Source organism: Eleginops maclovinus, chromosome 20, assembly GCF_036324505.1.
Source record: "Eleginops maclovinus isolate JMC-PN-2008 ecotype Puerto Natales chromosome 20, JC_Emac_rtc_rv5, whole genome shotgun sequence".
In the NCBI taxonomy this organism is placed as follows: domain Eukaryota; kingdom Metazoa; phylum Chordata; class Actinopteri; order Perciformes; family Eleginopidae; genus Eleginops; species Eleginops maclovinus.
This window is the reverse complement of record NC_086368.1, coordinates 20,616,162-20,733,655: the sequence shown is the minus strand read 5'-3', so window position 1 is coordinate 20,733,655 and position 117,494 is coordinate 20,616,162. Positions and strand designations below refer to the sequence as shown.

The following is a 117,494-nucleotide window of genomic DNA, read 5'->3' as shown; positions in this document are numbered from 1 at the left end:
GTTCTTTAGCCTCAAGACAAGTTTTTTGTTCTTTTTTTTTTAATTCTCTTTTATTCAACCTGCCTTGCTCAGTTAACCAATTCCAACATTTCACAGAGACCTCTGACAACCCCAGCTGAATATTTGACATAAGCTCAAAGCAGGGTCAGAGCTTTTCAAGTTCAGAAAAAAAGTGTTTGAACCACCTATTTAAAATTCAATATTAGTTTTTCAGACTGCATTATGTATATGTTACTGTGAAATACGTCAGCATTAATGTATTGCATCTTCATTTGCCCAGTAAAACAGGATATATCCCCACAAAGCAACACAATTGGCACCATAGATGAAAAATGATTGTGCTATCTGAGTTTTTTAAAATAAAATAGAACAAAATATTCCACACAGCAGTAGGCAAATTATCTGTCTTTATTTTTACTACCTCCCTCAGCAGCCACAATATAAGGTTTGACAAAGACTATTTAGCTGGAGTCAAATTAAAAGTGTGTGCGTCATAGGCAGGCTGAAAAAAACAGACAGATTTATTTAATAACTTGTATTTTCTGACCACTTTTTGTATTTAAGACAATATATTATAATTAGGAATAATTTCTTATGTGTCTTTTGGCAAAAAGTGTTTAGAAAATTGAGGAATTCTGTAAAAAAAAAGTCCTTTGGTTATGGGGGAAAATGGTATGTTTTATTGTAAAGAGCTCCTCTAACTTGACAGGCCATTTGTCTGTGTCTGAATAATTGCTTCCAGGAAGGCGATATTTTTGGACGGCATGACGCAAGTAAGCATAAACACAGTAATTACTGCTTAGGAAGCGGCAGGAGACCGAGCACAGGACAGGGAAGAAGGAAAGGGGATATTTGAATCCCCCATGGTGTTATTAATGTGACCAGCAGTACAACGCATTGACCACCTCCTGGTCCAACGCAATGGGATGGCAATAGTATTTAAAGGGGATATCCAGTGTTTTACACGTCTTTGCTTTAGATCACTCAACAAGCTTCTTAAGACATTCAGAAATACACATCAATTGGTTTATTGTTTCTAAGGAACTAGCAGCAGCAACTACTTCCCAGTGGTTGTAATATTTGTTAAAGCTTAACTACACAGAAAAAAAAAACTGCTGCTATCTGATTGTTGGACTGCTCAAAACTGTTGGTAGCTGTGATGGATAGAAAAGTATTGATTTGAACTCCGTCGAGGTGAAATGTTGCTTTGATTGATGACTTTACCACATCATAGAACAACCATGAAAAAAAATGTACTGTCTAAAGAGATGAGTCAGGTCTTCAAGATAACATGACACAAAAGATTCTTATCAATATCCAGGGGAGGACATATTATTGAATTTCAACAACAGTCCTCTTTGCTTTAAGATCAAAGCAGATAAATGGATGGAAATAGATTGTTGCATCTTGTTTTAGGCATTTCAATTTAGTTTCTGGAATCAGTTTGAGCGAATATGCAATGCCTCAATAGCTCTTGTGAAGGTCTTTTTTGTTTATATGTTGTTGCTCTGGCCCTGCTACTACCAACCCCCTCCTTGGAACATCTGCGATAATGTGTTCACCCACACTAACAGCAAACCCCTTAAAATACATGAATCATCCTCGTAGAAAAAAGGGTGTGTATGTCGATGTGTGTGCCTCTTTATCTCTGTTTATGGGTCGTTCAGACACATATGAGAAAATAATTTGTCTTTATATGTGCACATTTGTGCGTGCCTTTGAAGGAATGATTGAGTGTGCGTGTGTGTGTCTGCGTGCATTGTGTGTGTGTGTGTGTGTGTGTGTGTGTGTGTGTGTGTGTGTGTGTGTGTGTGTGTGTGTGTGTGTGTGTGTGTGTGTGTGTGTGTGTGTGTGTGTGTGTGTGTGTGTGTTCCTGATACTAAGCTGGAGGGCTGTGTGGGTAGAAGTGCCTTGTCTCTGTGTATAAATTGATTTTCGGAATCCAGATGCTAGGTGCTCTATGCAGGAAAGGGCTTTGTGCTTCTGCACCCATTTAAGAATGAAAACAAATGTTTATAGCTTTGTGTGTGTGTATGTGTGTGTGTGTGTGTGTATGTGTGTGTGTGTGTGTGTGTGTGTGTGTGAGTACTTGTGAAGAAGGTTAGAGAGTGACTGATCAATTGACCGTAAAGGTACAATGACAAAAAGTAAAATATATAAAGAGACAACTGTAATTTTCCAAGTTGGTCATTTGTTTTCTGATCCAAACAGCAGTCTGTGGGAGACAGCTGGTTGTTTGGTTTTTCATGACCACATTTGTGTTTTCCGTGCATTTCATATATGTGTGTAAGTCCGCTGATAATGCATGAGAGAAAGAGAGAGCCAGAGTGTGGAGTGTCGGAACAAGTGTGATAAACAGCAGGGCCGTGGAGATAAGAAGACAGACACACAGACACACAGACACACAGAGAGAGAGAGAGAGAGAGAGAGAGAGAGAGAGAGAGAGAGAGAGAGAGAGAGAGAGAGAGAGAGAGAGAGAGAGAGAGAGAGAGAGAGAGAGAGAGAGAGAGAGAGAGTCTGCATTTGGGAACTGTAGTTACCCAGAAATTACAAACCCATCCCTTTTTTGGCAGGCAGTTGCACCAGTTTAACATTTTCATTGCAATGTGGTTTACAGGTCTTTAGGTCTTAGCTGCATACAACAGCCTAATGATGGATGGTGGCCATTTAATCTTTATGTAATTCCCTACTTGTAATTAATATTGATTTTAATTCAGCCAGCATGAACACATTTGAATTGGCAATTGTATTTTGCAAAATGTCATGCTCAATCCTCAATCCATCATAGAGAAATACGGAATTCCATACAATGGGATAAATAGTTACAGTTTTGACGATAGTCCAAATTAATTTCGATTGTTTGGAAAGCTATTACTCTGAGTATTACAGCTAAAACAGGGTCTGGATATATCTGCTACTTTTCTCTATTATTGAGCTGGTTTGTTCGTGGAGCAGTCCATTGCCGGGTACTGAAATATTTATCCCTTCCAAAATCATCCATTGAAACAAAGCTGTGCCTAGGATAGTCTTTACCTACCTCCCCTGGCTAAGGAGATAAAGACTATCTAAATGTAAAATGGATAAAGTTGGGTTTTAAGGAAATACATTGAACCAATATATTTCTTTACCATTAACCATCTCCAGACCATTTTCATTTATCCTGCGACCTGTTGGAGGGTCCATTCTGCAAGTGTCTGTCATGAGAAGCTGATCTTTATTTAATGGTTTTAACCGATTTTTACACTATGCATTTTCCCAGAAAACCCAAAGAGTCTTTAATATTAAAAACTGATAAGTGAGTAATTAAATTATCATGACACTCGCTCACACTCACTGTCAGTGCAGACAGCAGCGGCAGCACCGGGGCATGGGCAGGGTTGCCAGCACTTGAGTGTTATTCCGTGTGGGAGGAGGAGGAGGCTGGGTGTGTTTGAGTGTATCTAGCCTTCTCTCTTCACACGCTCGGCTGTGCGCACTGACAGAGCACAAAGCGCAGATAGTCCACCTCTCCATGTTATGTGCAGCCGCTCAGTGAGGGCTCAACAGCAATCTCGGATATTGCCCCTCGTTGTTAAAAAAAGAAAAGAAAATATATTTTATTTACGCTGCATGGACAGTTAAGTGCGCCTCTGATTTTTTTTTTTTTTTTGCGAGTGTCCACTCACTCAGTGCTCCCCCATCTCCAGCTTCAACATTTGTGAAGTGGCTGCCTCACCCGCTCGGACCGGAGGCCGTCTGGTCTCCGATCTGGTCTCCGGAGTCACCGGAGAGTCCACGCGCTCAGTCAGGGCCAAGCTGTGCGGCTCCCGGATCAGACCAGAGCCACCCCGATCTCTGGCCATGGAGATGATGGAAGGAGACGTTACGGACAAATTAGAGGACATGTCTTCGGTGTACGACTTCGACCCGATCACCGGCAACATCCCCGCCACCAAAGTAGAAATCACCGTCTCCTGCAGGTGAGTTGATGCGTCCGCAGAGAGCAGAGGAAAGTTCGTTGAGAGGAATGTGTGGTAGAAAAGTTGTGACAACGCCCCACCCTTTCTGTGGGATTTGGTTATACCGTGAAATGATGTGTGATAAATAGAGACAACTTGTTCATTACGCACCCTTTGTAACAAATTACAGGTCTTGATTGGGGACAAGGGCTGCCTGCCACTCTGCATGACTTATTTTACTTAACAATACATTTGTTTACCATCCTTTATACCAAGACTTCTTATTTATTTCTTGATTGATTTGTGCGCATTTCTGGTATAATAAAAAGTTAAAAGCACCTCCAACTGAGGGCATTTCCGACCTATTCCATTCCAAAATAGGTCTGAAGAAAAGGTCACAAAGAGACAAGCTCTTATTACCGCAATACCAGATAAAGAGACACTCTCCTTCTCCTGCTGGGTAACACAAGCACAACGCCCTTACAGTTTGTGTTATACCAATACTCACACTCCACAAAAGAATAAATCTATGTGAGTCTGTACACCTGGTTGAGGGTTTATCTTCATGGATAGTGGTGTTTATTCATATATCAGACAAGGATTTTTAACTGTAGCAGTACTAACAAATTCAAGAACAAAACTGAAGAATAAACAAAAACTTTTAAAAATGTGAATGTTGTGAGGTGCATAGCTGTGTGCAAAAGGTTCAGAAATATTGTAGGGGAGGTGCCAAAGTTTAAAGGAGATAGAATATGTGCAATGATGTACGCATTGTTACCTCGGCTGTTTCAGCACCTGCAGAGCACTAACAGCCTGTTTCCTTCCTCTTCTTTATAAAGAGCTGAATGTTGAAGATTGAAATGTCTACATTCGCACAGTGCGCCCTGTACCTGGTCTTAATCTTGGACAGATGTTTTAATATTTTTTGGTACAAAAAGGTATTTCTCTTTCAGAAAGTAGCTTACTCAGAGAGAAGACACGGTTACTCCTCTTCCCATTATCAGAGGTTTTAAAGTCAAGACTTTCAATTCCTTTCTCCTATCAGATTTACAATCTACTGCTGGCATGTGTTCGCAATACTCACAGAAACACAAACACATATGCACAAACTCACATATGCACACACACACACACACACACACACACACACACACACACACACACACACACACACACACACAACTCTGGTCTTTGATGCTGGGTTTTGGGTTGGTGAGCCATCGAAGCAGAGTGAGTTCGAGCTATAACAAGCTGTGTATGCATTATTGATGGGCTATCTGCCGTTCAAAGAAGTTCGCTGCCACATCTCTAAGCTCAGGGTAAGACAAAAAAAAGCACAAACACAGATGAGTGTGTTTTAATTTACTGAATGAAAAACTGTTTGCTCGTTTGTGTAGTAAAGGATATTGTGGGCGATAGAGGATAAACAGTTTAGTTTCAGGTAGAGAGGATGGATAGCAAAGTGTGTTGCATACACCAGTCAAAGCCCCTCATGGTTCAGGATGTTGTGTTTTTCAGTATTTAATGGTGAGGCTATTGGGATTACATGCCTCGGTGATGTGTAATTAAGCACCATTCAGGTAAATGATAAGTACTCTTCTGACAACTCCCTGCATTTATGCAAACTATTACTCAGAGGATTGTTGGTAATTATGTTCTGATGTGAGTTGGAGAATAAGGAGACAGGCAGAGTGGTGGTGCAGATGAGTCCTTTACCAAAAAAAGAAGAAGAAATCATTAATGACAAGAGTTGAAGGTTTTTCATCCTGCTTCAGTGCATGTGTGTTTGTTTGTGTGTGTGTTTGTGTGTGTGTGTCTGTTTTTTTGTCATAGAAATAATGAGATAGTTTGTGTGAATGAGTGAGAATAAGAGTCAGTTAAAACAAGAAATGCCATGAGTGCTTCCTAAATAAGTTTTCATTTGATGCATGCAAGACTCAAACTTTGAAAGAAATGTGAGTAATTAGCCTATGCTGTGATTTGTATCGAATATAAATGTAACATCCAAGCAAGTTTCCTGATCAGCAGGTTGATTATGAGATAATGCTTTACATATGACTGATCTATTTAATGAGCTTTAAAGACACCTCAATTTACCAGGATCTTCCCATAACCATCCCTTCAATTTTCATCCGAAAAACTGCAACTCATGTGGTGTTAAACATTTAAATGTATAACCACTGATTCAGCCCCTGCTAAAGCAGAAGAAATCAACATTGTTCTGTTACATTCACACACTTCTTATAACAGTCAAGGACTCACAAATCCTCCAAATCCTTTGTACAGATGTTGTGTGAGTCAGAGTCGTTTTCAAGACAAGATGCTCTCTGTTGGTTTTTCTTTGCTATTCTCCCTTTGTCGCCATGTCCATGCTTGCTGTAAAACCTCCGAACCATGATAATAACTGTTCCCTCTGGGGTTAATACCCCTTATTACAGAATACAGCCCCTGCTTTTGACAACGGATTATTATCAGGACCAATGACAAATGGAGAGGAGTGGGTGGGAGCTGCATCCGTAAAATGAGGGGGGAAATGATAAGAATAGGTTTGCTTTTCATTCAGGGTGGGGAAGAAAATTATGTATGATGTATTTTGTAGCAGAATTCTGCAAATAGTATCACATTCATTTATAGCTACACAGGCAACCTGTTCAATGCCAACGCAGTAAATTAAAGGTTATGATCAGAACCTTGAAAAAGGGATTTTAGCTCAACATTAACCATGCTTTGTATATGAACAGACAGTCCTTGGGAAATGTCTGTCAACGTGTTCACATCTCTCACTATGGTTGATGAGTCCTTTCCAGAACATTTGTCTTGTCGGAAAGTTTGACCTTCAGGAGTTGTGTCAGAAATAGAAAACTGGTGAAACAGTTTTCAATTAAAAAAAAAAGAAAAAAGAAGAGGAGTGTGTGGGACCAACCTGTGTTTTTCTTAAATTGGTGTTTACACTACCAAGGGGCCTGTCAGTCAAACGTCTGCTTGCTGGGGAGAAATGAAGGGACAGGGGTACAATTGGCAAGAGTACAGGAAAGTGTGGGTGTAAATCCTACAGACCTAAAGCCTTTTTGTTCAGCCCTTTGTTCAATATCTCTGAAAGGGTATAATAATGATAATAATGCTTAATTTACAGTTAAAAGAGTACTCTTCCTAACACAAAATCTTAAAGAAATCATACAATTAATAACAGTTTACATTGTACAATTATTTATTATCAGAAAGGGGGAGGTTGTTAAAGGTTGATTGCATATAGTGTATATAAAATCTTCTATACGCATCACAGAGTCTTCCTGTTAGCCTATATGCTAATTTGAATGGGGATTGATTAGTTCAATCATGCGGGTCTTCTGGACTCTCCAGATGTTGTAGGTCTTAATTGATCAAATTCTTATAGTGACCAATAGCGGTGGAGTCACCTATTGCCGAACCGACATGAGCAGTTCTTGTAGTGTATTCAAAAATGTAAGTAATGGAAAGTAAATCTCATAAATGTATCACCGTTATTTGATTGTGAAACATCTGAAATTTGTTTCATATCCCAGTCTTTTCATCTGTTGCCTTTCAGAAGAAAGTCAAAGTCTGATCTCCAATTTCATACATCACAAAGAAGTACTTATGTGTCTAATGTTGCCCAAAGCCATTCATCAGTCTCTCCAGTCAGCAGAGGATAGACTGTCCTGATTGTGTACTAAAGAGTATTCAGTCAATGAAGGAGCACCATCTGCTGAGAGCCATAATGATAAGCAATGAATCCACCTGGTGTTACTGTGGGGCGGAGCCTGCACAGCCAATGCAAGGAATCCAAGAATTCAAACATATTTCAGATTTTTTAAAGCAAATAATTCAATTTAATTTCAACAGACCTGTAGACCTTGTAGCTCCTAATATACCTTCCTTGTCCTTTCAGACCTGACCTAAATGAATCTGCCTTGGGCTGCCAAATTAGAATCAAAACAACTCTATTGATCCCTCGGGGGAAAATAAGTCAAACCCAGGACCTGAATTCAAGACTTGAACCCTACTATAGACAAGGTTATCTTTCTGCTGTTTCTAGAGCTGGTCCTTTAAATTCAATTAGTAGAATCATCCACTGTGTGAGAGCAACTTGAGTTTCCATTGCTATACATTTTAGGCTATATATATAAAGCTGAACAGCAAAAAAGTCTCACGTTTTCAACAACAAAAAAATCTAAAGGCCCTAGCTGGTTGGGTAAGAATATCACTGAATACATCTTTGCCCACCTGTGTACCATGTGTGCAAGGGGCTGAAGGGACAACAGTAAGGGTCTTGAAGGAGGAGGTGTGATTGTCGACAAGCTTTGGGTCAGAGGTCACATCGACCGAAGTCTGAGCACAGAGATCGAATTAAATCATTAAAGGATTGCCCTAGCCTTGAAATTATCACAGATTTTCAATGGGGTAAAGATAGGTCTCATATCGGCTGAATATTAATAACTGGTGGCTTGTGGGAGTGATATAATGTTGCTATTCCTGTAGTGCACAGCTCTGTAGAAGCAGGGATTTCTCATCTTGTTTCCTGAGTGCACAACATTGCATTGCATGCGTTTCTATGATTAAATTCCTCTGCTAAAAGTCTGGATGGTCTGCATTTGCATATGGCTTTGTGCTTATGAGGACCCCGGTTTCCGAATCCGATAGGTTTCTTTACGGATCTGGGACAGATATGAAAGCAGCTCACACTGTGTGGAAAAGCCCTCAGGAGTTCCGACGCAATGGCTTAGCATCGCTCTGATTTCCCATGCTCTTTTACATCTCTTTAGGTTAGCGCACTTTTGGTGTGAAAATATACTGCACTACAAGCATCATTGAAGCCAATTAACCATATGAACAATGTGATGTATAAAACATGAGCTTAGGTTTGCCAACAGCGACACACTTCTCTTGCGGACGACACACCACCACCAAGAGTGAGATAAACCTCTGTCCTTTTCTCTCACTTCCTGCATGCTGTCAGTTATTTTGTGGCACAACAGACTGGGAACACTGCCTGATAGCACACAGCCAAACCGACTTAAACTGGTTTGAGAAAATTAGGTATGGGGAGAGAGAGGTAGAGGCAACAAGAGAGGACAAATAGTGTGGATGTTGAGGAGCAGATAAATGAGAACTGAGATGAGAAACATATGGAGGGGGTCATGTTCATCATCGCACAGACACTGGAGGAAAGGGAGGTGAATTCATTAAGAAATGCAAATGAGGGACTGGCATATTTCAAGAGGAACCTACAGACAAATATATCATTATGTTAATTCTTGCTCATGGCAGATGATTTAGGATTACAATATCACCGCAGGTGAGCCTCAGTCATTAATGCGATGCAACATTTCTGTTAATTGTACAGTTATTGAGAAGAATGAGGATCTTTCAAGATGAACCCAAGTGTTGGAGGGATGCAGAACTTAAATGACACTTCCAGCTACACTACTGTGGCTTGTTGATAAAACCTAATGAGAATTATAATTTGTAATGCTTCAGATAGCAGCCTGCAGGTTACAGTAGAAATATTTCCCTTTTTGGGTAATTGCATATGAAGCCTCAAAGTGCTTTCACAACTACTATATGATCGAAAGGACCAACAAAAGCCCTCAGGTATTTAAGAAGAAGACTATTTCTTTTTACAAGTTCTACAAAAGTAAAAGGAATGTAATCTGATGTGAATACAAACATAGAACTAAAGAAGTAAACATGTGTTATGTGTTGCAAGGTAGAATTAGAACTTACTTTTATAAAATGAGAAAAAAACAACAGGCAGGATTTTCGTCGATGAAAAACACATCTGAAAATAATTCTCTAATACTTTGAATACCCGAAGAGAGACAGACATGATGTGCTGTTTGGCCTCAAACTAGCCCTTCACACACACACCACGTTTCTCTTCAGCAGTCGGGATCATCTGCTTATGCTTTATGCATTACATTTTTAAGTGGAACATTCTTCGCTTATAGGATTTTTTTTTCTTGTTGAGACCACACATATCTTGTTCCTTTTTCATCTCAAGGTTCCCTCCCTATAAGCTGCAGTGTTATTAAGCTGGAGCAGCATCAAGGATCAACAGCACTCATGCACCTGCAACACTGATGAGTCTGCCTCTCTGTCTCCTTCCGACCCCAAGCACCTCCCTCTTGGGGGACATTACATTAATCTGGTGATAGCAGCTCACAACCTCTCTAGTCCACCTCCTCTGCTCTGCCAGTCAGCAGACAGAAGGGTGGTCACTAGTCAGTGTGGGTGAAGGCAGTTTGGTATAAACAACATGGTTTATTTCAGGGAATTCACTTTTTTTGTACCAGGCTTGTGAGCAGTGTATATAAAATATGCATTACATTTATTGTTTCTGCCTAAAAAGCTTCTTTTCTTTTCTGTTTCTGCCTCTAAGACGGCATTGATCAGCAGCATATTGTTTGTTGGTGTGTCTGTGTGGAACGTCTGCATGAAGAGATTTGGATGCACTCTATTCTCCTGACCGGGCAGAACCAATCAATTATTTTTCTACCCTCTTACTTACTTACTAACACCTTGGGTGAGTGCCTTGCAGACAGCGAACCTCATTTCTGAGGCCCATTTACTATCTTTCACAGTTCAGTGCCGTTTTTTTGCCTTTCTTCCTGAACCTTCTGTACACTGATGAACAGACTGTGACTAATGCTTTCGCTAAATCAATAAAGGGGACTGTGGGCATGCTGAAAAGATTATAAATGCACCCGTTAATAACTTGTATTCCTACTTTAAAAGCAACATTTCCTTTTACTTGTTTCATATTAATAAAAAATCTAAATGTCACCGTCTATGCTAATAATAATGATAATTATAATTTTCTTCTCAGTACCAGGTTGTTATAAAGATGCTGATTTTCAACCTTCACTCTTTACCTGACACCCAGTAATTCCCTCCGGCCCTGACATGAGCACTGTTCAGTTGTCAGCGTCTTAACAAAGCCATGGCTATAATCAGCCCTGTTAGCTCTGCTGCTGAGAATTAACTGTCTCATTCCTGTACCCATCAATTTCTCCCATCCTGCACACTTATATCCTGCTCGTATCTTTCGGCTTTTATACGCCTGTCTGAGAGACTCCTGCTGAATGCAAATGATGCCTGCTGAGGCTGTGGTCGACAGCGGATGAACATAAGTGATGTTAAGTCCAAAAGGAATAGGGGTACCGCTCTCTGCATGTGTTAATGATGGCTCACTGTCACGCTGACTTTAGAGGCAGAAATGGGGCTTTGATCTCTGCTCTCTAATTGACATGCTTTCTGGCTGACTGGCAAGAGCAGTGGAGTCATAGGAAGACAAAGTCAAATGCATCAGTTAAGGACTTGGTTATTGTAGGACCCCTAAACACTCTAACACACAAACAAACACACTATCTCCCTATTTCTCCCTGCGTACCAAAAAATGATCTGACCCCTAAATATGTTAGAAGGTTAAAGTGAAATTTAGTTTGGGGATGCTGTCAGAGGCTTTCATTTGATACTAAGAGCCATGAAATGTTGCTTCTGTGAAGCAGCAGAGGTCTCAGCTCGCCTTGCATCCATCAGTCAGTAAAGAACAGTTTTCTCTGGCGAATGAAAATACAACAAGGATTTATTTTTTTCATTTTCAAAGACTAACCACATGCATGTATTATCAAATTGTTGTCCAATTCAGAAAACACCCTAGCCAAGACTTCTGGTGTAATTGAATCTCCCAAAAATGAGTTTTTTTGCAGTGGGTGATTTTTTTCTTCTTCTTCTATTTGGTTGCCTTGTTTCATTTATTTTCAAGATCCTAAAATGTCCATCTTCAAAGTAGTTTTGTTGTTTGTGATACAAGCCTGAAGTGTTCTATTAAATGTTATATCATGTCAGTGTGACATCACCATTTAATTGCCTTTTCCAAGCCCCATGCCATCAGGGATGTTACAACCAGCTTTGTTGTGATGGGTGAAATCTCCAATATGTATGTCTTTATTGTGACTACAGGAGTGCACTGATGTTTCCATGATCACATCAACTTTATATAATCATGACCATAGGGACTTCATTTACAGAGCTTGGCTAGCTGCAATGTGGTACAATAAGACACACTACAATTTGTTTACATTTCCCATGATAAAAAATTGGAGCATTTGCATACATACTGTCCCATCTGCCAAACTGGGTATCTCAATCTGCCCTCAGCTTCAGGGACTGATGAGTGTGTATACATGTTAGATCTGGATGTGAGGCAGCATGGGTCACTCGAGTCATCCTTTAATTGGAGGAACCATCATTAACATCTGACCAGGGACTGTGGCTGGCTTGTCTGGGCTCCCTGATTAGCATTTTTATCAAACTGAGCAACTGCTGTCCCATGATGAGTCTTATTATTTCATTGAGTAATTGGATTTATTTGGCTTTTCAGTTGCAGCTGCTGACCAAGCCAACCAAGCTAAGAGACCACTCCGCTGCAGGCACTAAACATCATGGAGCCCACAGCTTAGAAACGCAGCCAGTTGAGAAAACAGTGCCAGTATGTGTATAGAGATAGAATACCTATTAATACTAAGACATGGTCACCAACAACCTTAGGGTAAACTACATTTATTCGCTTTTCCTATGAAAGATAAAGAGTCACACATTGCACTTGTAGACACACTTCTTAAAGCTAAATGTACATCCACTGGCTTCATTATTGTCATAATGCTGTTTCTATGGTAGGTTATGGATATGCATATTACTATATCCAAACGTTTCAGAAGAAAAGGCGACACCTCAGAACAATTTCATATATATCTATAATAATATATAATGCAATATGTGTGAAATTCCATTTAAACATATTTTCCAGCAGCCGTACCATAGTGTCACTTTTCTCAAATGGTGTACATGGTGTTTCCATAGTCGACTCATAGACCTACATTAAAAATATTTATTCTTTGTCGAAAATCAAAGGGAAAACATACACAATAAAATGCGATGAGGCTCTGAGCATCATTATGTTGTGAAGAACAACATTTGTTCATGGCAGGTTCATGAGCACCTGTTAGCTCAGTGAATTGCGCCCATTGTGAAGCGGTTGAAGCAGCTGTCTACAGTATAGCCTATATGATGGAGTAATGGGAGCTTAATTGCTCTCAGTCAGAGCTATTGTGGAAGGTGAGTCACAGCTGTGGACAGCTACCATCACCTGGCATTTAGAAAGATAAGGCTTTTTTCATCCTCATTAGAACACAAACACTACTAGCCATGCATGATAATTGGATACAATGAACTCATTTGTTTTAATCAATTTAAACTAATTATAATAATTCAACACTTTCCCTCGATGGTGGAGCTCATTTGTCTCAAGAGTTTCAAAAGTTATATTCACTCAATGCTTGTCCCTAAAAAAAAAAATCAAGAAAAGTATTTTATTCATCCACTTGTTTTAGTGCAATGATATCATGCTTAATTAAAGAAAATGTTCTGACATGGTGATGGTATTTTGAGTCTGTGGTGCTTAAAAACTAGAAAAGGTTCCTGGTAAACTTCAGCTAATGAGCTTGCTCAAGGTAATGCCAAACGTTTGTTTCTGCCAGTAGTTCTCCCTCATCGACATCTGATAGAGCCAAAACATTGCAGTTGATCAACAAAGTCTCTGAACTCCTTAACAAAGTGTATCAAGCAGAGTGTTCATTTAAGCCATCATTTCAGTGGCCATGTCTTCATTTGTCAAAACAGAGTACGGGGGAAGGGCATATGAGATGAAAATGTATTTGCAAAATGCCTCACATACTGAATGAGTGAAAAAGTCAAATGCATTCAGGCCATAAAATCAATTTAACTTTTTAAGTGTGACGAAATAACTGAGCAGTCCAATGCTGTCCTCATTTGTAAAGCCAGTTTTACAAGCTGTGGGCCAGTCAGCATCTTATGGTGAATGACACATGATCGAGTTCTCTCCACGGAGTAGATGCGAAATATTTTGCCTATTTTCCTTCTGTGTTACTATTTCAGCTCTGGCTCTGTGCCCCCCAGTGCAGGACAGAATGATTGGACACGATCGTCCCATGTGGTACATCATGGCTGGAGATGTGTGAAAAGTGTGTGGGTGAGATAACTGGATTTGATTATGGAGCTACAAATGCCCTGTGGGGAACTAGATAACGGATGTGTGTGTGTTTCTGTGCATAATGTCTTCTCCTGGCTGCATTCATACGGATGTTATTGCATTGGTTCCGTTTTAGTAGAGTTTTTTTCTGTCCCCACTCAAAACAATATAGTCCTCTCAAATCGTTTTTTTTTTGTAACTTCTGCAAGTTATTTGGGGATGTCTGCAGATGTTAGCCATGTTAACAGTGTGGCTGTGGGAATGCCATGGCCGCCGATTGGTCCACCACTTTGCTCCAGACTTAAATGTTAGCATTGAAACAATGAACATACATGTATTCCAAGCATTTTAGCATTAGCATTAAGCCCAAAGCACAACTGCACCTGAATACAGCCTCTCAAATATGCTAGCCCCGCTGAAGACTCACAGTTTTTATTTGATTCCAGATGTCTATGTGTTTGTAGTGTCACTGAAAGAGTTTAGCTAATGTTTTTGTGCAAGTAAGTATCTTGTTAGCTAAAGAAGCATACAGTGACCCACTTCGCTGAAACAATCACACATTTTATAGTGACCTACTTTGAAACAGTTTCAAAACTTTTTTCTCTTCGGGTATTATCTTTACAGTATGGACTCACATTTCCATTTTGCTTTTCATCTCACACATTTTGCTGCGTTCACTTCTAGCATACATTTATGGGAGACAGAGACACACAGTGTTCAGGTCAGAGAGGTATGTTCTTCTTTTCATGGCCAATATAACGACACGGTTTTGCAATGTTATTATCATTATTATAGATAAACTAATGCAACCAATATACACTTAAAGTGAAAATGGAAATCTTTGTTTCGAAATTTAGAATAACACAAACTAAAAACTTAAAAAGCCTCTAAGCATGTGTTGGAAAAAATGCTGCAACAAAAATAATTAATGCCATTTCAGACATTTTATTAAGTGCATGTATCAAGAAAAATGTAAAATTGGGGGGTGAGTATGTACATTTTAGGCGTTTAACAAAAAGTGTATTTTAACGTGAGGCACAATACTACTGTACAATTCTCTGGTTTATCAGTGACGTTTTTGAACTTGTTTCAGATCATATTCTCTTCTTACAGTGAAAGTGATGGCTGACTCATATATATAAATATAAATAACGTTATTTGCTGCAATCAGATTATACAAAATCAGGATTCCAAAAAATACTAACGATCTCAGCCAATATCATCCAGGAACACAAACAGTCTATTTCCTGATTCACCTTTAAAACAAAAACATGTTTTTGTTGTGTGAGAGCATCAGACATTTTTACATGAGAACTTTGAAGCAAAAAGCATTACATCACAGTCTCACAGAAGGACAGGAACACCATCTGTTAGCGATCAATGAGGTGCATTTTTTTTTATCCTAACCATGGAGTTTGTAATGCTGCCCGATACAGTACCTGACCTTTGTTGACTTGGGGTGTGGAACATCAACAATGTTGGGAATTTTGTGATTATCCCCAGCTTTGCTACCATGCAGCAAAGCTGTGTCTGTCTGGCAAGCTGAGCAGGAATCTCCCCAGAGAAAGTCCAGGCCTGAATTATTCAGCAGCTAGTGGGAAAAACGATCCTGCTTGGTTCTGCCATCGATCCAACATTAAAGCAGTGCCAGTACTATAGTTTGGACTCACATGATTGAGGCCATGTAGAGAGGCTTATTTATGAAGAGCATGAGATGTATTAAAAAACCTCAATTTAGATTAGCTTTCCCAATACGTTACATCATGTTGATGGTTGTGTCACTGATGATTATTAATTTTTGTTTTCATCTAACTAATAAGGCAGCCAAGTAATAAAAAAGTCCAAATGACCGCACAGTGATGAGATGACAGATAGTGATGAAGGGCCAGTGGAGCTTTAATAACGCTGTGCTGCATAATGCTTTTCCCGACGCTCCTCTCCCACTCGTATAAACAGATTACCGTCCTTCTACCACCTCCACACATTCCTCTATTGCTTCCTTTACATTTTCTCGTTTCTCACTTCCCCATCTGTCTGCTCCTTCTTTTTACATCTTCCATTAGGACTCCAATCTCTAAGTTAACATCTCTTTTTTTTATTTAACTTGTTTTTCCCTCCTCATTCCTCATTAACTTGTCCTTTCCCCCGTCATCCACGGCTACCATCCTCCAGTCTTCTTTGTTCAGTTTCTGGCAAAGCTTTTACAAGAGTGTAAGTATAGTTTTCTTCTTGCACACTTCACAGTTTAAATGGCTTTGAGGAAAACACTCTGCCTCTTTATGCTTTTCCTTAGTGACGAATTGTCATTTCTGGATGAAAAGCTCATATTAACAAAACATCAGGGAAGTGGGGGATAAAAACTGATTTCATTTTTCTTTTTGTCATGCTATTTCTTTTAGAAAAAGCAATGTGAAAGGGTTATTTAATCTTAGGATCTGTTCAACTTAAAACATATATAATGAATAATGTAGTATCAAAGTATTTGGATATCTCCTGCAGTGACATTAAGGCTTATGTTACAACATCACAGCAGTGCATAACTGTTGTCTTCTTCTGCCCATACCTGCACAGTACTCTAGGATTACACACACACATAATTTCATTTGAATCCTTTGTGCGTACTTCAGAAATTTGAATGGCCATTGCTGAAAGAATACTGCAAATGAAAACAGGAAAGGACTTCAGACCTCATATCGTGATTGCTGGTGGAGGTAATAAAGAGGTTCATGTGTGAATACATTGACTTCTCATTACGTTTAAAGTTGATATGCTAAGCTTATCAGCAAACACATGCTATTTTACACATCCAGAAGTTAAATAGCTACATCATCATTCATATGTTGTGTCACAAGTCCAATATCCTTTCAACTTTAGTTCTACTTTTGGTATCCACAAACTCCAGATGGAAATTTCCCTTCTTCCATATCTCTGCTATGCTATGCCGGTAAAATAGCTATATTTTCTTCAACAAATCGTGCAGTACATCTTGCAAAACCTGTCTCCATATATTATGTCCTGTAAGTGGTAAATATCTGGTTCGGTTTCCTCTTCTTCAGCATAAAATAAGGACACAGCATCCCCCAGTCTTGAGTTGTGCTGCATAGAGTGCAAGCAATAGGTCAAGCTCAGGCGGTGTGAATACAGTATAGATTCATTCTACACCCACTAGTTGTCTTTTCTGCACCAGGAAAAAACACCCTCAATAGGAAACTTTCAGCCTCATTACATGCATGCACAATCTGTTCTTGCGTATACATTTCCAGGGAATACTGTGTTGGAAACCTTACCTAAGTGCAGTGCAAGGATATGTCAGTGATAGGCTTCCGTAAGACACACATTCAGACATGGTTCAGACTCTACAGTAGCCATGGCAGTTAAACTAATGAATGCATCTGGACTCCGATAGATGCAATATCAAAGCAATGCCAGTACTATATTTTTTGGCTCATGTGATTGACGCTTAGCCTTATTTATGCATTGCTTCTCATTTCCTTGTGCTGTATAAAGATGTACTAGAAAACATCATTTAAAAAGAGCTTTTTTCCAGTTATTTTGAACTTATAATCCTGTATCCGTACTCATCTTACAGCTGAGCAGTGTTAGTGAAGAGTCCTCAGTTAAGAGTTTTCCCTTATGAGCCTGTGGCAGCCTGTTTATGCTGACTTGTGCTCTATTCCAAGTCAAGTATCTCCTCTGCTCAATTGCCATGTCTTGAAACGCCTCTGCAAAAACCTCTCATCCCTAGTTATTTATTACTCTTTTTCTCAGCCTAAAGCTACAAGAGCTGAGGAGGAGCCCTCCTGCAGGATAGAGGAAAGGGGCCGTCTAATTATTGTGGTTTGTGTCAGATCTCTGTAAATAAAGTCTGTGTGTCTGTGTAACAGGAACTTGTTTCTTCTCCCTGTGCAAGAGGAACTCCCTTGTTCTCAGTCTATTTCTGATATAATCTCTGAGGACTTAATTTTTCTCCCTCACTCGTTCCAAGTCCCTCTCACACACACACATTCTCTGACACACATTTCTCCTTTTCTTGTTCTTACATTTGATTTTCTTTTACACTCCTGCACTCTTGATTTCAAAAATTCCCTTGTGCACAGAGAAATACATACGCAAACCCTGCCCCCGCTGCCTCCCCACTTCTCAAATCTTTTCATAACCTCATTTACATAAGGGAGGTTGTGTTTCAGGAAGTTAGTTTGAAACCCCCTCAGTATTTCCAATCCCTTTGAAATGGATTATGTAACACCCAATGCAAGTCTGTTGACACATTTTAAATATTTAACATACAATTGATAGTTGATTTGATGCTCTATGTGAAAAGCTTAATCTTATTCATATTTAAGGATATATCAATTCTTATTTAAACATTTTCATCATCGTGGTGACACGTTGGAGCTGATTTGTCAAACATTTTCTAAGCGGTGTTTTTTTTCCCGCGTTTCTGTTCTGTAACTCTTTGTGGAAAGGATCAGGGGATTTCACCATTATTAAAAGAGGATTGTATTTTTACAGTAATTACAACAGTCTGCAACCCTGAAGACATAAACTCTTTAAACCAAGCCTGGTGTGGCTTTTCATTGTTGTAGATGGGAACCTCATTAGATAAAGTTTGGGGTTAACTTCATAATTTAGGACAGGATTTATGTTGACTTGGGGCTGGTGTGTGGGAAGGCATATGCTGGGGGATTCACTCGACTCAGGGTAATAAAAGAATCACTTTGATGAGCTTTTGTTTCAGAAGACCTAGATTTGGATAGGTTGAGCAGGGTACGGGTGTTTGAAGCTTCGGATAATGCAGCCTTATGCCGTGCGTCTGCCCTACTTCCTGGTTGAATATCTTTACACACATCTCTGAATTTATGCAAGGCTTTACTGTACATAGATGGTTGTACAGCTATAATTAAGACAGTTGGGTTTCATCAATCACTCCCATCACGCTGGATGCCAATGTATTGGCTTGTTAATCATTTTGCTCAATTTAAGTATCTCATATAAAAGCCAACATCAAAATAATGGCCAAGTATGAATTATAAATCAGGGATGTACCCTGCACAAACATACACAAGCCTGATTTTTTTAAAAATCAAAAAATTGAGGGGGTTAAAAGCAAGGCAAGTACATTTATATAGCACCTTTCAACACAACACAAAAATTAAAGGCATTAAGAAATAGTGCAGCAGAAACACATTTTAAAATGGCAATTAAAAACAGTCATTCAAAAGCAAAAGACCATAAAATAAACATAAAACAAGCTAATATATAAAATACATGAATAACAGTTACAGTGCAGTGTACTGTAAGATACGAATAGTTCAATTAAAAGCAGTGGCAAAAAGAAAAGTCTTCAGCCTGGATTTAAAAGTAGTAAGAGTTGCAGCGGAACCTGCAGGTTTCTGGTAGTTTGTTCCAGATATTTGGAGCATAATAAACTGAACGCTGCTTCTCCATGTTTAGTTCTGACTCTGGGGACAGGAAGCTGACACCCCCCAGAAGACCTGAGAGTTCTGGATGGTTCATAATTGAACAGGAGCCCAGAAATGTATTTTGGGCCCAAACCATTCAATGCTTAATAAACCAGCAGCAATATTTTGGAATCAATTATTTGACAGACAGGAAGCCAGTGTAACGACCTCAGAACGGGATGTGATGTGTGATCCACTTAGTGTTAGTGAATAATAGATTTTCAAGTGAGACCTGTAAAGACACGATTACAGTAGTCAAAGTCACCTGGAGCCTACTACAACAGCTCACATGGTATACATTAAGTATAATGTTAATTTCCACTGCACTGATTGCATCGGTACATCAAGTCCTCTATTTAATTTGAACACATGTATAACAAAAAGAAAATTATAATTTAGGTGTCTTTATATTTTCATTGCCATGCCGTTGAAATTAGGTGTGCTGACATTAAAATTGGTTTAGTGTGAGATCAGTCATTATGGTGTACACATGAGAAAGTAGAAGCTTTTAATTATTGAATGCCACTCAATGTTATTAATTATGCATCTGCAGCAGCAAATTTCCCCCTTCATAGTAAATAAGTAAATATTCTGTTAAACTTTCACTTTTGTGGAGGAGATGTAATGATGACGCGTTTTTTTATTTGCTTTCATTTTGATGTTTTTTAAGAATATGCAAAAACTCTGTGATGGTAGACATTATAATTACATTATTTTTTATTTATAACATAACATATGTAGCCTACAGTATGTCAATGATACAATAAAATGCACCAAATGAACACAGGAAAATGGTAGAAAAAACATAAAGTACACAATATAAGACAATATTACACCATAGGATGAGATCAAGGGTCTGAATACCTGAATTTAAGGCACAGCTATTACCTCCAGGCACTAAATAAATATCATTGTAACATAGGCTGCTCATATATCATGCTCCATAAGAAAATACAGTTGAAGTTATTGGGTTCAAAGTATCGATCAATCTTCCTTACCAATTATCTTCACCCCTCCTAGCGGACTAAACCACCATAGGTATTCAACACCTCAACAATAGGTAAACAAAGGGAAACATTGTTGTGTCAGACTCCGCTAGCTTTCCATCCTCATTTATTCAATTACAGAAATACTCTATACGAGACTCTTTCTGGCCATCTTCAAACCCAGACCATATGATATTTTCTCATTGTGAGATCACAAAGATGTCAGCCCTGAAATAAAGTTACTGTGGACCTGAAATGTGGATAACAAGGGTGTCTTAAACTAAAATACATTGACGTTGCCTTAGCTGCAGCACGAGAGCGACGTTGTTTCCAAAATTCTTTTATCACATCAACGCTATACTTTATTAATCATGAGTGAAAACGTTTGCTGCAATAATGAATAATTAATAGAGATAAGACTATTATTCTCATACATTTACTCCATCAGCAGCTTTTTTTTGCATTTGAACCCATGATCCCGGCACATAATTGCCAACTTGGATTAAAACGGACTGCTGGTCACATCTAAAAAATAACTGCCGTGACTGAGCGAATGGTGAGAGTGAAAGAGCAAAAGCAATGTGAGGTATCCGTTTGACAAAACAGATATTGGTGATAACAATAAAGACATAATACAAAGCCAACCAACAAACAGGAGGTAAAAATGACAAAGCTGGAGAGGAGGCAGTGGTGGATAGTATGGATATGATTTTTGGACCATTGTGCAGGAAGAACATGAAATAAATTAGGAAACAGAGGCTGACACGGAGATAAGGAATGCTACGATAATTGGTAGGATGTTTGCATGCTTGGGTAATAATGTCTGTGAATGCATACTTGAAGGTACGTACAACAACACATTTCACTGTAGTACCGATGAACTTTCTGTGACCATACATCATGCCTGTGCAGGATGTATGTATGTGCCATAAATACTTTAGGTTTTTTACAATAAAAAAAAACAAACTCAAGTTATACCAAATGTAGCACAAAGTAAGAATTCAGATATTTTACAAGTCTCTCATTCTAGCATCTGATCAGGAGTCCCTCCAAGTGATATCTCAAGGTTTTTCAGTTGTCTACTTCAGAGTAAAAATGTCTTGACATTTACCTATTCGATATAACGTAATTATTCTATGGATACAAGAAAATGTAAGGCACTTGGTGTGAAAGTCCACTGGCTGTGGCGTCTTCTAATATGTGATGGCAGGCAATATGAAACCAGATCTGATGCACAGCTAACAACACTTAAAAATAGAATAAATAAAAGGTCAGGTAGACTTCCACACTGTCTTTATAATTAGGACGAATGTACCAATTTTGGAATTAAGAGAAATAGCAACCATGTATAAAGCCTTTATGTCTTTTAAAAGACAAGAAATTAATGAGTCTTCCACTGTACACTGTTTTTAGCTGAAGTATCAAGAACATAATTTAACGGATTTAGATGATTTCCTGAAAAATTTGGATCAAATCTATTCAGTTCTTAGTGGGTATTTGTGACACCCTCATCAGTACTCATTCACTGTCTCAGTTTAAGTGATCATACTCGATGACAGTCTACAATATTTGTAATGATGATTGGTTTATTTACTTGAGGATTCACACTTAAACTATAACAATGGAGCAGAAATAAATAGGGATTGCTGCATAACGATGTTTCTTTGAGGGATGTTAAATTGCATGCAAGCAAGATAAACCAAATTTGGATTTTTCCACTGGATTTGTAGCTGAGAAATGTTTTTGATAATGATTAAAATACGTTTAAAGTTAGCTATCTTCTTTTAGCGTCACACAATCAGTTTTCGTCTTAATTTAGATCACGTTGTAATACAAGTCACTTTTGCCCAGATCTTTAAACTGTGTTACTTTAAATTGAAATGCTGCAAGGCTTCAAACACAGAACATCAGTAAGTACTGCCTTTGTAACTTCAAATGTGAGATGAAATATGAGATATCAGGATTAAATGTTTTTTTCTTTCCCAGTAATTGTAAAATAAAACTCGCTCAAGAGCTTTTAAAGCAAGGAAGAAATAAAATGAAGCAGAGAAAAGATCAAAATACACTGAGGTCGATGAAAGAACACAGCTGAAGATTTATGACAGAAAGATTGCAAAGGAAAATGAAATGAGAAAGAAACAGCAACAAGAATCAAAAGAAGCCAGCAGGCTTTGGCATCTGGAGTGAGGGCTCTCATGTCACTGTAGTGACTGAGCGAGCGAGAGGAAAACAGAGAAGGTAATAGTGGAGGGTACACAGTGGCCTCTGGCAGGCATAATGAAAAGGTCAAGAAGATTTGATGGAAGTATAACACAGATACTCAAAACACAGCAGAGGTTGATAAACTAGGTTAGAAGAAGAGAGATTTGTAGAAGATATTTTTAAAATAAAGCTCAGGAAGAGACCAAGAAAGAGAGATGGGTAAATATACTGTATATGTATAACATCATTGGGTGAACAATTGAATATTGGGTACCAGGTTGGTATTACATGCACTCCTGTAATACATCTAGTTCTCTTTCATTGGCTCTGGTATGAACAAGACTTAAAATGGATGAATTTGCTCTCTAAATAATTATTTGTTTGAATTAAGGGTTTTACTTTGGTCTTACTTAAATACAGCCGTGCCTTTTCATATGTATTTTATTCCACATATTGATGAAGGCGCCAAATGAAATGGACAACAGCTTTAAAACCTTTATTTCGCTTAGGCACTCACAGTTTGTCTATAAGCCTTGAATCCCAAACAGACCTTGAAGTGAAGAATTGGGTATTTACTTGGACTTACATCTTTTAAAAGCCAAGGCATCTAAACATCTAACTGTCAGGAGAACAATAGTGAATAAATGTAAAAAGTTTTTCTAAGATAAAAGACCGTTATACTGTAAATCTCTGCGCCCACAAGTCGCTGATGTATCTATGGCATGTAAGGCACATAAAAAAGCAATATTATGAGAGGCTCTCTTTTTTTGCTGATACTGACGGTCTCAACATAAAAGATCAGAACATCTAAAGGCAATAAGGACATATATAACTTAAAGAACACATATCATGCTTTTTTCCAGGTTCAAACGTATATTTTGGGTTTCTAGAAGAACATTTTTACATGCGTTAATGTTAAAGTACATCATTTTCTTATTCTGTCTGTACGAGTGTCCGTGTGTTTACCCTCCGTCTGAAACTGTCTGCTTAAGCTACAGTCTCTTTAAGCCCCCCTCCAAGAAAGTTCTTGACCTGTGAGAAAAATATGGTGCCTCTCTAGGTAGCCCACAAATACTAAATAGGTTATCTGATTTCATAGTTTCTAAAGGAATAGATACCACAGAAATATTTCCACCTATAGTATTTGTTTTTCATTTTTTCAAATAATGTATAGTTATTTAATTCATGTGTAAAATAGTTTGATATAAAAAGAACCTAACAAAATACTTCAAAGATGATTTTCCTCTAACCGTGTGACCTTATGCTATACTTTAAAAAGACATGTCCATTCACCATTTTTCATATAGCACATACTAGCAGTTAGAGAAAGTACCTTGGAAAAAAGCACTTCACAGATAAGGTGATGCAGAATGGATGCTGGAGTGTGACGGATGGGCGGAGAAGCACACAGTTGGAAAGAGACTCTCGACAAATGACCTTTTTGCTCTTTCTCCTCACATTGCACAAGCCTATAATTTTCTGTCTCTAACCTTTGCTGCAAATCAATGCAGCAGGCACTAATCAAGCTCCGGGTTCAGAGGATTCATTTAAAATGTAGTCTGTGATACCGTACCTTCCAAAATGATGAATCCTGACATCAACTTGCACAGATACCATATATTGATTTAACAATTAGTCTGGGAATTAAGGGTACTCATTACAATGCCTTACCTCAAAACCACACTATAAAAGTCTAATTCATAACTCAAACCTCACACAAAAGTGTATGATTTTGACATTAACATGAAGAGTGAGGGTCACACACTGAACGCTATCACAGAAAGAGATGCGTTTTCAGTTAAGAAGCAGAAATGCTAGTAATCAGGCAGCTATTGTATGTGTTACCAAACCCAACCATTTTCTGTGCAGATACGCCTCCTAGCCAGCTTATTTTAAAGTCAGTGAATCTATAAATGAGTAAGCATGTTTGTACAAGCCCCATTTTATATGTAGCACAGGCATTTCTGACTGTGGTTTAATGTTGGAGTGCTGTCTTATATCGTAGACATACTGAACTTGATCTCTGCTCTTATCTCTGTCAAACTACATTAAAGTGGCATAAGAGACGTATAGGTTGAAATTAGGACCAAATGGGTATATTGATTTAAACTTGCTTTGAAAGTGTTTCGTAACTTCAGGGTTTATCTCATAGAACTGTAGTTCAGTCTTGGTTTTTACTTTACTGCATAATGTGAATGGTTTCTGAACTTAAACGCGGGATAGCTCTGACTGTCTCGTCACACACACACACTTTGCTGGATCCTAACCCTACCTTTAACAGATAGTTAAGATGTTTAAAGGGTTATGTCATTCTTGGGGTTTCTCTTTCCTGTAGTGTGATATATGGCGTTTTGTGCATGTGAATGGTATGCAAAGGCAAAAATCCCCGAGTTCCCTCCAGAGGGAGTTTCTCTCACACACATCTGCCTTAAATGCTGAATTGAACTCCTTTGTTTACTTCCATAACATAGTGACATCGCTATCTAACACTTGTGCTTCTATTGGTTAGCGCGCCAACATATTGATAGGTTTAGTAGCGGGACATCTCTAAGCAGTTGACAAATCACAACAGAGCTGGCCAGCTAACCAATCAGAGTAGACTGGCTCTGGTTTCAGACAGAGGGTGAAAGAGATGCTGAAGAACAGGCAGTAAAAGAAATGGAATAATGTTAAATATACATCTAAATATTGACCAACATATGAGTGATTATTATTCAATAGTGATTTTTCCTGCCGGTAGGGGCATCAGATGAGGGAATGCTTATTTCTTTCTTACTATAAATGAAAAAACAGCTTTTCTCTTTGCATTTAAAGGATTTGTGCTTTAATACCCAACAACACACCACCAAAGTTCAAACTCAGCATGAGTTTAATCAGCCAAAATGATCAAACACACCTCTCTGTGCACTACCTTTAACATAAACGAACTATTACGAGTGTGAATGTTTCCTCAAAGGCTTTACTACCTTGTTGTTCATTGCGTGAGAAACCCTCGAAAACAAACTTGTAACGTGAACAAATGATCCGAGCTGAAGAAAGACCAGCACTTTCAAAGATTTATGATGGGGGCCATCATTTATTTTCCTCTAGGGTTTAATTTTAAAGTCACACTGCCACATACTACTGTATTTGTCTATTACCTTGAGCTATTCGCAAGGTTTTATGGGTAGCCTTGTGGAGGCTTAAAATCTCTGAAAGGGAAAGGGGCGATGGTACTAAGTACCCTGTGACTGTATATGACAAAATGCACATGGTTAAAGTGCAATATGACAATAAAGTGTTTCTGAGTTGATCACTTCAGACAAGTCAGCATAAACAAGATGTACTTTGTCACTGAGTAACAACTGTTTCTGTCCTCCTTTTTTTTTTTAGAAATCTGCTGGATAAAGACACATTCTCAAAGTCAGACCCATGTAAGTACAATGTACTGTACACTCTGTGCTCTTCCGTAAACCCTGTGCAGGTTCTTTAATCTCGAAAAATACAGCCTTCTGTCCTTCTCCAATTTTTGTATTTCCCCCTTTCTCGCTCTGTTCTTTTTTATTGCCCTGTGATTTGGGAAATCTTTGTTGTGTTGTTTGTTCCCTGTAGTGGAGTTAAAACCCTCACATAGATTTCCAATTTAGAATCTGCCTGCATTTCTCTGATTGCCCCTCTCCCCTTTTCTCTCTCTTTGCCCCTCCTGTTTTTTTTCTGCCTTTCTGTCTTTATCTGGTTCCTTTTTACAGTATGCGTGCTCTATACGCAAGGTGTTGAAACCAAACAGTGGAGAGAGGTGAGTGTACACAACCAGGACACACACGCATGTGCACACACACACGAAAATAAGTAAATTGCTTATGTCCAATTAAGTTCCCACTGTGCTCACTGTGTGTTTGTTATTATTGTTTGTGTGTCGCGTAAAGATAAATAAATTCTTCAGTTTTTCCTTTTCATTAATTTTTCACTTCATTAAAAGGTGTTCAGCCATCTGTTGTCTGAAAATACCAGGGAAATATTCTGTAATTGGACGCTTCAGCCAACAAAGAAGCCTCACGATGTAATGATCAATATTTTGACACTGTGGGAGCCAAACACATGCTGGGAAGGCTTTACCCAAACATTAACTGAGCCTTTATTCAGAACACTTTAGCATTGCTGTTTTCCCTCTCTATTTATTATTATTACCTTAATCTACTCACTATTCATGATATTGTTAAACATTTATTTTGTCCACAAATCTCGATAAAGACCAAACCTACAATTAATTGATACCTCGAGTTTAGTTTGAATTCTGTTAACTCTCATTCTACCAACTGGAGTCCCCGCAGACCCCAGAGATGTCATTTTAGGTCATTTCTCACAGATTCTCAACCACAGTGGCAAGCTGTTCAAGGAAATAACTGAGACTATAAAAAGATGTATCTATATTTTCAAAGGATTTGCGTTTGGAAGTCTGAAAACATTAGGAGATAGCATGATTTGTTTAGTCTTTTTCCACCTGTAGGATAAGAACGCTAATTAAAGCAAGTCAGAAAAAGATGGTATTCAAAAACACTATTTTGTGACATTTTGGATAAAAAGAAAGTGGCTACACTACTTAGATAGAGTACGTGTCACAAAGTGTCAAAAGCTGCCTGTGCTCAGTGATTGCTCCATTTTGAAAATACTTGTTTTGTTAACATTTCTCACTAGTAGAAAATGAATAAAGATCATGATAAATATCATAATAATAATAATTATATATATATATATATACAGTGGTATGCAAAAGTTTGGGCACCCCTTAGGAAAACCACTGCATCAGTTTGTCACTTGCTGAGCTTTTGAAGCAGCAACTTCATTTTAACATATGTTATACCTTATGGTAACAGAAACATCTCAGTAGTGAAATAACTTTTATTGGTCAAACAGAAACATGTTTATGTGCATTCAAACAAAAATAGGCATGTGCATAAATTTGGGCACCCCTAAGAAATAATTCCATTAATATTTAGTATTGCCTCCTTTTGCTGCAATAACGGCCTGTAGACGCCTCCTGTAGCCACAGACAAGTCCCTTAAGCCTGGCAGGTGGTATTTTGGCCCATTCTTCCACACAAAACGTCTCCAGTTCAGTCAGGTTTCTTGGCCTCCGTGCATGGACAGCCTTCTTCAAATAAATCCATACATTTTCAATGATGTTAAGGTCTGGGGACTGGGATGGCCATTCCAGAACATTGTACCTGTGCTTCTGCATGAATTCCTTGGTGGATTTTGATCGGTGCTTAGGATCATTGTCCTGCTGAAAAATCCAACCCCGGCGTAGCTTCAACTTTGTGACTGACTCTAGAACATTCTTGTCAAGAATCTCCTGGTACTGTAAGGAATTCATGTGGCCCTCAACTTTAACAAGTTTTCCAGTACCTGTGCTAGCCACACAGCCCCATAACATGATAGATCCTCCACCAAATTTTACAGTGGGCAACAAGTTCTTTTCATTGAATGCAGTGTGTTTTTTTCGCCATGCATACCTGTTCATGTTATGACCAAATAACTCAATCTTGGTCTCATCTGACCACAGTATTTTGTTCCAAAATGCTTCTGGCTTGTCCAGATGTGCTTTTGCATACCTCATGCGACTCTTCTTGTGATTAACACTCAGGAAAGGCTTTTTGCACATCACCCTTCCAATGAGCTCTTCCTGGTGCAAAGTACGCTGGATTGTGGAACGGTGAACAACTACACCATCAGCAGCCAGATGTTGTTGTAGTTCTCTGGAGGTGGTCTGTGGCTTCTCTGTGACCATTTTCACCATCCTTCGCCTGTGCCTTTCCCCTATTTTTGTCGGCCTACCACATCTTTCCTTCACACGGACTGTTCCTGTGGCCTTCCATTTCACAACTACGTTTCTGACTGTGGAGACAGACAGTTTAAACCTGTCAGATAATTTTTTGTACCCTTCTCCTAATTTATAATGTTGGATTATCTTAGCTTTCAGGTCAGTGGAGAGTTGTTTTGAGGTCCCCATCTTGCCACTCCGTAAGAAAGAACCTAGGCCAGGCACAGCCAGCTATTACCTATGTTAAATAGCCTTTTTCATGATTGGTTCCACCTGTCTTTGTAATTGAAGGTCTAATGAGCTAATCAAAGCAATTTTGTGCAGCAACCTGTCAGCTATAAATCCGTACAGGTGTTGAAATGAATGCTATTTATAAGGGTGCCCAAACTTTTGCACATCCCATTTTTTGCATTTTATTTTATTATAATAAAACTATGTAATGCTACCCTAAGAATTTTGGTCTGGAAAACACTAAAACGTCTACATCTTTGTAGGAAAACAAATGTTGTTGCTGTGATCTTCTATTATAAAGGAAAAGCAAATTGTCATGAAATCTCAGAGGGGTGCCCAAACTTTTGCATACCACTGTATATAATATAAGACAGATTTTTTGCTTTGGTTGTGTTTTTTGGTTTCACTTGCGCCTACAGTATGACCCTTCACGCATCAATAAATAATAGCAGTTAAACTATTGTTTTTGTTCCAAACTTTTTCTTCTGCGTATCCTTGCACATTTATCTTAGTCTGTGTTAAAGTCAAACTATAATTCTTTGCATCCTTACCTGTAACAGAGAGGCTGTATTGGATGTCTGCCCCCATATTTGACATCCTTACTCACCCCATGCAAATTGTCAATGCATCTTCTGTAAGTGGTTAGAGCTAATTATTTATACAGCCCTGGTCTGCTGTATGGATCATCATTCACTGGGATTCATATGTATTCATACAGTCAGATGACCCTCATCTCCTGCTTGTGTGTTTACCCAGTTGAAGCAGATGGCTGTGTGGGTTTTATTGAAATTTAGCAGAGGGACTGAGAAGGATGATGTTGCCTATGTGTGAAAATGTGTATGCATATGTGTATATTATTAAAGCATAGGCGTACACATATGTAAAGATCTTTACGTCATAAAACTCTCATACACACTTCTTACAAACTAAACTTTGTTTTCCAGCTGACAACTTCCAATTATAAGACAATATATTAATCCAATACACAAGAAATAATGAGTATAAGGAGCATTTCACTTCAGTGCACTTTCTTATTATATAGTTTTCTTGATGTTTGAACCACTGATTTCCTCCTGGAGATAAACTATGACACCCATAATAATGCTGGTGGGTGTGGACGTGGCTCCAGGTAATGTGGACACTCCGAAACTCACACTGAACAATCAAAGCCAAACAGGTCACTCACCTGTGACTAACAAAATATAAATTACAATTTCTGACAGGACCCTCCAGCGTACCCTTCAGGCCTGGGTCACATTTGATGATGATTTACACCTCGATCAGTATTTGTTGTGTGTCATGTAAAATTCAGTCTTTGCTCTCTATAGAGGTGTTTTTATTAGAGCATTTCTCTGAAACTATGTAGGATCACAGAACCAAATCATCGGTGCCTTTCATCTTTTTGGTTGCACATGATCATCTGTGCTGTAAGGTTTTTTACTCTATAAGGTGAGAAAAAAAAACACAACCTCAGTTGAATGCTGAGCCCAGGGTAGGAAATATAAACTTTGATAAGCACAGACACCTGTCTTCAAACAAGTTCTAAACATTACTGTCCACTACTGTCTGTCAAACGTGTGGCAATGGTAAACAAATAAGCACATTTAATGTTCCTATCCTGAAAATATCCGTCTCTAAAGCTTTAGCATTCAGAATAATTAATGAAACCAAAAGCAGAATAGTCTGAATAGTTAATCCAATGCAGAAGTGACTTAAATGTGCATTCTCTCTAATGGCCTGAAGGAGAAGACTGTGTGCAAAAACAAGTGTGTGAGAAAATGACCCTACTAGATTACTTTATTATGATAATCACATATTATTTAGCTGACGTTTTCTATCCAAAGCGACTTACATAAACTCAATACCGTGGACATGCCAATGTATGGGAGCCATTTTTTGTTTTCTATCTCCCTGTCCTTACAACTCCGACATGTTGTCAGGTGGGAAAAGAAAACCCCTAAAGAAAATGTTGGGTAATGAACGTGTGAAGAGACAGAGCAAGAGAAGGTTGATGGTGGCAACAGTAGCTTGATTAAGATGTGACACAGCTGACCTTTTTCATCTTTTCGCACTGTCTAATGTGTCTCTGATGTCACATGCTATGCTGTTGATGCTCTCTGTCTCTCCAAGGCAATAGCTTGATTTAACTGGAGTTCAGGTTGTTGATGGCATTCGCATGTCTTTAAAAAAAAATTGGGTTAGTAAGAACATACATTTACACCAGGTAATTGTGTATCATGATAAACATTAGAAAATTCTATTGGAAGATAATAAAATTATCATATTGAATTATCGTCCAGCTCTGGTCCACTATCCACACTATCGTCATGGATCTCTCTGTCAGAACAAAAGACTAAGCTCATTATATCAACTCCATATTACAGTCTGCTGAACATGCTTCAGGAGATGGAAAATCCATGTTGGCCAAAGAGCTAGAGGACATTCATTCAGCACAAATCCCCAGGGGTGTTTCGTGTGTGTGTGCTCTAAGGGAAAAGATAATGAAATCTTTGTCCAGTTTGGCACAAAATCCCACAAAAATAATGTGAGGACTAGACACATGTCCTGTTGGCGCCTTTATTTTACACCTCTCACCCACAGAGTGTGTGTCAGTGATTTTTTCTCTTTTTGTCTGTGTTTTGGGACATTCACATTTCAATATAAGACGCTGCTGGTGTCCCCAGTAGTTGTTGCTAGCCTGAAGAGTTGAATTTGCCATATGTAGACTGTACGTGTGTTAGCTGCTCTGTGTGTGTGTGTGTGTGTGTGTGTGTGTGTGTGTGTGTGTGTGTGTGTGTGTGTGTGTGTGTGTGTGTGTGTGTGTGTGTGTGTGTGTGTGTGTGTGTGTGTGTGTGTGTGTGTGAGTGTGAGTGTGTGTGTGTGTGTGGTTCAGGGACTTCATGCCAGATTCTCATTAGCCAGCTCCAGTAGCCCAGCAGTATCTAATGAACTCCGCAGCACGGTATTGTCTCTTCCACTCAGCAGGGAAAATCACATTATGGAGCTCATCTTCGCTTTCACCCGCCTCTTTACTAACATGCGCTCACAGCCTCATCAACACCTCCGGGTCTCTTAGAAAGAATGGGTGGCTGAAAGATTGAACATCAGTGTCCTTTTCTCTACTTTTCTCCCTCGCCTCTGTTAAATTTAGATGTTTAGTCAGGGAGCTCACGCAGAGAAAAATAGAACCATAAAAGTTCAGAGGGGTGTTCAACACTGTGTCACAATACAGAAGTGTGTTGTTTTGTAGCACTTTAGTGACTTAATTCCCCACACTGTTGTATTAGTTGCTTTTGCTGTATTGATTGACATTGTTACCACACACACATCCGCCTAGTGTGCAGTACCTGCTGTCCACATTATGGAACAACAAAATCGACTCTTACTTGCAAATGACTTCCTCGACATTGATTTAAATGTAAGTTTGGCAGCTTTCCAATAAAACAGTCCATGTTGGGCATGAACACAGTTGTTCTTTTAATGCAGTCATATGATATCAATCTTTATTGATCACTGCAGGCTAGAGACACAGAACAGCAAAACTCTGAGTCCAATTGGAGCCTGAATTGAATTACCACTTCATCAGCTGTAATAAAATTAGTGAAGGAATAACATGAAGATTAATTTGATAAAGATGATTTTATAAACAACAAAATTAAAATCTCACTAGATACAATTATCACCACGTCATAATCACTGGAATCAAGAGTTTGTTATTTTTCTTAAATACAAATGTTATAAACGTTATAAAAGTGCACTCAACACATGCTGTGCAGTAAGTCAATTATATTTTATGAGCAATCAAAGATGGAATATCAGCCAAGCAAAAAGGGCAGCTGCCCCCCAAAATGAAATTGTGATATGCTATAACTCACATTCCAATTCACAAGAGGTATTGCTAACCCTGCGAAAGCCCCCAAATTGCCTTTGCACAAAAAAACACAGAAGGCAAAACAATGGCGAAAGAAAAGACAACCTTTTTGACTGCTTGACCAGTGATAGGAAGAGACATTCCTCTTAACTTCACGTGAGAAATTTAAACTAAACAAAAATTCCCATTTAGAATTGAACACCCACATTAGACTGTGTCCTTCAGTTAATAAAAACTCTCTGAAGACACTAATCATTTGCAATGCGGCAAATTTGTATAGAAAGGGGACAATTATGAAACAAAAAATTGCATATTATGAATATTTTGTAGAGCATTTAACCATTTGAGGGTGCTTTTAGAGCTTAATGCTTCCTTTCTGTCTTATTTGTGCAGGTTTCGCATCTGCAAAAGCTGCACCATCCTTTTGTGGATTTAAAACTGGGTCTGGTCACCCTGTTTCAAATTCAAGACATCATTATTTTTTGATTAATAATGTTCTCAAAAGGTTCATATTCCTAGATGATTATCACACTGAGTACATTGGGTTACTTATTGGTCTCTGTTGGCACTACCGTTCTTACAAATAACCATTCAAAGTCCTACAATATGTCAGGGAAGAATTGAGGAACCATATCAATGCCTTCAGTAAATGCTGTAGCTATCTAATGTTGACTTCCTCCTTCTGTTCACTGCTACCATCTGAGATCTTCAAATTTGGAGTACTTGATTAAAAAGTATAATTCCAGGAAGCTTCCAAAGATTAATGTATGTCCTGAATGTTATATTGGAAACTCTTCATCAGTTTTTTGTTCACTATACAGCTCCTGAAAAAATTAAGAGACCACTCCAAATTTGTATAAAGTATTATCTCTACTTGTATGGCAACCATTCCAGTGTCTGTTGAATTCCAACACAGAGGAAAATGGTCAATAGTTAATAGAATACAATAAAATCCAAATAAAAATCATTAAACTCAAACACAATCATATAAATAATAAAACAAGAGAAAATGATGATGCTGAAGTGGTCTCTCAATTTTTTCCACGGCTGTATGTATTTGCCATTTCTGTATCTTTGCAAGCCATTTCTCTGGCATATTACCAGCACTTGGCACTTCAGGAGAGAAAATCCCACTAATGAGGATACCTTAATCACTTCATTTCTCCCCCTCTCCCTTCCTAGTTTTCCCACTCCCACTCTCCTCCCTCTTTTTCTATAGGAGCCCTCCACTTCACTTTTCCCTTTACCCTTTCTTTTTTCTCTCAAAGTTGATTCTCCCCGTCTCTGTCTACACGTTTTCATCACCTCTTTCTTTATCTCCGTCTCTCTGTGGGGTTGATGAGTGAGTTATCCTGCTGTAATTAATGTGGCAGAGGAGCGGGGATCAAGGAAACACACCCCTGTCTTCCTCCGCATAACAGCAGCGTGTGAAGGCGCCTCCATTAATCAGGCCTCTGTAAATGTATGTTTATGCATGCGTGATAAATGAGAGTCTGACAAAGAGAAAATAACAAAACAGGAAAAAAATGAAGTGGAAGGCGACAAAACCCACTAAATGTATTTGTTTATTAAATTGTGTTTTGTTGTCGTGCTTTTACTTTGATCATTTTTCTCCACCCACCTCTATCTGTCTTTCTCTTTTCACAGTTTGGAAGAACAGAAGTGATAGACAACACCTTAAACCCAGAATTTGTTCGAAAGTACATCTTGGACTACTTTTTTGAGGAGAAGCAAAACCTTCGCTTCGACTTGTGAGTGATTTCCTTTGAAGTCGTATCAGCATTGCATCTCCTCTCCTGCCCTTTGTCTTCATTCACTGTGATATATTTTCCTCTTCCTCTGATCTTTGCTAATTGAGAGCCCTGCAATTATAGTCTAATTAAATGAAGAAGAAATCTTGTATCGCTTGTCCAAGTTTTCATACAAGTATCAAAACCATCCAGGTTTGCAAAAGGCACTGCTAGGGGAAAAGCTGTTTCTTCAAACTGCTGATTATGTTCAATAATCAACATCGCATATATCTTACAGTTCAGAAATCTCCACACCTCTAGCTAGCCACAGTCGTGACTTCAGCTAAAATCAGCATGTTTCGGCCTGAAATGAGAATCATGCTTTAATTTGTCAAAAATAATGACAAGAATTTGTCCCAAAGTTATTTGTAACCTGCACGCTGCGCAAGATCTAAAAGCTTGACAGGCTTTGCTGGGGAGCGAGGTTTTGGAAAAACAATGAATTAACCTCCTAATGGATGGGTTGTGACATATATGCAACTTTCATATTCATCATAGTGCAAATTAAAGTTTGGAGGCAGCAGTTTTTCTGTCTCTCATTACTGATTTCTCAGTACAATTACATCTCTTTCTAGAGCTGTCATTAATCTTTCATATGTAGCGTGTTGGTGGCAAACATGAAGGGTTAACTGCCAGCTCTTTACAGATTGAATGAATACAGAACGCTGGCTCAGCACTTAAGCTTTTTCTAAAATGTACTCCATTCCAAATCAAATAAACCATTTTCTCATAGCTCCTTCAACAGAATGAACCTTTGCACAACCCTGCCTTTATGTTTCTACAGCTATGGCACAACACAATATATAAGTATATGTAATTGGGCCACTCTACAGACTGTCTTTTGATCGTTTATTTCAATTATAGTGAGAATAACTCATAAACATTGTATTATGTGCCGCTTGAATAATCTCCCGGCAAACAGGATGTATCCTTTCATCGGATGTTTAATCTTGGTTCATCACATGTGCTCCATTTCCTTCACTTTCATAGCTTTGTATTCACATGCAAATACGATCAGGTCCACCACTCATCATTATGGAAGAGGAAAAAGGGTCTTGTTGAACCCTTCCCCAATTACTCTGCCCTACATATAGTAACATCTAAAAAGATACTAAGTTCCCATCCTCTTTTTATCTTGGCTCATTCTCAACTTAAGTGTGTGATGTCTAATGTGATGATCTTTTTTGATCTATCATGAGTCCTCCTACCACTCTACACTGCTTTTCAATTTAGCAAATGACATTTTTCTCTTTTATCCTTTTATACTTCTTTCCTCGTGTTAGTTTCATTGAAATCGTACTCATCCCTTCACTCGTGGTTTAAGATACATGCTGTCCTTAAAGCTAAAACTAAACAAAAAAACAAAACATCTGAACAACCAAAATGCAATAAGTGTGGTCAGAGTATTTATTTAGCTCCCAGAAATGACATATCAGCATGGGGTTGTTTTGAATAGAAATGCCCCTACTTACATAGATAAAAATCTGCCTAACTGTTGTATTTAATAATAGTTTTGATGCTTTAATTTTTTTATAGGTATGATGTCGACTCTAAAAGCCCAGACCTGTCCAAACATGTGAGTACCCACAATACAGTATTTCTGCTTTGAACCACAGATACATGGAGGCCAGTCTTGAAATAAATGGCTTTAATGGCTCTAAAAGTGAAGGAAATGAATGTTGGTTGATGGTAATATGGTGTTTAATGGGATTGAAGATTGGCCAAACTCTTTCTATCTGTGGTGTAACGGTACAAATGCTTTTTTTTATTGGGTGTTGCCTGCTGCATGTTTTCTTCTTGATGGAATAAAGCATACCCTCATGTTTGCCTGATCATAGAAATATCCAAATACAAAGGTTTATTTGTGTCTTTATTCAATGTATAAAGCAGGGCTTACCCATGCTTTAGTTGTGGTCAATATGCTAATTATATTTCCATATATCTATGATGGAGTCTTATGTGGTCTTGTTTTTGTATCTGTTCTAGAAGCGCTAGTGCAGCGACAGGCATTGTGTAATTACTTGTTATAGAATCATGTAGAAAAGTTTGGATTATGCAATGCTTTTAAACTTTAGTTTCCAATTTCAGCACAGTATTACGTTTTTAATCATTTCCATTATAACTGAAAAAGATAAATTGTTCTTATCCATATGGCTGGAAACTATGGTGACAAAAAGCATTGACAAAAAATCAAAATAATCCATTTTGATGATTATTTGACGTATTTGGATGACCAGGGTTTGCATTTTTTCATCACTAGCTTTACTTTTGCCTGTGTGCTTATGGATTTAGTCGTGGCACAGCATGTTGTGTTTACACTCACACTTTGCCATCTTGAGCAGGGCTAGGAGTGCTACAGTAGGTATTTGGTATAGTGTTGTTGTCCTGTATATGATGTGCCCTGTTGTTATTGTTGTTGTTATTGTCATTGCTGTTGTTGCTGCTGCTGCCCAACCTTTCTGGAAGCCTGCAGAACTCAACGTAGGTCCCAGCATCTCTCTAACTTCTGACACTGCATGGCTGCTGCCTCACATTTAAGATCCTTTTCTCAGGAGGAAGGATGGCGTCACTAATCAGAACCAAAAGCCAAGCGCCCCCATCTGTAAAGCTCTTAACCATCAGTGCCGTCTCAAAGGAATCCACAGCCGCCACAATATGAAAACAATACTCAGTCATTACCTCTATCAGCAGCTTCTGTAGCATGATTTTGTAACATGATGAAGATGGTTGAGATTTTCCGGGCTCTTTCTTGTAACAGTGAGAGGAATCAGGGGTCCTAACAGACTGAAATGAAACACACTATGGCCTGATGTTGAATTATTTAGTGTGCATCTGTCTGTAAATGCCAAGGTTAAAGAGACTTTGGTTTGTCCCACATCTGTGCTGTGATTAGTTTGAAAAGGACTATGTTGAAACCAAACACACAGTACGTCTTTGGGAGTATGATATATTAATACTGGATGATACTGAGATTGTGTCTGGTTTAACACATCATTATGATTTAAATGGTGTCACTGTGCCCTACAGTGACACCATTTAAATCATTGTCATTGTTCATGGTGCTATGAAACCCTCCATTGTCTCCCATTCGTCCATTGTCCTTCACAATCCATTAAACCAGTGGTTCCCAACAGGTGGGTGGCTGTCTACAAGTGTGGCCATTTTGGTGTGTGTGTGTGTGTGTGTGTGTGTGTGTGTGTGCGTGTGTGCGTGTGTGCGTGTGTGGGGGGGAGGGGGGATTTTACCCTGAAATTAAACTCTGTAATGGCGCTTACCAAGTACAATCTCCCATATCCTATTGACTATAGGCACTCATATCATTACGAATAGCCATTTGAGGTCGGCCTTGTGTCGTAGTGTGTTCACATAGCTTCCCCTCTCAGAGAAAAGTTCCATTTTGGTTATATATAATTTTATACTATATGGTTTTCGTGAGAGGAATAAGCCTGAATTAGAAAACTGCAACCACAATCCTATATTTGCCCTGATGGCCCTTTCTTACTGGAGTTCTCATTCTCTCATTAAACCTTAAGCCCTAGTTTTAAACTATTTGTAATTGTTAGCCCTATCTCCGCACAACATATCATTCTCCTGGATTTGAATGCAAACTACAGGTGGGATGGATACAAATACATCCAATGAAGTCTCTGGCTAGACTTGTTGGGGACCAATGAATCCAACCATTCTTACCATTGATGCCATTTCAACACACTTTTCATTTCACATGTCTTTATACACAAAGAGAGGATTATTTTTATTAAGGTTGACGGCGAGCCATCAAAGGTTGCAGTTTGTAATTCAAATTTTATTTATAAAATTTGTTCCAGACGTGGCCCCACTGCACTTGATGACATACTGTATGTGTTGTTTTGTATTTAACCAAAGATTTTGTACAAAAAACTTCTCTTAGTTTGGTGGTGATTCATTGGTTAAGTGTCTAGACCTGACTTGAGAAAATCTAAAGGAGAATGAATGAGGAAGCTTCTTTGGCAGGATCAAATTCTCTGATATTTTCATTTGCATGAGTTTCAGTGGTAGTAAAACAGTATTTCATTTTTAATCCAACTATACTTTGATTTCTTATCTTTCCACTTCCTTGCTTCTTTCTTTCCTTCCTTCCCTTCAGGACTTTTTGGGTCAGACGTTCTGTACTCTTGGGGAGATTGTTGGATCACCAGCCAGTCGACTGGAGAAATCACTGGGGTGAGTAAGAGCTTTTGGCACATTTCTCACTGCCCAGATATCCCTGACTCCAATTTTGATTGAGTAACACCATACTGTGTGGGGATTTAAGACAGAAGTAAGCTGCTTTGGACACAATGACCATTCTGAGGTATAAGGTTCATAAACTTAACTTCATTTGTACTGAGACCAATCAGTACAAACTGCTAGGACCAATACAGCATTGTGAACAAGTAATAATGCAGCGTTAGGGCCACAGAGAGAGCATTAAGAGGAGGAAAAATGGGAAACAAATTGTTGGTTCAGCAAGACATTGATCAGACAGAGAAGGAGAGGAAGTGAAGAAGAAACAACACATCCTACAAATGTTTTCCTTAGATAATTATTGTCATTAAAGGAAAGGGCAAATTGCAGAACAATTTTACACAAATTACAGCTCACCCCTTCAGCATGTGCGCTCACACATGCTGAGAAAAATGTTGTGTTAATGGAGTGTCCTTTAATCTGTCTTCATACATCTATCATCCATCATCATCATTATCAGTATGATGGGGTATTGTGTTATTCAGGTGAAGCAATTTAAATGTTGCATTCAGTGAGATGTTCTGATTCTCAACTCTGAATATGGCGCTGTGAAGAACATAAGTGGGAAAAATGAACACTACGAGATGTTATTGCCATTAACTAACTAACCAATACTGGTCAACATGTGACTCTTAAACAAAGTAAATAATATTTGCCTTTACGAACAAACCTGTATTCTAAGACGACTTTGGAGAAAAATGGTACAACTGAACTCCAGATTTGATTTATTGTGTTATTACGTGTTTTAAACTTACACAGCAGCTGGAACAGTTGTGTAAGTGTAACGCTACCTTTAAAACCAGGAATAGACAACATGTCGTCTCATGTAACGATATATGATGTAAATATATTGGCCAGCCCTACAACACAAAAATACACACAAACAAACAACCAGACACCCTGCCCAGTGGAGTTTGTTTTCATGTTTATGTCAAAATGAGTGATTTATATTTCAGAAGGCGATGGGAAAGGTTTTAGAGCTTTTGTTTGTTTTTCATGACCAGTCCCCTGCTTCTTCCCTTACCCTCACATACAAATAAAACATGACACTTTAAATTTAATACATCTTTGTCTAAAGTTGAGTGTAGGAGCCTGGGTAGCACTGGAGTGTGTAACGATCTGTCTTTCTGACTGTCACAAGTACACAACTTTAACTTGAGATAATCTAGATCACTTTGCTTTATTTTTTTTTACCTCTGAGCACATACATTTACACACACACACACACACACACACACACACACACACACACACACACACACACACACACACACACACACACACACACACACACACACACACACACACACACACACACACACACACACACACACACACACACACACACACACACACACACACACACACACACACACACACACACACACACACACACACAGAGGGAAAGAGATGTTCATAAAAAAAGGTGGCATCAATGATTGGAGAGAGTTTGTGTTTCTGACTACAATGTGGACACAACCCATAATCAATAGTCTAGATTGTAAAATATCAGTTTTTCCAATACCAAATGTTTCCATCTATGTGTCCCCACGTTGATACATTTTTGCCATTACTTGTTTTCTTGCATATTCTGCTATAATCTTAGTGGGAATGTTGAATTGTATTGTAAGACACAAAATAATTACCACTGACTAGTAATAAATGTGTCAGAATGTGTGGCCTCCACGGCCCTCGTCAGTCTTTGTTTACTGCACTGTATTATTAACAGATTCTCTTTGAGGCTTCTGAAGCACACAGGAAACACACACAAAGGCACACATAGGAACAGAGTCAAATTCATTTGCTGAACATGCCAGAATATATATGTGTGTGTGTGTGTGTGTGTGTGTGTGTGTGTGTGTGTGTGTGTGTGTGTGTGTGTGTGTGTGTGTGTGTGTGTGTGTGTGTGTGTGTGTGTGTCTGTTTGTTTGCTATACAGTTTATCGTTTGTGCATATATTTCTACATGATTATGAAAGCAATGTGTTGTGTGTACATGTGTGCTCCAAGCTGTACCAGTGTTAACTCTCTTCTGGCATAAAGTTATACATAACAAATAATTCAGCCTTTGATCAATTTAGCCAAATCACACAGAATCTTTTGAGACGTAAGACAGCTACTCAGACATCACAAGTTTTTGGATGAGCAAAAAAAAAAACACACACCAATAAAGCGCAACTTGAAGACAACTTCCACCACTTCTTGCCCACTAACAGGTTGGCTGGAGTGTGTTCAAAATGGAAGACACAATACAGATTTATAAACAATATAAATGTGTCAGCATTTCTGAATCTATTGTGTTTGATGTTATCATGTGTTCCTACTTAAATGTCCAGCAGAGCGGTCCGCCTGCGATCTGTAAACAACTGCTGAGCTCATTAATGACTGTCTCCTTGAAAACGTCAGCTTCCTTCTCATACACTCAGCAGGAACGCACTCTCCTGTCATGTTTTCTAGAGGAGTGTAAACAGACTTAGCAAAAACTTTATTGTGTTCAGTAACCGTGTATTTCAGAATGATAATCTTTATAAATGTGTAGCGTAGGTGCAATCATAACCGTCATTGAGTTCACGCAGCGTTAGATTGACCAGTCCTTGTGCAGACCCTTAACTTTGATGAAGTTTAAATGTTTTAGTTTCTATTTTTAACAACTGAAAAACAGAAACGGAACCTTTTATTGTAGCCAATATTTTACCCTTTCCAAGCCAAATAAGCAACAGATGTGATCATTATAATTGTAATGATTGTTCTGATTAGGTGTTCCAATTTAAGGTGTTGGGAATGCTGGCTAAATGGAAGACATAGTGGGTCATGTTAATGAAACTGAGGCCTAAGTAATTTGTTGTGTTTTCTCTGTAACAAGTCAAAATGTCTGCCATGAAAATCATTCTGGTATGTTTTTGAACCCCCAGCACACAAAAACATTGTGCTTACACTGCTGTGCAATGATAATATGATGCAACACATGACTTCTCCACTTCCTAAAATGGTAATGAAGCTAATTCATAAAGTGTGTGTGTATGTGTGTGTGTGTGTGTGTGTGTGTACTTGTGAGAGGGATAAAAAGAAAAAACAGAGTGCTTCCGCCAAACAAGACATTTGTTTCATCTAAACATCAAAGGCCCTCTGCTCTTTTATGATTGCTACACTTCTCTCTTGCCACAGGCTCATATTGTATTAAATAGATTAACAGTCTCTTGTCATTTATATTTACATAGAAGAAAAAAACTATTTAAACTGACAGCAGAGTGACGAAGATAGCTGCCTTTCGTTTGATATTTCTGAAAAAACAACAACTTGTATTTAAAATGAACAGAAGATGCTTTGATAATTCGCGCATCTCACACATACAGTACTTCATGGGTGTGTGAAGAGATGTAATGTTCTATGCAGGATGATTTGTTTCTGTAAAAGTTAAACTAAGCCTGTTAGCTTTTATTTAAACTTTTGTAATGTTAACGCTGAAATATGCCAATCTACTCGACATTTATAAACATAATTAGGCATCACATATTATAATGCAAAGTTGATGTGCGGGTGTGCTATGTAAGTAGGGCATGTGTAGACAATTTTATAGAGATCAAGACTTATAAAGAAACAAGCATAGATGTGGCTTTAAGAACCTGATGCAAAGAGTGTGTAAGCATTTTTCTGCCTTTGTGGAGGCTAAAACTTTCTTTATAGACAGGGTTTTATGTATCTGGCCCTTGGCGTTTCTGATTGTGATGACGAGGCAAAAATAGTTTAAATCGAGGTTTAGAGGGGGAAAAGTTTCTTTTAATTTCTCCCTGTGGAGCCATAACACTTTAAGATGTTGTTGGTGAAATACGGGCCACTAAGCCATGTGTGAGTCTATGTGTGTGAACGTGTGTGTCTTGCATTTAGAGTAAACAGCATCTCACTTTGAGAGGGAAATATGGCCTATTATATTACCATAAGCAGTACGACTTATAATTACTCAAACATCCTACTAGCGTATTCAGCCTGCTGCTGCTGTTCTGTTCGAGTATAACTGCAAACAAAATGATTACACGAGTGAACAATTAATTGGGCAAAGGATCCTTTAGTTTTTGCTGTGTTTGCAGTGAAAAAAACCCAGTGATTGCAGGGAGTAGCTTAGTGCCAGCCAATCACAGGTTTGCTAATAACACAGTGAAGGTCTGAATGCAAACTGTTTACCAGCTTGTCTCCTTCATTTAAATCCATACTTTGTAACAAGAAATAACAAGTAGCAGCACTGGACTACTGTCTAAGTATCAACACATATTTGGTAATTTTCCTATTTGTTCTGTATTTGAAGTTTATCCTCTCACAACAATATTCCAACAGACAGAGTTATATTCGTAATTTATGTCTGACATCGACAGGTCATGGACACAGTAAGATATAGTGCCTTTAGCAAACTTATTATTCAACATCTTTGTTTAGGATCAGTCCGAAAGGTGTTGATTCAATTTTGTTGACAGCATTTCTAGTCGCCTTATTTTTCATGTAGTGCCAGCAGCAGGATATGATTGTTTTCAGGGAAATATCTCGACATCTACAAGATGGATTGCCACAAAACTTTGACTATACATTCATGGTTCCTAGGCATGGTTTCTGTTGAATTGATTACTGTAACAAGACATTCATGTCCCCCTTAGGACATCTTGTTATAATTGTGGTGATCCAATGACTTTTCACATGGCACCATCATCAGTTGGAAAAGTAATTGTATCTATTATTATTATTATGTCCAAAACTAAAAAAATGATGTAAGGGCAGTGGTGGCAAAGTCCATAGGGACTTGGCCTGGGAACTGGAAGGTCACCAGTTGAAGTCCCCGAAGGACCAGGTGCTACCGTGGTGTCCCTGAGCAAGGCACCGTTCCCTACACTGATCCCCGGGCGCTGTGCATAATGGCAGCCCACTGCTCCTAACACTAGGAAGGGTCAAATGCAGAATTTCTGTGGGACAAATAAAGGGATTCTGATTCTGATAATTCAGTCTCATTTACATCTGCTAGTAAATGTTGGTATGCTAACAAGCTGAACTAAAATGATGGATATTTGTATTGGAAATTGTGATCATCAACAGCATGTTAAAAGTTACTCTGAGAGCCTAACATACCAAGGAAAGAGTAGATCAATCTAGATAAGATATATTTATAGATTTTTGAATGTTGACCGGTGACGAGTTAAAATACTCTTTAAATTAGGATTTGGCGTGATGCCAGCATGTTGGATTGATCATTTTACCATAGAGCTGCAACGATAAGTCCATCAACAGGACAGTGACTCGCTACTGTGCACATCAATTCATATTCAATGTTATTTATGAAGCAAAAACATCTGCTAATTTTTCCCATGGCACACTTTGGAGCTATAGAAAAATCTAACACTTGAACACTCAAAACTACGAGACAGACTTTAAAAGCATGCTGCCACGGTTGAACTCTAAGTGTGATATATTTAATTTTCTTTCTTCAATTGCCCAACTGTACTTTGAAGCAAACATCATATACAGTGTTAATATACTGTACGGATAAGAGTTCTTCATCACAAGGCACATTTCAACACATCAATCGAATATCAGCTACAAAATCGCATTAGCAATACAGTACACAAACAATCAAAGAGGAATACAAAAAGATAAAATAAGAAAGACAATATAAAAAGGCCGAAAGCAAATTAAATCACATTTTGGAGGGACATTACAAACCTACTTTAATGCCCTGCCAAGGTGAACTACCAACCTAAAACTAAAAAAAATCAGCCAAGACAAAAACAAATTGAAAACAAATTGCAGATACCTTCGGCGGAGCAATTCAACCAGGGGGAATAATATTCTGCTTTTGATTAATTTCCTTTGTTCAGGGTTGTTTTACTTTGTACACAGACTTCTTCATCAAGGCTCTCCCTGCACCTGCACATTTAACATGTGGGAGCTGACCATAAAACAGCCGAAAATTGTTGACATTTGTTTCACTCTTTTCCTCATGGCATCACTCAAACTCAAAACAATAAGAGACCATGTTGGCTTTTCCCTTGCCTTCAGGCTGCTATCATCTACAGTCAGTCACTGTGCTAGGGTTTCTGGTTTTTCTACATCTTGTTTATGCAACATATTCCACTGTACACTAATTGCTGGCTATGTTTTATTCATGTGGCACCACTGGTTCAAACTATGGATTTTGCATCCCTTATGTTTATGCAGTTTATGAATCCTGCATTGCATATGATAATACCCAGCACATGGCATAGAGACAAAACATTTACAGATATGGACACCGTTTTCTTATGACACTTAGAGAAGAGAGGGAGATGCAAGGAAATTGAATTTGTACTACAAAGAAGGAAATGAGAGAAGAGAAAAGTGAAGTCATGATTAACAACACAGCGAAGACTTCAGAGAGATGTTGAGAGGGGGAGAACGGGAAGGAGGAGGTGTGTTTGAGCATGCTTGGCCTTTTACCGTTTCGAAATTCCCTCAATGTCAGTGTGGATTACTAGAGCATAGTAGCAAAATGGAATTAAATTATTTGTGAATGTGAATAGAGGCATGTATGCAGCGGAGGAATACGCAGTTGGGAATGATGACAGGTCTGAGCCTGACACCAGACTCCCTATCTCCAACAGTTGAGATGAGATATTATTATTTTTAGACTGTATTGGGATTATATCTGTCAGTTGATATAGAGTGATGTGCAATACATAGCTCAGTGTGGCTATCTGTTGCACTTTTCGAGATTTCAAGATGAACAAAAGAGGTACATTTGTTCTCCTTAATTTATTCGGAAATACAAATAATTTACTTATTTGCCCCTAGCAGACATCCTGGAGATTGGTTTCCCTATGCTGCCTCTAAAACATGTGCCAACACCCAGAATGACCTTTAGAGAGCCACATGGATTTGCAGGAACATTGTCCTGGATACTCTTGATTTAGTCAATAGTTTATTGACAAGTTAAACAAGAGATTATCTCAAAAGTTCAGCTCAGGAAAATCAACATGTCTGCATGTCTGGTTCAACTTTTAGATTCTTATTTTACTTTCGTTTTACAGTATGTAGTGAAAGAAAATGCTCTTATACTTCTTAGTGTAGACTCCATTTTGTAAGCACGACTTAGTGCAATCCAAAGCAACAGATCTGACATGAAGTCTAGTTTTATAGTAATGATTTAAGAATACTGTCATAGAGGTTTACATTAAATTATTTGTTTTAGCATTAAGGTTAAAGTTAATCGTCATGTGGCCCTCATATGTAAATGGGAAGACAAAACAATAGCAACAACTTGAGTAAAGATTTCACATTTCATAGAAAGTTAAACATTTTGGGCTATGTAAAGATAGGTGTGATAAAAGGTATGTTGTGTTGGATTGTATTAGATTGTTACAATGTATAAAATTACTAGCCAGTGTCTGTTTCACCGAATTGGATGCAAGTGTAATTTTCAATTGATGTAATAAAATAAGGCATGCCTCCTTTCCCTATAATAGCTGTGCTGCACTGTTATAAATAGGAATCTTTAGTAAGCATTGGACTTTTAGCAGAGATGCATGAGCTCAGGGTTAGAAATTCCACTGTGGCAAAATAAGATGTTTTGAATATTTATGATTATTGTTTTTCAGTTCTCTAAACTTTTCATACCTCACAATCGGCATGAAAAAACACAAGCCTAGAAGTTTGATCTATTTTTAGTTTCACAGCATTTTTCTGCCAAACTTTTCAATCTCATATGCTATCTAAATATTTTCCTCACCTTTTATATCGAGAGGGAAATAGCACCAAATGTATGAAATTGAAAAACACAAACACAAGAAACTATCACATCCTTTGGTGCTAAGATGTGGGCTGATCATAAATGCATAACATGCTGAGCTCCTGGGAATTCACACTGGGAGCGGAGGCAGCAAATATGGCCTTAGGCCATTTTTATGGGAAAACAGCAACACTTTATTATGGGATTTCAAATTGCCCTTTTTTTTACAGGTTAAAGGGGGGATGCATCAGAACCTGACATTTGATATTTCACAGTATGCAATATGCAAAAAGCTTGGGATATTTACACTGAGTTTGCACTTTAAAAAAGGGCATTTTCTCTTTTATATTTTTTATTTTCACAACCCTGATCCCTCATGGATACTTTTAGTCCAGAAATAAATGTTATCATAGCCACAGCCAGGGCTTATCATCTATGCCCTCTTAAAGACCTCATGACACGTGGAAAATAAAGTAATATACATACACACATTGAAAGTACACATACAAAATAGTCACTTGAAGTTGGTTTTAATCATTATGATAGAGAAATTGAGTTTGTACGGCCTTTTAAAAGTGCGATTTTTGCGATCTGCTACCGACCTTCCTATTAGTCAGTCACATGACCTATGACGTACACTCCGGAACGGCTCCTTGGTCAAGACACTATCCCACCTGTCACTCACGACTATCCTGACACCTGTCAACAACATGGATTCTGACAACTCCGATTCATCCTCGGATCCTGACACATTTTTCGAAGTGGCAGAGTCCGACCCAATGCTGGAGGACAATGTGAGGGGCGTTATGCCCTATAGATACGAGCCATACTTGGATGAGTTGGAGCCACAGGGTTCTACGGAAAGTTCGGATGGCGAGGCAGAAGGCGCTGTTGGTGGTGCTGCTGTGGCAGACGGTCGGATGCCTATGGATTTTGGCAGACTACAGCACGTGGAATGGTAACTTCCTTCTTGTTCACTTTTCTGACAATGAACACTCCGTAAGATATTGTACTTTGTAATATCCACCACAACCAGCGTTTGCACCAGCGAGCATGTGTGTGTGCAGTCTGCCTCCTCACCTCCCAGAATTAGCCAAATAGTCACCATTACTAGCCTACAGATCGCAAAGGGCCATTGTTGTTTCCCGGTGCTTGTCATAGTCTTAATCTTTATTTAGTTATGTTATTTTTTTTGAGAGCGATGAAAATACCAATTAGGTCTACTATATTAGTTTGCCCTGCGTCATACTCATACAGTAGCCTATGCTATAACCCAGTAGTAGCCTATGCTATAACCTAGCTCCTGACCAGTGGCCATCCTTCCGCGATTAGGCTAGTTCTACGTCGGCTTTTCACGCGAATCAACCCATGACATTGACACTTTGTAAAGTTCTGTGACAATTGTAAGATTGTTTCAAGCCCCTTGCCTTTATCTGTTATATTTTAGGTGTTCTTGTGGGAGATGTGAGCCAATGCCACTGGTAGTGGAGTCGGTGTGCTGCCGCGAACAGTCAAGAGTGTGCGAGAGGAGAGAGGAGGAGGGAGCAGACACCCGCTGCATCACAGAACATTCTGGCTTTGAGCCAGTTTGTCTGAATCTGCATGTTCTGCGCACCGCACATTTCCACTATCGGCAAGAATACGGGGATGTAGAGGGAAACGAGTGAGTATACAATCCTATTGTAAAATCATTTGTATGGACTAGTAGGAATTGTATGATTTGATATCACCAATGACGTAAATGTATGCGTAAAACGAACTGTCATGTAGGTTACAGTAGGCCTAGGCCTACATCTAAAACACCTGTGTTTTTCTTCTGATTTTCTTTCAACTTTTAGGTGGAAGAGGTACACTGGATACAGACAGTTTGTGCGATGGTGCTACGAGTACCTGGGAAGACATGTCAGGGTCCCCATACCTTCCTGTGTGGTGTGGTGTATCCGGAGAACTTTTCCCTCCATTGATTACAGGGGGTTCCAGGACACCAACAGCCCGTGATGATACATGTATGCTGTTAACTTGTTAATTTTGTTTTTTTAGTTTAAATACATGAGTTTGTAAATACATGAAAATGAATGTCAATACATGATACCTCTGGCTTCACATGAATGTGTCTTCATTTTTACAACTTACAACAGCTTACAACAAATAGGCCTAGCAAATCAATTTACACCTTCACCATGGAAGGGTAGCTGATATTTTTGATCATACGGTGTCTAAGATGTGCTGTACTTCAGGGACAATGCAATACAAGCCCACATGGATAAGGGGGAAAACTGTAGCAACACAGACATACTACACACCCTGTAATGACACTTTTCAGAACACCAAGGTGAGGATGGAGCAGGAGGTTCCCAACACAGTAAATCAAAGCACTCACGGCAAAGATGAAATTAAGTTTGTGTTTATTCCATTCAGTCCGGTTCTCATGTGTACATTTAGGTGTTATTTGTAATGCTAAAGCGGGTCATATGTGCATTGACTGCTGCCCTCTTATCCGGCTTTTCGAATGATGCATTGAGTGGCTCTGTAACAGGGGACGGGTCTGGGATGTCAAAGTCATCACCGTTGTAGTCCTCACCTCGACACATGGCCTCCACCATCCGCATCAGCTCTTCAGCATAGCCTGTTGCAGAGGAATATGGGACAAGGTTCAAATTAATCCAACCATAGATATGACACACGACTATGTACATCTCAAAATACAAATCATATCTGCAATCAACTTTCTATTATGCTTACCAAAAGATGGCTCCTGTAAGACTTTCCTCACAATGTAGCCGCCCTTCTTATACTTTGGATACCGCAGGTTGAACATCATCTCGCCATCGTGTCTGCTCCGCTGCTCCCTGTTGGCATTCTCGTTGAAATGCAAAGCAGCCAGGATCCCTCTAAGAACAGAACACAAACAGAATAATCAGGAACAAGATGACCATTCTTAACAGCGAAACATAAACAAGTCAACCCAAAAGAGCCCATGTTACCCCTCTATTTATCAGGTTGCACTGCCTAACAGTGGCTGCCCAAACCAGGCACAAGGCCCTGACCCTTGCCTACAAAACCACTTCAGGACATGTACATTTCCTGTGCACTGCAAATGTTGCAAGCTGTGATTTTGTCCTCGATTGTAAGTCGCTCTGGATAAAAGCGTCTGGCAAGTGTAATGTAATAGAATGTAATAATGTCCTAAAAGAATGTTTCACGGAATATTTCTTTGATTACCTGCTCTCCATCCCTTTGTATGAAAAGTGGCACATCTTTGGCGCAAAGTGGGTAATCACGCTATGGAATGCTTCGAGGTAGGATGTCTGGTGTGACGGGGACAGGCGTTGTATATCTGCACACAGCCTCTTGTTCCGGATGATCTTCTCCACTTCAATAGACACCTTCGTATCTGAAGAACATTGTACAAAATACATGTAAATTATGCAACATGATGCAACATGATACTGTGATCACAATCTCTGTAAAATAAACATTAGGAGTATACTAACGACAACTCAGCCACGGTTTACGCTGTTCCCTGCCTTCCAGGACTCCGTGCGCACAAGAAGAGAACAGTCCCTCGAACCCGGTGTGCCTGTTGTGGATGTGATCGATGACTGATGTCCATTTGTCCACCACAAGTTGTCCACTGCCAGGAGGCGTCGAGACCACGGACCAGTACAGATGGTTTATAATACTTCCCACCCAGGGTTTGAGGTCCTGGCAACCTCTAGTTTGTCCAAGGCTCTGCAGCTTCTTCTTGACACCTGAGTAAACATGTGTAGATGAATAAATAAATAGAAATCTAATGTACTGCTTGAAGGTCTTGACTCCAAGGGCATAACTAAAACCCTTTTTAGATACATGAACAGCCTGTAATAGCCTGAAATAGGCCCTGTCCTCCACACACACAAGGATTTCACACATAAAATTTGTCCAAACCCAAAAAATCATATCTTTCAAAAAGGAATGTCAAGGTAGTGCTTCAAGTCTCTCTTAAAAATTACATTAAACAGGTTTAAACATGTTGCACTTACTCTTGGCTACATGCCATATGTCAAACTGGTGCGTGATGTCTGGATGGTCCTCTCTAATCATCATGTTGATGCCTATGTGTCTGTCTGTCACGAGAGTTCCGACATCCACAAAGCCCTGGACTTTCTCAAGGGATCGCTGCAGTCCCACTTTCTCCATGTGGTAGGACCCTCCAACCTCATTGCTCTAAAACATAAAAAGCAGGAGATTTTGATGAGCATAACATTGACTAGTATAAAATTGTCCTTACTACGACAGAAGAGTGTGTTTTCTATACTGGGCAGGACTCACATAGAGGCATAATACATCTGAAATGTACCTGTACAAGTTGTACGTCAATAACAGCTGTTTTCCGGAGCTCCATTGTTGAGTAGGTGCCGTACTTAGCGCAATGCCCTGGGGTGTCGGCACGCCCGTCACCACCACACACGATGGGTTCCCCTTCTGCCTGTAGCAGACAGAGCATGGCAAACTGCTGCTCGCCCCAAACTCGCTTCACAGCTTTGAAAAGCACCTGGTCCTGATGTCTGAAGAACGATCTTTCCGACATCACAGCAACGCCCAATCTGGATAGGACACGCAGCACCTTGGTGACAGTGGCCCCACTGAAGAGAATGGCAGCGGACAACAACACATTCCCAGCTGCTGTTCTGCCGAAGAAAGGTTGACTGTTCCATAGTCCTTGGTTCCCACATCCCCCGCACTGGATGGTGACCTGCAACTGTGTTCCTACTTCTTTACACTGCCAGGACAGTGACCTGCTCCCACAAAGTCCACAGCTGCACCATGTTGACAACAGCGTCACCAGGCATTCCCAGAACACAAGAAAAACGCTACCTGCTGGCGCCTCAGGTGGCGGCACTGGTGGAGTATTGTGTTCAGGACTCTCTTCAGCTGAATCATCAGAGGACGGCAGCTTGTAGTCGGGATCATCTGTCGACATGTTGTCATCTGAGTCAGAGCCACAAGAGGTTGAGTTGTCGGTGTTGTGAAAGCAAAAGCAGTCATCCTCAGTCTGAGTCCCAACAGTGACCATTGATGTAGTAGCCTGCACACCTGGGGAAAAAACAATGTTTAGTATATAGAAATCAGTGTCAGCTTGAAGGAAATCTTCATTCAATACACACAACTTTTTGTGAAGCTTGCTCGCACTAGTAAATTTGTAGATTGTAAAATAGTCTTTTCCTAAGACAGATAGTTTTTCCAACATTCTTGTGTAGATGTGAAAATAGATGTTTGACATAGAAAAGGATTGTCATTAGTGATGTATCTATCTACACAAGATGCAATGCTGAAAAGACCCGTTTCCCCGGACATCTGTTTGGCTAAAATACGTACATAAATGATAAAATACCTTTAGTCCGTCCCCTTCCTTTGAACTGCATAGCCACCGTCCTTGTTGGTGGCCTCAGACACACTTGAACGGAAAAGTCACTGTGCTGATCTTCTGTTGAATTCACCTGAATAAATAAGTAAGTAAATAAATAAATGTGTGTATACATATGTGTGTGTGTGTAAAAGTTAAAAAAAAAACTAAAAAATAGAGTTTCCTTCCAACACAGGTAACCTAGTAAAAAGTAGACCAGTGTATTTGTCTTACAATCAGCTGATTCTGCACTGGTTGAATTGAGTTTGTGGTGGGTCCTTGTTAGGTTTTTAGTGTTTTTCAGTAATGACAGTCCATCTATCTAGTTAGGTACAATGGAGTAAATGGTGTAACGGTTATGTTATATGTGCTACTGTTGTAATTACACCACAAAAGTACTTTTACTTTTAACACCTCTGGAGATGGTGAGGGTGAAGGTCTGAGAGAGGGGGCACTGGCACTTGATATACTGTAATGCTGTGTGTAGTTAGTCAAATAAAATCTTTAGTCAGTAACTTAGTTGACCTGAACGCTTTCCGAAAACTTACATCAGTAGATGGGTCCCCGTCAGGAAAGTCATCGCTTTCCTCTTCAGCAACATACTCAGACTGGCATTCCTGTAGTACCTGAAACATAAATAAATAAATCACAAGATTTAGCGTGAGTTGGAGGGGGAAAAAAACGCTACCGCAAACCTAAAACAAACACTTGAGACTTGACTTTTTGCTAACACTCTGAGGTGAACTTAGCTGAATAGCTAAAGCACTTAGCACTAGTAGCCAGCTGAGCTGAAGTGTTCAGAGCTAGCGCCAACTTCAACTATGAAGAACCACCGCAAGCTGTTTACACAGTGCCAAACACTCATTCCTTTGCATTTCATTTCCCTTCCATTATTAAAATATAGTCCAAAATAAGAAGGTACGTACCTCCAATCTCTGCCTTTTCTCCAGAGCATGAGACCTCCGGCTCTTGACGTCGCCGTTCGCCCCCGGGGCTAACCTCGAGCTTGTCCCTCGATGAAATATACGCGGAACCGAATTGGGCAGCAAAACCTTCTTCAGACGAACATCAATACCAAGCTGCTCCTTCAGAGCGGGGATCGAGTCGTAGCACTCCTCTTCAAAATGCGCTGAGCAAAGTACAGACGACGAGCTTGGCTTCCATACTGTTCCTTTCGGACCAGCTCTTGTCCTACAAACTTGTTGCGTCCAGAGTTCACACAAAGCAGGGTCTTTCGGAAACCGATGAAGGGTAAAACCGTTCTCCCTGGTGTTTGAACAATACGCTGCAACACACCGCTCAGGCATGTTCTCAACAAAAATATTAAGAACAAAACTTTAAAGATGCTAAAACTGCGAGTACGACTTACTGTGACTAGAAATGATCAAGGTCAAGGGTGGCAGCAGGTGCAATCAGGTCTAAAAGCGTTCCGGAGCATACGTCATCTTTATGTTGGAACGTTGTCAAGACACTGGCCTGTGGATTTCAGTGGCTTGCGTACAAATTTCGAAAATAACAGAGAACCGGGCATATTTATCACAATTATGTATTTCAAATCGAAAATAAAAGTTATTTTAGACTAAATAAAAAAAGGTAGTCTCTAGGTGTCATGAGGTCTTTAAATTCTCTCAGATCTAATTTTAACTTATGCTCAAGATCCATTTACACCAGCCAGAATAATGGATTCATCTGGCTTTCTACCCAGTTTACCACAATTGATTTATGCGTTCTTACAGGGCACATTGCAAGTGCAAGATTCAGCTCAGACCCACATTACAGCAATAACTGTGATTTCCTGACATTTCTATTAATCCTATTTCTTTCTGTGGATATAATGCGTGTGTCAGCAAAACAAAACTTGATTTTTCATTCATTTGCAGTAATACACAATGACACCTGATGCGAGTCAACCTGCTGAATCATAATCCTCCAAAACTATTGCTGAGCTAATGTGCCTTGCTTGAGAGCAGCTCAGTAACAGCTATTGGAGATTTGTATTAGTTTTATTTTTCCAGACTTTTCCAGCAGGTTTTTAAAATTGAACGATTGGATTCTCTCTGCAGGCCAGGTGTTTCTGTCTGCCTGCGTCTCTTTCTTTATACCCATCTTTTTCCATTTTATGCTTCTCATCTCTACTCTCTCTATTCCCCCCTCACCTCACCTGTCATAAAACCACACATCTCCTTCTGTTGGTATAGCTACCAGCTATTTCTAACCCACTTTCTGTGTGCCATGCTCCACTGTGCCTCATCATTACCTCGGCTTACTATCGGCTATGCAGATACACACGAACTCAAGCCCTGAAACAAAATGTCTGCTGTAACAGCTCCAGGTGGCACATACTCTTGGTGACAATTTTGTGTGATAAGGCTTCAAGTACTTTTGGCTCCTGAAAAAAGTGACATTTTGTTCCATTTGAGATTCCATTTCTCCGTTTTAGTTTTGGAGACTGGACACTCAATTGTAGGTTGTTCGCTGCCAGTGTGCTGGGATTATTTTGCTTGTAACAGGTGCAGGTTCAACACCAAATAGCTGGGTCATGCTTGTTATATGCCTTTAGACTATTGCTACCTATGACTGGGCCTTATATCTGTCATAATGGAGACATGTATTCTACTTACTCACTAAGTTAAAATGGATTGAACCACTCAAACAAGTTCCTATATTAGTTCTTACAAAAATGAACACCAGCTTACATCTTGGTGCATCTGTGTAGCAAACTGAACTGACTTTATATGAATAGAAGATTAAGAAGTAAAAAGGAAAATGGTCAATGTATCTGACCTGCCACTTAAAAGGCTAAAGATGTTAATATTAGACAAAACATTTGACAAAACCCAAAAATCCTGCCAATTTAAAAGCATAATTACTAGCAATACACGTTTCTCCATGTATGCTTATACATAACACAGTCAAAGCTACACTATCAAAAGATTATTATTGACATTAAATGTATACATTGGCCCTTCAAACTGTAGTATTTGAAAGTAATGTTAGAGCTTGTGATGATGCAGTGACTACAGGTGATCCACATATGACTAACGTCTGCACTAGCTTTAAAATGCCTTAGCTAGTTTTCAAGTTTGAATGGTGCAACTTTGTTAAGGTAAATCCCTTTTCTGAAACATGCTAGTAGTCACTAAGAACTTTCTCCTCCAACAGTTGAATAATTATTGCTTTGGGGAGAAGACGAAGTCATAAGTCATCGCTGAGTTAGCTCGCTACATTCTTTAAAGTAGTGTCCGAAATGGTCTAAAAAATTAGCACGAAAGGCAGTGAGTATTGAGCTGTACATTTTAGTGTAAGTCGCCTGATATTAATATACTTTCAATTTTCTTTAGACAATTATGAGCACTTATATAGGGAAAACTACAAAAGTCACAGAGAATACTGCTCATCATTTACAAAGAGATATTCTAATATTAACAACATGCCCTAAGAAAGGCCAATCCAGCAGGATTTGTACGTGCAACCCAGTCAAGGGTTAATGAATATGCCCACACCTTGCAGACGTACTGGACAGCATATAAAAAGGACAAAAGAAAGAGGAAGATTAAAAAATCAAATCAAAGCAGGAACACAAGATGATGAACAACTGTGAGCACGAGTATGTGGACACGCCCGCACGCACGCCCGCACGCACGCCCGCCCGCACGCTCACACACACACACACACACACACACACACACACGCTTTCCTCCTCTGGCATGATGTGCTAATGGAGGTCTGGAACAGTGGACTGATAAAGCTGTCACACCGCCTCCCTCTCTGCTTCTTTCTTTCTCTAACATTGAGTGATAAATCAAGTCTCTCCAATGGCATCACATTTACAAAGCGACTTCTGTCTGCTAGAAAATGCACACAACACACACTCATCACAGACAAATACATTAGATCTGCAAGCCTCTGCTCTGTGGCTATTCATAGCTTCTAAGCAAAATCCCATCACAAGTCCGTCTCTTGTTTTATTCTGTCATGTATCTTTCAATCTCTCACCCTTCACATCTGACACGCGCACAAACACTAGATTAGACTTTATTCCACTAGATCCAGCAGCAGTGATTTGCTTGTTCTCTAGGGAAGACTTCATTGGTGGCCTTGGTGACTGGGTCGCTGCTACAGGAGTAGTGTCAGTTTGGGGAATAACTGCACTGTACAGGAGCAGGTTCCCTTGTAGACAAAGATCATAGAGTAAATATGAGGCAGAAGACTTATTTCCTTCGGGGGGATTTCAGTGGTCAGAAAAGACTAATGGCCAAGAGTGTAATTACTACTAGAGGGCTCCTTTTGCACATGAGTACCTAACCTCTTTCTCTCCTCGCGGGTTCTGTCTCTTTTTAAAGGTCTCAGATGATGGGAATCTGGTGGCTCTTTTCTACGGCTGCAGCTGCCTCTCAGTCTTCTGGGAGGTGTTAATAGAATACGGCTTCAGCAGATATTGGATGAAAGGTTAAGAAGCTACAGCTAGGACTTTGCAAATCGGGTCAAATTTGGTAGCAAGTCACTAGGATATCTTCTGGTTAAGAGTATCAGATGTGTCTGTTTAGGTAAAGATAAACTCTCCGGGAGGTTGAAAGGATTGAGCCATTTATTACTTAATTATTGATTCATTGGATGCTCTGATTACACGCTTTTCAATATTACTTTTGTACCCAAAGTTGATTTAGAAAACTAAACATTGTTACCCTCAAACCCTAAACAATGGGATAAAGAGATCTTTTCTCAGTGTGATTGCAATTTGTAGTTGTTGCTGTTTAGTCACATAAATGAGTTCATGTAGGTGTCCTTTCAATCTTTGAATTGCAAACAAGCCAATGTCCATAAAGCAAGGAAGAAAGAAGAAAGGAACGAAAATAAATAATTTCCACCAGCCCCTCCAGCTCCTTTGGAACTGACAGGGAAGACTTTGATGCTGTGATGAAAAGTGATGGCTGTAATGCCCAGGGCTGCTCATGTTTGAGGGGCTAGGTGAAGTGAGACGGATGTTTCAGGGGTGCTGAGCTCCATGGAAATATGCTCGCCAGAGAGAGAGAGGTTGGCCCCTCAGGTGCTTCCCTGTCTGGTTCCAGGAACCTCTGTGATAGAAGAGACTGCTATCAAAGGGGGAAAATATTTGAACAATGCTTTGTAGAAGTTCAATGTCTCAAGCCATGTTGTACTAGCTTATTCAAGTAATTCAATGGTTTCTCCATTCATTAAAGGTCCTACCAAAGCCACTGCTCCTGGGTTCAAAAACACACATTTAAAAAATCTAAACCACCAGGATTACTTTCACCCATCTTGGCTCCATAAAGAAATATTGAAAAAAACAGTGACAGTGATTTGAGGGGCACAAATGACCTTTTATTGTTGATTGTATTTTGAAGTCAGAAGCTTTAAACCTCACCTGAGAACACTCCAATATTATTTAATCTAAAGATAGCAGACCGACATTTAAACATTTTTTAATAAACTTTATTCATTGATTTTGGCACACAAAGTAAACAGGGATGACAGAGCGGTTGCGATTGACAGTGTCTCATTGCAGTTGTGCAGATCACATAACACATGATACATTACAACAAGACAAACAGTCGGCTTGGTCACACAACAAAATACAATCAAACACATACCCTCATTTTTTTTTTTTTGGTTCTGAGAATCAAGTCAGAATACTGACTTTACTCTCTTTTTTTTTTCACATTCCCCCCCCAAAAAAAATCAGAGCTGGTTTGTAAGAATACAAATTAATAAAAATGTTTTCGCAGACCCACATTTTTTATTACATTAATTAAAACTTAAATGTGAAGGTTTAATGTGCACCCTGGAGCAGCATCACACACATAAAGTGATTTGATAGTGGGAAGATGCAACTTCAATGTAAATTCAAATTGGCTCATGCAATATTACCATTTTACAATAGTTAAATAGAAAAAGGAACCTGAAGCTATGTTTGAGATTTGCAGCACTTGGTGACATTTTGTTCGAATCATTATCTGTAACACATTGTGTCTTGGTTAGGCACCTATTAAAATTGAAAAGTTTAAGGGGAATTAAGTCAGAAGATTATGAAAGAGCTTTATGGTAGATGAAGACTGATACATGTTGAAATGAATGTAACTTTATGACACCAAGACCTCGAGGAACACAGTGTAAGAAGTCGTGCTGCTTTTGTTATCACTAACTTTTGACACTTCTGCAAGACCTGCACTTTTGGGTGATTGGACGGCAAGCCCTTTTGTTCTGGTACACTGCTCAGGAATTGTCAATATATCTAAGAAAGCCATACATCATCTGAATGCCCGGTTTCTATAGATTGTGGTTCAAAAGTTTCATGAGGATCTGATTATACTAAAGTTCACAACTGCTCAATTTATACAGTTAGGTCAAGAATAAAAAAACTGGTCTCATTATAACGAAATGGCTACCATGGGAACTAACATCACACATGAATATAATTGCACTCATTGAATCCACAAGAGTCTCAGCTTCCCAGAAATACCAAATGTATGCAATTCAAGACTGTTTGGGGACCCTTGTATGCATAAGCCATTTTAGGAAAGCAGGGGAAAAAAACGTTATACTGTATAACAAAAAATGTGTGCTTATGACCCCCACACTTCATGGAATTAGCATTGAGTAGGCATGACTCCCGGGTTTCCATAAAACCAATTTTAATGCAGATATCTTGCAGAGAGAGGATATGGGACCCCTGTGAATACTGCCATGCCAGTCTTTCCCGAGCCAAAATTTGGATTCATGATAGCAAGATCTTCTTTCGAGCCTGTTATGGCCTGTGAAAGTCAGTTACATCGTCGAGGACGTCGCCTTCCCTGCAGAGTGGTTAAAGAGGATAAATAATCAAGAGCCTATTTTAAAAACATGTTGAGGAAGAAAGTACCTGAGATAATAACACTGTATGAGTCATCCATCTCTCCTTTCATTTAGAAATCAGCTCTTCCACAAGTCTTTATTTTTTCACATTTTCTAAGAGGTAATTATGAGTGGCAGGCCTCTTAACGTATTTTCCCACAAAAATAATTTCTTTCTAATTCAGCAGCGGTGTGGCAGGAGAGGCCTTGAAGTATGTGTCTGCTTCATGAGAATATTTGAAAAGAAGAATTGGAAAAAATGCTCAATTAAATGAACGAAAAATGATAAGATGAAAAAACATATTTCCTGTTTTGTGTTAAAAAAACAAAAAGATGATCTTTAAAGATAACACGGATAATGAGAGTTCTCGCTCCGGCTGCTCAGTTTAATTTGTTTTGTTGCTCTACAGTTTGATTAGTTTACGTCAATACAGAATTCGCTCGAACATCATTAAAAGTAAATATCCCTAATAAAAGCACAATATGTGTTGTCTTGTGAATAAACATGAAAGGAGTGTTAGTATTTAGAGAAGAGGATGATTAACTACATGCCACAATCAGTTAAATAAGTATAACATGTCAGTTCTGAGATAGCATCTCCAAGCACAAAGAAACGTCAATAAATGTTAATGAGACAATTAACCACTTCATCATTATTCACCTACACTACATCCATATGAATATCCCTAACACATTAACAGACCTACATGAGACTGTTGGTTTTTGAAAGGGCTATCACATTTCATCAATAAAAGTGATCTCTTTTTATAGACTCAACAGGGTGGATATAGCAGAGGATAGATCATTTCTTTGTTTGGCCTCAACAACAACAACTTATGTCCGACAGTTACAGTATGTCATACTGTTGAATGCTGTCAGTAACTACATGTCAATTTACAGTACACTTTCTGTCTGCCTAGCTGCAAGTTTCTGAGCAATAAACATTGTGTCACCTGCCAAGCTTGTGTAGGTCAGTGTGGTTCATTCGCATGAATCCTACATTTTAGTCGTACGTGAAATGTGAGCATGTGAGGCTACAGTATGTCTGCATATGGAGATGATATGGCTTAACCCAATGGGGCAAAAAACTGCTCCAAATGACCACCGATTAAATATGTAACTTGTAATTTGCCCTTGTTGCTCGTTTTTTCCAGTTGGTGATGCAGACCTGGCAGGTATCAATATACTGTTAACAGAACGGTTTCTGAAATACTGTAAGCACAGAGGACTGCAAAGGCTGAGCAGATACAATTTTTTTTATTAAGGTGAACCTGCATTGAGCCACCCACTATGGAGCTGTCTCAAAGAAAAGAATAACGGGAATTGCTTTATTCCACACCACCCTATTGTCAGTCTGAACACGGCTGGATGGTTTTGCTCATCCTGGTTGTGAGAAGGAACCTGAAGCAGGACGGATAACCTCTGCAGACCCATTCCCAGCAAATGGTGAACAGGTTTTACCTGCAGGGCTTTTTACGAGACAGAAGGGTGTTTGTTGTCAGGAAGAGAGCTCATCCTTAATTGACAGCCTAGTGTCTAATATCTCTGAGCAAAACTCAGTTTCCTCCTCTTGCAGGCAGCAATTGATCACGGCTCAGTCTCTTTCCAAGCTGAGCCATCTGTTACAAAAACAATTTTTCTGTCATTGTAGATTAAATTGGAGTGTTCAATCACCTTGACAGAAGAGGTTCCCTACACTGAATTAACAAATTATGAAATGCTGTTGAGGATGAACCGTTTTGTCAGGTTACAGTGAACTTAAATCTCAGTTTGGGCACGGGTGGAACACACAATTCCTGCACTAAACCCAAACATGTTTGAACGTTTGGAGACATCTATTTTGGCAAATTGCATTGATTTTCGTCCAAAACGAATTAGAGGACTCAGCAGCATCGATGGCAAACAAAGCATTAGAGAGATTGGCTGTCATTGTTACGATGCTAATTGCCTGAGGTGTCATTTGCTCTCCACTGGAAAGAGGAAAAGCCGCTCTTTTTTTCTCATTACTCCCCCTGTGTTTATGGCTATAAACAAAGGAGAACAGAGAAAACGCATGTAATGAAATTTGTCAAGCCCGTTACATTTGCGTCACGTTGAATAACAACTTCTCTTTAACACATTCCTCATGTGGCTTGCGCTGAAAGTATATTTCCAGATGTTTGCTCTGACAGCTGTAGCTCTGGCAGATGAAAAGACCTTAAAGGGAAATGCAATATTCTTACAAGCTGAAAAGTAAGAGACATCAATCAAGTACCACTGTCCCTAATTACACCCATCTTTCTTTAACTGCCTTTTTATCCAGGTACGAATGAGCCTCGCTGTAAACCACCGCTCATCTGCCTTGAAACACAATGGCATGCTACCTTTTGATGTGGTGTGTGCTTCATGTGAGGCATGATGGAGGCAGGGTCACTCACTCTCCTCTTTCCAGGAAGAAGCAGAACAGAGAAACTGTAGCAGCCATTTCAGTTCATTGCTTTGCTCCCTCTTTCCCTCTTATATTTGATTAATAGCGCCGTCTCTCAGGTGGCTTCTGTAATAAAGTCAAATGAGGTCTGGAATGGATGAGGCTTTGTAGAAATCAGCGGTGGGTAATTGAGGAGGGTATATGTCGGGGGTGGGGCGGTGTGTCTGTTCAATGTCCTTACGGCAAAGAGAAAGTGTTTCGCTTTTCCCTTTGCCAGAGTTTGTGATGTCAGTAATTGCGTTAGAGAGACCCCGCTTCACTGCACATTGTTGTATGTTAGGATGTTTGTGCTCCTGCTCATTGTTAAAGGTTTGAGAGCTGGTGGTGTGAAAGAAACATGCCTTCTCCCCGAATGCATCAAAGCGTTCTCAGTTTGTCTCCTGAATAAAACAGCAACAGAGAGGTGATAATTAAAATGTTGTAATCCAGGGTACCTTTTGCCCACGCAATGTCCCTTTGTCAAAGAGACGTGTTTGGGTTCCAACTCTGAAATCGGTCACAGGAATTTCAGGAGAAATCCTCTCTAAAGCCTTGTAATCCTCAGTATCTCCCTTCACCAGGCAATACGTTTGTTTTTTTGTGTGTAGATACTGTGGTTCACACAGGATTGTGATACAAAATAGACTACTTTAGGTGTGGCAAAGAAACTGCCCGAATCCTACTAGGGATATGGCTCAAGTGTTTTCCCCCTTCTTGGTTCAAATGGAGTCCAATCTGCAAAAACAAAAGCCAGCCAACAAAGCAAAGCTACACACACAATACACCTAAAGATAAACCTGGGAAAGGTTTTGATGAATGCGACAAGATTCTGTACAACCAACTGTCTTTAATTACATTTATAATTGGTCATGTAATGAGGAGTCCATTTCTTCTTTTGGTGGATTATTGCCAATCAATGTCAGCTCTACAGAAGTTTACGTGACTAACTTGTTTTTAATCTAGCAGCTGGAGTTTTTACGGAGAACAATGGTATTCCCTAACATTTTTAACTGCTTTGACAACACTGTTGCAGTAAGCACATACAGTAACAAAAAATCAATGATTTACTCATCAGGACAAGCTGTGAGGAGAAATTGCATTTCAAACAAATAGTGACAAAGGAATTCAGTGTAGTAAAATTTTGATTAAAATAATTAGCTACAATTGTTGGTGGTCTTCTGTGCTGTGGTGGTGCTAAAAGGGAAAGCTCTCACATAAAGATAAACATTCACATAAAGTCACGACTTTATGTGAATGTTTTGCTCCCATGTTCTTTGCAAGTGTTTTCAAATGTCATGACTTTCATTTTTCCAAAGACAACCACTGACAGGATTTCAGCTTTAGTGTATTTTTACAGTGATTATGTTAGGCTGGACCCAAACTAAGACCATGTTTCCACTTGCAAATTGAAAGGGCTGATAAATGTACTGCCGAGTATATATATATATATATATATTTATACTGACTGTATCTGGATGACTGTATCTGCATAAACAATTGTGCTACATCAAAAATACCATCAATAACTGCACTTTTAATAAGTTAAATAATCATTTAATTACCATGTAGGTAGAAATATAGCGGTGTACCCTAGTTAAGGTGCCGAATATTGCACAAACTAACATGCAGGGGCTATACACACACTTTTACAGATATTGTCTTAAACGGATAGAGGTATTAAACTTTGTCAACAATGTTCCTTTCAAAAGTGTGCTGCTGACAACAGATTCATGACAATTTATACAAAATAAAACATACATTTTTATTAAAGAACTGCATTTCAAATAGTTGGTTAATAGTTACTTATAAAGGCTGTCATTAGGTATCACAACATTCATTCTTTTTTTTGCCTAATTAGTCTGAATGGAAGCTAAAATGAGTTGGAAACACTAAAGCCTTAGACTCAAGTCCCTGAGTTTTTACGAATTGGTATCTGTACTGTCATGCTTTGTTAAGGGTGTCATGAAATGAGAGACAAAACAAACAAGAACAATTGTTTTGTAGCCGGAAGGAGCTCAGCCTTTAAAAGTATACAGTATATAAGTTTCTTGACTTTGGTAGGTGCATAAGATAGCTGTTGTTGTTGTTGTTGACATTTTTAAGCAGGGAAAACTGACCTTAAGCACCAGCAGTGGGTCAGGTTTCATCAATGTAAGTGAACATATTTGATGCTATTTTGGACAGCAGGAAACATAACCTAACCAATGAGACAAGGCATGGGCATTCCTAGTGATAAAATATCTCTTTTTGCAGCAGGTAATGTATTATAGAGGCTACAGTGTTTTACAATTCAGTTAGTGTTTAATGCTAATGCTGTGTCTCTGTTCATCTGCAATTGGACAGAAATTATAGCACCTCCTTTGGCGATGCTTTTATTGTTTAAATTTGCATGTGTCACATTATTTTGCCCTGCACCTTTATCTTCTTAAACTCTTAGACCTTTTAGTTCACCCTTAATGTCTTGAGAATTGCAGCCGCTTTCATCCTTTATACAGTAGTAATGCTTAGTGAAGCTATGAATCCTAAATGCTATGTGACATATTCATACTCAAGATGCCATCGCTACAGTTGTAGTTGCAATTACAACAAATAGAACATTTTATATGACTTTTTTATCTATTTACTACCCCCCAAAATTACCGTTTGGTCTCTTTCAAGCTTACATTTTTAATAAAGTTCTTTGTCTAAAGAACCTTTGGCTGCACAGCATGATTTTCATTTCATCCCAAGCACAATGCCAGCTCAGAATTAAATATGGTTTGCCTCACTAGATTGTACAAAGAGGATCTGAGCTGACAGTGCTCGGACCTGCATGTGATCCTGAAATGATCAGATGATATATGCTTTGTGGAGTCAACCGCACTCTAACCTCATGCAGAATCTTTAAACAAATTCTGAAACAGACATATCCTGTTTTACTGTTAGCTGTGTTCAATGTTGCAATTCATTTTGTTTGCCAGAAATGAAGCACAATTGTGAATTACTAGCAAATGTCTTTCATTTGTTAATTCCAAAACCCATGAACACCATCTGTGTTCAATGTGTTGTTTTCTTTACAAGATAGCCTACTAAAAATTGGTAAGCATATGTATCTGCTGCATGACGTCCCTTTCCCTATTTTTACTATCTACAATGAAGACAAACATGGCCCAAGATATAAACAAACAAAAGAGAGTTGCAGCTCCGCTTTGGGCAACAATTTACATTTCTGCTCCCCAAAACATAATGATTATTATTTGGCCAGTTTTAATGGCAGCCGATAATCACCATTTCCGATTGGCTCCCTATAGCACTCCCCCATGGTTCTTTTGCTTTACTGCCTCCAACTCAGCTTGGGCACAGTTTGAGCTTTGTGGCCTGAAGATCGGTGAAAGCTGTCAGGTCACTAAACGCTCTGCCTTCTTTTATTCTTGATTACCATTTGAGACAAAAGCTGCCGAGTGGAATGGATTAGGGGACCCGTGGTTGCGAACACTGGTGCAGCTGGACGGAAACTCACTGACCAACATGCAGCATACTGACTTGATCGTGTACACTATGCATGTTTTTATCGGTTGATCTTCTGTAAATGTTAACATACATAGCTGTCCATACTGTAGAGGCAATCTGAACCTTACACAGAGTTCAGAGCATATTGGCGGTTTGATGTGCACTAAAGAGTCAGCTAACAGCTGTTTCCAGATGGTTCTGTAAGATGGTGAACCTTTGGGGGAATTGGGTAGAAAAGATGCCAACTTTTGCAATGAAGCTTCAGTTTAAAAAAATCATCATCCAATTTACATGTCTACTCTGGAGAGTTTTTGCAACAGATGTTCATTATATGTGAAAATGCAGTGGGTTTCTTTCCATTGCCCTTTCGAAGCTGGAGAACAGCAAACAATACTCATTTTTGTTTTTAAACCAGTCAAAAAAAAAGCACGCCATGTCAATTGTTTAGTATTGAGCTTCAAGTCATCAGCAGGAAAAGTTCCTTTCTCTATTAGAAACATGAATTATTCACTTGATGGGGTCATTCATAGTAATCCACAGCATTTCATAGCCGAATGATCCTGCTTCATAATTTCTGTTATTCAGGTTAAAATGCGCACAAAGCTTATACATTATACAGGAAGTTAATCATCATCTATAATGTTCACAAGATTTCCGCTGAATGTGATCTTAGCAAAGACTGTTGTAAAGTGAGTTGCCCATCTCCTGTGCATGCACTCGTGATTGTTAATGATGAGGTCCAGAAAGGCAGTGTCATCTGCAAACGTTAATAATTCAACGGGTGAGAGCCAGGATGTTAAATAATTTGTGTGGTAGGACTTGAGGTGGTAAACATATTTTGTTGTGAGATAAGATCGAGTGGGAGGTACATGTCAAGTTTTTACTCATTAAATTCCTTTCAAACTGTCAGAAAATGCCAGTAGATTGGAGGATGATGTACCCTTGGGCAATTTTGTATGACACAGTTCTGACGTAAGGTGTTATTGAGTGTGAATGTGAGTACCATAAAATGGTTCAAAACTCAAGTGCAAGGAATGGCCGGATGTCTAGAGACACAATTTTGCTTTTAGTTTTACATACTGATTATCTTTGTAGAATAACTGCAGTCGAACAATGGGACTGAAATGTATTAATGAAGCACACAATCAAATACAGCCTCATTAAGTTTAAGCTGCCTCAAGTGAAAGTGTTGGCAGGCAACTTTTATTTCCCTTAAGAACAGAAAGAGTAGCCAAGATCTTCAAAAAGGGCAATTTCCGGTGATTTGATTGTATGCTCATTTCCTATGATTTTCCTGTGTATTCCCTAAAATTGGAAACGAATGCCTTGACCCAACCATTTGACTTGCAGCCTTACGATAAATCCATGGAAGTCTAAACAAATAACAACCTGGGAGACTTAAATTCAATAATGACTTTAATTAAATCAACAAAAGTGCTGGAGACACATATCAGGCAACAGCAATACTATTTACAATAGCTCCAGTTCAACACATTGCTGCCTGTGTGATGCACATTCTAAATGTCTATCTCTTTGTGTGTTAAGATATTGGGGAGCACCTATTACTAAACCTGTTGTGTACAGATATGATGACTGTGGTCACAAACAGTGGGAAGTGGGATACTGTATAGAGAAGCGTTCGCTGAATACAGACAAGCAGCTATTGTTAAATAATACCTTATTCCCACTGATGCACACTAAAAGGAAAAAGCCCAAACAAACTGCAGATGCATTTATTCCCTGTGTGCTGAATTTAGACTAGATAAAGCAACAGTCTTATTGATTTGGGTCTGTGGAGCCTTTATCTCACTTTTAGTCTGATTTTGCTTTTTTCGAGTTTTTTTTCAAAACAACTTTGAGAAAACTGTCTAGGATGTTGCTTAAAATTTGCAACAAAACAAACACTTTCAAGAGCTGATGTGCTGTGCTGTCTGTAAAAGGATCAATTATTTATTCAACCTTTTTGCCCTTCTCTCTCTCAGTTCAAACCTCTCATTTTTCTTTGTTAATGAATGGTGAATTCTCCAGGCTCTCTGTCAAGCTGTTGCACCGAGTGAATCAATGAGGGGCTATTCTTTACTGTAGATCCTTTTGGTAAAGTGCTCTTCTGGAAGTCCTCCAGCACAATGTTACTCTCAGGAAGACTGATTGTGTACAATGGCTCTTGGCCCTGGACGCAAGCTTTGGTGCTCTGTATTACTTAAATGATTTTTTGCTTCTGCTTCAATCCTTGATTATGACATAGAGAAATATCCATTAAAACAGGAGCTTAAACTTAATTCAATTCAGAACTTTAAGAAAGTAAGACTCTGGTTGATACTCTGACTTTTCATCTAGCTCCATTGTCATTTCTACATTTCAATGTATCATAATACTTTGGTTTATGACTCAACACCAACTGAAGATATTCCCATCATCCTTAGTTTTAGTTTGTATTTGATACAAATAAGCTAATGTAGGCTAGGTCTACCAAGGTAATTAACTAAAATGGTGAAACGTATATATTATGCATAGTATTAGCATGTTGGTATTGTGACGTTAGCATTAACCTCAAAGCACCACTGTTGTTTATTACAGCATCACAAGACAATATAGACTACATGAAGGTTGACTTTAGAAAAATGGTCTATAATTTCCATATTGCCAACCTCACCAAAAGAGTTCCTCGACACAATATATCAGATTATATATATTCCAATCTTTCTTCTCGTTAAAACAAGGTGCTTAAATATCATGAATTGCAGCTTGTTATTATAAACAAAAATGTTTTATTAAAGAGAAAAGTACAAAAGACAAGTCCTTCAGATGCAAACTATCAAAAACAAATGTGTTGCTTTGTGACATAGCAGAAATCAAACTTAATTGGTTGCAAAATGGGATGTTAATGGGACACACAGCAACACACATTGTCAGCTGGAAAGAGAACAGAGAGAAGCTTCCACATTAGCTCAGTAGCTTAAATCTTTTCTTGTCCTTGATATATCCCCTTTGGCAAAGTTAATTTAGCTGTGTCTTATTCACAGCAGGTTTATTGGTTTACTTTAGTCTTTGACTCCATTAAGATTTCTGTAATTAAAGATTCTCACCACTGTGAACAAAAATGGTGTGTGTGTGTGTGTGTGTGTGTGTGTGTGTGTGTGTGTGTGTGTGTGTGTGTGTGTGTGTGTGTGTGTGTGTGTGTGTGTTATTAGTGGTAACAGAACAGTGGGTCTTTTCGTTTTGAGGGATTTTGTGTGATTTCTAGGTTCACTTGTCCTATGGGCGGCAATTTGTCTACCTGAGAGTTTTTGTGCACAACATAACTCTCTTTTGCTTAATATTCGAGGTTCAAAAGCGCTATTGTGTGTTCCCTGTGGCTCTTTGAAGCATTGTGATAATGGATAAGTTATATTATGCATGCACTGCTGCTTTTAGTCTTCTAAGACTAAAAAAAGATATTCTTTCTTTTCAGGGGTCCTAACTTATTGCAGGAAGAGCTTTCTAATTTGCCCAGGTACAGTTCAACGAATAACATTCCTACCAGTATGACACATTTATTTGATTACTGTTTCAGGTGCTCAATAATATAAGAAAATGTATCTTGTGTGGCACCCTTAGGGGGGTTTTCCTTTCGTAACTTTGACCAATTAGGAAACAAGTCTGAGTCTTTTATCTTTGCTGTTGCATATCAATAGCAAGGAGCAAATAACATGTGATTTACCTTATTCTCCCAATGTTTTCTTAAGCAACGACATGGACAGGATTTTTGGATTTAAAAGGAATTAAATCAGGCGACAGATTGCAGTTTATTACCAACTGATTTGTTTTCCTTTCAGGGAGTCAGTAGCAGAATTATTTTTACAGAATATCAAAAGCAACAGATCTCAAGGATTGAAGCTTATGCACAGAGTTACACTGTATCTCTACAAATAAACAGTACAGTGTACATATTGGTTCTAATATATTGGAGTGAGATATCCTGTAGAACTATTGTATAAATGAAGGCTGAGATTGTAAGATGATAGACAGAAAATCATTTCTATATTTTGATAGTTGATTGGTTGTCATTTGTCAAGCAAAGACAGCACACATGACCTTTTTTCGAGACTCTCATTTGGTGATCTTGTTTGGTAGTATGTTCAATATTTTTAGAAGTTGGTCCTTTGGTTGGCAACCCAAAAGATCTAAAGACAAATACTTGGGTTAATAGGAAATTGTTGATATTTGGTTTGTAATTTAGCTATATTCTAGCATTTTTTGGAAATAAAACATCCATCTCCAACACCCACATTTCCTTCACAAACAACTTGGGCAAAGCATAAAAGTATTCATCAGCCGAAAAATGACCAGAAAGCGTGGGGTACCTAAATGGTTGAAAAGCTGCTTTGCTCTGCAGCTAATATACAGTCACAGCTTGTCAGCACAGTGCAGATTCACATGTAACCCAAACTCTTTTTGTCTGTAGCTTTTCAGTGGCCTTAAGATAACGTGCTATTTCTGGGTAAAACCGGGAGGGAATTGATTAGGCTACACAGGAAGAGTAGGAGGATAGAGCCAAGAACGATGTAAATGGACTCATTTCTCTTTTGGAAACTAAGGAAAAGTAAGAAAGAAACACTTTCACAGTGGCCCATGCGCACAGGATAGTTTTCCACCTGACGATCGATGAGAGTCTTTTACTGGATGAAAGGTCTCCATCTACCTCTTAACAACACAGATACACCTGCACAAAGAGCAGAAAGCACTTATACACACAGCTGGAAAACACTTCACCCAGTCTTTGATCCAGAGTATGTTGAGTGCAAAGCCCTTTCCATCAAATCATGTCAATCACTCTGCTGTGCATATTGTCAAGAACTTACAGCTGGAAATAGCGGCATTACTTTGATTATAGTGTCCATCTTAAATGTAGCCAGGCTATGTGCAACTTTGTCAAGAAACTATTAAGAGCTCTTGCACAAAACATTTCCTTCTAGGAGACACTAAACTTTGAAAAACACCTTTTGGAGGAATCAAATTAGCTCTCGGTTTTCTACTGGCAACACATATCTACTATACAGATAGTGTAGGGAAACAAGTGGAACTGGAACTGGAAATGTAACTCGCTCATCTTACCTTAAATAAAATATCTCAAGTATGGGAGAAATGATCAGGAAAGATGCAGACACTGCATTTGACCATTAGTATTGATCCTTGCAGGCTGCTCTGTAGACTATTGTTAACAGGGTGAAGGGTAGGTGTAAACAGCCCACTTGGGGAAGTGCCCAATAATTTGGCTCTTGTGCATTTGTCCTGAAACGAGCATTAGATAATTCACCTATAAGTAATTATAGGACTGTAAAAGAAAGCCCATTCGGGATAACCCTGATGCCTCCTTACAAGGAACACGTTCAAACTAATAAGCTCATTCCTCTAACTGTGACACACAACTGATGAATGAGGTCATTAACACACATGCAGAATGACCACAGTAAACTTTGTAGTCCTCCAGTGGGATGGTTAATGGCCTCGCAGATCCGACAGGCTGATGTCAGGCAGATAAATGAAAGGTGATACACTGTGGGGAACCATGAAAAGTGTTTTGTAATAAGTGTTAAATGGGAGCAATATGGCTGAATTGGCAGGATATTTTACTCTTACACAAGTGTCCTATTGACAAAATGGTTAAATTGGATTTTGCCAAGATATAATTCATAACTCAATTGAAGTTATTTAAACAAAACCTTTTTTTTAATGCTTTGCAGTGCAGACACGTTAGAAAAGAGAGAACTGAAATAACAAGTTTCTTAAGACACAGATAACCGACAAACCAAGACACAGTTCCACATGAACAAAATTAATTGAAAGCTGGTGGACGTTTTTAGGCAAAGATCTACAGCAACAGACAGGTCTTTGGATAGAGGATCTGACGTCAGTGACAGCATGGTTTGAGGACAGGAGCTCACTAATGGAAACAAGGGTGAGACTGTGCTCTGCAGAACAAAACAAAAACACGGTTCAACTGACGTCCATGACTAAGAGGAAGCCAATATAGAGACATGGAGTAATTTGTTCTCTCTCATACCTGATCATTTTAAAAGGCTTGACGCAGTATTCTGAAAAAGCTGGAGACAGAATTAAGAGGTCTGATATCTATATATATATATTTTTTACTTCCCCTTTCTCTATTTTTTACATATTTTCTCTGCCTTACCTTTAAGATTTCTTAGACACATTTTATTTTTGTGCGCATTACAAGAGCGAGATAAGATGCATTCATTTAAAAGTGTGCAAAGGGGATTTTTTAAGATGAATGGTTTTAAATGCAGCCTTTTTTCTTGATTCCCCCGGTAAAGGAAAACCATGATCTCCAAAATCTCAGAGTCAATTTAGAAATGACCTCAGTTGCTTCGTACAATTAAGAACTTATTGCTGGGACTAAAGGCTCTGCTTCTTGTGTGCTGAAAGGGCAAAGAGATAATGGATTGATTTTTAAAAGTTCTTAAAATGAAGGACAACTAATGTGAAATTCTGGGGCAAAAAACTAAACTATCTTCATTTCACCAGTGCATACAAAACTCATCACTCCACACATTTACTTATGAATATCAAGTGACAATTTAACATGTTTGCCAGCTGAAATGGCTTCTGGACCTTTGCCCTGGTGTGTAAAGCTGCTAGTGAGGGTAGTCAGCATAATAGGGTACAACTTGCACATCAAACTGAAGTACACGTTAGCCCTCATCGTGGGAAAAATGAACGGTATGTTACAGCCAGTTAAAGCTAAGTCCTCTGAGGTTTTCTCATGCCCTGTTGAATGTCAAGAAATACTGGAGTTAAAAGAAGTTAAATGGATCAGATAGATTTTTTGTAGTGGAGTATTATCAGAAGGACTCATTCACACTTTGGAAGGAACATGTCTTTATTTTTGCTGCAGTGTCCTATAGTGATCATTTAAGAGTGGCCGAGAGTGGGCAAATTGAAGATGTGTTTCGTTCAATTTATGTTAAGCTCTTATTGTCGTCTTTCTTTATTCCACAGGGGGATCCAAGGGAAGAAATGTGGTACTATCGTCCTGTCCGCAGAGGAGCTGAGCAATTGTCGAGTAAGTAAGCCATAATAATCTCCCCTGCCACACATTAGCATACAAACATCTGTCAGTGAAGTACAAATAAAACGTTGTGCATAATAGTGGATGGAGCAGTGGAAAGCTTAGGTGGGCCAATAAGTGCTGACACACAGTTATAGACAAAGAAATGTCCTGCTTACTGTTTAGCTACTTGCTGTACACATAATCACATATCTTTTTGGGGTATTTTTAAACGTTATAAACAAGACATTTTATAACAATTCACATATTGCGGTTCTGATAGCCAAGTCAATGCGGAAGTATCTTAAAGGTCTATGAGAAAATGAACTTGCCTACTAGAGTTATTACCACAGCAAACATTTTCTAATACTTGATGGACTTAATTGGCAAGTACAAGTCTTCCTTAATAAAGCATGATGGTCATTTAGTAAATAATTGTCCCATTTTGAGTAAATAGACAAAAGGGAAAAAGTAGGGTATCCTTTAGGGCGGGGCTACATTGTGATTGACAGGTACATCCCATGCTGTTTTCTGACTCAATGGGTAATGCAAAATGCTTGTCTGCACTGCATTAGTTTGTATAAATGGATTCTGACATGGTTCTGGCCTGTTTGAAGAGGTTAACACATTTAGCATTCATAAACTAACATTATTCATCAGTGTCGTGATGCACTCTCAGGAGAAGTAGAGATGTGGTGTTTGAGTGCTCATGTGTTGCTGTTTTTTGTCAATATTTATATTCTGGCTTGGAAGAGCCAGACAGAAATATAGTAGTACCTTTAAAAAAAAAGAAAGGTTATTTAGAACATGTATTATACAGTACACCATTTATTATGTTATTTTATATTGTTTTTTTATCTTTAATCTGAAGTAACAGATAAAGTGTTTAGTGCAAGGCTGTAAGTAAGATACAGTAGTGGCAAGTATGCATCTACCTACAGTGCCACACTTTCACACACACACACACACACACACACACACACACACACACACACACACACACACACACACACACACACACACACACACACACACACACACACACACACACACACACACACACACACACACACACACACACACACACACACCCTTTTCTCAGAGTATAACAGACAGCGCAGCTGTTCTCACTCTGCTGAAGGTGCACCTGTCTAATGAAAAAGCCCAGGAACATGACGGGGTGAGTGCTGACCGGCCCCTCCACCATCGCTGTGGACTAAAGCTTTGGATGCTTCACTGGGCTCCCAGCACGCAGATTAGACAAGGATATTGAAAAGCAAGAGAGTGCAACAGAGCAAATGGCACATAGAGAGAGAAGGTAACAGAGAAAGAGAAAATGGCACAATGATAATAAAAGAGCAAACAAGCAGTTATAAGATGGAGGGAAACAGAAATGTGTGTGTGATGGTGTTTGTGTGTAAAAGAGAGACAAGAAGTGTCAGACAGATAGAAAGAGAAAGTGAAGTCAATCAATAAAGGATTATTTCATGTCAGGCTTGTAGCTCTTAGCTATAAGAACAGCTTGGCGTATAATAGTGTGAAACAGAGTGTTGGTTAATTAAAACCCAGCCCTGCCTGACCTTGTCCCTTGTAGCGAGTGTGACAGACACACAGACACCCTCTCTCTCTCACACATACACAAACTACTGGAAAAATAAATAATAAAACAGTTGCTAAAAGATCCCCAAATTATCTCAAAGGCAATAATTCATTGTTGGGTGTACAACCTCCAATCTAGCAGCGTTAAAGTGAACTAAGCCTTTCTATGCGGACTCAATGTGATTTATTTAGTTTCAACACTTTGCTAAAGGTCTGTGATCCTCTCACTGAGTAACACAATATTCAAATCAAAGATACATTGTGAATATATTTTACACATGACTCTAAAATTCAGTCGGACACATTGGGTTTCTTGGGAGACACTGAATTCTTGACTTGAGTTTAAAGTTCTCTGGGTTATTCAAAGCACTGCATGAGTTTAAAATAATGGATGCTCTGGTGGTTTTGGACCGTTTGAACAAGTTAAAGCATATTTAGCATCAGTTTCATTGGCAGCCTCAGAGAATTGGGTATGTGGTGTGGTTTACATTTGTACTTGCTCATGATTAAATCTCATCAGAGATCTATACACATGTTTTTCAGAAACAGCCAGTATTTTCGATCTTCGGTGTAAACCTTTGCATCAAACGAACCCTGAGTAGTGCTTTCATAAATAACGTGGGGATGTAATTAACATTTTGTTCAGTTCTTTTTTAATAAAATAAATCTATACAAAAATATAAACACTACTTTTAGTCAGACACTGGAGGTCGCCAGCTTTTATTGATTTCAGTTGGCAGTTTTCTTTTGGTTTCATAAAACTACAAAGTGTAAAGAAGTCTCAAGAAAGAGACACTTTAATTGCTTATACCATTTGTTTCACATCAGGGGTTGAACATCATTATAATAATGATCAAAGGAGAAGCAGCTTAGGTTAATAAAACAAGGTCATAGCAAAACAGACAACTTTACTTGAACAGACGGCACAGGAATCAAACTGAAAAAATCCATTAGCAGCCCAAGATGACTAATCACATTTTAGCAGATGCTGGAATTATTGAATACAAAGTGAACCTGACTCTTGCAGCTAGTCCCATATTATAAACCCTGCACTCCCTATGATCTATTAACACACTTCTGATCTTTTTTAATTAACTTATTTCCACAACAGTTTATTAAACCTAAACCATATGGAGAAAATACAATGAGCTTTGGAAGCAAATCCCATTTCATTTAAAAATAAACATTAAGTAAATTAAGCAATTCGAGTTTAGTGAAACATTTATCAAACTCCACGCGCTGGTTATTAAAAGTTTGACTAGATATCTCAACACTTTGACCGTAACAATATGGGGTTACATGAATTTGATTAAACTCCCACTTGCAAACATTATCACACCCGAAGCAACCAATTTCAGAGGGTTGCTACGCCTCCCAAATACATTAGGGGCTTCACAGTTAAGCAGCCTTTAAAATAAAATGTCTGCAACGGTAAACCTGGACCCCGCAGGATTTCTGAGGAATACAGAGGAGCGAAACACAAAACCAAATATTGTGAAAGATAGCAAAATTTACAAACTTACAGGGAAGCCTAATGGTTATAGCATCTCGGAATTTCATATAAAATGTGATGACAATATTGACTTTATGTGTCTGCCCACATTGGAGTTATTATCCTGCATAATTGCATCCTATAGCACTTACAGTATCCAAGTGTAGTTTAGCATCTCTCCACAGCAAAGCAATTTGGCTGGTTCACAAGGGAAATCTTTGTTTTAATTTAATTTTTCTAACATATCTGCAACAAGGAATGTGAGCAGAGCAGTGTGCGAGTAGAGCAGCAGCCCCAAGATGATTTTGATTCAGTTTTATATTACAAACTGAACTGCTGGACTGTTTTGCAGTCGGTCTTTTGGCCACCAACAGTTGAAGTTGAACCATAACCGACAGATAGATAGATGTAAGGTGAGGGTCTGTCTCTGTGTGACAGGAACTCCCATTTGTTTGCCCTCCTATAATCCAGGCTCTCTACCTTTACAACTTTTAAATACACAATTATTTATCAGGAAAACTTAAACTTTGATGAAACATTCAAATTTGATCATCGACTTCAAACAAAAGATCCACATCTTTCGACCTCACCAGCTGAGGCTCCTTTCACTACCTACTTTAACTGCTATCTGAATTGTACTACGCATTATGCAATACACATGAAGGGCGGCTTTCACAGCAATTCCTACAGAGCAGACTGGAAATGGTGCTATTTTAAGGGTAGCAGAGAACAACTGGGATAAAGAACATTTAAAATGTAGAAAATAGAAAACCCGGAGCAGCTGGGAGAGGAGAGATAAGCAGATGTGCATTGAGAGTGGGAAGCAGAAATTGCTGACGCTCAATTCCACTCACGTACACTGTTCGGCAATCCTTACGCCACAGAATAACATAAATCACAGATTTAGTATCCTTAGGTTTTAAATCAAGCAAAAAGGAGGATGCTCATTCAAGCAAGGAACCACTCATGTAAAATAATGCAAAATCACTGAGGACCATGTACTGTATGTCAGGTTTGCTTAAATTGAGTGTGCACTGATTTGCACACTTTGAACACAGTGGGGGGAGCCATCATAGAAACAGCAGGAATCATTTTTCTTTCATTATCGTATTAAATCTGCCTCCTCTTTTTTATCGCTTGAGATTTGGACTTAAAGTGAGTCTGGACCTTGTTTCACCTCATTCCCCTTCTCTTTTTTCGCCTTTGCCATACATCTTCTGCCGGCTTTTGAGCCCAAGGGGCCACAAACATAATGGATCACACTAATTCATGCTTATATTCCAATAGAAATGCACCGGTTTGGCCCTCATGCTATAGTTTTACTACCTTTCCTCTTGTCTTATCCCCATTTCTGTCTTAATTAGTGCATCAATAACTCTTCCTGCAGTAACACACTCTCTCCTGTCCCAAACAATCCTTAATTACACCCCTGAGGGTGTGAATGTGTCTATATTCAGCCTGCCCCCCTTCTTTAAATATTGATACTCGGATTCTCTCCATATTAGCAAATGGCTGTTGATCACAGACCTCTGCAAGGGTGTGTGTTCGTGCCTCAGAACCTTAATGAGGTAGGAGCAGATGAATATTTAATATCCTCAACACATCCCATCACCATAAATGCTTTTATGTGTCTATTACCCCCGCAGAAAATTCCTCGTGTGTCCTCCCTTTTGTAGATCCAGAGTGTCGAATTTAGCTTTCGGAATACAAAAATCTGTGCTTACTTTGGGAACAGCTTGATCAGCAAGTTTATTTTATCCCTTTAAAGTAAACTGACGGACACCCTGTGTTTATGATAAATTGATATAAAGCTGACAAACAGTGCTGGTGATTTGTTTGTTTACAAATTGATTTAGGCCTGATTGGGAGTTAAGGCCGCACATTTTGAGACTTTACAGTGTGGTTTCTTGTAAAAAGAAATCTGGATTTGATGCATACTGTATTCACTGTTGATTGTAGTTGTTTAAACACAGATGAAAATGGCAGATAATTAAGTAACGGCTTTGTTGCAGTGTAAAGCATTTTTCAGCGTGTTGACTTACAAATTTACAATTTACCCTGATATGGATATTACTATGATTTTGTCGGAGATTTTCATGAATTTGATTAATCATCATTAATATGGAAATTAAGACTAAGGACAACCGATGGCACAATCAGTTAGAGAAGTCTTGTAAGTTTGGAAAACTATGTCACTTTACTGTAATATAGTTAAACCAGAAATGCACAAAGCTAATGCCATGACACAAAGTTGAGATTCTGGGATAACATTGTAGTTTCATGTTGTTAAATGTGTATCTATAAAATAGCATTTTGGCCATGCAGTCAATAGTGAATAGTAAATCAACAAAAAAACGTATAGGACATTTCACTGAATAAATGCTAGAAAAACAGAAAGCATAATGTTACAGCAGCATAATCCACAACAATCCTTCAGGGCCATGCAGCACGCCTGTGATCTGCTTTCTGTCAACAATAAATCCCACTGAGCACAAGCTGCATGCCTGCTAAATTTCATGTTGAGTTCGAGTTGTGATTTGACTATAGTCATAATCCATGCATTTGAGTTAGCAGCTAAATGTAATGTTTTTGTTTCTTACACTGTATGAATGCAGGATTCATTAAAAATCAGTTTGTATTATCATATACATTTTATTTTGCTGTGGACGATCATCTAGAAAAGCTAATGTAATCATTATGCTCGTCTGTGTGTGCTTAATATGTTAGTGAACACACTGTATCCCTCCTGCCTGGTTTCCATACAGGCAGGAGTAGGGAAGGTTTGGATATCAGACAGGAAATTGTCATGTTTTAAAAATGTACTCAACTGCACCGTAACTTTTCTTGGGAGTTATTTAAATCTCTTTGGTCAGTGGATAGTTGAGGCTTTTCCTTTTCATTTTTACTGGGTGCAGGAAAAAAAACATTCTCCACAATCAGCCTTGAGATTTATTTGAAAGCAAGTATAGGCATTAAATTGAAAGCTTGAACAATGCTTTTATGTACTTGTTGAAGTGAGGTACTTGTTGAAAATAGAAAACATAAAGCTCTAGAAATGAGAACTGTTGCTATTTCTACTGTCACATATTCAGATGACATAAGCATTCAACTGCATGTGTCAATCACGGCTGCAAACATCCCCCGGGAGGATTAAAGGAGTGTTTTTAAGAGAATGAAAGAGTGAGTCTTCTGTGTAGGAGGGATTTGTCAAATGGCAGACGTTTGATGTGTGTGTATGTGTGTGTACTCGGGGTGAGGACAGGAATACAGATAAAGTTCCTCTTGCTGCGGGAGTGGAGTGGATGCGATCATGAGTGTGTCAGAGGGAAGTGTGTGCTGCATTGTGCCTGGCTGTGACTGATAAAGACACAGCGAGGACACTGTGGGAAGATGCATGCAGGAATTCAAATGGGCATCGGCATGTGTGCACACAAACTCTCCTGCTCTCACTCTCACACACTTGCAACCTCGCACACATTCTTTTGCTGATTTGCCACTCAGCACACAGCCTGATTACAAGGTGCAAGCTGCAACATTAAAAAGCTATTAAGTGATCATTAGTGGCACCATGGCCCGCAGAGTAAGGCCTCGAGCCCTGACAGCAACAGCAATCTACTGTTACAGCATCTGAACATACTGTAATGAACCCACTGTGCATCAGAGATTAGACACAGCCTATTCACCAGAGATAAGTTCCTTCCCTGCACTGCCACCACACAAGGAAGGCCAAGAAGAGGGAGGGAACAGTTAACAAGTTATACAAGCCTCAAAACCAGTAAGGGGATTTATATTTGGGGATTGTAAAAGCGCTACATATCATGATAAACAACTGGTGGAGAAAAAACACAATTGGCTCATTTGTGAGGGAGAGAGGGTAAACAGAGAGGAATAACCGTTGGTTTACAGCGACAATTATGGAGGCTGTATGAAACATACTAATATAGTAAAGTTGGGGTGTTTATGGTTTAAAATATTATGAACCCGCTACCCTTAAAGCAATACTGATACAAAAAAAAGACCGGACAACTTTTTTCCATACTTCATTAAATATCCATCATGACTGGAGGCATTTTTACCATTTCACATACTAAATGGGCTGTAGCTGCAGCTGTAGTGGGCCAATCACAGGTCACAGTGATTTGCTGCAAAAAACAAATGCAAATCGTATTTTCTTTTCTTGATCCTCTTTACACAGGTATTGTTCGACCGTTTCAAGACCACTTGGCATTGTTTCTTTTTTCAGTTCTGATACCTAGCCTAGTTGTTGTGTTTTCTGGCATCACAATGTATAAATATTCAAAAACTTACACATGCAAAACAAAACAAAAACACTATTATCATAATTATTAACAGAAATTATGTGATTAAAGTGGTCCATTTACATTTTAAAGGTGATAACAAAATAACAGATTTATTGTGCAATTCTTGCTTAATATCTACTGAAGTACACTATGGCTATCTAACAACATAATGTTCTATCTGAATGATACCCAAAAGTTCTGAAATGGCTCTAAATTGAAAACAACATTTTATTTGAGTAACACAAGAAGCAAAGGCAGCTTTCAAAAGATATTTGAAAAATACAAGACCCCGAGCAGTTTCTCTGAGGCTGAAGTATACGGGAAGCATCTGTTGCTTTCCAGATCCTGTGACAGGTATCAGAAAAGGTTAGCTTGATGACCATTACTCATGCTAGAATTAGACTTGGTAAGCAGCTGGCACTGATGTTAGCAGGACTGCAGGTGGGTGGATAAGGTACATTGGTTGGGGATTAAAATGCCTGCATACTTGAACACACACACACTATTAGGCTGTGGCTATAGATAAGGCTAAAGTGTATGGTAGGCTGACTGTCAGTAGTTCGTGGAAAAATGTGACGTCCACCCTACACAGACAATACAGTCATATATGTACATCCTCATTCAATAGTTGAAAAGCATTCTTCGGAATGATTGACTTTCATTAACTCGAATCAGGAAATAGTTATATTTAATGTTTTTACCGGCAGCTGTTTGTGGGTAATTTTACACTTTCTGTATTGTACTGTATACACGTGTGTGAGCATGTACATTACTGGACCGGACAAAAAGTGGTATACTAAATATAAAAATATCTAATAAACTATGATATAAAAAACATTCAAGATATTTAAGACTGGCATTTAAATATATACAAGTGTAAACACACACCCATAAACATTAAGTACAAACAGAGACTACAGTAGTGATGCTGTATTTATTAGTGTGTGTAATGCACAGCTTCCTCCATCTGCTGAGAGCTGAGAAGATACAAAACCAGAATCAGGGGAGGAAGAGTGAACTATGCCATATAAATATGAATAAAACCTTCCATTGTAGTGAAGTTATGATATACCCTTACCCCCAAACCCTTTCTCACACTTCTCTCACCCCATCTCCCTGCTTCCCTGTAGGACAGCGCCACTATGCAGTTCTGTGCCAACAAACTGGACAAGAAAGACTTCTTTGGCAAGTCGGACCCTTTCATGGTCTTCTACAGAAGCAACGAGGACGGAACGTGAGTTTTTCATGCGAAACAGTTTTGTTATTTCAAGTATTTTCAAAAAGGAGGCTGAAATTGCAGGGGCTGCCAGTGGACTGGGAAGCCCCCAGAGACTTACATTTTTCGACTGATATGTAGGTCTGGTACAGTAAAGAAAATTATATCAACAAACACATTTAAACCATAGCCGCCGATTTTTGTGTCACCTAAGGTCCCCAATATCCAGGGAAGATATTAGGTTGCCTTTCTTGAAGCAGGTTAAATTAGCTCCTATGAGAGTTTTGAAAAACAATTTGGAAAATGAGTTTTAAAAAACAATATCATAAGGGTTACAATAATATAATACAAGAAATCAGATGGGAATCACATGGGGAAGAGGGAGAGGCACAGACCGCAGGAACATTAAAGGAGAGAGTGGAGAGACTTTATGTGCTGGGAAGAATGGCAGTGGTCACGGATACATGCACAACTAAGGCTGCATAGAGAGGCAAGTATCCTGTTCAAAGCACAACTACTACTCCCATGACTATACCTTACTTAAATGACCCAGACAGATCAAAAAGGAAATAGAGAAAAAAGCATGAAAGAAAAATCTGCATTTTCCATCAATAGGAAAAACAGTGTCGGTTTCTAAGGCAATTCACAGAGGGATTCACAACACTTCCCCCACCTCCTCACGCCTTCCCAAAGTGCTGTTCAGCCTCCCGAGGGACTGCGCAGTTGTGTCAGTGTCAGCCCTATCTCACCGGAGATGCTTTAGCAAGTGCTTCATTAGCAGTCTTCCAGCTTTTCTCAGTATTTTTTTAATACATAACAGGGTAGGAAATGGATCTCCAAAGATGTGCGAGCAGTATCTGTGTTTGCTGCCAGAGGGGCGGTTGCAAATTAGAGTTCTATGCGGCTAAAGGACTAACATGGTTTTAAAAGGCTAGAGGCACAAGTAATCCAAGGCAGAAAAAAATAGAAAATTGTGATATGCCTTGTTGCTTTTGGAGAGGATATTTTGGGGAATTTGATAGCAATTTATGTGCTCTGCTCTGTGAAGCATTTCAGATATCAGAGGAATTCATTTGCATATCATTGTCACACTTTGTGTAAAGGGAAAGGATTTAAAAGCCAGACCGAAATATCAGGTTATTCTCCGAAGTCTAAAACACAAGATTGATGGGAGTCAAGCCAAGTAATAAACAAAGAGGGGAACAGCCCTATTTAAAGCATCTCTCCTGTCACTATAGGACTTGACATTAGAGCTACAGCGTGCTTCAAAGGTAGAAAAGGGTAGCCACTGGGAGTTGGGGGGAGAATTTAAAACAGTGTTTCTGAAGTTGAACAGCTCCGAATTATCTAGACTAACGACGGAAGTAGCTGAGGAGGCGGATGAAATAGATATATCTGTTATTGTATTGACATATCATCTTTGGCACTATCAGTATTGATGTAGGACTAGATTCCATTTCCTGACTGATAACTCCTCATACCAGATCATTTAAAAATCACTTTTTTATAGTCCCACTGTATCCATGTTTCTCTCTGACAAAATAACTAACCTAACCTATCCTAATCCTGCTATGCACTCAAAACAATTGAACGTTTTGAAAAAATAATATTAAAATTGTGCAGTTCTGAATTGTTCTGGATGTTTTCCTGTTTCTGTTTTTCTAGAGGATTGCTCATCCCCTAAATGAATCTTTCTCCTTTGCTTTTGTAATATTAAACATCATGTGAAAATACATTTTTGAAGATATTCCCCTCATTTCCATCCTCCTCTAGGTTTACTATCTGTCATAAAACTGAAGTGGTGAAGAACACATTAAATCCAGTGTGGCAGCCTTTCGCTATCCCAGTACGAGCGCTCTGCAATGGAGACTACGACAGGTAAACAATTCTGCCTCCCCCTCACCTTCTGATCGCCATCTTTCACAGTCTGGGAACTCAAACGAATCACACATGCACATATAAAAAAAAGCCTGCACACACAACTTGAATAATCTATTATATCGACCCCATTGACATCGTCTATCTTCATTGATTTCTGTTGGCTGAATTTATCGACTACCTTCATGGCTCCAAACTAAAATATCTCTGAATGACAAACTACGAATGGATGACAGCCGTTACCACACCCTGAGTGTCGATGGGTTTAACCAGCAGAAATCAATCCGACCTGGTGCAGTGATAACCCTCCAATTCTTTAAACTGTCACATTATTTCTGCTGCTGTTACCTAAGGACATCGCTCTGTATCAATCTTTGCTAGAGTAGCAGGGGTCACACACAACAAGCTTCTCTTATCTCCAATGACCTCCTTGTGGTGATTTTATTGTCAACACTTACCTCTTCAGATATCATCTGGGCCATATAGGTATACCACTTTACCACTAACAATCGGTGAACAGTGTGCCTATACTGGCTGTTCACTAAACCCTTGTCTAGAATGACGCCTTTCAAAAACACCATTGAAATAGGCAAGAATGCAATACATATGGATTGCTCTTTCAATCTTAAGTAGTGACTTTTTTTCTAATTTTAAGAACGTACGTGTTAAATATATACAGTTACAAAAATTGCCATAAGACTGATCTAAACTGCGATAGAAATAAAATATTAAAAATATATACGACACGTACATCACCATGTTGCCCAGCCTAATGGTAAAGGTGAAGACTGTTTGAAGCAATAAAAAGTAAAAAAGTACCTCTGTCATAACACATGACATCAATGGTCAGTTGATGAATGTAAGCAGGGCAAAATAAAGAAAAATAAGGGAAATTATTGAAAGAGAAATAATAAGATAGCAAACAAAAGGAATACTATTAATATGAAATAATGATGGGTTGCTCCTCACAGTTGTCATGTAATTAATGTTAGACATGTTGTGGCAGAGGGGATATGAATTCATTTTTCTCCCAGCTTATCTGCCTGCCACTAATTTGAAAGACGGGAAGAAAAAATAACAAAACCATAACGGAGCTGTGAGGGAGGATGAAAAAGAAGTGACTGACAGATTACGTTTGTGGGGGAAATATTTAATGTGGCATACCGCGTCTTTTTGTTCATCTCTCTCTCAAAGTGGTCCGTCCTTTTTTGTTTGTATTCAGTCAAACTCTAATTACCGAGAATGATGGGAACCTGGTGTGTGCAAAGGAAAGGCAGACAATCCCAAACAGGATATAGGGAAGAGAGTTACTGTTGGGGTTGTTTTATGAAGTATTCAATACTGTGACTCTCTAAGATACCTAATATTTCCAATCACACATGTGCTTTAGAATGATGACCATCCTGTCAGGGCTTATCACACACAAGAGACTGAGTTTGGCATCAAAGTTGCTTGTTGCCTTGCAAAGACGCACCCAAAATATAATAAAATATGCAAAAGTAGAAAATAAAACAATTATAAAATATCAAAATAGAAATAAAACAGAACTAAAAAGTAGAAAAAATACAAGTTGACCGTGACAATTTAAATCTGTAAACTATCTGACAAATGAAATTGAAAGGCCAATTTACGGCTAACATAATATAAAAGTTGGATATTATTCACATTAAATGTGCAAGGAAAACTTATAAAGCCTCAATTATCCCAAACCAGCGCTATATAAAAAGGTTATATGTGGGTGTGTGTGGGTGAGGAATAATCTTTGTGTCAGTGTTTTTGAGTTGATGAAGGGGGGAGTGGCAGAACTGTCTGCCTTTTTAATTATATAGGTTGTTCTTAGGACCTACTAATAGATGTTTTACAAACTCTGCAATAAACAAGGGTCTCAAGGCTATCCATTTTTTAAATCTTTGTATTTACTTATCTGAAGGTAGTCCTTTGGTGCTTTTAAACAAATCTAATGTGTGGTGTCCATACCCTAAAGAGCAGGGAAAAAAACAAAATAAAAAAATCTACTCAATCGGTTCAGACTAGGGCGGCAGTTATTGATTATTTTAGTAATCGAGTATTGTATCGACTATCCCATTGTCAATCAAATAATCAGATAAGAAACGCTTTAATAAAGAGTAATAGTAAAAATACAAAAGAGAAACCAAGACAAGTCTCTTTAAATAACAACTAATTGGTTAGAAAAAATGTACGTTTGTAAACTCACCAAAGAAGGGATTTAAGACCTCAATGCTTCCAGGACATGAATTGAAGTATTTTTCTCTACTGTGGTTATATTGGCAACTCATGCAAATCAGTAGTTTATGAATATTCATTAACTGTCTCTTTACATGTGATGCTCACAATAAGCCTAACTTTATACTTGGAATAAACAACAAACACTGCCTGTCTACCTTTGCAGATTATAACAAACAAATATAAATAATTCAGCAAAGTTACTCTGGAAGTCTGCAGAAGGTCAACCTGATGCCCGTTGTGGACTCAAGCAGATAAATTGAGGATATAGAGAGCCCTCGTCACCTAGGATTCAGGCAATATCTCCCACAGCCTCAATTTATTCAAGATGTGTTTCCTGGAATATGGCAAAGAAGTGTTTGTTGGGTCAAGATAAACAGATAGTGCCAATAACTTTCTCGTTGGGTATATTCAAACCATTGAAAATATAAGACACTTTCAGAGTTTCCACTAAAGTGTTTTTATGTGCAATGTGAAAACATTTTTGTAAAGAATAATGGAAGCAAACACACTAAAAAGGGATAACCTAAATGAGGTTATTCAAGCTCAATACGAGTCTCTGTTATACTTTTCAATATGCTTTATCTCAAAGTCTGAGGGTCTGATCCAAAACGACTCGCTAAATTATAAATAGTACGAGTTGCATAAGGAGCATTGCTTTGTTTATTACTGTTGCACATGGGAGGAGACGCACCCACTACTCTCTTTCACTACTGCAGATATTGGAGAAGGCCTTGAAACACTTCTATCTACTGAAGTATGTCAGTGGATGGACTATTGGTGACTGGCTCGGATCTAATAAGATCAGAGCTTTAGTCTGAGCACGCTTCTCTTGTTAGATGCACCAAAAGGCATAAGGTGAAGGGGGAATTCCAAAAGCGGCATTGTGTTCTGAGACGTAACTTCAAAGCAACAAGGAAAGAAGATTACAGTGTCTCTGAGATGACGCAAACTTCCAGAAGATTATGACTTTCTTTCTCGAGCCAGACAAATTATATCTTGTACACAGTCACCTGAAAATAGTGTTGTTTAGTCTCAGTTCAGACCGGTATCTATGGAACTATGAAAGTGAAGTAAATCTCGTTCTAAAAAAAATGTTTACTAAGACAAAGATCGGGTGTGGTATGGCTGGAAGGGATTGTATAAACCTCAGCAATGTGCTTCATTTGAGCTGAATGTCTTACCTGTTCATTATACAGATTTTTGTTAAGGGCCAATATTGTGTTGCATGAAACAAAAACAAGTATGAGCATTCAAACCAGTTTCCAAGTGAAATCTTTCACTCACTTCAAAATAGAAAAACAGCCATGATTTAGGTATTGTGTTAATGTGACTGCTGTTGTAAAACTCCTGAAGTATACTATAGATACAGCCTCATTTCACTATTGGATGCAGCAGTGCCGGACAGTAACGCAGGATATTGATTATAGGTTGAGAGCAGTAGTAGTGTTCAGTTGATATTGGAAATAGGATGGGTAATTATTTTTTGTAATGAAAACAAGTAGGACCAGTGCATCCATTAAATAGAACAGGGTCTCTCATTAACTTTAATTATAGAGATGGAACAAACATTGATAGAAGCAACATCTCTTTACCAATGTTCAACATGAACAAACAAAGGCTAAAGGCTACTCGACCATGCACAATTGTTGCTGCGTAAAATCTGTAATTGGTTAAAGCGTTGCTTGTTAAAGCTAGAAAAAACAACTGTAAATCCCAGGTGTGAATCCTCGCCAAAGGCTATCTGTCAAACATATCCAAGTCAGATTTGTTTGTAACCTTTAAGAATATCTTGCAAACTAAAATAAAACCTCCACCCTCTGTTGGCTGGCGACAGGGTGGCATAGTAATTACACAGACTGTCTTTCAAGAAGCAGATCAGGTTAAATCTCTGGTGACAGAGAGCAAACATACATGCAATCTGCTCTTGAAGACTATATTTTAAGACAAAAAAGACATAGTAGAAGGAAATTGAAGTAGGGAAAGAGTAAGGGAAGGAGACAGGAGGAGAAAGAGCAACATATAACAGACCGCAAAGGAAGAAGGAAAAACAGAACTCCAATATGTAAAAGGTCCCGTTTCAGAAGAGCATGTCAAAGAAAAGAGGACGCTCTATCCATGTTGTTTTATAATGGAAATCAGATTTTCCTTCCCTCTTTTGTTCTGTATCATTCATATCCCCTATATCCTCGACTTTCTTCTGTGTAGGTGGTATGCAAGACATTTTTATGCTGATAATTGATCCAAAAAGAGAATACATTCTTTGTCACTAACATATCTCCCATGTGACTCAAGCGAAGACTATTTCTGCCCACAAAAAAAAAAACACAGACAGATACTTGTTACTGAAGGATTGTTAAGTTGATTAAAGATGCCTTTGAAAAGTGGCTGAGAATATCTGAGGCAGATTAGTTTTGGAGTGTATATTGTTCTGGGAGTTGAATGCACCAATCTGAGCATCTGAGTCCTTCAATGCAGCTGTAAGTTGAAATAAATCATGGCAAATGCTTTGAGTCGGTATGAAGCAGCTCCTAGTAGTTTGAGTACCATGGTTTGCTTTAAAACTGCAGCTCCTAACGCTAGCTCTGCACATTGAATGGTCAAGGTAAGGGATGACTCAGCCTTTCTTTCTCTGATTTAGGCGTATATTTGTGTATCTATCTTACCACTACCAATATACCATGCTCAACGAGTAGAACCATGTTTTTGCACATTCTCTCTCTCTCTCACAGCCTTGAAAATAACCTCAAAAAAACAAACTGTCACCACAAAATGAAAGAGCCAGGTGGCAGAAAGGAAGCTGGGCTTATTTCAGGAATCTTTCAATTCCTCAGTGACAGGAAAAGAGTCTCTGATGCACTGCTTGCTTCCATTTCTTTTGGATCTGGTCTGGTGTCAGTAGTTGTGTAAGAAGAAGTAGGGAGGAGAGGGTAGATGCGGGGGGTGAGATCAATGTGTCTCAGGAATGAAAGTGCCCAAAAGTTTTTTTTTCTTCTTCACTCTGCAGGGACATTGTTTCTGCAGCATTTGTATAAAATGTCATCACAGTGTTTTTCTTTGATTTTCTTTTGACTGAGTTAACATGTGCTGATGTTTGCAAGTCACCATTTTTGGAGAGCTTTATAGAAGTGCAACGTGCAGCCAGCTTCTCAGCTTTGTTCTTAAACAGGCAAGAATCCCAGGTTTAGAACAATGCAAAATCCGTTTTAATTTATTTCAGGGTTCTCCTTTTAGCATTTCCAAACACTAACTTGGATTTTAAATGGAATCAATGGAATCCAGTTTAATTGCTAAACAAACCTGAAGTACGTAAGATCCAGCGAATCATTCAGTCAATACAACAAACTGAACAACAACCATTATAGGGGAGTACATACATCAACACCCTGATTTTTTATTTTCCTTCAAGCGCTCAAGTGATGTTGAGTCTGATGTGTTTGGCACTGAAAACTCCCAGGCTCAAGGGTGACATGACACGCAAGAGCACACACCTATGGCAGACTTCTCCTGTCCTTGTTAATTCAATTAGCGTTAGTAACAATAATGAAGTTGAAATTTAGGAGAGTGGCTATTCTCCCCCAGGATAATGACACTGAAACAAATCCCCTTTTTTTAAATGCTGTGCCTGAAAAATGAATTTAAAGCATTGGAAAGCTGCACTACTTCTAAATAGACAATTTTCTGACTGTCCTCCCAGTTTCTTGACAACCATTAAACAATTATTTTAAACTTGGTGGTTGTATTGATGTGGACCCAAGGAAGAGCATGGGTTCATTGTGAAATTGTTTGGATGTGCGATTCTTGAGCCAAGAGACAGTTAAAAAGCAGTCAAATATATTTTACACACATTTTTGTAATGTGTCTGGTGTGCAAAATATTGAAAGCATTGTAGCTGTACTGTCATGTTAGAACATAGCTAAACAGTATGAAGTCAAAGTGAAACGTATGTAGGACACATTCAAAATTGATTAAACTATACATGAGCTGCCACAATGAGTGTCTGTCCATACAGTTCAGTAAAGTGATTTCACGCATAAGATGTTGACTGTAGAAACTGCACCTAGATTAAAACCTACCAGAAAATCCGTGGAGATTTGTCAATTTGAAAGCACCTTCATGGAACTTCTCTTCTTAGTTCAATTAGTAATTTGGTACGTTTATAATTCCATGTCGAATGGGTAAGCCCAATCTGCTCATGTCATATGATCAAAAAGTCCACAGCAAACTACTGGATGGGAGTTGTGGAGGGATTGTTTCTCCTTTAAAAAATCAAACCTGATAGTTTGTGTGTCTCTTTTTTCCCCAGAACAATCAAGGTGGAGGTGTATGATTGGGATAGAGATGGCAGGTGCGTGTAATTTAGCAATTTTTAAAGGAAATTGAACAGAAACACACCCACACACACCCACACACACACACACACACACCCACACACACCCACACACACACACACACACACACACACACACACACACACACACACACACACACACACACACACACACACACACACACACACACACACACACACACACACACACACACACACACACACACACACACACACACACACACACACACACACACAAGAAACTGATCATTTCACATCACGTAAATCCATTTTGTCCCTGACATTTGTCCTGGTAATTTCACCTGATATTTTTTCTTATTGACTGTTGTTTCTCTCCTTACATTCCTTTTCCCAGCCACGACTTCATCGGGGATTTTACAACTAGCTACCGAGAGCTAGCTCGAGGGCAGAGCCAGTTCAATGTGTATGAGGTGAGTGAATCCAGTGTTTTCACAATTCAACTACGATTCTGTTGGCTCCTGGGATCGGGAATCCCACTACGCCTCTCGTCTTGGATGCCATTTCTGACACAAATGACATTTCTATCTGACATCATGGTTGCACTGTTTTCCATTACACTAGCACATTCCTTCCATCTTTACTCCAGCAGCTAACCAATGCATTATTCAAGAGCAATAAAAAACATTAAAAAACTCATTTCTTTCTTTAAATGTCATTTGTATGTTGCATTATGTCGCCCTAACCTCCCAAACAGTTGAACATTTAATTAAATAATTCAGCCTTAAATAATTTAGTTAGATAGAAAACAAAAAAAACAATCCAGGGATTTAGAACGAGAAAGACATTCTCAGTTCTTCTCGTGGGATAGCTTGCACCTTAATAGCTCATGATAGAACAGCTCTGTATACAAATTACAAGCCCAAATCATTAAAGTATCCCAGAATCCTAGGGTGACTCGCAAAGCATTAAAATGACATGCGTTCTGCATTTATCCAAAATTGTTAATTTCTTTGTGAAGCAGAATTTATAATTATTATCAAGACATTTTGATTTTTAAGATTACAAGTATAACAATTGAATGGAAGAAATAAAAGAAATCATGAATAAGGACATGTCAATAGTTTCAGCTCCTGTGGGTTGGTAGCCTCCAGTCGAAGGACAAATACCTGTCTTTTGGATGTCAGCTCCATTTTACGCTACTCTTGATTCCTCTCTACCTCCCAGTGAGACTGAAAGGACCTTTAGTTTTTGCATCAGCAGATTGTTCAGTGTGTCAGACAAATTGCCATCCCTCCATGTTAAATTAGAGGCTGTCACTTTCATGCACAGCTGCCAAAGAGGATGAAGGTAATGAGCTGAGACGTCTTTGGTCTACGGACTGACATTTTTCTCTTGTTCTGGAGCCGCTAGAATACCAGTACAATAAATGTAAGTCTTGTAGCTTAAGCCTGTCTCTCACATCGATTCTTTGTAGCCTGAGATTGATGTCTGAATTTCTTAACTTGCCCCTGTGGTAGTGTTATGGAGGTGGTTAAGATACTCAAGGATCAAGTTTTTCTATAATGAATGTGTAAATGTTTACATGAGCTATGCTTTCCAACTAATACACATCTGTTACTTCATTCAAACACATCCTTTGTGACCTTCCTTATTTCCTCCACATCACTGGGATGCAGAGACTCCACTGAAGTGTCCTTCACAGTGGCTATATCCCTGACATTGCGTACAGTGTACATTCATTTAAAATGGGAAATTATTTGATAAATTGCAGGAGAACTGATTTTTACATGATAGGTTATTACAAAAAATCATAAAATGCTCATTTTTGATTCACCTGTACCTTTTGTTTTTTAGGTGATTAACACCAAGAAGAAAATGAAGAAAAAGAAATATGTCAACTCCGGGACAGTGAGTATGGCTCCAGCAACCAGGACTGGTTTCTAGTCAAAAGAATAAAAGGTTACTTCTTGGATCACATACCAATTATCAAAAACATTTGTTAAAAAAGCAAAAAACTAAGCTTTGCAGATTCAGAAATGGTTTTGAAATGTATATGTTATATGTACGTGTATTTGAATATATCCTGTACACTACCACATTGCATTATATACTACATTACATAAACTGCATCTGACCGTGCAACATGAACTTTGGGGGTCAGTTAAAAATGTGAGTGGGACAAAATAAAAGATGAAGGTGCTGCAGCACTTGAAATACATATTAGATGATGTTAAAGAGTGGGCGACACCCACGACCAATTGAGACACAAAGGTCCTTCACAGCAGTTTGTGCGAGAACTGCATACAAATGCTTCTCAAACCAGCCGGCTCTCCTCTTTTTTTTTAAATAACAAACCAAACCACGACAAGCTGTGGAGGTTTTTTATATTTAGGAACATAATATCACGTTTTTCTTTAATTCCAGGTGACCCTGCTCTCGTTTTCAGTGGAGTCAGAGTTCACGTTCTTAGATTACATCAAAGGAGGGTGAGTGGCAATGACTGTCTGCATACAACAAACAATCAAATGGTCACTTTACCTCTTAATGGCGTGGGTTAACTGTAGAAGGTTATGGTTAAAATGAATGCAGACTGTGCCTATTTAGACCCTTAGCAGTGTTAGTATTAGAGATGTGTTTCTGTCCATCTGGCAATTTCTCCTCTCCTTTAAGCTCTTTATTGCTCCCAACCAACTCCCAGGAAAATCCTCTCCATTTGAGCCTTTATCTATATGAAAATATTGCTTGCAGAAGCTTTGAAGGATAATTCTGATTAAAAAAGCAGGGATTCTTCCAGTGTATCTGTAGCCCAAAGTTGATACCCTGTGTGTTATACAGCTAGGAAACTCCTTAAGGGAGCTGTATGTTGTGTCTGCAACAGTAATGGGTTTTAATGAGAGACAGTGGATGCATGTGTGTGTTTAAAAGAATACAAAGTGAGAAATTATTTTCGAGCTATGAACTGCACTGTGTTGAAAAGCGACGTTTGCTGAAACTACAGTACTGAATTAAGAATGATGGAAGGGTTAGATGTTCCTTAAAAGAATAAATGGGACGAGCACACTTGTATAGAAAATCTAGATTGTAAGTTACTTATGAATCTTTATTAAAAATATATTAAAATTCATATATCTCTATTGCTCAATTTTTCATTAAGGGGCACCATTATACCTTAACTTTGGTAATTAGATTAATAAATTCATAGTATGCGCTGACTGCAGTACTAAAGTGCTAAATATATGAGGTAAGACTGAACTGTCTTTAAAGTGGGTACCAACGTTTAGACCAGTTTAGTTTCGGAGACGGAGGTTGACATTTGAATATCAAGCGTGTCTCAGGTGAAGTGTGTCTCTCAGACAGTTTGGGCTCTGCTTTGATGTCCACTGTCCCGTCACAGCGGGTAGGCTATCATAGGTCTTATGCGCTATGGCAGAGCTGACAAGTGTGACAGATTTCACTGACAGTGCCTAGCTTTGGCTGATCTATGATACAATAACCTTAAGGTTTAGTGGCCTCACTTCAAAAATATCATCCCCATCACTCTACGCCCTAACATTACTCTAGCACTATGACACATTAAAGAGTTGGATCTTGCAAATGTGGAGCTCTGTACAAAACTGAGGGAAGTTAAGAAAATGTGGCATTTAAACTGTCCAAGCACTTTGTGGCAAAAAAACTTGAGAAACAACAAAAGTAAAAGTATTTTAGGGTAGCTGTTCAAGCACTTTTCGGTATAATTTGATGTAACTCCTTTCATCATGATGCAAAGTGTACTCTAGAAGCTTTTATGTCGTATTTGACAGCCACCATAATCATAAAAAGAACAGGAATAATTTGGCTTATAAAGAACTCAAAAGTATCTGTCATGAGTGCAGTGGTTAGGCATGAGAGGACATATTATGCTTTGAATATAATGATAGTGCCCATCACTCTGTGCTTATTATGGTTCAATGCATTCATATCCTGTTAATACACTAAATAACATTAGCCCTAGAACTTGAATTAAGATAAAGCAGTGTTCCAAAAGCTAAAACAACAAATGCAGAGTGTGCTATTGCTTTCAAGAATTGATAGTTAAAGTTGAGCAAAAGTTTATATTTTTGTCACACTTAGCCATAGAGAATGGAGAGAAGTGAATAAGCGAGGCATGAGATGGTAGGAAAGAAAGAAAGTAACAAGATTCAACTACTATGCACAACAAGACTGCAGCCAGATTTGAAAATTCAGGGTTAATCAGACGGGGCAATAGTCTGCCAAAATATATGAGCACCTTTTCTCACAAAGTGGAGTTCACCAATAAAATGTACAATCAAAAATATTTTAGCAAGCATTTTGCCGGGGGTGGATTTGCTGCGGTCACGGCATCTATGATGATGTTTCTTTCCCTTAATGTTGGATTTAAAAAGACAATCTTAAGATGACTTATCTTATAAATGAATTAAATATGATAGGAATTAATATATATGTACGTTTTCGTTACGTTTGGTGGTCGTTGCAAGACCGTTAGAGAAAGTAGACCCATTGATACCCATCGATAGAAAGGTGGCTATTGTTTTTTTTAAGTTAGGGAAACCATGTTAGTAAAATTATTATTCTAAGAATCAACTATTAGAAAAAAGAAATGGATTCTCATTTTATCAACAATTACACAGTCATGAATTTATGCATTATGCAGGTGAAATTAACCCTCAAACTGAAAGGTTAATGTAAATATTTTACACCTTCACTTTAATACCATTCTTTTACCTTCCTCTCTGATCGCTCTCATATATAATGAGAGAATGTCGTTTGGGCCCCTAAGGCCTCGTCTCATTGTCGTAAATTAGCAGGAAGAGGCAAGTGCTTCATCAGCAGGGAAAATTGGATTATGATTTGCTCTTAAGTGCTTCATCAATTGCTTGTTACACTGCTCAGTGTCTCAAAGGCTCATCCGCACCTCCTGCTACGCCTTCTCCCGGGAGGTGAGAGTCAGATAAGAGTGTAATCACCTAAATCATATTTGACGATAGAGAGACTGCACCCTGTGTCTTACAGGAGGTGAAAAAAAAACTAATGGCAATTAAATATTTATCTGTTTGAAACTATATCATAATAAGAGATACAGTAATTGGCTATTTTTGTGTTTGATGTTCCTTTGTTTGGGGTATCAGCTTTCTCATATCAGAAAAAGTGTGCGTGTGCGTGTGCGTGCGTGCGTGCGTGCGTGCGTGCGTTGGTATTTCATGAGGCCTGTCTTATTTCATAACTGTCTGGTCTCCGCCGTTGAGTTTTCTTCTCCTCTTGATCCCTCTTGTAGGACGCAGATCAATTTCACCGTGGCCATTGATTTCACAGCATCTAATGGTGAGTGATACTAACGACAAAATGGGTGTGGAGGGGGAGGCAGGGATAGATAGTTGTGCTCTTTGATAGTGGCATGTCCGATTTTAGAATCAATCAGACAAACACACATTGCGAGCGTACATAATGTACACACATCTTCACTATAATTGATAGCTTTTCCTGGATAGGTTTTCCTCCTAAATGCTTCGTCAATACTCTCTAAGTTAAGGCATTTCAGCAAGAATACAATAAAACAATAACACTCTAAGCTTGACATAAAAGGACAACACTTAAGTCTTATTACACTATACTTTTCCCAATAAATGCTTGAAAACAATGATTCTATTGATTTATCGACAAACGAATAGCTATAATCAAAGGAATACTGGAATTTCCAATTTTCAGATTGATTGTTTTTAAACTTCCTTGGAACAGCAACTGTTCGAGACGGCAACGGAGAAGTTGTACATGGGTCTTTATATGAGCTACCAAAAACACCATCGCTAAAGTGTTAAATGTGATGTTTATCTGCTCTGACAAAGATTCAAATGTTAGCCTGGCTAATAAGCTCACCACTTGTATTTCTAACAACCAGTTTTACTTTGAAAGCCAAGAAGGATTTCATTAGCTAAAGGAAGCTACATGTTGTGGAGTTACAGGTTACCAAACTTTTTTGATCTTCCTATGTCAAGCTAGCCAAACGCTAACCACCATTTTCTGTGCAGCCGCTCCTATTGCTTCTAGTATCTCTGAAACTTTTAGAAAGGCAGCGTGATCCAAAAAGCCCTGCCAGCTTTTTACCTAAAAAATACGCTTTCATGCTGACTCTGTCTGTCCGTCTCTCACTCAGTCTCTCACTTTGTCAAACTGAGCAGAACAGCGTTCCTCATCGCTGTGATTGTCTCAGTCCTTATTATTAAATGTAAAAAGAGGTTTTCCACCATGGGGTTGGTCAAGGTGACACACAAATTGTTGTTAAACTCTGTCTGGACTACAGATAAGATTACATTACATTTACATACACAGTCTGAGCAGGCAAACAGCAGGATTTCAGATATCAAACTGCAGGTGCTAGTAATCTGATGGTGAGCACAGGTCACCTACAGCCTCACTAGGTGCTATGACAACAATATTTTCTTAACACACTCAGAATATCACAGCTTGAATGTGAATACTGAATGACAGCATGCTTTATTATTAAGGGGATATATGAGAAGGTCACAGTTATTGACAAGCTTTCCTAAATGCTAATAACAGTGGCTTTCCTGGATTTAAGGTAGCCTAATAACATGAAAACTTTAATTAAGGAATCATGTTTATTGTGATCCTTGACTGCATATATAGATAGATATATACAGTATATATCTATATCTATATAGATAGATATATACTGTATATATCTATCTATATATATATAGATATATACAGTATATCTACAGTGGTATGCAAAAGTTTGGGCACCCCTTAGGAAAACCACTGCATCAGTTTGTCACTTGCTGAGCTTTTGAAGCAGCAACTTCATTTTAACATATGTTATACCTTATGGTAACAGAAACATCTCAGTAGTGAAATAACTTTTATTGGTCAAACAGAAACATGTTTATGTGCATTCAAACAAAAATAGGCATGTGCATAAATTTGGGCACCCCTAAGAAATAATTCCATTAATATTTAGTATTGCCTCCTTTTGCTGCAATAACGGCCTGTAGACGCCTCCTGTAGCCACAGACAAGTCCCTTAAGCCTGGCAGGTGGTATTTTGGCCCATTCTTCCACACAAAACGTCTCCAGTTCAGTCAGGTTTCTTGGCCTCCGTGCATGGACAGCCTTCTTCAAATAAATCCATACATTTTCAATGATGTTAAGGTCTGGGGACTGGGATGGCCATTCCAGAACATTGTACCTGTGCTTCTGCATGAATTCCTTGGTGGATTTTGATCGGTGCTTAGGATCATTGTCCTGCTGAAAAATCCAACCCCGGCGTAGCTTCAACTTTGTGACTGACTCTAGAACATTCTTGTCAAGAATCTCCTGGTACTGTAAGGAATTCATGTGGCCCTCAACTTTAACAAGTTTTCCAGTACCTGTGCTAGCCACACAGCCCCATAACATGATAGATCCTCCACCAAATTTTACAGTGGGCAACAAGTTCTTTTCATTGAATGCAGTGTGTTTTTTTCGCCATGCATACCTGTTCATGTTATGACCAAATAACTCAATCTTGGTCTCATCAGACCACAGTATTTTGTTCCAAAATGCTTCTGGCTTGTCCAGATGTGCTTTTGCATACCTCATGCGACTCTTCTTGTGATTAACACTCAGGAAAGGCTTTTTGCACATCACCCTTCCAATGAGCTCTTCCTGGTGCAAAGTACGCTGGATTGTGGAACGGTGAACAACTACACCATCAGCAGCCAGATGTTGTTGTAGTTCTCTGGAGGTGGTCTGTGGCTTCTCTGTGACCATTTTCACCATCCTTCGCCTGTGCCTTTCCCCTATTTTTGTCGGCCTACCACATCTTTCCTTCACACGGACTGTTCCTGTGGCCTTCCATTTCACAACTACGTTTCTGACTGTGGAGACAGACAGTTTAAACCTGTCAGATAATTTTTTGTACCCTTCTCCTAATTTATAATGTTGGATTATCTTAGCTTTCAGGTCAGTGGAGAGTTGTTTTGAGGTCCCCATCTTGCCACTCCCTAAGAAAGAACCTAGGCCAGGCACAGCCAGCTATTACCTATGTTAAATAGCCTTTTTCATGATTGGTTCCACCTGTCTTTGTAATTGAAGGTCTAATGAGCTAATCAAAGCAATTTTGTGCAGCAACCTGTCAGCTATAAATCCATACAGGTGTTGAAATGAATGCTATTTATAAGGGTGCCCAAACTTTTGCACATCCCATTTTTTGCATTTTATTTTATTATAATAAAACTATGTAATGCTACCCTAAGAATTTTGGTCTGGAAAACACTAAAACGTCTACATCTTTGTAGGAAAACAAATGTTGTTGCTGTGATCTTCTATTATAAAGGAAAAGCAAATTGTCATGAAATCTCAGAGGGGTGCCCAAACTTTTGCATACCACTGTATGTATATATATATAGTATATATATAAATATATACAGTATATATCTATATATATATAAATATATACAGTATATATCTATATATATATATACCTCATTACCCACAATGACCTGGAGTTTGATTGATGGGTCCGTAGGAAACCCCTCCCAGTCCACTTCGCTGCACTACATGAATCCCTACCAGCTGAACGCCTACGCCATGGCCCTGAAGGCTGTTGGGGAGATAATTCAGGACTACGACAGTGACAAGATGTTCCCCGCTTTGGGCTTTGGAGCCAAACTGCCCCCTGACGGAAGAGTTTCTCACGAGTTTCCTCTGGTAAAGACAACCCCTCCTTTTCGTCATGATCTTTATTTCCAGCGTACAAAATGTTACCAGTGAATCTCCTAATATACTGTGGCTAATTCTAAGTAATGGATTGTGTGCATGACACGGTTAATGAGAACCAAGTAAATGACATCTAATAACTTTGATAAGGATCTTGGTGTTTCTTTGTTTGATGATTGCAATCACATTGTCCATGAAATTGATTTTCTCAGTGTTTTCTCCTTCTCAGAATGGAAACATGGAAAATCCGTACTGCAACGGTATTGAGGGGATCTTAGAGGCATACCACCAGAGTCTGAAGACAGTGCAGCTGTACGGGCCAACGAACTTCGCTCCAGTGGTGAATCATGTTGCCAGGTGAGAGGACAATGCATCTCCTCACAAGCTTCTACTTTGTTACCGATTAAAGTGGCAAAGGAACAAGGACAAGACTACACATTTTATTTTCACTTGTGCTTTAATGTAAATAGAGGTGAATAAAGCAGGAAAACATCATTCCAAAATATGGTTGGATCTAATATTGTGTTGTTTAAGACTTTTTAGATTTTTAGTTTTGTTTCATCCTCAATCAACCCCATACAAATCTTAAAAAGACAATGATAAAACAGAACAGAAATTCTCAGACATGTATTTTAAGGTGTTTTGAGTATTTACCTTTTTCTGCAAACAGCAAGAGACACTGTTAAAAAAAAAATCCAACAAACCTACAACAATGATATCATTTATTATCAGCAATCAAGGAGAAAAACATTCTTTTTGCCACGATGTTAGCATACAAATGATCAAGTTATGATCTCCCACTGCCAGACTCGGTTGGCTTCAATTTCCTGTGCTACTGTTTTCTCTGACCAGACAACATCTGTCCCGCTAGACACCACAAACACAATGCGAGATGTTTGAATTTGAATGTTTAGATTTATCTGACAGCTTTTGAAATAGTTGTAGATGTAACTGATGGGACAAATAAGGCTGATGTCATTAAAATATACTCACATACCATTGCAATAAAAAGGATCTGAGTGTTTTGTCCCCGACACCCACTGCCTTGGCTTTCCTCTCCCTCTCATTTGTTGAGCCATATCCAAACAATTCTCCATCTGATCACACCATGGCTCCATTTTAATTAAAAATGTCATTCTGATAAAAAATGGAATCTCACTTTTCAAACTGCAGCCGGGAGCCATAACAGTGAGAATACAAAACCCTTATTTAGCATTTCAAAAGGTGACCTCATGTAAAAAGAGATTGTTAACAAAGGGTGTTAATCTATGAATCAAGAAGAGCAAACTAGCTTTGTATTAAACCTGAGTTGTTGGCTGATCACTGTGTATTTGTGAGGCATTTTAATGCCAAAGACAATGTCTAATACATTTAGTGGAGAGTGCATGATAAGTTATTTTCCACAGCAATGATCAGAGAAACCCATCAACAAATCCTAAAATCAGATCTGTCCCTGAATTAAAGAGGTTATACAACTAATTCTGCCTGTGTTTGTGTGTGTGTGCGCACATAGGTATGCAGCGGCGGTGCAGGACGGCTCTCAGTACTTTGTGCTCCTCATCATCACAGACGGCGTCATTTCCGATATGGCCCAGACCAAAGAGGCCATTGTAAATGTAAGAATGGAAAAGGAACAGACCCAGAGATTTACTGCATGATATACGTTTCACCTGGTATGATTTGGAAAAAATTCAATGAAAAGACGCTGTAGGATAATATAAAGTCACCAGCAGTGAGCTTAGTTCAGTATAAACTCTTAAACACAGTGAAACAGGCTGGATTGACTTTATCTAAAGAAAACAAATAAGGATTGTCTGGCAAATAATGAAGACAACGCTCTAAAAATTGACTAATCCCACCCAACCAAGTAATAGCCCAGCAGATAATCCCCAATAAAACCACACATGTTGGGTTTTACCCTTCAGATGTTATACATATTAAACAAATGAAATGAAAGGTGTTAATTACTGCACGATGCTGGAAGGTGGATTGTTTAGACAGTGCGAGGCTTATCGTTTCTCAAGCTTGCCTGACCCAGAGACATGAGTGGTATCTTTTCAGGTAATTATACGCAAAAAATGTATTTGCCAAAATGTTACACTAATCCTTAAAATCATCATAACAATTGTACTAACTTCAGGCAACTATAGATTATTCAGTATCGATTAATCAAATTTGAGTCTAATTTTTCCACCAATAGCAATGATTTCTGTTAGCCCTTGCAATACTGTGCCTTGGCTTAGTTCACTCTCAGACAAAAATATGTAGCATAGATGTCCATTATGGTTGTCACTCTGATTCAAACAGCGAACGATTGATTGACAGTTGTTCTATAATCTGTAAAGCAAAAGGATTGCCATCATGGCTTCACATAGCTGGTATTTGTTTCTGAAAGAGTGAAATTATTTTATAAACTAATAATTAACCTGACAACTCAGAAAGCGCAACACCAAGGTTATGTTTTTCTCTCATTATTGTGCTTTCTTCCTTTGAGCTTTCCCAAAACCTTGCCCTGAATCTGTTGTTCCCTCCCAGCTTTAAATAGTAGTTGGCTTCCTTTTCCTTTCCTCTTCCTTGGTCTCTTCCTTTCTTCGTCTTCCTCCTAATCAGCACCCCGCAGGCACAGAACTCCCAGCAGACTGGATTTAAAGGGAATTTGCGACTGTTAGTCAAAACATTAGAACAGCCACACCTTCCTTTTAAGATCTTGCCTGCTGCTCTATCTCACTGCCTCCACTCTGCTGATGCTTCCACTGCTTTCCCTTTAACTCTCCACGGATCCGGGCAGAGGGAGGACACACTGCTGAGAGGTTATATAAAAGTCTTTCCTCATACTTATTCAGGCTGGAAGGTAACTTCAAGAAAGTGAGAGGTGTCCTGAATGTGCACTATGTATGTTGACTCTTTATGTTCATGCATTTTTCAATTTTTCGGTCGATGTGTTCATGTTCCCAGTAATATTCACCCATGTGGAACAAAAAGTAGATTATCAGTCGAAACAGAAATCCAGCTGTCAGTCACTCAGCATCCCCCTCCTCTGCTCACGGCTCGTGTCCATATTCATATCCACTTTCTCGTTGTCTTTTTCTCTGATGAGCCGTCGCTCCAAAATGCAAAGACTTTTTTTCATCTCTCTTCATCTACCAGATCTAAATCTGTTCATCTGCTCTCTCCACATACTTCTGTCACCACAATCCTTGCCTTCCGATTCCTTTCATTTCACATCTTCCACCTGTTCTCCGCCAGTGCTTTGTTCTTCATCCCTTTATTGTCAGGCCCACCAAAAGTACTTCCCTTCACAACCGCTTCGACGCCATTTGCTTCACAATAGGTTGCAGGGTTTTTTTTGTATTAAGTAATGGAATACCTAAGGAACAGCCACTACGGTGCATATCTCTCCTTAATAATAGACCATTGCTCTGTATAAACTATTCAGCTTGCTCATAAAGGATTCTGGCAGGATCCAAATTCATGATATGATACTGCCTTGACTCTACATTTCCACTTTCCTCAATGTACTAAGCATTTTTTTAAATATATAATATAATTATTGCTTCACTCACTTGAATACAGTTGCTTCGTCCATCAGGCTTTTCATTTTTGCACAGCACATATGACAATTATAGAAACGATGATGGACAGAGGCAGCATTCCATTTATAACAAGCAACTATCAATTTTACCATCTGACATTACAACTGTCGGCTGATTTAAGTTGTAGACTGTTAGCAAACTAGCTTTAATCAGATGGCTTACATTATATTGAGCAAAAACACTGAGGCTAAATATGAATAAATCAAAAAGGAGCACATTTTAAAGAAGAATCTTCTCACACGCTACATTAATGTTTAAAAGTTAGCCTTCACAAAAACAGGGCCATCTTGACATTTGTTTACTGCACTTTAATTGGCAATCTCTGTTTAATGAAGGTTTTTATCTCCACCATCATATTTTGTGTTAATTAGCAAGGAGGATATCTAACATTTTCTGTTATATTAAAAAACTAATTTTAAAAAAGCGGGCTGTCTGAGTAGAAGTCTGTCATCCTTGAGTGAATGAATGTAATCAAACTTATTAAAAGATTAAAGTAATCAAAGTAAAATCATTAAAGCAGTGCAACTTAACATTTACTGAGAAGATTGACTAAAAATGTAGACTTTCATGGATACATTTAAAGTGTGTGGATAGTAAAGCGTGTGATATAATTAAGAAGGTATTCTGAAACATGATATTTATTTTCAAAATATTTTTTACTTTACACAGGCTGTCAACATGTGACAGTGACTGTTATTCCTGAGGTTCAATTCTTGCAAATGGATGTGTTTATATTTTTACTTGGCTAGATAAGTGTCCTCAATCTGATGCATTGAGCTTTTCTCTGAGACGAGCTCTGAGGCAGCCAATAAGATGAGAGATGGTCAAGTGACTGAGGTGACCCCCAGTACTGACAGGACGGTCACCTCCCCAACGTATATCCATAAACCCTGTTAGTTTTTGCATGCGCACAGCAGCATAATCAAGAACAAACACCATCAAAGCATGCACCCGCATGACATTTGGCTCTAAGAAGCTCATGTTGAGTGAGTTGTCGGAGTTTATTGATGCTGTGTTTTGTTGGCTCATTAAACTGGATTTCCACTGTCAGTCAAAGTGACAGGAGAAAAGTGGGCCACGGTGGATTGCCAGGTTATTTTTGGTGCCATTTGATGTGCGCGTATATATGTGCAAGTGTGATTTTTAGTGTGTGCATGTGTGTGGGAGGACAGGCACTGAGGAGTTGTGTTGAACACTGATAATCATGCTGCGGCTGACCTTGTGTCGACAGAAACTGCTCTCACCCACATGGCAAAAGAGGTTGCCTGATTTTCCACGGTACATTTGTGTTGTGACGCAGATAAATCTGTGCTCATTATTACTGCTTTGTGAAAATATGTGGATGCATAAAAACTGATTATACGTGATAGAGGCTTTTGACCACCAACCAAGACACCAACGTAGCCTTTCAAAGTGCTATGCAGTCTCAACAGGATGCAGAGAACATCACTTGTGACAAGATTGACAATTAAAACTTTTCTACTGTTTTCAAAACGATCTTTCAGAGACAGAATGATGCTGATTAGCTTTTTGATGGGACAAAATGAACACACCCCACAGTGGTTAGGCATATAGTTACTAGGGCTGGTTTGGCTGAAATAAATATATGTATTGATTTATGACATCAGTTAATCTAAAACAAATGTGAATTACTGTACATTTAAAAAATAATTGAATGGATGTTAAACTGATATGAATTATGTCAGACAAAGTCTTGGTCCAGTAATGTCTCAACAACTATTGGACTAGGTGGCCATAATATTTTAAACAAACATTCATGTACCCCAGATGATATACCCTACTGACACTGGTGATTATACCTTACCATTTCATCCAGTAACACCAGAAGCTTAAACATTTCACTTACATAGTCACATACAAACATCTCCCAAATGGAAAAGCACTACATTGTTAGTATAATTCTGGTACAGAAATGTGCGTCTCCTCTCAGGGAAAATGTTATTGACATAGCTGATCCTATACTTTACCCATCCATATGTATCATCAGGTAAACATTTTAGGTTGTCCAACTGTTTCAAATACCTGCAACTATAAATATGCTAACATGCCACAAGATAGGGAACATAGTTATTTTCCAGCCCTACACCTACACGATTTGTCATCATAATGATATACTTTGCGGTTTGACTGGAATAAAGCTGATATCCTGTTAGAGGTGAGGCTTGGGAGTGGCTGAGCAGGTGACTGAGGAAAGTCGCTTTACTGATTGAAGTTGGCGCCTCCTCCCTCTCCCTCCTCTCCCAGCTCACAAATGCCACACCTGCCATCTACTGTTTGACCTGACAAAGGTGAAGAAATGTCTCCTTTTAGCCTTAACCAGCTTATTAAGGTGTAATAAGTGAAAATATTGAATACAATCAAAATTGGATAGTTTTTTTAGCCATGAAAACAGCTGACATGTCATGCTGGTATCTCAGGGGATGCAGTTAGTGTTGTCAGAGAGTTTAATCTCCTCTCCCCAGCCTGATAACCAGTGTTCATTGTGTGTCATCCTGAGATAAGTGCAGGGGAGCATTCTTGAGGAAAAAAATGGATTCCAGTACATAAAACCTTTGGGATAAGTAAACCAGAGACAACAACAAGTTTCTGTGGAAATGCTTTTCCCGTTAGGCTGTCCTTCTCTGACTTCCTGTCTCTTTGGAGGACTTGTCTTACTTAAAGGTCATCCAGATCATTTAGGTGTGAAACAAAACATTAACAAGGTTGTAATATGTGTTGGTGAGCATGTTACTGCTATAATGTCTGTAGACGCATCAAGTATAACGATCGATTCAGGTCAGTGGTGATGTGGACCAGTTTCTGTCGTTGTTTTCAATATTTATTCTTTTTTATTCCTCCTTAGGGTGCCAAGCTTCCCATGTCCATCATCATAGTTGGTGTTGGTCAGGCAGAGTTTGACGGTATGCTGCCTTCAATTTTTCACTGCTTCATGGACTAAAAATGAACTATTTTGGTTAGTTTCTTTTGGCAGGCACATACAAGACGTCAAGTATTCTGAAAGCTTTTATGCCATAAATGAAGACAGTTAAACGTATTAAAATATGGGTCAATAATTGATATTTTAATTCTTACAACTATCAGTCCATTGCTGTTACAGCCAGCGCACCAATTCAGATAAACACCAGAGAGAAAATAACTGTACAAACTCATTTACATCAGTGGAGAAGGGATTGCGTGGGTGGCTGCAGGCATTATTGCAGAAGAAATGGCTGAGGTTAATTGCTGGGTTTGCAGTGTTTAGAACAGATTATCCTAAATTGCACAGAGGCTTTATTAAAGGACTTATTAGTTGATTAGACATGCAATAAAGACAGATTACAGCTCACCACCCTTTCCCATTTACTAAGGCTGAAGTAAAAAGATGCTCTATTTATATTATATAGGATAAACTTGAGCATCAGTAGCGTTTGTATCAACCTAGTTTCTGCCCTTAGTTCTCATGTGTGCATGTGTGTGCTCATCCATGCATCAGTGTGTGAATTTGTGTCTTCCAGCTATGGTGGAGCTGGATGGTGATGACATCCGGGTCTCGTCCCGGGGGAAACTGGCAGAGAGAGACATTGTTCAGGTGACTGCCCTTTACAGCATGAAAGGCGCTTTGAATGTGTTCTCTGCACAAGGACAGCAGTAACTGGAAAAACCAAATCACTGTATTTCAAGAATTACTCAACAATGTCAAGGGAATACTGTCTATAAATATGAAACAAGCTTAAGTTAATGCACTCTTATCTTAGATCTTAGATCACCAGAAATAATCAACAGTGATTTCCAGTATGTGTTGTGTCTTATTTTTATATTAGCCTTTTGCATGCATGCGGTTGCCTCAGTTATGCGGCACATTAAAAATGTCTGTCTCTGACAAAAAGACCATCTGCTGGCACTGGCACTTCTAACAGATTAGGACATCTGTGAGTGAATTTCAATAGAGACCAGTATGCTAGAAAGTTTAATATTAGTTGTCACGCTAGGACACTCTGGGCACAGGTTTTTCGGCTGACTCATCTACTTTTTCCTCGCTGTAGTGTCAAAACTACACAGAATTATGTTGGCAAAGGACAATGTGCGGAGTATCCAAATGTTTTTTATAGCAGATATTTCAGGGTTTGTGTGTTTTGTGCGGAAAAGCGTGTCTGTGCTGTGAGAAATAATACAAAATTAAAGAAAATCACGAGTCAATTATCAAACCCTAGAAGGAAAACTTATCTTTTCTGTTCTTTATAAGCACATTTATTTCCTCTGACTCCTGAGGGGAGCCAGAGCACAGGATTAGTGACAGATCAGCATACCCAGGCTTACAGACCATGGCAAATGTTGACTAACATAGGGGCTTAAACATGAGCCCTCTGGATCTCCCAATTTAGAAAAAACACTTCTGTACATTGTCATAAAGTATTTAGAGCCTCATGAATCACTACAACTACAATGACCCTAAAATGGAATTATGCTATATAGGCAGAGGAAATGATATGTTGTCAAGTTACTACTGTATGCAAGTAAATTCATATTCCATTTTCTTCCTCAGTTTGTTCCCTTTAGAGATTATATGGACCGGACAGGCAACCATGTGTTAAGCATGGCGCGGCTCGCTAAGGACGTGCTAGCAGAGATCCCAGATCAGTTCATCTCTTACATGAAGAGTCGGGGGATCAAACCCAATCCAGCGCCGCCTCCCTACACACCGCCTGGACACCACCACACATTGATCTGAAGCCCTCCTCTTGGCTTCACTGAGGACTGACAGCATGCAGCAGCCACTCTAGAGTCCAGTGGGAACTCTCCCTCCTGTGCTATGGCGCAAACAGGGGATGACATGACAGGAAATTGAAGATGAATTTTGAGCCGTATCCTCCCGGTGACAACTTGAGCCAACTTATTTTTTTTTTATTTGGTTTGTTTTTCTGTGCTATATTCATTTGGATGATTTCTCTTAATAAGAGGCTCAAACTTAGCAGGAGTCGTTGCTGAAAGCCTTTTAGTCCAACACTGAGGCAGTGACTGTTCCACATCTAATCTGACAGCAGGTTGGTTCAAAGAGGTCATGTTGTGGTTAAAACTTGTGCCTGTCTGTGGTTGTTTCTCTAATTGTATCAGGACATGTGAACTTTGACCTAAGCCTTGCTCGTCAGTCATTGGTGTGGCCTAACACGGTGATATTTTTTAGGCACCTTTTCCCTTCTGGAATACGTTTTTTTTATATTTGGGGAGTATCTACATATCTGCTAATGCATTGGTTATGATGGAAGACAGTTTATTATTAACATTAATCAGGCTTTTCTACCATGAGGTGTCTCCTCTTCTCTTCTTTGGTAGGTAAGTGTTTATATCAGCATGTTGTATGAGAAGTTTATTCCCCATATCCCAGTATATTTATTCTCCAGTGTTATTTAGAGTGGCATGGACATTTGATGGATATGTTTTGAAGTGGTCACCAATTATTTGAGCGATTGCATATAAAAAGCACAACCTGTCTCTCTACCAAGGACAAGCTTAGTACGATGCTATCAATCATATTTAATCATTTTGAGAGCTGATGGTCACTGTTTCTAAAGAAAAGTACACAATGTATTCATACAAATCAAATATATTTGTACTGCTCCTGCAATTCAACATAAAATATTGCTCAGGCTTGTTTGAGGTTCACATTCAGCAAGGATAAATTCCAATCACAAAGAAGACATCTGAACAAAAGGAACATTAATAATGTAATCATAACCCTGGTTTAGTTTTTTATCCACAAATATGGTTATGTAGCATTCAAGAATTATAACAGGCATTACCTTATACAGTAAGTAAAAGACATAACAAAACATGTGAAAAATATCATTTATATCCGGATAACTAATCTAGAAATGCAGGCAACAGTTCCACTTTACCTTGGTGTAATTTGACTAAATGCCACTTTTTGGTAATATGGACAACTAAAGCACAACGACAGTGAGGGTCTTTGATCTTCAAGAGGCCTTGTGCCACAATCTCATTCCTTTCAGCTGATTCATGTAATATTAATACAATTCATTTAATACATCCACAATACAACTAAGTGAAACACAGCAAACAAGGGCAGATGGTAGCAGGTCAAACTAGGAACACTGGATATTATTCTTACCTGAGGGCCCAATAGGGGGTTAAACTGCCCTGATACGATCCCAAACACACCACTGAGGCAACCCAGACACTCCATAAGCAGAAATCTGTAAGCCCCCAAAGGCCATGCATCAGCAGTCTCTAACCCCCATCATCATGGATCCACACTGCAAGTCTGTGCGATCACAGCCAGTGTTGCTCCCTGGGGATTTACATCTCATACAGCCCAGTCGTGGCACAGTACATTTCAAGTCTCTGGTGGGAGACAGTTCACAACTGGTCTCGAGAGCTTTGGGATTCATGCTCATTACATTCAGTACAAAAGTAATTATCTCAAGTGTAAACACATTAACAAACCCGTCAATACCACAGGGTGAAGGGGGATCATTTTGTGCTAATCTTAGTTTGGCTTTCTGTAGCCTCCCACCATCTGTGACGTTGCTTACTGTAAGGAAACGAAAACAAACTGGCTTTCAGGTGGCAAATAAAATGTTATCAAATCAGAAACAAAAGCTTCTTGTTTGAGATTCATCTCGGCACAATGGCGCAACAACCATCCTCAACAGCCCTATGATTTTACCTTATCAACATTGAGACATGTCATACAGTCAAAATGTAAAGAAAATGATCCATTCAGAATCTTTTAAAGAAAGTTCAGAATACAAATACTCAATTATTCTCTCCCATCATGCCTCCCATCTGACAAATCACATAGGATCTCTGCTCATGTTGCAGAAACAATTTTTATTTCCAGTTGTTCATGTTAACAGTGACATACAACACTAGTCACAACATTAACCTCTCTACTTTTGAAGGTAAGCATAACCATTTTGAATAATAAAGTGGTATTTTCATGGCATGCATGTTATTCATGACTTAAATAGGGATCAATATCTCAACAACTATTGGATGGGTTTTTAATAGATAATTTTCCCGTCGTCAACATCCCTAGAAGATGTGTCCTCATGACTGTGGTTACTCTCTGAAACATCATCGGGTCGAAATTTACAGCAAATTTTAACATGCTAACAAACTAAAGGAAGACTGTGAACATGGTAAACACTAGTCATCAACACACCCTGTCATTTTAAGCATGTTGATGTTAGCATTTAGCTCAAAGTCTCCCTGCGGGACAAATAAAGGTAGTCTGACTCTGATTTGTCCAAGTGAAGACTCACACAGCTGTCAGCATAACCGTTTTTTTTTTTGGTGTGGTTTTTTTAAGCATCACAGAACAAATTCAAAATCGAAGTTTTACTTTTTTCATCTTTGACACAGCCCTTTCTCTTCTTTTAGCATCATTATTTCAATTTCACTTGGTTTTGTTTACAAACTTGACCTTCATGTGCCCCTCATTGATGTAGAGTGTAAACAAACACAAAAACAAGGCTACAATTATAATAGACTCTAAAAGGTGCCCTTCCCTTTAAAACTGACAAAGCGAGGCATAATTATTCCCAGCTCAAAAGGTTATTTTCAAGTGTCTAATGTAGCAAACTAAAAGGCCTTAAAAATCTGGAAGGGAGTCACTGCATCTGATTATGTCTTGTACTGAATAGCAGCCAGGCGGGTGAGTATGGCTCTTTGGTTGAGGAGAGAATTATTTCATAGAGGTCAAAATGGAAAACAGTTATTTGCTTGTATATTGTTAGGTGGTGTAAGAGGGGAAACGGTTATGGGTGAAAAGATAAGAATGGACTTGTATTAGAATGTAAAGTGTATCAACAGCAGGTTTGCATACAGATCCTGGAGGCACTTTATCCTTGCAAGGAGTGCTCACTGTATATGTTTTATATATTTTTGGGACTATAACTGTATTGAAGATATCTATTTATTTTTGGAGTTATATGTATGAAAAGCCATTGCTCCTGTCATCTATGTCATTATGGTGACTTCTTGACCCCCTGACTTGTTACTGCGATGGATTGACTGCATGTTTTCTTGGGGTACGTTGACAAAGAGTGCCCCATCTGTATAATAGGAACCAGCCCAGCCAGATTTCATGCATGTCAGTGCCAAACTTGGCAGTAAGCTCTGTGGACTGTTTGCTGTTTCTTCTCTCTTGTGCCTGGTTCTCCAAACATTTCTTGTCTCACCAGTGCTTAAAAACTGTAGCCTAATTAGCATGTTACAGTTAACACTTTGTTTATTATTATTATTTGTCTTATCTCACAATTTCTTGAGTTCTCTGATTTGCATGACTCCCTACTTTCCTTTAAATGGGGTTTTTTAATTGTACATGATTATTGTCATATGGTGGGTTGTGAAATGCTTTGTATTGGATTGCCTTAACTGAAAACTAATTAAAAATGACTACTTTTATAAAAGTTCTTGGAGCGTTATACTTTGATTTCAGTAGTCAGTGTTTTAATTTGTTACTTAAAAATAGGGTCAATGAGGTTGATTTTAAATGTCAAGCTGCTGGGTGCTGGTAAGACAAAAGTAGAAACTGCTCAAGGGAAACTCCGTATAAACATTGATCACATAACAAAGCTGCATGTACGATACAAAACAATGTCAAATAAGCCTCAAAGGGCTAACTTGTTGTGTTATACAGGTGGTTTTAATGTACATTTTCCGCATTTTTCTCCCTTAGGAATAAGACATTTGGTATATCTTCTTTAAAATCACCACAGGAGATTGTAAACACCTATTTTTATGAATAAAAAATTACTTAGTGTACATTAAACTATCCCTCCTATTACTTCATGTTTAGAAATGTTATCTTGTTCTTATCACCCTTTTATAGAAACTACTGAGTACATGAATAAACTTATTGTATTAATAATAACTATTCTTTTGATTTTACGATTACATTGGAATATAGCTTAGATAATGAGACAACGGGTGGTGCAGTACAGACTGCTGCTGTCATTCTAAATAGGTCATTTCAATCAGGGCAAGATGCAGAACAATGAAAGGATTATTTTCATGAGTTATAATTGGCAAACATCTCTAAATGAAAGGTTATGTTTGCCTTTATCAATATAAGTCCTTATATCAGTTCTATCTTAAATCTGAATACAGGTGGATTTATGCTATTTATAACCCTTATAGTCTACCTGTAATGTAGTGAACCATACTTTATGTCCCTCCTTTGCATTTAACTTTGTTATCTGTAATTAGTGGCGCTCAGAATTTCCAATGCATGTATTTGCTGAAATGAAAGCTATCATACTCTGTATCAAACTGGAATAAACTGCAACAACAGTTTAAAGTCAAAAATAACAGAATAAATGTAGAAACATAATGATTGTGATGCTTCCTTCTTAACATCTAAGACACTTAATGTTGCAAAACCATCTGTGCACAGTAAAACCAATGCCTTACTCTCCATATGTCCTCAATATTCATTAAATGATGGATAGTTTAACATCAATGGAGGACAATTGAAGGTTTGATAAGTAAGAAAACGTATGAGTTCATTAAATCTAGAGAAAAATGTAAAAAAAAAAAAATCATTTTAAGGACAAAGGCACTGTTTTCGGAATGCAAATATGGTCTTAATTGCAGCACCATCGCTCTTCAATGGTCTCTGCAGATTGTTTTTTAGACAAAGTACAAGACATACAAGCGGTGTAGATTTCCAAGTTTCTTCCTGTATCTCTGAGACCGAGTACTGAGAATGGGAGAAAACTTTCTCTAACAGCGCATATAAGTTTGGTCCTTAAATTATTCAGTTTCATTATGTTCAGCCTGTCTCTACAGACTATGGTGAAAGGGATGACAGCTGTCATAGATCTGAATCAATCCCAAAACTAAATGTAAAATATAAATATATATATAAATTGATATATATATTTCCACTTCAGCCGACAGTAGCCTCTCTGCAGTACATTCTGTGAACATCGAAAGCGATGTATGCTCCATGGACAAAAAAAGGAATAAATACATTTAGCCCGAGAAAAGCTGTCATTAAAACATCCACTTCTTATTCATGGTGCTGTACAATTGGACTTGCCTGGCCACATTTCAATTGGAATTTGCTGGGAGGAATACAGACACCTAAACACACTTGAGATATTTCCGAAGTTTAGTTTTTAGGTCAAGAGGAAATGTAAGCAAAACAGTGACTTACACATTTTCCGAGAGAGTAGACAATAATTCAGACTGGCTGAAACCAATGAAATGATATCCAACTAACTTCTGTATAAAAAGAAGTATGCCGCACAGTAGTCCTCTTAATTCACCTGTGCTAAATTTCTCCTGCAATCAAATGCATGCAGTCCACGGCCATGTTACATTTGCTCTCACAATAAATTTGGAATGCAAAGTTCTCAAAGAGAAACAAAAACCTCTGGTTAAAAAAGTAAAGAAATCTCAAACTTTCAGTAACAGCCTGGTCTCCAACTATATTTAATTATAAGACATACGTTTTAGGAAACATAATGCCACCGAATTGTATGTCAACCACAAGTCAAGTTCATATTAACTACACTGTGTCAGCAGAATATTCATTGCCAATGGTCATCCATTGTTTACATTATCTGTGTGTTCTGTTAAGGTTTGTAAACTAAAACAAAAAGGCAGTGGTCACATCCTTGCTTGCCGCTGGTTAGCATAGCTTAGCATAAACAATCCAAAAATATTCCTTGTTCATTTAACCCATAATATGTGAATTTAAAAAAACACAATATTGTTTTATGCTCTTGAATATTTCTTGCCAGGTGAGAGTCACTTTCAGTAGTTTCCTCTAAATGCCTAACATCATAGCAACAACTAGACCTTTTGAAATTACTGCTCACTTTTGCATTTGTGTTTTACACAGATTAAATAAACAAGGCTTAAAGGCTAAGAATTACAATCATTTTGGGGGAAAATAATGAACAAAACAAACTGCATTTTTGTCAAGGCATAGGGTCAATCCAAGAATAACCTGGCGGAGAAACTAAAAAACACTTTTGTTCTCCGTCAAAGTCCAATTCCAGTGTTAACCGCCCTGAGAAAGACCAGAGGATGGCTACATGAAATAGGTGAAAGACTGAAAACAGTGAATCATTTTGCAGACATTGTTTTATTGAAGCCTGCCTACAGCCAAGGCATCTTTGATGCTTTGTTGATTTGAAGAGTGTGGGCCTGAAAGAGCAAGACTTAAAATCCCAGATGGCTGGCTTCAGCATTTAATGGCTCATCCGAGTTCAAAATGGAGTGGAAGCTCAAACAATGGTATGCCTGGAGCTTTCAGCACTTGACAGCATCAAATTAGTGCCTCTGCTGGCTGAACTGGAGGAGACACTAAATGATGTTTACAAGCAGTACTACCACTCTGTAAGGCTTTGGTCCCTGACACAGTACAAGATAGTAATGTTCACTTCATGTTGGACATTCTTCAAGAGCTGAAGCAGCTCGCCTGTTTTCAGAGGGATCGGCTGACCTTGCAGATGGTCTCTGATGGACTATAAACAGGTACAACAAGGTAAATTGTAGCAATGCAAGTCAGTAAACGTTATTTTGCTTTATGAACATTATTCATTAATTCATAGAAATGTATCATTCAATTGTGTTATTTATTTCAGGCCTATGCAAAATTGTTAAGATAGTTTGTACCATTATTGAAAATCTTATAAATATTAATCTGAATAAATGGTGCTGTGATTATATTTTAAGCAATATCTTTAATGTGAATAATGTACACCCATGTTATATGGGAGGTTACACATTTTCAATTTCGTAGTAAACATTCCATATGTTTGACACAAATTATAATCCAAAGAAAAGTATATTACTTTTGCTGCATTACAATCAGGTTCTTTTGAATCCATTTCTTGAATTGGATAAACAGAACAAGTATAGTATTGCGATAAAAAATGACATATACCACGGTGAAAGATTTAACTATAGTTCCCACCCCTGCTTACAATATGTGGGGGCTTTATTTTTGTCACGGCAGTCTAGAGAGAGTCCTGACCTGAAAGGCTCTGTTTAGCTACAGGTACCTTGAACCCCAGGTGCTGTGTCAGCGGCTGCTTTAGGATGCTGTTGGAGGGGAGACCAGTTTGAGCACACGGAGGTCACAGTGAAGATCACAAAAGTGTTGATCCCGCATGAGCTCATCTTGCTGCGGGCGTGGATTCTCCAGCATGAAGAGAATTATGTCAGACTGGAGATATTTTTTGTCTAACTACATGCTAAGCTTTCTGCACATCACAGTTCATGGCCCTGCTGCACAGGAATTTCATGCAGAGAAAGCTCTTATCAAGGGTTGGGTAGCGGCTGCAGGACCAGAAGGTATAAGATTGATTCATGTTGCAAAATTCATTTCCATTAGGCATTTCAAAGTGTTTCTCTTGACTTTGATACAAACTGTCATCCTGGTTACTCTGGTTTCTGTTTTCAGGACAGAGTGTTATGAATTTTATATTTGTATACTACAACAGCATAGGTTGGGATAGGATTGGATTGAATGTTGGTTCTGGTTTTTGCATATGTGCTTAATTGCATAAACCTCTTCAAGCCCTCATCAATAAAGCCAAACCCTGAATTAAATTCAAAAGTTTGATGAACTTGGAAAAGAGAGCAGTGTTTTTTAATACCATCATTTGTGTGTTCACAGGCACAGTTTAGTGGAAGAAGGACATCCCTGTTGTTGCCAACTTGCCGTTCATTTGTGAAATAAACAATTTACCTCTAATGCCAATTTTTTTTAGATTTAATTAAATGATAAGGTTGATAAATGATCATCTCATAATTTGATGTTGTTTTTATTTTAAAGGTCACTTTGAATGTTTTAACCAAATGATAAAGTAGTAAAATAAAGAATTACATTCTGTCCCAAGTAGGCAATGAGGCCTTACCTTAAGTGAAGGAGTTCAAGTATCTCGGGGCCTTGTTCACGAGTGAGGGAACAATGGAGCAGCGGGAGCGGTACTGCAGTCGCTTTACCGCACCGTTTTGATGAAAATAGAGCGGAGCCAGAAGGCAAAGCTCTCGGTCTACCGGGCCATTTTCGTTCCTACCCTCACCTATGGTCATGAAGGATGGGTCATGACCGAAAGAACAAGGTCGCGGATACAAGCGGCCGAAATGGGATTTCTCCGCAGGGTGGCTGGCATCTACCTTAGGGATAAGGTGAGAAGTTCAGTCATCCGGGAGGGACTCGGAGTAGAACCGCTGCTCTTTCGCGTTGAAAGGAGCCAGTTGAGGTGGTTCGGGCACCTAGTGAGGATGCCACCTGGGCGCCTCCCTAGGGAGGTGTTCCAGGCACGTCCAGGTGGAGGGATTATATCTCTTCGCTGGCCTGGGAGCGTCTTGGAATCTGCCAGTCAGAGCTGGTGGATGTGGCCAGGGAAAGGAAAGTTTGGGGCTCTCTGCTGGAACTGTTACCTCCACGACCCTGGCGGATAAGCGGGAGAAGATGGATGGATGGATGGATTCTGTCCCATTCATTCAGGCAATTGTATTTTGGGGCATTACGAAGAACATAGGGGGTAAAAAAATGAAATCTTATTAAGTTCATCGTTTCGAACTAGGACGTAGCGATGGAAAGATTTAGATTAAGAATTCAACACAGTGTCGGAAAATTTCACATCCAAAATTGTAATCAACACACTTCTAATATTAAATTACTCTAAGAGGTTTGTCGCAATGGTTTTACTCAAGCCACTATAGTGTTTCACAGAATTGAGACTCTCAAACAGTTTGCCACATCTATTTTAGTTCACCCAGATTCGATCTTTGCCCTTACCGTGTTGTAATGCAAGGCGGCATCAAACAACACTTGTGCTTTGGCACTGCTCAGCAGGTTGGCCTTTCTGCAGCAGCTCTGTTGTGGTACTCAGGGGCCGCTGTTGTGCCTACAGTCTCCAAACATGAGCGCATGATGGTAGAGGCAGCTGGGATGCAAAAAAACTGACCACTGCCAAAAACACAAGTTATATGACTTGGCAGTTGGTAGAGTCATCAAATGAGTGGCTAATATCACAGATGTTCAGCTGAATTCAGCCCTGAGCACCTTAACTGAGCCCTGAAAACACATTCAGAGCAGCCAAAACCCCACTGTGAAAGTAAAGTTAATCAGAAATGTCTCCCTACAGATGTCTTAGCCAATGAGTAAATTAAAAAAAAACCGTGAGTGAACTAATCAATCTGATTCTATTATCATGAATCAGCTGGACAAACATCTTGAAGTGATCGCTTATGTCCACCTCCAGTTTTTTTGTACTGAGCCATCATGACATTCCTGCATCATAAGTTTAACATTAAAGTGAATCAGAAAGATGTGTCATCATGGTTAACAGTGTTAAGACCACAGCCAACACTGGGAGTAAAGCAACAGTCTGATGTTGTTTACATGATTACAGAATGTGACAGAGCCCCATGAAAATCTTTTTCCATGAGTGAATATTGCAGAGACTTTTCACTAAGCATTTTTGCTGTCCCAATCTGTGTCTCTTTTGTTTGTCTTTAAGGCCTCCCTTTTCTACAGATACCCTCTACATGTCCTCAGTTGCATTTATCCGAAATTAGGTTGAGAGAAACTACAGTCACCCCTGTGTCATTTTTTAAATTGCCAATGCTGTTTGTTTTTTAAGTCTGCTGTGTCTTTGTTTGTGCCCAAGTTCTGTACTCTAGCGTATCTAAAAAAGGTGACACTGGCAAATGATGTGACAAGGATATAATAATGAGGACTTCAAATTAAAATGATTGGAATGCAGCAGTCTCAAGGGTGCAACCACAATATCTCACAGTGCTACTGTCCTCTACACAGTGTCTGCTGCAAACTAACAAGTTGAGTCCCTTTGGCTACAGCGTGCAGGTAGTGCAGGAAACAGCAGATACAATCAATCGAGATTATGCTCCTCTGTAGGGGAACAGGGTTCACTCTGCACAATATAAAGTGGAGTTCAGGAGTTGGGATGCAGCTGGAATAGACAGTTGAGGAGAATCAACCTGGTAAGGATGTGCAACATTTCGGTGGGTGTCTAGCATGACCTACATACAGAGGACCTTTGGGGTACAACCACATGTGATTTGGTGCTGGAGTCTTAGTTTGGGGAAGTTTTGAAACTAACACTTTACAGGGAGAACTTTATGGCCTACAGAAACAAGGCAACAAAGTTTTGTGTTTTGAGTTCAACAACTGAGTGTCCTTTTTCTTTGCCTTCTCATGGTTGCAAAAGAAAAACTTAGATCACAAAGTGAAAGAAATTCAACCACCGTTTCATTATCAGACAAAACAAAAGTATTTTTGCTAAAATCAGTTCCAATTTATGCCATTTCTTCTATTTTAGTGACACATGCAGCCAACATATACAACCAGTCTTTTGATTTGCCATTTTAAAAGGGCACTAGTACCCAGACAAAAAGGGCAGTAGCTTGTTGTCCCCTAAACCCCACATTTAGGCAACTAACTCAATGTGATACAGGATATCGTGAACAACATAATACATGTGAGATGACACAGAGAGGTCACAGCGTCTGAAGGTATTAAGTTAGGTCATAAAGAAAAATAAAGTTACAGTTTTACTCAGATATATATACCAACAGAAAGTACACACGAGATAAAATGTTGTGTGCAGTTATTTTCCAAGGACACAAAATATTTTTGAGTTTTTTAAGGGTGTTCATATCATTAGCACCACTAGAATTTTCAAAAGGTACAAAGAATAAGCCATACAATACTCTAATTGGTCAATGGGCCACAGTTCCCTAGCTTTCCATCTAATTAGCTGGAGATGTATACTCCAGGGTTTTCAAAGAGGAGAGGAAGTGCAAACTGTGATTAGAAGAGGATCATTAGTAAGAGCAACAGCAAAAAAGTAGCGAAGACAACTAAGTCTATAATCCTTGAAAATTAATTAATGTACTTGAAAGTTCACGTCTGTTTTCTACAGAGAATCAACAAACCAAAATGTCAAATTAAAAGATGAGCTTACATCTTTACCATCAAGGGTAAGCTGTAGAAGTAACCTGTCAATCATACTCCATTCTGTGCTCAATAATAATGAGCTGCACCCTCCTCAATGCACTTGATTTTTACTTCAAAACAGAAAGTATTCAGTACATAAGTCTCGCTGTTGCAGGAAATGTTTCATGATATGAACATTTTCTGAGAAAATCCCAAAGAGGCCTCCAGATTGGCATTAACAACAAGATATAGTACCAACAACAATATTTCAATGGTGCAAGTTTTGAAATGATGTAGTCTCTAAAACTAACAGTGAGTAAACTCACTAAATTATTGTTAGTTCAGTTCAGCTGACACATCAATCTGATATTTTGTGTCTTGGCCCTGACCTCATCACACTCCACACAGCACCATCAGCTCAGCACAGCAGAGATTGGGGAGTGACAAAAATGAACCGCATTATTAGATACAGATCTCAACACAATTTACTATATGGAATCAACAATCAGCTTGACAGAAGCCCGTTGCAATGTGGCCCATCCCAACTAAGCACCTCTGACGTCTAAGGGGAATACAGCACCTATTGAGAATCAAGATTGAT

The 117,494-nt window shown here is 38.7% G+C and overlaps 3 protein-coding genes across 4 annotated transcripts; 2 read left to right on the top strand and 1 right to left on the bottom strand.

Annotated features, from left to right (window-relative positions):
• Positions 1 to 3,485: 3,485 nt before the first annotated feature.
• cpne5b (copine Vb) lies at positions 3,486 to 109,800 on the top strand. Of its 2 annotated transcripts, XM_063912065.1 has the most exons (21): positions 3,486 to 3,959; positions 26,030 to 26,070; positions 26,386 to 26,432; positions 34,206 to 34,309; positions 35,885 to 35,924; positions 36,815 to 36,829; positions 38,475 to 38,551; positions 71,526 to 71,589; positions 80,097 to 80,200; positions 81,956 to 82,060; positions 88,611 to 88,652; positions 89,011 to 89,086; positions 90,471 to 90,524; positions 91,041 to 91,102; positions 93,910 to 93,956; positions 97,158 to 97,339; positions 97,578 to 97,705; positions 98,862 to 98,964; positions 103,805 to 103,862; positions 104,457 to 104,530; positions 105,485 to 109,800. In XM_063912065.1, exons 1-21 carry the CDS (start codon positions 3,841 to 3,843, stop codon positions 105,668 to 105,670), a joined length of 1,728 nt encoding a protein of 575 aa, XP_063768135.1. In that variant the 5' UTR covers positions 3,486 to 3,840; the 3' UTR covers positions 105,671 to 109,800. The 2 variants fall into 2 exon arrangements, with proteins under 2 accessions (XP_063768135.1, XP_063768136.1); XM_063912066.1 differs by lacking the exon at positions 36,815 to 36,829.
• Positions 46,785 to 48,981, top strand: LOC134883610 (uncharacterized). The gene is made up of 3 exons (XM_063912067.1): positions 46,785 to 47,312; positions 47,802 to 48,017; positions 48,193 to 48,981. Exons 1-3 carry the CDS (start codon positions 47,065 to 47,067, stop codon positions 48,350 to 48,352), a joined length of 624 nt encoding a protein of 207 aa, XP_063768137.1. The 5' UTR covers positions 46,785 to 47,064; the 3' UTR covers positions 48,353 to 48,981.
• LOC134883608 (uncharacterized) lies at positions 48,743 to 53,359 on the bottom strand. Its single transcript, XM_063912064.1, has 9 exons — positions 52,667 to 53,359; positions 52,289 to 52,366; positions 51,729 to 51,834; positions 50,694 to 51,430; positions 50,377 to 50,560; positions 49,849 to 50,106; positions 49,577 to 49,748; positions 49,097 to 49,245; positions 48,743 to 48,980 (listed from the first exon to the last, which is right to left on the bottom strand). The coding sequence occupies exons 1-9, from the start codon at positions 53,045 to 53,047 to the stop codon at positions 48,793 to 48,795; spliced, it is 2,253 nt and encodes a 750-aa protein (XP_063768134.1). The 5' UTR covers positions 53,048 to 53,359; the 3' UTR covers positions 48,743 to 48,792.
• Positions 109,801 to 117,494: the final 7,694 nt, after the last annotated feature.

What these genes read in the sequence shown, in the direction of transcription:
- LOC134883608 (XM_063912064.1), bottom strand. Translation starts at nt 53,047, where the DNA reads ATGCCTGAGCGGTGTGTTGCAGCGTATTGTTCAAACACCAGGGAGAAC. An exon ending in TACAAAGGGATGGAGAGCAG is followed by an intron (nt 49,246 to 49,576) that starts GTAATCAAAGAA and finishes TTCTGTTCTTAG; the next exon opens with AGGGATCCTGGCTGCTTTGC. An exon ending in CTTACAGGAGCCATCTTTTG is followed by an intron (nt 48,981 to 49,096) that starts GTAAGCATAATA and finishes CCTCTGCAACAG; the next exon opens with GCTATGCTGAAGAGCTGATG.
- cpne5b (XM_063912065.1), top strand. Translation starts at nt 3,841, where the DNA reads ATGGAGATGATGGAAGGAGACGTTACGGACAAATTAGAGGACATGTCT. An exon ending in TTAGATTACATCAAAGGAGG is followed by an intron (nt 91,103 to 93,909) that starts GTGAGTGGCAAT and finishes TCCCTCTTGTAG; the next exon opens with GACGCAGATCAATTTCACCG. An exon ending in TGGTCAGGCAGAGTTTGACG is followed by an intron (nt 103,863 to 104,456) that starts GTATGCTGCCTT and finishes TGTGTCTTCCAG; the next exon opens with CTATGGTGGAGCTGGATGGT.
- LOC134883610 (XM_063912067.1), top strand. Translation starts at nt 47,065, where the DNA reads ATGGATTCTGACAACTCCGATTCATCCTCGGATCCTGACACATTTTTC. An exon ending in AGACTACAGCACGTGGAATG is followed by an intron (nt 47,313 to 47,801) that starts GTAACTTCCTTC and finishes GTTATATTTTAG; the next exon opens with GTGTTCTTGTGGGAGATGTG. An exon ending in GGGGATGTAGAGGGAAACGA is followed by an intron (nt 48,018 to 48,192) that starts GTGAGTATACAA and finishes TTCAACTTTTAG; the next exon opens with GTGGAAGAGGTACACTGGAT.